At 39.8% G+C, this 144,179-nt stretch overlaps 4 protein-coding genes across 16 annotated transcripts in view; 2 read left to right on the top strand and 2 right to left on the bottom strand.

Annotated features, from left to right (window-relative positions):
- Positions 1–10,391, top strand: part of LOC139758701 (myeloid leukemia factor 2-like) — a 196,247-nt gene extending 185,856 nt beyond the window's left edge. For 4 of the 7 annotated variants that reach the window (XM_071680353.1, XM_071680363.1, XM_071680372.1 and 1 more), the window contains 3 exons: positions 1,066–1,219; positions 2,732–2,779; positions 6,547–10,391. In XM_071680353.1, coding sequence (XP_071536454.1) covers positions 1,066–1,219; positions 2,732–2,779; positions 6,547–6,622 — 278 coding nt within the window. In that variant the 3' untranslated portion in view covers positions 6,623–10,391. Of the gene's footprint in view, positions 1–1,065; positions 1,220–2,731; positions 2,816–6,546 lie in introns of all 7 variants that reach the window. The other 3 variants (XM_071680402.1, XM_071680411.1, XM_071680382.1) reach the window with 3 other exon arrangements.
- Positions 10,392–18,205: 7,814 nt separating this feature from the next.
- Positions 18,206–42,407, bottom strand: LOC139758724 (uncharacterized). 3 transcript variants are annotated; one of them, XM_071680446.1, is made up of 5 exons: positions 42,150–42,407; positions 39,540–39,672; positions 33,272–33,404; positions 25,421–25,526; positions 18,206–18,550 (listed from the first exon to the last, which is right to left on the bottom strand). In XM_071680446.1, the coding sequence occupies exons 1-5, from the start codon at positions 42,315–42,317 to the stop codon at positions 18,521–18,523; spliced, it is 570 nt and encodes a 189-aa protein (XP_071536547.1). In that variant the 5' UTR covers positions 42,318–42,407; the 3' UTR covers positions 18,206–18,520. The 3 variants fall into 3 exon arrangements, with proteins under 3 accessions (XP_071536547.1, XP_071536526.1, XP_071536536.1); XM_071680425.1 differs by having other exon boundaries at positions 18,206–18,554; XM_071680435.1 differs by having other exon boundaries at positions 25,417–25,526.
- A 3,199-nt stretch (positions 42,408–45,606) lies between these two features.
- Positions 45,607–46,344, bottom strand: LOC139752421 (uncharacterized). The gene has a single exon (XM_071668311.1). It carries the CDS (start codon positions 46,342–46,344, stop codon positions 45,607–45,609), a length of 738 nt encoding a protein of 245 aa, XP_071524412.1.
- On the top strand, positions 45,963–118,508 carry LOC139758733 (uncharacterized). 5 transcript variants are annotated; one of them, XM_071680497.1, is made up of 10 exons: positions 45,963–46,112; positions 52,487–52,666; positions 74,625–75,293; positions 85,977–86,078; positions 92,666–92,803; positions 98,014–98,184; positions 106,070–106,211; positions 108,877–109,094; positions 110,529–110,641; positions 116,365–118,508. In XM_071680497.1, the coding sequence occupies exons 2-10, from the start codon at positions 52,487–52,489 to the stop codon at positions 117,371–117,373; spliced, it is 2,742 nt and encodes a 913-aa protein (XP_071536598.1). In that variant the 5' UTR covers positions 45,963–46,112; the 3' UTR covers positions 117,374–118,508. The 5 variants fall into 5 exon arrangements, with proteins under 5 accessions (XP_071536598.1, XP_071536580.1, XP_071536561.1 ...); XM_071680479.1 differs by having other exon boundaries at positions 46,039–46,164; XM_071680460.1 differs by lacking the exon at positions 45,963–46,112 and adding an exon at positions 46,870–46,996.
- Positions 118,509–144,179: the final 25,671 nt, after the last annotated feature.

Genomic DNA, 144,179 nt, shown 5'->3' on the forward strand with positions numbered 1-144,179 from the left:
AGTACCATCAGAATGGAAAAGGGAAGAAAAGGTAGAGCAATTGGTAAAGACCATAAAAACCTTTCATTGGATGAAGAGAAGTTATCCCTCTTCCTTTGGATAAAGGAATGCTTTGCCTTATGAATAATGTACTTGCAATGATTAAGGGCATTGCATTGATAAATGCTGTATGGGAGTCGGATAAAGGATAGTTTTTCCAAGCCCATTATGCCTGATCCATTGCCTGAATGGCCTGAAAACAGAAGAGGTGAAGATTCAGTGCTTTATTTCAGTATTAGAAAGACTAGACTGATATACAATGTATTATAATCTGTTAGTTAAAGATTTTACTGGTTATTCCCATCTTATGCATATTGTGTACAATGACAACATAGTCACATTTCTCAAATGCTTTTGCAGTGTGTGAATATCACATCAACATTTTGATTGGTCCCCAGTGCCTCTGCAGTCTTTTTGTAGTGGTCAAGCAGCTGAGAGAGGCATTAGCTTCCTACTCCAAAATGATTCTCCTGGGTTATGTAGAATATTTAATGCCATTGTCAGTCAGTTTACCTCTTTGGACTTGCAAAGATTTTGATGATTTTCGATTGTGTAAATCTCTCCTCTCCTTTGGTTGTGTTCTCAAACTTGAATCTGTTAGTAATGATAGAGAGGGAAGGTATGCAGTGATGAAGTTAACACCACCTAAAGAGGGTTTTTTGTTCACTGAATTGGTCATGTGTTCTTGATGCTGCCTTGTTAAAGCTGGAGAGGCAGCCAAGTATTAAAAAATGAAAATATATTCTTCCCTTTTTTAAGTGATTAGATTCCATTACCTTTTTACTGTCCCCCTTCAGTCCTTTCACTCCATTACCATGCTGTTATACATAATGCAATTTACTCCCTTATTGTTCTGTTACACATAATGCAGGAGCTAAACCATATTTCATTCTTCACATTTGCCCAGTTGTCCTCTTATCACCTTCCTGCAGTCTCATCTGTCTCCATCGCCCTCCTTCCACTCTCATACTTCTTTTGAACAAGAGATCTATGAACCTGTTATGTAATGATTATTATTTTTTTCAGAGGAGGCCAAAACCTTTGATGATGAATTTCGTCGTCGTACCCAGCAAGCAATGGGTGTTGGGGCCTTGGATTACCGACCTAGACACCGCTCATCTACCTCAGCCTCTTACAACCCACGTGCCTCCAATGTTCCAGCTATAACTTCCTCATCCAGGTAAAAATATAAGCCAGTAGTGTGTATAGTTAAGTATAAATATAAATTCTTGTACATTCGTGCTTACACTAAAATTTTTCTTTATTATTAGAATGTAATGGAATGTTAACATTAGATGTATACACAGGAAACCTTGAAGATTAATAAAAGAATGTGCTATAATATTACTGTGTTATGTTAACTAGACTGTAAGAAATTACCTGTTTGGTTGACTGTACATACAGCTTTGTGGAAAATTGCCCCCAGAAATGCAGCTTAAGTATTAATATAAATGAGATTAAAAAGAATATTTATATTTGAAAAAGAATTATTTTAAGTAGATCAGACGAATATTTTTTTTTCTTCCTACCACAGGATTCCTTTCATTGGGTGCATGTTGCTCCAGAGTTTTTCATGATCACTTGCAGGGTAAAGATAAAGTCCTTTGGAGTGAAATATTCTTTGATGAAATTGTACTCCTTTATCGAGTATCAGTAGTATAACCTGGCCAAAGGTGACTTCATGCAGGTGGAGTATGGTAACACCTCACTTAAATATGCGAGCATTGACTCATGAAATACAAATTTTGGAGTAGTCTTGTTAACTGTGATTTCAGATTTACTGTATTCATAAGTATTCCATATATTTGCCATTTTCTACATGAGCAGGGCAGCACCAGAAACATACAAAGAAATGGCCTCATTCACTTTTGTCCAATCTCTAGCAGTCGAGTGTAATCATTTATGGTTCTTTTTACGGGAAACTTGATTACACTAGTAACAACTTCCGTTGTCACTTCACAGCAGCAGGTTCTAGTTTGCTTCTGGCAAGACAAGTCTGTTGTTATTTAGCCAGCAAATAAAAACTCAGGCACAATCCAAGTATTGTGCAAGACTGGTTATCAGGCTCTGAAAATGGGAGATAATATAAAGATTCTAGTTTCAGATAGCACATATACACGTTGAAAATTCTTTAAAATGGTTAGTGCAGATAACTAGAAGTATGTTATTTAAATTTCCAACTCTAGTTTCCTTACAACTGTATTTTATTCTTATTCTTGCATGCTTTTCCCACCTTAGCAAGGTAGAGTCGGGAACAGATGTCTAGATATAATAAAAACTTTTAAAAGTTTCCCAAATACCAGTAGATTGATTATGAAAAATTTTAATTCTTCACTTTATCAGAGCAGTGTTTGTCACTTTAAAATTAGTCACTTTGACCTAAAAATGATTTAAAGACTTACCTAGGCAGTGCTTGAATGAGAAGTGGCAATTTGCCATTTAACCATTTTCTGCAGTAATCAGAATAAATGTGGAGGAAACTTTTATAAGTAAGGTTCATCAGATTAGTTAATACTGTAGGATCAGAATTTGGAGATACTGTACACCAGTAATCATGCACATAGACACTCTGAATCATACTTTGTAAGCCAGGCACAGTAGTATCTAGATGCCTTAGTAACAAGTACAAAACATGGGAATAGCTTCAACAGTTTTTGCATATGTTAGATAATGGAGGACATGTACTTTTCAGATACAGAAGCCGATCTCGACCAATGCTTTCCATCACAGCTGGCCCAAGGTAAACCCAGGAACACATCGGGTTACCCTGGTAAAGGTGTTGGCTTCTCCTATTTCTCGGGGTACATGGAAGATATGGGAATATAGGAATATTGGGAAGTGCCTTAATAGAAACTTATGATAAATGTTGAGATGGCTTAGTAATTAATACTTCCTATTTTCATTTAATAGGCTTCAGAGATAGTTATGATGCAATGCCCAGGTGTTACTTGAGTTTGGCATCTTTAAGGTATAATTGTCTGATTTTTTCTTTGCACAGCTGGCCTAGATGGGAGATGGGGAACGAGAAATGCATAGGCACTAGGTACATGATATGTACATTATCATTAATGTTGTAAAGTGGTATGAAAGGAGTAGGACAGCTTTTGTTTGTTTGTAAAGTAAAATTTTAATGTACGTTAGTAAGGCATGCAATCAGTACTAGAAATAGACTCGTGTAAAGAGATAAAATGAGATGTAGAAAGATACTGGCTTGTATGAATGAATAGAGAATAGTATTGTGAAGGTGCTCAGGCTTAGGTGGTATGGAATGAGAGTAGGGAAAACTAATCAGGACCATATAAGGAGAAGCAATGTTATGGGCAATGTCCTTTAGAGTGAAGCAGATTTCGAGTCACATTGCTTCACACTTGTTTGGATAACAGTGGGCTAAGCAGATGAAGATAGCTGAATTCCTAGAATTGATGTGATCAAGTGCTGCCCATTGGTGGGTAGCCTGTCAAGTTGAACAAGAGCAAACAGCTTGGCCTCTACCAAGACAATTGTTATGGGTTAGATGTTGATGGCAGGCCTGCACCAGTTGTCTCTGGAGGCAATGTGACATGCTCAAACTGATGACAGTTGGAGCTAAATGTTAATTGGAGGCAGGAGTTAGGTGTAACTGGTTTTGGAAGCAAATTGCAACTTTTGTGTATGTAATCACTGATTTGACTGTTGGTACTAAACACAAATGGATTACATACTAAGTACATATGTTAGTAAGTTACATGACATGGGAACTTGGGGAACTGATGATTAAATAGGTTTCATCTAAGAGAGTATTTTGGTGAATGAAGTTTATGGCTGAGCCACTTGAAGTAGGTGAGCTGTTGGGAGAAAGTAAATGTAAATTATCCTCCATGATTAGATTATACTATAGGCAAGTGGAATAGTTTTTGCCATGAAAATATCAGAGTTAGACAATCATTTGCTTCATAAATGAAATATCCTCATATCTTCTCTATACCCAAAAAAGTAATACTAATAATGTGTGCTTCTCTTTTTCCGTAACTAACCAACTATATGGATTCTGATGCTGGACTCCTGTTATGATGATACCAGTATATTTGAGAAGGATTTGTTCCACAAAAAACAAATATTTTGGCATTATTTGAAGATCTTATATATCAGAATTTTTTTCTTCAAAGCATCATGTTAGCTGCTAGGTTCACTTGTGTGGTCAATTAAATTGGTTCACTACAAATGTAACATAACAGATGTCTAGCTTTAACTTTAGTCCTTCTAAAAAAAAAAGGGGGGGGTTGAACATTCTTCTCATTTTCTTTTGTGTTATGCTACTACATTTAGTGTTGCTTTTTTTTTTTTTTTTTTAACCAAGGATGCCTGTTAGAAATGCAGTAAAATGTGAAACCAAGAACTAATCCATGTTCACTCAAAATATTGTTTCAGGAAGTCTTAGCCTAAATACATTTTGGAGCAAACAGCTGACTGTATGTCCTTGCCTAACATGTCATCTTTGTAGTCTTAAATATTTTCATTAGCATCAGCTGCATTATGCGGATACAACATGTGGGTTTACTCGCAGCTACTCTGTTTATGGCTGGTGTGTGTATTTGAACAAAGTCTTTCAATCTATTTCAGTGTCTATAACATTAACATTGCACATCATCTTGATCAGTCATGACTTAAAATGATCACAGGAGTATATCTGGGCTGTGTAGTGTTATGGTTGTTTATGGTTTTATGACTTGAATATCATGTGAGATGAGGGGGGTGTTATTTTGGTGTTCAGCTAAACCTTGACAAAACAGAATGGGGAATGAAAGATTTAATTTAGGCAAATGATTCTGTTACTTTAAATCATTGGAATGTGATAGAATGATAGAGGTCACTTTGATTATCCATATAGGAAGAAGAAATACAAAGTCATACAGGTAGGAGCAATGTTCTTGCCTTTGAAAGAGATGGGCAGTCTTACATTTATATCATTTTAAATGGAGAAGTAATGGGCATTGGTTTAGTTGTATAGGAATTATGATCAGTAAAGATGATCGTACAAGATGAACAAACCAGAGGTGCACTTTGAACTCTAGTATTGAAGAGTGTTAGTCATGGGAGGGAGAAGAACTGGAGGAGTAAGTACTTTGAATACTTTGTAAAATGCATACATGAAGTGTTTGTCTTACCGCTAATGTATAAGTAGGAGACCTCAGTTTTCCAAGGTTCAAGTAGATACAAGAGATGGACAGTTTGTAAAGTTTAATTGAAATTATGAGGATTGATATAGAAAAGGATATAGGTAAGAAATATAGGTCATGTAAAGATATTCTTATGGAATACATCCATGAAAACCTTATAAGGAGGTATGAAAAGGAATACAAAGGATTTCAAACAGCATCAGACCATTCAGTCAGTTCGAGGCTGGCTGTGATTGTGGAGGAGATAATGTCCGAGATTAGTGTAGTAAAGGGATAAAAGCAAAATGGATTATTTGTCATGTTGAAGCATGACAGATGAGAGGTTGGTACAGATATAATAGGGTGTAATCAGAGGTACAATGAGAGGAGATAAATGGTGAAAAATCTATACATTTGCAGAAATGAATTCTTTAGGGCTAGAGGTATTTCAGATATTGTTGGAGGAATGATTTTATGTGCAGTGGTGTGTGTGTGTGTTAGTTGATGGTTAACGAAATGTTAGTCTTAATTGATGAGTCGATGTAGGAAGCAAAACTTTAAACACTTATTGTAGAATGTCTTGAAGGTTGTCCCTGGGGTCTGGAAAAAAAATTCTCCCATCACATTTCCACATGCAAGATAAGGCAGTTAAAGGGGAGCAGGGGGCTGGAAACCCATCCCTTCTTTTCTAAAGGGTATAACAAAAGAAGTCTTTTCTTGATGCTACCTCACTAATGCAGGAAACTGTGATTATGGAAACAAAAAAATGGTGATCAAGTTTGAAAAAAACATAGTGTAGAATGTCTTGAGATTATTGAGGAAGGTGTGGAGAGAGAGAGAGAGAGAGATTTGAAGGTATAGTAGTTCCAATGGCATTGTATGGATGCAAAGCATGGACTATAGGTGGAAATGTACGATAGAGAGTGAATGTTTTTGAAATGAATGTTTGAGGGCAGTATGTGTTTCTTGAGGAGGGTTGATCAAATAAGAAATGATAGGATAAGAGAGAGATGTGGTAATAAGAAGAGTGTGTGTTTATGTATATATATATGATTGGATGGGCCATTCATGTTTCCTTGCGCTACCTTGCTGATGCGGGAAATGGCAGTCAAGTATGATAATGCTTGAGAGAGCTGAGGAAAGTGGATTTTGCCGTTTGTTTTTTGCACACAATGGAAGGGAAAAGCTAGTCAGACACCAAAAGGGTTAATGTTTAAGAGTATTAATGAAAAACTTCATTGGAATAGAACACAAACATTTATTATGACAGACTTTGGTGACCTCTCTCTAGCTTAACTGAAATTTTATTGAGGTTAAGCTGAATTAGAGTGCATTTTAAAATTGCATGACACTAATTTTACTTCAATTTCAGTGAAGATCGTGCTAGAAGGCGTGACAGAGAAGAGCGAGGCCACCGATCCCAGCGCCGTAGTGAACCAAACATGTAACAACTGATGTGGCCATTGTAGGCACTCTCGCTCATTGTACTTCGATTTCTTCACTGTTTAATGATTGATACCACACATCACATACTGTAGTGGATATTGATAGATAAAGAGACGACAGATTTGAGTATCATACTACAGTTAGCCTTAAGAATGACATAGTTAATTAGTTAAGAACATAGTGTAAAATAAATTTGTTGAAGTGATTAATCAGTCTGTAGAAAATGAATTAATTCATTATATTTCCCATCCTGCTATGTGTAACGTAAATTTTCCCTAAAGTGCTTTTGATTGTTTCTCCTATAATGAGATCTTTATACAATATCATCATTTACCTGTATGTAACTGTTATGGAATAAAGTTAAGGATGAATTTCATTATAGACCTTTAAGGTTCCGACAGCAACATGTTTGCTGGATTATGCACAAAATAAAAATGAGTTTACTCTTGCCTCAAAACATTATAATTTCAGAAGAGATCTGTATACATGTATGTAGATTCAGTATTGTAATCTGTATATAAATGATGCTAAAAGCTGCTAGTGCAGTCAGTTGTTTGATGAAACATAAAGATGGTGATAAAAGCATGATAATAAGGCAGAAATATTCGTGAGACATGTTTTAAAGAAAGGAATTAACCTTCACAATTTTTCTGTTTTCATTATGACTCCTGTAAACCTGTTTTCTAAAATTTATGTAAACTGATATATTGACAACATTAAGAAACAAAACTGTTTAGAAGCAGAAAGCTGAAGTAGGTACAAGATAATGAAATCCTTTTCAAACAAGGTCCTATATACTTGAAATTTAAAGTCATGCTGATACTTCTAGAGCACTTTTAAGTCAGGCCAAATTGCGTTTGCTTGTGCAGTCTTTCTTTTCTTTTGTCATATTTTGATAATTATAGAAACAATCCTGCTGCTCATCACATCAAAAGATGTTCAGTCGGGCTGCTGAAAATTTTCATGTCTCGTCTATCCCCACTTAGCTTGAGGTGGGAAAATTAGTGGACAACTGCCAGGTTGTAAAACATTCTCCGGTGTGTTGAAGAGCAGTAGCCTTGGGCTATGTTGTCGTCAGGGATATGACTTGTAAAACTATATCAAGGCTTCCTCATCCAATTTGGAACCTTGAATGTACTTTTTCAATACGTGATGACGTTAAGTTCCATAATAGACAAATCTGTGTCCTCGGCTGATTGTGGTCAGCACCCCCATTAAGTTTCACAAAGGTTTCTGTTACTTCTAGAGAGACATTCCAGGCCTATTAAGCCAACTTCTTGCCTTTGGTGTAAAACTACTTTGGTGTCCCATCATGTTAAAGTATGAAAGAGAAAGTATACCAGCGTTGACAGGATCTAAAGCCACTCCAGTTTCATGAATGAGGTGCACCAGAATTGTCTGCTGTAAACTATACAAAGTTTCTTAACACCATGATTGTTAAAAACATTGTCATCACAGCTGAGTGTATTAATGCTGTTGATGAAATGTTCGCAGGCCTCCATTGCAGCATACTTTGCATGCACAGACATCCCCCTATTTGCTTTCCTGTGACTACAGATTGCCAGTCCTTGTTTTGCAACAAAGTTTTTGACATCACCTTTATTCACAGTTATTGTGCTTCCATTATTAACAATAGATATGATATGGGTGCTCCATAATAAAAGGTAATTTATTGACCTCTCCACTTGAAGACCTCTGATTTCTGCATGCTCTGTTGAACCCATTACTTTTATTTTATCCACTGTAGGTCATAAGTTTTACTCGTCATTATCAGTATGTATGTAGGACCTTGGAATCTGATTTATTAGAGCAGCCCCACCTATGATAAATACTACATTGCACTTGGGTCAATACCAGGTGGTTTTGTAATAAAGTTTGAAGTTGCAATAAATTTTTATTGAGCCCCTATCTTTGGGTCAAAGAGGTGGAGGATTTTAATTTTAATGCATACATTCAATAAACTGTATTATGTACTGTGACACATGATGGACAGCTGGCAGTTGCCATGTATACTATGTTTGTTTTACAAAAATCTTTCTGCTATTGTGTTTTTGAAATATATTTTTTGATGAAATGATTGAATGTAGACTAAAATCTAAAAGTACCTGGAAAAACATTCAGGAGTGTTTATATTATGTTCTTGAATTCAGTTTCTCATTTGCTTTTGTGACAAACTTTTGGCAGAGTCTGTGTTTGGTTTTATTGCTTGAATAGCAAGCATATATATATATTGAATTTACTTTCTGCTTTACCTTTACTCATAAAATGATTTTCTGTTTTAGCACACTGTAGAATATGTTCATGTATCACTATGCTGCTTAGCATTAATTCTAAGTGTGTTTTCTAAATGATTATCCAGGCTTTTAAGGTCCTGAAAAATCAACGTAGTTAACTTGGAATAAGGTAATAATTATGCAGGAAGCTTTATACGATGAAACAGGAGTAGTCAAATTGTATTTTTCTCAACATTCAGATTCCTGGAAGAAAACAATGAAAAGAAGATGCTGGTGATTATAAAACTGCTTTAGCATATAGAAAATGAGTTTAATTTTCATGAAATACTCCTAGTTTTCATGCCAAATATCATCATGCTTTTACCACCAATTGAACAGCTAACCAGAAATTTTTAGCCACTTCACAATGCTGGGATGTGATTTTATAACTGGATCTCATAATGAAACCTTATTTTCCTTTATTTGTAACTAGACAATTCTCATGCCCTTGAAATAATTGGGAAGGAAAAAAAGAAAGAATTAGTTTTAACAACATTGTTTTAAAAGATTGAGACCATGGAAGGAAAAGAGTACCACCCATGGTTGATGAATTTTTTTTTACCTTGTGAAGAAGAGTGCAAGTCTAGTTCTAAATATCACAGGTTTAGCATAACCCAGCAGTAAAGCTAAATATTCCAAAGAACTTAGGAATACATAAAATATCCCTTTTAATTTGGTTAAGTGTAATACGAGATACTGTTGGAGTTCCCTGCACTTGATAAGTGACAGTGGATATGCATTATCAGGTTTAAGACCATACATACAAGCCATATTTTTAATGAAAGTCTCAGAGTTACCATTTTCTACAACAGTATAAAAACCATACTGTGTTTAGCACTGCCTATGGCAAACCTCAGATAGTAAATACCTTGTACTTTGATATATATTAGTTCCTCAGTTGTAGTTTGTATGGAATGCTAATTGTTTATGTTAGATGAATTACCTTTAATCCATATTTGCATCACTGTTGTGGTAGGAAGATAATCCAGGCATCTTTGTATATCCAGGGAGTTAGTTATATGTACATTACCTTTACCTCTGTTTTTCGCTTTCCACATGTCTTTTCAGAAGGAGATTTCAGTAATTAAATTTAAGGAATTATTTTCCTGATATCAGAACTAGTGTAAAGTATTGATTCCTTGCCTAGAGTCATATGCTGTTTTTAACCATTACATAGTGAAAAGTTTTTATACATGAAATTTTGTGTCATCAATGTTTTATTTGGAACATGAAAAAATGTTATATAGTATGTCTAGAGAAAATGTCTCATACGACATACTGACTTGAATATATTCTTCCAAGAGTAAACTGTTTAGAAATATGATTACATTATTTTACAAGAATATTTGCTGTTTAGAAATAATGCAGAGAAACTGTAGGATCATATACTTTACAAGTACTAGAAAAAGCAGACATCTTTATATGTAATTACATAGTCTTCTGTTATGTGTTTGGTGGAGATGTAGAAATCCAAGAAAATAAATATTTTTGTTTGAAAGAGCATTTGAATTTCTTTGAGTTTAGTGTGTTGTACTTATTTCTTGTACCGAGATTGTTTAGACCCACAATCTTGAACGTTACAGAACATACATAATGTATGGACAAGTGGATTATGTAGAACAGGACTTCACATATACTTTGAGACAAAGAAAGTAGTCATTGTCTACAGATATTTCCAAGCAACATGCCTTCCTCTGCTGATTTAACGCACTTTGAGACTTTATGAAAAAGAGAAGTACCTAATGTAAGTCATAATGGTCTTATACGAGACCTTATGGAAAAAAGAAGGACCTAATGTAATTGTCATAATGGTCTTATGCGAGACTTTATGGAAAAAGAAGTACGTAATGTAATTGTCATAATGGTCATGTGTGACAATTTAGTGTAATAAAAAAAAAATAGACATTGCAGTAGTCAACCAGTGAAAGTTACACATACCACGTGCCCATTTGCTCCTTTCATCGACATTTTCTTTCTTTCTTTCTTTCATACTATTCGCCATGACCTTATGCCTCTTTCCCTTTTGCAGAGTGGCAAGAAAGGTGACAAAGTTTTGATGAAAGTGCAGTAAATGTAGGGATGCAGTCATGTGTGAATGGGTATAATACTGTTTAGAGAAAGACTGTTAAAGATTGGAGAATTAGTTTGTATTGATAAAGACAGATGAGAACACAAATGCAGTGGAAGAGAAGAAAAAGCTAATGTTAAACTACTTAAAAGGAATGTAGCTGGAAGTTCAACAAAGCGAAAGGGAAGATGTGTAAGCAGAATGTTAAGAGGCTGATAGAGGAAAGCAAAGAAAGAAATGATTTTGGAAGAAATTCAAGTGAAAAGTTTAAGAAAAATAAGAAATTGTACTGGAAGGAGATGTAAAAGGTAAGAGGTGGATGTAAGAGTGTAAATGTAAAAAGTAAGGAAAGGGAGTTGCTGAATGTTCAAGAAAGTTATAATAGATATGAGGGGAGAAAGATGGGAGACGTGACAAAATTTGAGTATTGGAGCTATCTTGAGGTAAGTTCAGTGATATGGAAGGAAAAAGTAGACATAGGGATAGGGGAGAAAGAATACTTCCCACATATTCCTTATGTTTCGTAGAAGGTGATTAACGGGAGGGAGCAGGGGGCTGGAAATCCTCCCCTCCAGTTTTTACTTTTTCAAAAGGGGGTCAAGTGAGGATTTTCCCTCCTAGGCTCAGTCCTCTGTTAACACTACCTCACTAATGTGGGAAATGGTGAAAATGTATGAAACAAAAGGAGAGAGCAGTACTGGGTAGAAGAGTCATAAGTCCCTTAACAGAATACTGTAGAGTGGAGGTGTACGTATGGAAGTGAAGAAAGGATTAAGGGACAGCACATTCCTCCTGAGCAATGCAGCCAAAACACAGTCCTCTTGACCTATGCAGCCAAAAGATGGAGATGGGAAGAGTCACAGAGGTCAATAATCCTGGATGTTTAAATGAGATATTAGAGAGGAGCATGTAGTATGGTTAGATGGAAGAAAGTAATGGAGTGTATAAAAGATTCAGTATGGCGGGGAATTAATTGTGGATTGGTAGAGTGGGTGAAACTTAATACTTTAAGATGGTTTAAGCAAGTGGAAAGAATGCAAGACACAGTATACAGTGGTCGACATGCTGTCACTGAATTGAACCAGGGCATGTGAAGCGTCTGAGGTAAACCATGGAAAGTTTTGTGGGGCCTGGATGTGGAAAGGGAGCTGTGGTTTCAGTGCATTACACATGACAGCTAGAGACTGGGCATATGCAAAAGGGTAGTGAGTGGTGGCATGACGAAGTTCCTAATGAAAGAGAAAAGATATCTTGGTTACATCCACACACATTCAGACGCCCCAATCTGAGCCTTCAAGGAGGATGAGCACTCCCCGTTGACTCCTTCTTCTGTTTCCCTTTTTAGAAATTTAATTATAAGGATGGGGGGGGGGGTTGGTTCCAGCTCCTCACTCACGCCCCCTTTAGTTGCCTTCTATGACACACAGGGAATAAATGGGAAGTATTCTTTTTTCCCCTCAGTATATATATTTTCATAAATATATATATATATATATATTCTTTGACGGCATGACTGGAACATTGACATTCATTATAATTCTAAGTGGCGTACAACCTCCTTCAAACACCTGGCCACAAATCAGTCTAACGGTGACGGTATCGCACAGTGGCGTCCCGTACTGATGAAAGCTGGCGGATAAGAACGGCCACGAGGACATCGCTGCCCTGCTCAAGGTCGAGACTGGGGTCTTCCCTCGACCTTCTGGACTGCATCAGCCTTCACTCCTGCCTGCAGTAGCATGCTTTCCGACATGTTTCATGAGCTCCTCTTCGCCAACAGAACTACCTTGGCCACCAGTGATGCTACTACGTTTGTGAATCAAAAACCATTGCAACACAAACCTCGTCAGGTGGTAGTGTCCCGCAGTGTATCGAGACAGACTTCCCCAGAACTTTTTAAAGGGGAAGTAAATGTTTATAGTTGTGTTACTGGAGTGATAGTTTTTCATACATGGTGTTTTGACAAGAAAATAGTGAAATTGGAAAAAATGTAGCTTAGACATTGAAGTTTATTGATACAGTGGTTAAATTGATGAGAACTACTATTGACTTTTGTGTAAATAAATTAAACATTTCCTTTTTCCATAGCCAGAGGTTGAACCATTATGTGACATTCATTTTTTTTCTTTTCATTGCAAGCTAGAAGTTTCAGTTTTCTAAATTGTTTCTTACATTCTTCATATGTATATATATGTTGTGTGTGTGTGTGTATATGTGCATGTGTGTGTGTATGTGTATATATATATATGTATATTATCCCTGGGGACAGGGGTGAAAGAATACTTCCCACGCATTCCTCGCGTGTCGTAGAAAGCGACTAGAGGGGACGGGAGCGGGGGGCCAGAAATCCTCCCCTCCTTGTATGTTTTTTAACTTTCTAAAATGGGAAACAGAAGAAGGAGTCACGCGGGGAGTGCTCATACTCCTCGAAAGCTCAGATTGGGGTGCCTAAATGTGTGTGGATGTAACCAAGATGTGAAAAAAGGAGAGATAGGTAGTATGTTTGAGGAAAGGAACCTGGATGTTTTGGCTCTGAGTGAAACGAAGCTCAAGGGTGAAGGGGAAGAGTGGTTTGGGAATGTCTTGGGAGTAAAGTCAGGGGTTAGAGAGGACGAGCAAGGGAAGGAGTAGCAGTACTCCAGAAACAGGAGTTGTGGGAGTACGTGATAGAATGTAAGAAAGTAAATTCTCGATTAATATGGGTAAAACTGAAAGTTGATGGAGAGATGGGTGATTATTGGTGCATATGCACCTGGGCATGAGAAGAAAGATCATGAGAGGCAAGTGTTTTGGGAGCAGCTGAATGAGTGTGTTAGTGGTTTTGATGCACGAGACCGGGTTATAGTAATGGGTGATTTGAATGCAAAGGTGAGTAATGTGGCAGTTGAGGGAATAATTGGTATACATGGGGTGTTCAGTGTTGTAAATGGAAATGGTGAAGAGCTTGTAGATTTATGTGCTGAAAAAGGACTGATGATTGGGAATACCTGGTTTAAAAAGCGAGATATACATAAGTATACTTATGTAAGTAGGAGAGATGGCCAGAGAGCGTTATTGGATTACGTGTTAATTGACAGGCGCGCAAAAGAGAGACTTTTGGATGTTAATGTGCTGAGAGGTGCAACTGGAGGGATGTCTGATCATTATCTTGTGGAGGCTAAGGTGAAGATTTGTATGGGTTTTCAGAAAAAAAGAGTGAATGTTGGGGTGAAGAGGGTGGTGAGAGTAAGTGAGCTTGGGAAGGAGACTTGTGTGAGGAAGTACCAGGAGAGACTGAGTACAGAATGGAAAAAGGTGAGAACAATGGAAGTAAGGGGAGTGGGGGAGGAATGGGATGTATTTAGGGAATCAGTGATGGATTGCGCAAAAGATGCTTGTGGCATGAGAAGAGTGGGAGGTGGGTTGATTAGAAAGGGTAGTGAGTGGTGGGATGAAGAAGTAAGAGTATTAGTGAAAGAGAAGAGAGAGGCATTTGGACGATTTTTGCAGGGAAAAAATGCAGTTGAGTGGGAGACGTATAAAAGAAAGAGACAGGAGGTCAAGAGAAAGGTGCAAGAGGTGAAAAAAAGGGCAAATGAGAGTTGGGGTGAGAGAGTATCATTAAATTTTAGGGAGAATAAAAAGATGTTCTGGAAGGAGGTAAATAAAGTGCGTAAGACAAAGGAGCAAATGGGAACTTCAGTGAAGGGCGCAAATGGGGAGGTGATAACAAGTAGTGGTGATGTGAGAAGGAGATGGAGTGAGTATTTTGAAGGTTTGTTGAATGTGTTTGATGACAGAGTGGCAGATATAGGGTGTTTTGGTCGAGGTGGTGTGCAAAGTGAGAGGGTTAGGGAAAATGATTTGGTAAACTAGAGAAGAGGTAGTAAAAGCTTTGCGGAAGATGAAAGCCAGCAAGGCAGCAGGTTTGGATGGTATTGCAGTGGAATTTATTAAAAAAGGGGGTGACTGTATTGTTGACTGGTTGGTAAGGTTATTTAATGTATGTATGACTCACGGTGAGGTGCCTGAGGATTAGCGGAATGTGTGCATAGTGCCATTGTACAAAGGCAAAGGGGATAAGAGTGAGTGCTCAAATTACAGAGGTATAAGTTTGTTGAGTATTCCTGGTAAATTATATGGGAGGGTATTGATTGAGAGGGTGAAGGCATGTACAGAGCATCAGATTGGGGAAGAGCAGTGTGGTTTCAGAAGTGGTAGAGGATGTGTGGATCAGGTGTTTGCTTTGAAGAATGTATGTGAGAAATACTTAGAAAAGCAAATGGATTTGTATGTAGCATTTATGGATCTGGAGAAGGCATATGATAGAGATGCTCTGTGGAAGGTATTAAGAATATATGGTGTGGGAGGCAAGTTGTTAGAAGCAGTGAAAAGTTTTTATCAAGGATGTAAGGCATGTGTACGTGTAGGAAGAGAGGAAAGTGATTGGTTCTCAGTGAATGTAGGTTTGTGGCAGGGGTGTGTGATGTCTCCATGGTTGTTTAATTTGTTTATGGATGGGGTTGTTAGGGAGATGAATGCAAGAGTTTTGGAAAGAGGGGCAAGTATGAAGTCTGTTGGGGATGAGAGAGCTTGGGAAGTGAGTCAGTTGTTGTTCGCTGATGATACAGCGCTGGTGGCTGATTCATGTGAGAAACTGCAGAAGCTGGTGACTGAGTTTGGTAAAGTGTGTGAAAGAAGAAAGTTAAGAGTAAATGTGAATAAGAGCAAGGTTATTAGGTACAGTAGGGTTGAGGGTCAAGTCAATTGGGAGGTGAGTTTGAATGGAGAAAAACTGGAGGAAGTGAAGTGTTTTAGATATCTGGGAGTGGATCTGGCAGCGGATGGAACCATGGAAGCGGAAGTGGATCATAGGGTGGGGGAGGGGGCGAAAATTCTGGGAGCCTTGAAGAATGTGTGGAAGTCGAGAACATTATCTCGGAAAGCAAAAATGGGTATGTTTGAAGGAATAGTGGTTCCAACAATGTTGTATGGTTGCGAGGCGTGGGCTATGGATAGAGTTGTGCGCAGGAGGATGGATGTGCTGGAAATGAGATGTTTGAGGACAATGTGTGGTGTGAGGTAGTTTGATCGAGTAAGTAACGTAAGGGTAAGAGAGATGTGTGGAAATAAAAAGAGCGTGGTTGAGAGAGCAGAAGAGGGTGTTTTGAAATGGTTTGGGCACATGGAGAGAATGAGTGAGGAAAGATTGACCAAGAGGATATATGTGTCGGAGGTGGAGGGAACAAGGAGAAGAGGGAGACCAAATTGGAGGTGGAAAGATGGAGTGAAAAAGATTTTGTGTGATCGGGGCCTGAACATACAGGAGGGTGAAAGGAGGGCAAGGAATAGAGTGAATTGGAGCGATGTGGTATACCGGGGTTGACGTGCTGTCAGTGGATTGAATCGGGGCATGTGAAGCGTCTGGGGTAAACCATGGAAAGCTGTGTAGGTATGTATATTTTGCGTGTGTGGACGTATGTATATACATGTGTATGGGGGTGGGTTGGGCCATTTCTTTCGTCTGTTTCCTTGCGCTACCTCGCAAACGCGGGAGACAGCGACAAAGCAAAAAAAAAAAAAAAAAAAAAAAAAAAAAAATATATATATATATATATATATATATATACATATTTGGGAGAAGTGATAAGAAATATGAAAGGAAACTTCAGGAAAAGGGGTGTAGAGATTTAATAATGGTGCTAGAGACAAGCCTATTTGCAGACGATACAGCGTTGTTTGCCGAGAGTGAAGAGGAGCTACAGAAGGTTGTAAGTGTTTTCGATGTGTGTAAGCTCAGACGACTGAAGGTAAAGTAATGGTGTCTAAAAGGAAATTAGGGATTCTGCAAAGACCCACAGTGTGAGAGAAGTGTAATAAACTGTGTTATAGACATAGGGTGAAAAATGGCTATCGTAGAAATGTTTTTTGATATGGAAGGATAGATAAGGGAGAAAGTAGTATGGGGGAAAAGAGTCACTGGGTCCCTTAACAGAACTATGAAGGGAAGAGGTGTAACTAGTATGGAAGTGAAGAAAGGATTAAAGGCAGCAAAGTCCTTCTAACCCTGACCTATAGAGCCCACGCATGGAGATGGGATGAGTCACAGATCAAGAATTCTGGATGTGGAAATAGTTATTTTTGAGACATGCAATATAACTAGACGGAATATGAGAGATGTGAGGGAGGTTGATAAGAGATTTAGTATGACTGGGAATTCAAAGGGAACAAATTGTGCAGTGGTAGAGAAAGTGAAATGTAATTCTGTGACGTGGGTTAGGCAAGTGAAAAGAATGTCAGACAGATTGTTTCCAATTAGGGTGTATGATGGTATGATTAATGTTTGGTGTAAGAAGACCACTTGTGACATGGAGTAACAGAATGGAAAAGTACTGGAGGGAGAGAAATGGTGGAAGACTCGGACTTGTGTGTGTGTGAGGGAGGCATGTAAAGGCAGTGATAAGTGGAGACTCTCTTGCTGTAAGCATCCCCTTAATGGAAGTTCCCAAAGGGAACAGGCATCAGAGATATAGACAGAGACAGATCTCCCAATCACTTGCACTCCTTCCCTGTAAGTAATGCCAAAACTCTTGTATCTTTTCTCTTTCATTAGGAACCTCGTCATGCCACCACTCACTATCCTTTCGCATATGCCCACATGCATATCCCACTGTTTTACACATGTCAGCACTGCTTCCCTAAATACTTCCTGTTTTGTCACCTAATTTCCTACTTTCATTTACTCACACCATTTGCCATTCAACAACTAATAACTCCTGATATCCTTTCACAAATCCTTTCTTCCAAACTCACTTTCACCATCCTCTTTTTACCCATGTCACTTCCAGTTTTCAGAAAGCCTCTAAAATTCTTCACCCTCACCACCGGGCTCCTCTCAGGACATTTACATCCTAGAGTCTCTCTTTTGTACAACAATCAATTAGTACATCATCCAATATATTCCAACATATCACCTTTTCAACTAACCCATTCATATATACCTGTTTTTAAACCAGATTTTCCCAAACCAGTCCTTTTTCAGCACACAACTCCGCAAGCTGTTTACCATTTCCATTCACATCACTGAATACCCCATTCCTCCAGTTATACCCCCAATTGCCAAGTTATCCACTACAAATGATATATGACTTCATTACACCCTAATTCCAACAGTATCTAATATAGTAATCAAATTGTGGATTTGTCTAAACATTTTTGTACTTGTGACTTGTACCTCCTTCAGAACAAGAACTAATACACAAGCAAAAAAGGTATTGGTTTATTTTGTTACTTTGTATTTACCTTATCAGTCAGTCAGTCAGTGAAAAAAAAAAAATCACATTTTCTTTGCAGCTTCTAACAGTAAACAGTAAAATTCACATTTAGATTAACCATGGTAGAAACTATTGCAGAGGTGTGATAGGAATATTTCTTAATCTTAGTGGGATATGCTGCTCAGAAGATTTTTGTTTACCTGCTAATGTGGGAGCTTTCTACACAATATTAGTCCTTGGCTTCAAGCATTTCAGTAATGAGGGACTGCAGTGCTGTTATATCACCAAGTGTATTTCGTAACTCCGTTACAGTACGAGTAACAGTACTAATGCAACCTTCCTGAAAAAAGATTCTTATCAGTTTTTTCATGATTTGTATAGTTATGCAATACACATAGTATTAACAAATATAACTATATCTATGACTGACTCTACAATGAAATGCCTTGTAAAATGAATATTTATTCATTTTATTTGTTATACTTTGTCGCTGTCTCTTGTGTTAGCGAGGTAGCGCAAGGAAACAGACGAAAGAATGGCCCAACCCACCCACATACACATGTATATACATACACATCCACAAACGCACATATACATACCTATACATTTCAATGTATACATATATATATATTGTTAGGGAGGTAAATGCAAGAGTTTTGGAAAGAGGGGCAAGTATGAAGTCTGTTGGGGATGAGAGAGCTTGGGAAGTGAGTCAGTTGTTGTTCGCTGATGATACAGCGCTGGTGGCTGATTCATGTGAGAAACTGCAGAAGCTGGTGACTGAGTTTGGTAAAGTGTGTGGAAGAAGAAAGTTAAGAGTAAATGTGAATAAGAGCAAGGTTATTAGGTACAGTAGGGTTGAGGGTCAAGTCAATTGGGAGGTGAGTTTGAATGGAGAAAAACTGGAGGAAGTGAAGTGTTTTAGATATCTGGGAGTGGATCTGGCAGCGGATGGAACCATGGAAGCGGAAGTGGATCATAGGGTGGGGGAGGGGGCGAAAATTCTGGGGGCCTTGAAGAATGTGTGGAAGTCGAGAACATTATCTCGGAAAGCAAAAATGGGTATGTTTGAAGGAATAGTGGTTCCAACAATGTTGTATAGTTGCGAGGCGTGGGCTATGGATAGAGTTGTGCGCAGGAGGATGGATGTGCTGGAAATGAGATGTTTGAGGACAATGTGTGGTGTGAGGTGGTTTGAACGAGTGAGTAACGTAAGGGTAAGAGAGATGTGTGGAAATAAAAAGAGCGTGGTTGAGAGAGCAGAAGAGGGTGTTTTGAAGTGGTTTGGGCACATGGAGAGGATGAGTGAGGAAAGATTGACCAAGAGGATATATGTGTCGGAGGTGGAGGGAACAAGGAGAAGAGGGAGTCCAAATTGGAGGTGGAAAGATGGAGTGAAAAAGATTTTGTGTGATCGGGGCCTGAACATGCAGGAGGGTGAAAGGAGGGCAAGGAATAGAGTGAATTGGAGCGATGTGGTATACCGGGGTTGACGTGCTGTCAGTGGATTGAATCAAGGCATGTGAAGCGTCTGGGGTAAGCCATGGAAAGCTGTGTAGGTATGTATATTTGCGTGTGTGGACGTATGTATATACATGTGTATGGGGGGGGGGTTGGGCCATTTCTTTCGTCTGTTTCCTTGCGCTACCTCGCAAACGCGGGAGAAAGCGACAAAGTATAATAAAAAAATAAATAATATATAAATATATATATATATATATATATATATATATATATATATACACAGACATATACATATATACACATCATTTTAATTCACTCTATTCCTTGCACGCATTTCACCCTCCTGCATTTCATGCCCATATCGCTCAAAATCTTTTTCACTCCTTCCTTCCACCTCCAATTTGGTCTCCCACTTCTCCTCGTTCCCTCCACCTCTGACACATATATCCTCTTCGTGAATCTTTCCTCAATCATTCTCTCCATGTGACCAAACCATTTCAACACACCCTGTTCTGCTCTCTCAACCACACTGTTTTTATTACCACACATCTCTCTTACCCTTTCATTACTTACTCAATCAAACCACCTCACACCACATATTGTCCTTAAACATCTCATTTCCAACACATCCACCCTCCTCCGCATAACCCTATCTACAGCCCATGCCTCGCAACCATATAACATTGTTGGAGCCACTATTCCTTCAAACATACACCTTTTTGCTCTCCAAGATAATGTTCTCACCTTCCACACATTTTCAACGCTCCCAGAACTTTCGCCCCCTCCCCCACCCTGTGACTCACTTACGCTTCCATGGTTCCATCTGCTGCCAAATCCACTCCTAAATATCTGAAACACTTCACTTCCTCCAGTTTTTCTCCATTCAAACTTACCTCCCAATTGACTTGTCCCTCAACCCTACTGTACCTAATAACCTTGCTCTTATTAACATTTACTCTCAGATTTCTTCTTTCACACACTTTACCAAACTCAGTCACCAGCTTCTGCAGTTACTCACCTGAATCAGCTGCCAGTGCTGTATCATCAGCGAACAACAAGTGACTCACTTCCCAAGCCCTCTCATCCACAACAGACTGCATACTTGCCCCTCTCTCCAAAACTACTGCATTCACCTCCCTGACAACCCAACCATAAACAAATTAAACAACCATGGAGACATAACGCACCCTGCCACAAACTGACATTCACTGAAAACCAATCACTTTCCTCTCTTCCTATTCATACACATGCCTTACATCCTTGATAAATTCTTTTCACTGCTTCTAGCAACTTACCTCCCACACCATATACTCTTAATACCTTCCACAGAGCATCTCTATCATATGCCTTCTCCAGATCCATAAATGCTACATACAAATCCATTTGTTTTTCTAAGTATTTCTCACATACATTCTTCAAAGCAAACACCTGATCCACACAACCTCTACCACTTCTGAAACCACACTGCTCTTCTCCAATCTGATGTTCTGTACAATAATTAATAACCTCTAAATATTTTGGAACATCTCCGTAAATTCATGTACCAAACATTTAACATTTCTTATATCTGATTCATAATTCCTCACACTTTTATGGCTACCACACACATGAAATAGATGCCTATATTCATGTATCTAAATCATGCTGAATTTTCCCGCACCATAATCAGGAAGAGACTATTGCCGAGGTCACTCTTTTGAGGAAGTTCCAGTTGGGAATAGGCATCAGGGATATAGATTAGATAGATAATCAGGAAGACTCATGCAAAGTATTCATATATTTGTGACCATCACTGCATCTGAAAGACCTAATAACACATATCTTGAAACATTCATTATAAATTATGCATTTATTGTTGGCTATCAAGTGAGCAAATGTCACTAAATACATGGAATAAGAACAAGCATTTGGTAAGTGACAGTAATGAGGACTTTTGGTAAGTATATGCAGTTAAAAAGTAATATCAGAAAAATGAGAAAGGTAGTACAAAGAATAAGGAAAGAAGAGAATTAAATAAGAACTTGTGATAAAGACGGAAAATAATTGTCCATTCCAATTGTTCTTGCAACCATCCCATCAAGAAGGTACATCAATTTTAAGGCAAAACATATAATAGTCAGCATAACAAATAAGTATAGGTCAGGTATGTACCTTCGAGATGCCTCAACCAGCCTCAGAAGTGCATTCTGCACAAGGTTTATTTCCAAAGTGTAATTTACAAACCTAAGGTAAAACGGATTAATTGAATTACAAACTGTTCATTTACATGGCAATGGTGACCTTTTACTCATCCACTTCCAAGTCTCAAAGTTCTGGCTAAGCTAAAAAAAAAAAAAAAATAATAGACAGGGGAGAAAGAATACTTCCCACGTATTCCCCACATCGTAGAATGTGACTAAAGGGGGCGGAAGTGGGGTCTAGACACCCTCCCCTCCTTGTATTTACTTTCTAAAAGGGGAAACAAAAGAAGGAGTCATGCGGGGAGTGCTCATCCTCCTCGAAGGCTCAGACTTGGGTGTCTAAAAGTGTGTGGATGTAACCATGATGAGAAAAAAGGAGAGATAGGTAGTATGTTTGAGGAAAGGAACCTAGATGTTTTGGCTCTGAGTGAAATGAAGCTCAAGGGTAAAGGGGAAAAGTGGTTTAGGAATGTTTTGGGAGTAAAGTCAGGGGATGGTGAGAGGACAAGAGCAAAGGAAGGAGTAGCACTACTCCTGAAGCAGAAGTTGTGGGAGTATGTAATAGAGTGTAGGAAAGTAGACTAATTTGATATGGGTAAAACTGAAAGTGGATAAAGAGAGAGAGGTGATCACCGGTGCCGATGCACCTGGTCATGAGAAGAAAGATCATGAGGCAAGTGTTTTGGGAGCAGCTGTGAGCAGTTTTGATGCACGAGACCAGGTTATAGTGATGGGTGATTTGAATGCAAGGGTGACTAATGAAGCAATTGAGGGTATAATTGGTGTACATGGGGAGTTCAGTGTTGTAAATGGAAATGGCAAAGAGCTTGTAGATTTGTGTGCTGAAAAAGGACTGGTGATTGGGAATACCGGGTTTAAAAAGAGAGTATACATAAGTATACACATGTAAGTACGAGAGATGGCCAGAGAGCAATATTGGATTATGTGTTAATTGACTGGCACATGAAAGAGAGACTTTTGGAGGTTAATGTGCTGAGAGGTGCAACTGGAGGGATGTCTGATCATTATCTTGTGGAGGCGAAGGTGTAGATTTGTAGAGGTTTTCAGAAAAGAAGAGAGAATGATGGGGTGAAGAGAGTGGTGAGGGTAAGTGAGCTTGGAAAGGAGACTTCTGTGAGGAAGTACCAGGAGAGATTGAGTGCAGAATGGCAAAAGGTGAAAGCAAATGACATAAAGGGAGTGGGGGAGGAATGGGATGTATTTAGGGAAGTAGTGATGGTTTGCACAAAAGATGCTTGTGGCATGAGAAAGGTGTGAGATGGGCAGATTGTAGTGAGTGATGGGATGAAGAAGTAAGATTGTTAGTGAAAGAGAAGAGAGAGGCGTTTGGACGATTTTTGCAGGGAAGTAATGTGAATGACTGGGAGATGTATACAAGAAAGAGGCAGGAGGTCAAGAAAAAGGTGCAAGAGGTGAAAAAGAGGGGAAATGAGAGTTGGGGTGAGAGATTATCATTAAATTTCAGAGAATGAAAATATGTTTTGGAGGGAAGTAAATAAAGAGCGTAAGACGAGAACAAATGGAAACATTTATAACAAGTAGTGGTGAAGTGAGGAGATGGACTGAGTATTTTGAACATTTCTTGAATGCGTTTGATGATAGAGTGGCAGATATAGGGTGTTTTGGTCGAAGATGAAAGCCGGCATGGAGGCGGGTTTAGATGGTATAGCAGTGGAATTTATTGAAAAAGGGGGGTGACTGTGTTGTTGACTGGTTGGTAAGGATATTCAATGTATGTATGGTTCACGGTGAAGTGCCCGAGGATTGGTGGAAGTCATGCATAGTGCCACTGTACAAAGGCAAAGGGATAAGAGTGAGTGCTCAAATTACAGAGGTAAAAGTTTGTTGAGTATTCCTGGGAAATTATATGGGAGGGTATTGGTTGAGAGGATTAATGCATGTACAGAGCATCAGATTGGGGAAGACCAGTGTGGTTTCAGAAGTGGTAGAGGATGTGTGGATCAGGTGTGTGCTTTGAAGAATGTATGTGAAAAATACTTAGAAAAACAGATGGATTTGTATGTAGCATTTATGGATCTGCAGATGGCATATGATAGGGTTGACAGAGATGTTTTGTGAAAGGTATTAAGAGTATATGGTGTGGGAGGTAAGTTGCCAGAAGCAGTGAAAAGTTTTTACCAAGGATGTAAGGCATGCATACGAGTAGGAAGAGAGGAAAGTGATTGGTTCCCAGTGAATGTCAGTTTACAGCAGGGGTGCGTGATGTCTCCATGATTGTTTAATTTGTTTATGGATGGGATGGTTGGGGAGGTGAATGCAAGAGTTTTGGAGAGAGGGGCAAGTATGGTGTCAGTTGTGGATGAGAGGGTTTGGGAAGTAAGTCAGTTGTTGTTCACTGATGATACATCACTGGTGGCTGATTCAGGTAAGAAACTGCAGAAGTTTGTGACTGAGTCTGGTAAAGTGTGTGAAAGAAGAAAGCTCAATGTAAATGTGAATAAGAGCAAGCTTAATAGGTTCAGTAGGTTGAGGGACAACTCAATTGGGAGGTAAGTTGGAATCGAGAAATACTGGAGGAAGTGAAGTTTTTTAGATATCTGGAAGTGGATTTAGCAGTGGATGGAGCCATGGAAGCGAAAGTGAGTCACGGGGTGTGTGTGTGTGTGTGTGTGTGTGTGTGTGTGTGTGTGTGTGTGTGTGTGTGTGTGTGTGTGGGAGCATTGAAAAATGTGTGGAAGGCAAGAACATTATCTCAGAGAGCCAGAATGGGTATGTTTGAAGGAATATTGGTTCCAACAATGTTATATGGTTGCAAGGCATCGGCTATAGACAGGGTTGTGCGGAGGTGGGTGGATGTGTTGGAAATGAGATGTTTGAGGACAATATTGCGGTGTGAGGTGGTTTGATCGAGTAAGTAATGAAAGGGTAAGAGAGGTGTGTGGTAATAAAAAGAGTGTGGTTGAGAGAACAGTCACATGGAGAGAATGAGCGAGGAAAGATTGACAAAGAGGATATATGTGTCAGAGGTGGAGGGAACGAGGAGAAGTGGGAGATCAAAGTGGAGCTGGAAGGAAGGAGTGAAAAAGATTTTGAGCAATCAGGGCCTGAACATACAGGAGGGTGAAAGGCGTGCAAGGAAAAGAGTGAATTGGAATGATGTGGTATACCGGGGTAGATGTACTGTCAATGGATTGAACCAAGGCATGTGAAGTGTCTGGGGTAAACTATGGAAAGTTTTTTGGGGACTGGATTTGGAAAGGGAGCTGTGGTTTGGGCGCATTACACATGAGAGTTAGAAACTAAGCACAAACAAATGTGGCCTTTGTAGTCTTTTCCTAGTGCAACCTCGTGCATGCAAGGGGGAAGGGGGGTGCCATTTCCTGTGTGGCAGAGTGGCGACCGGAATGGATGAAGGCAGCAAGTATGGAGATGGACATGTGTATATATGTATATGTCTGTGTATGTATATGTGTGTGTGTGTGTGTGTGTGGGCATTTATGTATATACATGTGTATGTGGGTGGGTTGGGCCACTTCAAAACTGATTTTCTTTTGAAAGAAAAATATAAAACCTGACTTACTGATCTCTTGAGAATTGAATTCTGTGCATGATCTTCCACTAATTGTATGTGTGAAGGAACATTATTCAACATATCAACAAGCTCTCCAACTAAGCTGATCAGGTCTCTGTAAAAGATTGGGAATTTATCACTTAATGTCATATTCATATAATAATGTTGAGAGTAAGTGAGCTTGGGAAGGAGACCTGTGTGGGGAAGTACCAGGAGAGACTGTGTACAGAATGGAAAAAGGTGAGAACAATGGAAGTAAGGGGAGTGGGGGAGGAATGGGATGTATTTAGGGAATCAGTGATGGATTGCGCAAAAGATGCTTGTGGCATGAGAAGAGTGGGAGGTGGGCTGTTTAGAAAGGGTAGTGAGTGGTGGGATGAAGAAGTAAGAGTATTAGTGAAAGAGAAGAGAGAGGCATTTGGACGATTTTTGCAGGGAAAAAATGCAATTGAGTGGGAGAAGTATAAAAGAAAGAGACAGGAGGTCAAGAGAAAGGTGCAAGAGGTGAAAAAAAGGGCAAATGAGAGTTGGGGTGAGAGACTATCAGTAAATTTTAGGGAGAATAAAAAGATGTTCTGGAAGGAGGTAAATAGGGTGCGTAAGACAAGGGAGCAAATGGGAACTTCAGTGAAGGGCGTAAATGGGGAGGTGATAACAAGTAGCGGTGATGTGAGAAGGAGATGGAATGAGTATTTTGAAGGTTTGTTGAATGTGTCTGATGACAGAGTGGCAGATATAGGGTGTTTTGGTCGAGGTGGTGTGCAAAGTGAGAGGGTTAGGGAAAATGATTTGGTAAACAGAGAAGAGGTAGTAAAAGCTTTGCGGAAGATGAAAGCCGGCAAGGCAGCAGGTTTGGATGGTATTGCAGTGGAATTTATTAAGAAAGGGGGTGACTGTATTGTTGACTGGTTGGTAAGGTTATTTAATGTATGTATGACTCATGGTGAGGTGCCTGAGGATTGGCGGAATGCGTGCATAGTGCCATTGTACAAAGGCAAAGGGGATAAGAGTGAGTGCTCAAATTACAGAGGTATAAGTTTGTTGAGTATTCCTGGTAAATTATATGGGAGGGTATTGATTGAGAGGGTGAAGGCATGTACAGAGCATCAGATTGGGGAAGAGCAGTGCGGTTTCAGAAGTGGTAGAGGATGTGTGGATCAGGTGTTTGCTTTGAAGAATGTATGTGAGAAATACTTAGAAAAGCAAATGGATTTGTATGTAGCATTTATGGATCTGGAGAAGGCATATGATAGAGTTGATAGAGATGCTCTGTGGAAGGTATTAAGAATATATGGTGTGGGAGGCAAGTTGTTAGAAGCAGTGAAAAGTTTTTATCGAGGATGTAAGGCATGTGTACGTGTAGGAAGAGAGGAAAGTGATTGGTTCTCAGTGAATGTAGGTTTGCGGCAGGGGTGTGTGATGTCTCCATGGTTGTTTAATTTGTTTATGGATGGGGTTGTAAGGGAGGTAAATGCAAGAGTCCTGGAAAGAGGGGCAAGTATGAAGGCTGTTGGGGATGAGAGAGCTTGGGAAGTGAGTCAGTTGTTGTTCGCTGATGATACAGCGCTGGTGGCTGATTCATGTGAGAAACTGCAGAAGCTGGTGACTGAGTTTGGTAAAGTGTGTGGAAGAAGAAAGTTGAGAGTAAATGTGAATAAGAGCAAGGTTATTAGGTACAGTAGGGGTGAGGGTCAAGTCAATTGGGAGGTGAGTTTGAATGGAGAAAAACTGGAGGAAGTGAAGTGTTTTAGATATTTGGGAGTGGATCTGTCAGCGGATGGAACCATGGAAGCGGAAGTGGATCATAGGGTGGGGGAGGGGGCGAAAATTTTGGGAGCCTTGAAAAATGTGTGGAAGTCGAGAACATTATCTCGGAAAGCAAAAATGGGTATGTTTGAGGGAATAGTGGTTCCAACAATGTTGTATGGTTGCGAGGCGTGGGCTATGGATAGAGATGTGCGCAGGAGGATGGATGTGCTGGAAATGAGATGTTTGAGGACAATGTGTGGTGTGAGGTGGTTTGATCGAGTAAGTAACGTAAGGGTGAGAGAGATGTGTGGAAATAAAAAGAGCGTGGTTGAGAGAGCAGAAGAGGGTGTTTTGAAATGGTTCGGGCACATGGAGAGAATGAGTGAGGAGAGATTGACCAAGAGGATATATGTGTCGGAGGTGGAGAAATATATATTCAAAGAAAGGTCGTACAAACAAAATTTTCACCATGAGGACAAGTAAAAATATATGCAAACTGATATGACAAAAACAATGGGACCATTACAGAGCTAACAATCATATCTTTAATGAAGGTATGACTATCTATCTATATCTGATGCCCATTCCATCTGGGAACTCCCACCAAGGGAATGGTGATGACAAAAGTCTCCACTTATCCCTGTCCTTATATGCCTCCCTCACATGCACCATTCCACACATTCTTCTACCAGTCCTCTCCTAACAGTGCTCTTCCAATCTATTTCCTCATGTCAAAAGTGGTCTTCCTCTCACACCAGCCCCTTTAATCATACTATCACACATTCTCCTTGTAAACTTGTCTTGCATTCATTTCACATACCCAAACCAACTAAATTATGTTTAAACCACTCTTCCACTCCATAATTGATTTCCTGCAATACCAAACCTCTCATACATTCCCTCATTTCTCTTTTCATTCCATATAGTCTTACCACAGACTGGATTCTTAACCTGTGGGACTCATTCCATGTCCATGTTTCAGCTGCATAAGTCAGGGTCAGGAGGACTATGCTGTTCCTTAATCCTTTCTTCACTTCCATACTTATATCATTACCCTTCATTATTCTGTTGAAACCCAATGACTCTTCTGTCCTGTACTATTCTCTCCCTTGTCTCTCATTCCATATTACCAAACTTTCTCAATATAGCTCCCAAATACTTAAATTCTGTCACCTCTTCCAGTCTCTCTCCCCTATTATCTATAACACAGTTAGTACACTTTTCCTCTCTCAATTCATAGGACGCAAAAGCTATACTTTCAGTGTTTCCTTTCAAACACCATTATTTAACTTTTACTCACACTTACCTTCAATCGTCTATACTTACACACATCATAAGCCACATTCACAACCTATTGCAACTCCTCATCACTCTCAGCTGATGACATTGTATCATCTGCAAACAAACTTGTCACTATTCACCATACTTCAACACTTTACTCCATCCCTGCACCCAATTACCATATTTTTACCTTTACATCTTTCTTTCCAACCATTTATATGTTAAAAAGTCACAATGACATCACACAGCCCTGCCGCACACCCTTATGTATATCAAAACTTTTGCCATCCACTCTCACAAGTGTATTTACTCCTCTAATAAAAAGCTTTCACACCATCCAACAGTTGTCCCCTACCCCATACATCCTTAACATATCCCATAAAGCATTCCACTCAACTCTGTCTTATGCTTTCTCCAAATCCATAAAAGCTGCATGTTGCTTCTTACCTTTTGCTCAATACTTCTCCACACTCTTTCTCACTGCAAAAATATGGTCTGCATATCCCCTGTCTTTCATTAAACCTCCTCACTGCTCACTTATACTGCATTCAGCCACTTCCATAATTGTCAATTCATACTCTTGCATATACTTTTCCTGGTATACTTAAATGACTTTTTTATTATTATTATACATAATCGTTGTTCCCCGCATCAGCAAGGTAGCACTAGGAAACAGACGAAGAATGGCCCATCCACTCATATACACATACATATACATAAACATAAACACATACATATACATAAACATATACATAAACATATGCACACACATACATGCACAAATATATATGTATATATTCATAATTGCTTGCCTTCATCCATTCCTGTCGCCACCCCACCCCACAGGAAACAGCATCGCTACCCCCTGCTTCAGCAAGGTAGTGCCAGAAAAACTGATAAAAAAAGGCCACATTTGTTCACACTCAGTCTCTAGCTGTCATTTGTAATGCACCAAAACCACAGCTCCCTATCCACATCCAGGTGCCACAGACTTTTCTATGGTTTACCCCTGACGCTTCACATGCCCTGGTTCAGTCCACTGAGAGCACATCAACCCCAGTATACCACATCATTCTAATTCACTCAATTCCTTGCAAGCCTTTCACCCTCCTCTATGGTCAGGTCCCAATTGCTCAAAATCTTTTTCACTCCATCCTTCCACCTCCAATTTGATTTCCCACTTCTTGTTCCCTCCGAGACTCTGACACATATAACCTCTTTGTCAATCTTTCCTGACTCATTCTCTCCATATGTCCAAATAATTTCAACACACCCTCTTCTGCTCTCTCAGTCATACTATTTTTATTTCCACACATCTCTTTTACCCTTTCATTACTTACTCGATCAAACCACCTCACACTACATATTGTCCTCAAACATTTCATTTCCAACACATCAACCCTCCTCCATACAACCCTATCTATAGCCCTTGCCTCGCAACCATATAACATTGCTGGAACTACTATTTCTTCAAACACCCATTTTTGCTCTACGAGGTAATGTTCTCTCCTTCCACACATTCTTCATCACTCCCAGAACCTTCAACCCCTCCCCCACCTGTGACTCACTTCCGCTTCCATGGTTCCATCTGCTGCTAAGTCCACTCCCAGATATCTAAAACTTCACTTCCTCCAGGTTTTCTCCACTCAAACTTATATCCCACTTAACTTGTCCCTCAACTCTACTGAACCTAATAACCTTGCTCTTATTCACATTTACTTTCAACTCTCTCCTTTCACACACTTTTCCAAACTCAGTCACCAACTTCTGCAGTGTCTCACACAAATCAGCCATTAGAGCTATATCATCGGCGAACAACTGACTAACTTCCCAGGCCCTCTCTTCCCCAACAGACTGCATACTCATCCCTCTCTCCAAAACTCTTGCATTTACCTCCCTAACCACCCCATCCATAAAAAAATCAAACAACCATGGGGACATCACACACCCCTGCCGCAAACCGACATTCACTGGGAACCAATCACTCTCCTCTCTTCCTACACATGCCTTACATCCTTGGTAAAATCTTTTCACTGCTTCTAGCAACTTACCTCCCACATCATATACTCTTAAAACCTTTCACAAAGCATCTCTATCAACTTTATCATATGCCTTCTCCAGATCCATAATGCTATATGCAAATCTATCTTTTTGTAGGTATTTCTCACATACATTCTTAAAAGCAAACACCTGATCCACATATTCTCTACCACTTCTGAAACCACATTGCTCTTCTCCAGTCTGATCCTCTATACATGACTTCACCCTCTCAGTCAATACCCTCCCATATAATTTCTCAGGCACTTCACTATGATCCATCCATACATTGAATACCCTTACCAACCAATCAACAACACAGTCACCCTTTTTTCATTAATTCCACTGCAATACCATCCAAACCTGCCGCCTTGCCAGTTTTCATCTTCCACAAAGCTTTCACCACTTCTTTTCTCTTTACAAAACCATTCTTCCTGATCCTCTCACTTTGCACACTACCCTGACCAAAGCACCCTATATCTGCCACTCTGTCATCAAACACATTCAACAAACCTTCAAAATACTCACTCCATCTCCTCACTTCATCACTACCTGTTATCACGTCCCCACTTGCCCCCTTCACCAATGATCCCATTTGTTCTCTTGTCTTACACACGTCATTTACCTCCTTCTAAAACATCTTTTTATTCTCCATAAAATTTAATGATACTCTCTCACCCCCAACTCTCATTTGCCCTCTTTTTCAACTCTTGCACTTTTCTCTTGACCTGAAGCTTTCTCTTATACATCTCCCAGTCATCTGCACTAATTCCAAATGCCACTCTCTTCTCTTTCATTAACAATCTTACTACTTCATCAAGCCACTCACTACCCTTTCTAATTTGCCCACCTCCTACCTTTCTCATGCCACAAGCATCTGTGCAAGCCATCACTGCTTCCCTAAATACATCCCATTCCTCACCTACTCCCCTCATGTCATTTGCTCTCACTGTAAATGATTTATTCCCCATATCTGCTACAAATATCTTTAGCGTCTATTCCTTTGAATACAGGAACAATAATAACTTTCAACCAATTCTCAGGAACAACCTAATGTTTCTATGCTGAGTTACATATCAAATGCATCCACTCTACTCTTTCACACTTTCCCCCTTTGTAATTCAATATTCTTAGCTGTAATCCCATCCTATCCAGGGACCAATCCTACCTTCAACCTCATTACTGCCCTTTTATCTTCCTTCTTACTCCAGGCAAAACAGTTGGTTAACCACTACTGTTTCCTCATATATGAATGATATACATTTTTTAAAAAGCTACTGACTGTCCCTTTACCTCTTTCTCTCTCTCAGAAAGATAAGAAAGTCAACCAGTTAATTAAGGCACTCCTAAAAATGACCAGGGTGTGATGAAATAGCTTGGGGATTAGCAAGGGTGAACAACATGGGAAGGGAGAACTGAGAAGACATTTTAATGCATCGAAGAAGGCTTTTAGGTATTGGGGCCTGAACATTCAGGAAAGTATGAGGTGTACACGATGGAGAATGAACAAGATTAACAAGGTAATAAGACAAATTGCTTTTCGTGGGCTGAATCACAGCATTTGAGGTGGTCAAGGTAAGCTTTCGAGTAGTTGTGGGGCATGGCTGTGGATGAATGGCTCTGACTCCAGTTCATCATAAATGACATCTAAAGACTGCAAGGCCATTACTTGTTGGTTCTTGATGCCACAGGTTGAGTATCCCTAATCCGAAATACTCCAGAACATGAAACTTTTTGAGCAGTGACATGATGTTACAAGTGGAAAATTCCATTTATTAATTTCATTTCATTAATGGTAATTTATGTTTTTTCATCGTTAAGCACTTACATGTAATTAAGCATGAGAAAATGATTACTGCTTATCAGTAGCATATAAATTCAGTCAGGAATGAAGGAGATGCCAAACAACCATAGACTGTCCACATGTGCGGCTGAGGTTGTGACACCTTAGCATTCTGATGGTTCAGTGTTACACAAACTTTGTTTCATGTGCAAAAATATTAATATCACTGTATAAATTAACTTCAGCTTTGTGTATAAGGTGTATATGAAACATAAATGTATTTTGTGTTGAGATGGGTCCCATCCCTATGATATCTCATTTTTATATGCAAATATCCAAAACATTTCTGGTCTCAGGCATTTCAGATAAGGGATACCTGTACTATGCTTCATTGGGGATATCAATCAGTCATGAAATAATACTTATTAAGGCCTATGAAATAAGTAACTTCGAATGAAAGAGGACAAAAAGATAATTGTAAAAGAAAACAAATGAATAAAGGCCATTACTATCTATATTTGAAATTTTGTTAACACAGTTCTCAAGCAAACCATCTACAAAAGAACAGATTACACAGAAAAATTTTACTTATGTGGAAAGGAAGCTGTGGTTTGGGTGCATTACTATTGACAGCTAGAGACTGAGCGTGAATGAATGTGACCTTTTTTTGTCTTTCTTAAAACTGCCTCACGGGGGGGTTGCTTGCTTGCTTGCCTGCTATTTCATGTGTGGCGAGGTGGCGATGGAAATGGATGAAGGCAGCAAGTATGAATATGTACAGGTGTATATATGTATGAGTCTGTGCATGTATACAATGAAATGTATAGGTATGTATATGTGCGGGTGTGGGCGTTTATGTATATACATGTGTATGTGAGTGGGTTGGGCAATTCTTTCGTCTGTTTCCTTGCGCTACCTTGCTAACACGGGAGACAGCAATTACGTATAATAAATATATAATATACAGTGAAAATAGCTAACAGACCAACGTAAATAATCTATACTCTTACTTGTGGTATTGATAATGCATGGTAAGGAAATTGGAAACCAGAGGCTGCTGTAAGTGGTAAATAAGCAGGTCTTTGTTTTCAATGGTCAGTTGCAAATGCTGCTCTACCTCCTGACACCAGGTCGATAGGTTACCTGAAATACATTTGAAAGAGATCACAGGTTTTACAAGACTAACAAATTATGGAGAGAAGTTTTGTGTCTACTACATGTAACACTATTCCCATTTACAAGGGGTCAATCAATGCCTAAAACCTCAGTTGATGACTGAACATATATTCTCAACTTATATTCTGTATACAGAGGTGAACAAAATCACTTACTCAACAAAAGCAATAAACAACTCTTCAGTACTGGAAATTGAGCTCTCAGGCAAGATTTGCATGTACACTAAACACATTCTCTACTGCTATAATCTTATACCTTTCTTTAATAAGAAACACTCAGGTTCCAAAGACATACATCATCACTCTATCAGTGCTCTTATTTATTTTTCTTGCATACTTTTTACAGAATTTCTTCTGAATCATCAAAGTTTTTAGCCTTCTCTAACTCTTCTCCAGTATGTGGCTACTCCTAATTTCAAATGTCCCATACCCATCCTTATTGATCATTACTCACAAATACATAAATCCTTCACAACTAATAATTCTTCTCAACCGAAAAAGATGTTACTCTAACCATCTACCTGAAAAAATATTGCTCCTATTTGCAATTACTTTAAAGATCATCCTTCAGTTTTAATAAAAATGCCTTACCATCTATGCAATAACTCTTCTGGTTCAGCTATGAAAATACTGTAATATGACTTGTATATAACATCTGTGATTGCTTCCATTCTGTTCCGCCCAGGTTGGTTAACCCTATTCTATAATTACCCAATGTAATGCCCCATGCACAAGAAGAATAAAAATCCATGGTGACATTACCCATCTAATACACCCACATAGGGGAGAAAGAATACTTCCCAAGCATTCCCCGCATGTCGTAGAAGGCAACTAATGGGGACAGGAGCAGGGAGCTAGAAACCATCCCCTACTTGTATTTCAACTTTCTAGAAGAGGAAACAGAAGGAGTCATGCAGGGAGTGCTCATCCTGCTCTAAGGCACAGACTGGGGTGTCTCAATATGTGTGGATGTAACCAAGATGAGAAAAAAGGAGATAGGTGGTATGTTTGAGGAAAGGAACCTGGATGTTTTGGCTCTAAGTGAAATGAAGCTGAAGTGCAAAAGGGAAGAGTGGTTTGGGAATGTTTGGAGAGTAAAGTCAAGGGTTGGTGAGAGGACAGGAGCAAAGGAAAGAGTAGCACTACTCCTAAAACAGGAGTTGTGGGAGTATGTGATAGAGTGTAAGAAAGTAAACTCTAGACTGATATGGGTAAAACTGAAAGTGGATGGAGAGAGATGTGTGATTACTGGTGCCTATGCACCTGGGCTTGAGAAGAAAGATCATGAGGCAAGTGTTTTGGGAGCAGCTAAGTGAGTGCTTTAGCAGTTTTGATGCACAACTGGGTTATGGTAATGGGTAATTTGAATGCAAAGGTGAGTAATGTGGTAGTTGAGGGAATAATTAGTGTTGTAAATGGAAATGGTGAAGAGCTTGTAGATTTGTGTGCTGAAAAAGGACTGGTAACTGGGAATACCTCGGTCAAAAAGAAAGATACACATAAGTATATGTATGTAAGTAGGAGAGATGGCCAGAGAGTGTTATTGGATTACGTGTTAATTGATAAGCGCACGAGAGACTTTTGGATGTTAATATGCAGAGAGGTGCAACTGGAGATATGTCTGATCATTATCTTCTGGAGGTGAAGGTGAAGATTTGTAGAAGTTTTCAAAAAGATGGGAGAAAGTTGGGGTGAAGAGAAGGGTGAAAGTAAGTGAGCTTGGGAAGGAGACTTGTGTGAGGAAGTACCAGGAGAGACTGAGCGCAAAATGGAAAAAGGTGAGAGCAAAGGACGTAAGGGGAGTGGGGGAGGAATGGGATATATTTAGGAAAGCAGTGGTGGCTTGCGCAAAAGATGCTTGCAGCATGAGAAGCGTGGGAGGTGGGCAGATTAGAAAGGGTAGTGAGTGGTGGGATGAAGAAGTAAGATTATTAGTGAAAGAGAAGAGAGAGGCATTTGGATGATTTTTGCAGGGATATAGTGCAAATGACTGAGAGATGTATAAAAGAAAGAGGCAGGTCAAGAGAAAGGTGCAAAAGGTGAAAACGAGGGCAAATGAGAGTTGGGGTGAGAGATTATCATTAAATTTTAGGGAGAATAAAAAGATGTTTTGGAAGGAGGTAAATAAAGTGCGTAAGACAAGAGAACAAATGGGAACATCGGTGAAGGGGGATAATGGGGAGGTAATAACAAGTAGTGGTGAAGTGAGGAGGAGATGGAGTGAGTCTTTTGAAGGTTTGTTGAATGTGCTAGATGATCGAGTGGCAGATATAGGGTGTTTTGGTCGAGGTGGTGTGCGAAGTGAGAGGGTCGGAGTTAACAGAGAAGAGGCAGTGAAAGCTTTGCGGAAGATGAAAGCCAGTGGGTTTGGATGGTATTGCTGTGGAATTTATCAAAAAAGGGGGTGACTGTGTTGTTGGCTGGTTGGTGAGGATATTCAATGTATGTATGGCTCATGGTGAAGTGCCTGAGGATTGGTGGAATGCATGCATAGTGCCATTGTACAAAGGCAAAGGGGATAAAGGTGAGTGTTCAAATTACAGAGATATAAGTTTGTTGAGTATTCCTGGAAAATTATATGGGAGGGTATTGATTGAGAGGGTGAAGGCATGTACAGAGCATCAGATTAGGGAAGAGCAGTGTGGTTTCAGAAGTGGTAGAGGATGTGTGGATCAGGTGTCTGCTTTGAAGAATGTATGTGAGAAATACTTAGAAAAACAAATGGATTTGTACGTATCATTTATGGATCTGGAGAAGGCATATGATAGAGTTGATAGAGATGCTCTGTGGAAGGTATTAAGAATATATGGTGTGGGAGGCAAGTTGCTAGAAGCAGTGAAAAGTTTTTATCGAGGATGTAAGGTATGTGTACGAAGAGAGGAAAGTGATTGGTTCTCAGTGAATGTCAGTTTGTGGCAGGGGTGCGTGATGTCTCCATGGATGTTTAATTTGCTTATGGATGGGGTTGTTAAGGAGATGAAGGCAAGAGTTTTGGAAAGAGGGGCAAGTATGAAGTCTGTTGTGGATGAGAGCTTGGGAAGTGAGTCAGTTGTTGTTCGCTGATGATTCAGCGCTAGTGGCTGATTCATGTGAGAAACTGCAGAAGCTGGTGACTGAGTTTGGTAAAGTGTGTGAAAGAAGAAAGTTAAAGAGTAAATGTGAATAAGAGCAAGGTTATTAGGTACAGTAGGGTTGAGGGTCAAGTCAATTGGGAGGTAAGTTTGAATGGAGAAAAACTGGAGGAAGTAAAGTGTTTTAGATATCTGGGAGTGGATCTGGCAGCGGATGGAACCATGGAAGCGGAAGTGAATCATAAGGTGGGGGAGGGGGCGAAAATCCTGGGAGCCTTGAAGAATGTGTGGAAGTCGAGAACATTATCTCGTAAAGCAAAAATGGGTATGTTTGAAGGAATAGTGGTTCCAACAATGTTGTATGGTTGCGAGGCGTGGGCTATGGATAAAGTTGTGTGCAGGAGGGTGGATGTGCTGGAAATGAGATGTTTGAGGACAATATGTGGTGTGAGGTGGTTTGATCGAGTAAGTAACGTAAGGGTAAGAGAGATGTGTGGAAATAAAAAGAGCGTGGTTGAGAGAGCAGAAGAGGGTGTTTTGAAATGGTTTAGGCACATGGAGAGAATGAGTGAGGAAAGATTGACCAAGAGGCTATATGTGTCGGAGGTGGAGGGAACGAGGAGAAGTGGGAGATCAAATTGGAGGTGGAAAGATGGAGTGAAAAAGATTTTGAGTGATCGGGGCCTGAACATGCAGGAGGGTGAAAGGCGGGCAAGGAATAGAGTGAATTGGATCGATGTGGTATACCGGGGTTGACGTGCTGTCAGTGGACTGAATCAGGGCATGTGAAGCGTCTGGGGTAAACCATGGAAAGTTGTGTGGGGCCTGGATGTGGAAAGGGAGCTGTGGTTTCGGGCATTATTGCATGACAGCTAGAGACTGAGTGTGAACGAATGGGGCCTTTATTGTCTTTTCCTAGCGCTACCTCGCACACATGAGGGGGGAGGGGGATGGTATTCCATGTGTGGTGAGGAGGCGATGGGAGTGAATAAAGGCAGACAGTGTGAATTGTGTGCATGGGTATATATGTATGTGTCTGTGTGTGTATATATATGTGTACATTGAGACGTATAGGTATGTATATTTGCGTGTGTGGATGTGTATGTATATACATGTGTATGGGGGTGGGTTGGGCCATTTCTTTTGTCTGTTTCCTTGCGCTACCTCGCAAACGCGGGAGACAGCGACAAAGCAAAATAAATAAATATAAATAAATATTTGTGTCATACCACTTACTCATTACCTTATTTATTCATCCACACATGTATTACTCCCATTGTAGATGCTCTTCCATACACAACACTATGAGTCAAAACTTATTACTTAACCTCATTATTCTTTCTACATCTCACCTACACTAACTATATGTATCAAACATGCCATGATGTAGTTGGATGACAGCCAACAATCAGGGAAGTATATTACCAGTACTAACTGCCTGGGTATCAGGAGGGTTAGTGACAGCTGTGGCATGCTCAGTAAGCTGAATCCTCTATAATCTTTACACTCATCCTTACTACACTTTTCTTTTCATAAGTACATTACCAATGTTCCAGTCCCATTATCTGGCACCCTTTTGTACTTCCATGAGCAAACACATTTCGTGCAGACAATCTGCCATGACATCGTGCCTACATTTCAACAGTTCTGCTATTATCATACCATTCACTCCAGGGGCATTTCCAGTTTTATACCTGCTTGCAACTGCTTTCTCTAAATCCATGAATGCTAAACTCTGTCTGAAACTTCCTTCATTACTAGCCAAACAAAAAAATTTTAGTCTCAAAATCCTCTCATTTCTCACTTGTAAACTTGTAAAAAATAACTAGGCTAAGACACCTACATCATGTGATTAATGTAATACTACTTTCCTAATTTTTATGTAACAGAACAATAACTGTATTTGTCAAATAGTATTATACAATTACTTTCCACATCCATCCAACTATTTACTCAACTACACCCGCTAACCCAACCACACCCATGCTACTCAACTTTGAGATCAATCACTACTCTACATATCTCCTCTTATGCATTATATTGACTTCTAAAGCTGTCTCCCAGCCTTTAATCCCAAAAAACATACAACATTTTCCATTCACATCATAACTCCACATTACTTTTTTTCTATGAATTGCTTTCATCTCGCACGAAATTCATTCAGTCCTATCCTTGTTTAGCAAAATCTCACCTTTCAAACAGACATAGTCTTTCCAATATAGAAGTAGCAAAATCAAGCAAACTTCAGGGTTCATTTTGAGACATAAATATCTTTTATGATGAGCAATTTTTACAGAAGACTTTCATATCATTAGGCAGAGCTTACATGGTAGATTTTTTATCATATTATTGGCAAGTTGTCTAATTAATTCAGAGATCTAAGGAAATGTTCATATGACAATCACTTCTCTTAGCTCTAGCATGAAATGTGTAGAGATAAATGTATCCAAACTAAGATTTGGGCCCTCAGTATGGTATCTATCAAGTGTTCCAGAGAGTGACTTCCGCATGACACTCACAAGTGGAGGGTCATACTTAAACTAGAGCTATAAAATTAGCTTGAACCACATGAAAAAGATAGATCAAAAGCATATAAGATAGTGGAACTAAATCAATCAGAATAATTTAAATGTGAACTAGCAGAGACTACAGGAAATGATGTTTGTGAGTGCAGTCTAACACTCATAGGTTATAACCATATGCCATGCACATTAAAATTTGAATTAAGATGATACAAACATCTTTATGAGTATATGAACTCTTCCATATTCAAACACAAAGGAGGACAGATTCTTCAATGAAATTCATTTAGTTGAATCAGAGCTTAAAACCAGACTGAAAACTATCAACTGAGCATAACAATAACTCTTCAAAGTGGCCTCAGAGGAATGGAAAAAGGTTCCTTCCACATTAGTATCCTCTGCTATCACCTCTCCCAAAATATCTCTTTACATCCACTATGATGTTGCTACACACTCTCTGTTCTACACATATTACACATAAAACAAAAGTGTCTTACTAATAAATACTACCTAATATTTCTGGATGCATAAGTGTTGATGACTTTTCATTCAATGTGGCATTGTTGATATTTTCATCTATGGCAGCTAGCTCCTGATTGAGTTTAACCAATGCAGATATATCTTCTAAGAAGTTACTCATTGCCTATAAAGATAGGAAAATGAAGTTAGTATCTTTGGTAAACACCAGTCATAAAGTTCCTCAAAATCCAGTGTAACACAGCGATTCTCTGTTCTGTTAAATGCTTATTTTCACCCTTTTTCATGAAGAAAATTAATCATGGTATTATAATCATACAATACTAACATATACTAATAAAAATAGCTGCAAGTAATATCTATACCTATACAATACTTACTTTACGTTAAAGTTGAGATTTAAGGAAAGCCCTACCTACTTTGTTGCATTTATTCAATTCTGTATGAAGGAAAGGTAATAAAGTTACTGGTTGTGAAACTGATCATCCTGACATTAATTTCTCATTTCTACAATAAAATCACTATGAAGTACCTGTTTAGTGCCTCCATTATATTACCTTAAAAAAAAATACTCCCCTACTTCTAAAGCAACTCAAACTGACACTGAATTTTCAAAAGGGCCTCTGAAGATGAAAAAGGCCTAATCCAAAGTTGACCTTAACCAATGATCATACAAATCAATACATACAGAGCTCTATACAGGTTGTTGAACGTTCTATACACAGTTATACAGCATTTTGCAATGGCAGCGTACTATAATATTCAAAGAATGAAATACATGAAAGTGTGGCATTACGTGATAAGGATCATGTCTTTTTCTTTTACCTACAATAGTAAATTTCAGATCAGAGGAATCACAGAAATCCATTACAGACTTCAAATTAATGCATATCAATGGAGTCCTTACACTGAGTAGGAATGATTTCAACTGGTGCTTTATGGGGGATGGGTTTTGAAGATCTGGGAAATGCAGGAATATTCTTTTCTCTTAGTGACTAATATGGCATGGGTAAAATATTATCAAGTCAGGGGGGCCATACTGGGTGAAAGAAAAAAGTAAAAGAAAGTAGAAATTAATCAAGGATTTGCACGGAAAAATGTAAGAAGGAAAAGCATTCCACAACTTAGCTATTCAAGAGAAGAATCTATTATAACAGACAACCCTTGAGTGACAGGTCTCTATATATAGAAACTGTGGGAACCAGCAGCCAAATGTGTGCCTCCTATCCAAACCTTAGAGGATGGGGACATGCAGGCAGCTCAAGAGAACAGTGGTTAAAATAATACCCACAATAAGGTAGCACTGAGAACAGGTGAAAAATGGCCTCATTTGTTCATATCTACTCTCTAGCTTTAATAAATGATGCACTGAAACCAAAGCCCCCTATCTGAAACCGGCACCACAGACCTAAACATGGCCCACTTTTGATCCTGTTTTATATTAATTTGATCCCTTTAGGTCAATTAATACTATCTCTAGAGTAAAAATATTTTGTTTCCTAATCTTAAGGGATCAAACTGACACATTAACGAAAGTGCCGGCTGGATGTATGTTGTTAGCTGTCTGAAGGACCAGTAATTTGCAAAGGGCATAACAAATGAGAACTACGCCCAAGCAAATTAATTTTTAGGAAGCCAATAGACATCATTTCTTGCTGCAATATATATCAAGGAACAGAACAATAGGAACTACAGTTGTAGATACTATTTGAGATACCAAAATATATTCAGACATGTCAACTCTCATATTTGTGTTTTGGGAAACTCTTAATTAAGTAGTTCATGCCCTTGTTTTTTTATTTTAAACCTTATGATGTATAGCGCCATCCAATGGATACTTAAAAAAAACTGTTCCTTCTACAAAATGTGCGAAATAAGCCAATGACAGAAATCATACTTCATCTTTAGCAATCCAAAATGAAAATTACATTGTTTTTATCATTCTATTGCCCTTTGAGTTTTTATTAATCTATTGCACTTTTGATTAGGTTCTTATTATTCTAATGCACTTTAGGTTGAGTTGTTATTAATCTACTGCACTTTAGGTTGTTTTCATCATTCTGTTGCACTTTAGGTTGAGTTAATATTCTTTCATTATAAAGTATTATTACTATTATTACTACTATTATCTGACCACACATTTTCCCCTCTCTTTTACACCCTCCTCGCGACCAAGTTATTCATTATCAAACAATAAGATGCAACTGTACTAATGAAACAAACACACACACACAGACACACACATCCTTAATTCCTTATTCAATACACCAAATAGCGATTCCTTAAAAGTAAAATGATGCTAAAGCTAGAATACATACACCCATAAACAGATACATTAGCCCAACGTCAATTCTGCAGATATAATTGTTTTTTAGAACTAACAGAAACTTCATTACTCTTCACAAGTTCAAACTACTTTATCTACAAACTATATCGTTTGAAATCCTTCAAAGAACAAAAGCACAATTCCTCAAAAACCTTTTCAGTCATAATCAAGTTTTTATAAGCAAGTTCGATATGATTTTCTTTAAGTCAATAAACTCACGTTCTTTACACATAACATGTACTCATGAAATGGTTGAAGAGCGATCATTTCAGTGTGAAATCATGGACATAGAAAAGCACAGTAAACATAATATTAACCTGGGTGAAATTGTGGGAGGTGGCACACGAACTTTGATTCACTGAACTGATCACATTAAGCACATTATCAGCATCGCCTTCTGGCTCATCTGGATAGAAAGAACTGATGATAGTATCTATACCGCCATGAGCTACTAATAATTCATCTATTCCAATCTCACTGGACATAGTTGGAGATTTCTATAATTCTCAGGGGACAGGAGAACAGCTGACCAACGTCACACTCATGAGCTGTCGTTGTGGTGGTGATCAGCTGTTTCAAACATCCCGCCCGAGAATTGGTTCTTAAAATAAACAAATATCTATATATTGATATAGATTATTCTGCTCCTTCTATACCTAAAAGTAGATTTTTGCTACTTGGAATTAGTTTGAAAAATAAAGATTTAGAAATAAGTATTCGTAAAAAAAAATCATTAGTTTATGACAAATTTTACGTAGTTCAGGACGACAATGGATGATTTCATAGCACTATATAGTGAAAATAAAACCGTTGTCATTGATTAGCTGATGTTTCTTTCGTTAAATAGATTACATGGAAAGAGCAGCAAGTTATCTGGGTGGTTTGTGTGGGAAAATATTGTCCAAACTGAATTATTCTCACTTTGTAGTTATTCACTCCATACTCTTTTTGTCTTCCATTGTTCGTTTAATTTTTATTTGTGATAGAACAATTATTTCTTCGTACAACCAGTAACACCTTTTGCTATCCAGGGACTCTTCGTTATAAATATTCCCTCGATTCTTTACGATTATGGACTCTGTGAAAGGGTGGAGAATTTTGGCTCACAGTATAACGCTAAATGTAATTTCTAACCCAGTTGTAGACACTAAAATGGACCGGTAATGACGGGTGAATTTCCTGGTACGAGATCATCGAAGAAATAAAGTGGAATGTAAAGACGAGGGGAATATAAGTTTGTGTGGGTTTGTCGGTGTGGTGGGGGAGAAAGTGAGGGTGAGGATGGTGGAGGCTGTGGTGAGGGAGAGAGTGAGGGTGAGGATGGTGGAGGTTGTGGTGAGGGGGGAGTAAGGGAGATGGAGGATGTAGTGAGGAGAGAGTGAAGGAAGTGGAGGGAGAGAGTGAAGGAGGAGGAGGGTGTGGTGAGGGAGAGTGAGGGAGGTGGAGGATGAGGTGAGGAGAGAGTGAAGGAAGTGGAGGGAGAGAGTGAAGGAGGAGGAGGGTGTGGTGAGGGAGAGTGAAGGAGGTGGAGGATGTGGTGAGGAGAGAGTGAAGGAAGTGGAGGGAGAGAATGAAGGAGGAGGAGGAGGGTGTGGTGAGGGAGAGTGAGGGAGGTGGAGGATGTGGAGAGGAGAGAGTGAAGGAAGTGGAGGGAGAGAGTGAAGGAGGAGGAGGGTGTGGTGAGGGAGGTGGAGGATGTGGTGAGGAGAGAGTGAAGGAATGAGTTGGTAAACAGAGAAGAGGTAGTAAAAGCTTTGCGGAAGATGAAAGCCGGCAAGGCAGCGGGTTTGGATGGTATTGCAGTGGAATTTATTTAAAAAAGGGGTGACTGTATTGATGACTGGTTGGTAAGATTATTCATTGTATGTATGGCTCATGGTGAGGTGCCTGAGGATTGGCAAAATGCTTGCATAGTGCCATTGTACAAGGGCAAAAGGGATAAATGTGAGTGCTCAAATTACAGAGGTATACGTTTGTTGAGTATTTCTGGGAAATTATATGGGAGGGTATTGATTGAGAGGGTGAAGGCATGTACAGAGCATCAGATTGGGGAAGAGCAGTGTAGTTTCAGAAGTGGTAGAGGATGTGTGGATCAGGTGTTTGCTTTAAAGAATGTATGTGAGAAATACTTAGAAAAACAGATGGATTTGTATGTAGCATTTATGGATCTGGAGAAAGCATATGATAGAGTTGATAGAGATGCTCTGTGGAAGGTATTAAGAGTATATGGTGTGGGAGGCAAGTTGCTAGAAGCAGTGAAAAGTTTTTATCGAGGATGTGGGGCATGTGTACGTGTAGGAAGAGAGGAAAGTGATTGGTTCTCAGTGAATGTCGGTTTGCGGCAGGGGTGTGTGATATCTTCATGGTTGTTTAATTTGTTTATGGATGGGGTGTTTAGGGGGTAAGTGCAAGAGTTTTGGAGAAAGGGGCAAATATGTAGTCTGTTGTTGATGAGAGGTCTTTGGAAGTGAGTCAGTTGTTGTTCGCAGAAGAGGGTGTATTGAAATGGTTTGGTCACATGGAGAGAATGAGTGAGGAAAGATTGACAAAGATGATATATGTGTCAGAGGTGGAGGGAACGAGGATAAGTGGGAGACCAAATTGGAGGTGGAAGGATGGAGTGAAAAAGATTTTGAACGCTCGGGTCCTGAATATGCAGGAGGGTGAAAGGCGTGCAAGGAATAGAGTAAATTGGAACGATATTGTATACCGGGGGCGACGTGCTGTCAATAGATTGAACCAGGGCATGTGAAGCGTCTGGGGTAAACCATAGAAAGTTTTGTGGGGCCTGGATGTGGAAAATGAGCTGTGGTTTCGGTGCATTATACATGACAGCTAGAGACTGAGCGTGAACGAATGTGGTCTTTGTTGTCTTTTTTTTTTTATTTTCCAAAAGAAGGAGCAAAGATGGGGGCCAGGTGAGGATATTCCATCAAAGGCCCAGTCCTCTATTCTTAACGCTACCTCGCTCACGCAGGAAATGGCAAATAGTATGATATATATATATATATATATATATATATATATATATATATATATATATATATATATATATTATACTATTCGCCATTCCCCACGTTCGCGAGGTAGCGTTTGGAACAGAGGACTGGGCTTTTGAGGGAATATCCTCACCTGGCCCCCTTCTCTGTTCCTTCTTTTGGAAAAAAAAATTAGAGGCAATTTTTTTCCTTTTTGATTAATAATGTCCTTATTAAAGAAAATTATTCATTCCGTTATAAAAGAAATAATGAGAAAATATAGAATAAAAATACTGAAGATAGGGTAATCTGGAAACTAATATTTTTTCTTACTAAGATGCTAAAGAAAATTACGCATCCGTCTCTTGTATATATATATATATATATGTATATACAAAAGAAATGCATCAGTAATCAGGGATTGCGTCGTTGAACAACGATGGTGTGGGATGTGTGACCTTAAACTAAGCCTCTGCTAGTGTCTGCAAGTCATCTCCATCAAGGTGATGCACAGCTACCACTTCGCATATCCCGTTCACTAGCGCTTCATGCTGTGCCGTAGTTCACAGGCACGTTAATAGCAGCTGGAAGGAAGCACTGGCTGGACTCCCAGGGGCTGGATAGCCAAGCGGGCTTGAGGTACACGATCCACAAAAACTCTGTTCTGGTGATGACTGACAGGTTTGGCAGCTATGTGAGGTGTGTATGTTTGATGGCTTTTAGCTTCAACAGGGACTGGTAGGATTGGCTATGTCGTAGGCAAAGGTTTATCGGCCTGGACATTCTGGACATTCCTTCATGCTGCCAAACTCCTGTCGATGGCATATTGCAAGTCTTTCATAATAAGGTCCAATGTGGGTCGAGCTGAGGGATCCTCCTTTTTAGCCTGTTTGACAATAGTGGCCAAGCGTGAGCGGCGACTCCGGTAAACTTGTTTGATAATCTGACTCAGGAGGAAGGCATAGGAGTACACGTCAGACGCCGTGGTGCTGGGTTGGCCAGACCTCACCTCTGGCGCAATCCATAGGCATTTACCAGGAGAGGAGTTGAGGTCCAGGTTCTGGTGTTCGACACAGGCAAACCCTAGATCGATGATGCTCACTTGGGGCGCGTGAGGATCGCCGCTCACGATCACATTATCGTTCTTCAGATCATTGTGGATTATCCCTTTGTCGTGCATCTCCTGCAGTCTGCGTCCAACCAACAGTGCCAACTGCAGGAGATCGAAGCGACCTTGCGGATTGTTGCCCCTCAAGACATCCTCGAGAGTCGATCGGCCCGCGTAGCTCATCACGATGGACGGTGGGTTTTCGCAGGTGGCATAAAGCCTAGGGACACCTCCGGCTCCTTCCAGGTGAGCCATGTGTTGGGCCTCTTGCATGAGTTTGTTATCCTCAGCTTTGTGAGAGACCTTCAGCACGGCTCTTTCCTCCTGCCACGGAACAAGGAAGGCCTTCCCGTTCGCCCCAGCACCCAAGACCACCTGTGCTTGGGAGACGAGAATTTCCACGTCTCTTCTCTGAATTACAGTCATTTTGAGAGTAGTGTCTTCTGTGGGGTTTGGGCTGACCTGGTAAACTTTGATATTGTAACGCTAGAGATACCGAGTTGGTGCTTTCCTTCGTGTTTTGATTGACGAAGTAAACTTTCATATCCCAGAAGTGCAGAAATATAGTGAAGCTTCCTGTAACTGGGTACCTCAGATTCAAAAAATATAGAATAGGGCGCACACACACAATATATATATATATATATATATATATATATATATATATATATATATATATATATATATATATATATATATATATGTATTACATTATAATCTCAGGGTGTCAAGTATTAGAAATAATGAATCAGAGATTATTCTGCCTTGGATTTCTACCATCGCAAGAATGTTAATTAATTTGGTCAATTCATTTTGTAGTCTGGAGTCTGTAATATGTGGTTAAAGAAACTGAAGATAGAATGTCATCTAATCAATGAAATTACAGGCATTTGATTGAAAGTTTTTAGCTATATAATATTTTTGTATTATTTTTCTTCATACGATTTTCTACTCAGACTCCCTTGAAAGTTCATCAGTGACGTCAGATGTGCCAAGAATTTGACGTGTGTGAAATCAACATTCCGCGGCTTCTAATATTTCTTAAGTGACTCGAGAATGGGATTATAGTGTCCTCTCGGTGGGTAATATGTGATGTAGTTGATATGTCTAGTCCAGGACGGGATGTCCATATGGGTGACCTGACGTGAATATAATATCTAAGACTGGTTGTCTAGATGGGTGACATGACGTGAATGTTGTATATAGTGCAGGACTGAGTGTCCAGGTGGGTGATATGACGTGAATGTTATATCTGGGAGAGGACAGGGTGTCCGGATGGATGACGTTACTGTGGGGAGGATAAGACAAGGTGTTTAGATGGGTAACGTGACGTGAATGCTCTATCTAGGACAGAACAGGGTGTCCAGGTGAGTGACATGACGTTACTGCTCTGGCTTGGTCAGGACTGGGTGTCTACATATGTGACTTGTGAATGTTATATACAAGACAAGAAAAAAAAAATGTAATAGTAGTGAGGGTTATGTATGTTATAGAAAATATGGAGCTGGCCTTTGTAAAAGTTGGTGAAATGCATGAAACAGATTAGCAGAATCTATTATATTTCATGAATATACCAGTATTCAATTTGTTTGCTGCTGAGAATTACATGGAATGGCTACTTGTATGGAGGGTAGGTGGTGGCATGATTGGGTGCTTAGTCTGTTGTCTGTTTGTTGACATTAGGCAGCAGTTGCATATTCCTTGGTTACGGTTTGCTGTTACTGGTATAGTTGATATGTACAGTTTTAAGATTTTGAACCTAAAGATATATCTTAAATGGTTGCGAGTTTAGATGGGGTTGTTAGTGGTTTGGTTTGATTTTTCTCTTAAGTATTTCAGAAACTGTTGACTAATATTTATTAACCCTATGATTTTCAGAAACTATATTTATTTATTTTTTTTATTTTGCTTTGTCGCTGTCTCCCGCAGTAGCGAGGTAGCACAAGGAAACAGACAAAAGAATGACCCAACCCACCCACATACACATTTACATACCTACACGTCCACATACGCAAATATACATATCTATACATCTCAATGTATACATATATGTACACACACAGACATATGCGTATATACACATGTACATAACACATACTGTCTACCTTTATTCATTCCATCGCCACCCCGCCACACATGAAATGACAACCCCCTCCCCCCTCATGTGCGCGAGGTAGTGCTAGGAAAAGACAACGAAGGCCACATTCGTTCACACTCAGTCTCTAGCTGTCATGTAATAATGCACCAAAACCACAGCTCCCTTTCCACATCCAGGCCTCACACAACTTTCCACGGTTTACCCCAGATGCTTCACACGCCCTATTTCAATCCATTGACAGCACGTCGACCCTGGTATACCACATCATTCCAATTCACTCTATTCCTTGCATGCCTTTCACCCTCCTGCATGTTCAGGCCCCGATCACTCAAAATCTTTTTCACTCCCATCTTTCCACCTCCAATTTGGTCTCCCACTTCTCGTTCCCTCCACCTCTGATACATATATCCTCTTGGTCAATCTTTCCTCACTCATTCTCTCCATGTGACCAAACCATTTCAAAACACCCTCTTCTGCTCTCTCAACCACGCTCTTTTTATTACCACACATCCCTCTTACCCTATTATTACTTACTCGATCAAACCACCTTACACCACATATTGTCTAGCACATCCACCCTCCTCCGCACAACTCTATCCACAGCCCATGCCTCGCTACCATATAACATTGTTGGAACCACTATTCCTTCAAACATACCCATTTTTGCTTTCCGAGATAATGTTCTCGACTTCCACACATTTTTCAACGTTTCCAGAACTTTTGCCCCCTGCCCCACCCTATGATTCACTTCCACTTCCATGGTTCCATCTGCTGCCAAATCCACTCTCAGATATCTAAAATGCTTCACTTCCTCCAGTTTTTCTCCATTCAAACTTACCTCCCAGTTGACTTGTCTCTCAACCCTACTGTACCTAATAACCTTGCTCTTATTCACATTTACTCTCAACTTTCTTCTTTCACACGCTTTACCAGACTCAGTCACCAGCTTCTACAGTTTCTCACCCGAATCAGCCACCAGCGCTGTATCAACAGCGAACAACTGACTCACTTCCCAAGCTCTCTCATCCACAACAGATTGCATACTTGCCCCTCTTTCCAAAACTCTTGCAATTACCTCTCTAACAACCCCAACCATAAACAAATTAGATAACCATGGAGACATCACACACCCCTGCCGCAAACCAACATTCACTGAGAACCAGTCACTTTCCTCTCTTCCTACACATACACATGCCTTACATCCTCGATAAAAACTTTTCACTGCTTCTAACAACTTGCCTCCCACACCATATACTCATAATACCTTCCACAGAGCATCTCTATCAACTCTATCATATGCCTTCTCCAGATCCATAAATGCTACATACAAATCCATTTGCTTTTCTAAGTATTTCTCACATACATTCTTCAGAGCAAACACCTGATCCACACATCATCTACCACTTCTGAAACCACACTGCTCTTCCCCAATCTGATGCTCTGACTGATATTTATTGATCCTGTGATTTCCTAGCTATTTTATAACCCTTAGTAAAACCACCTTATTTTATATTAAAGAATATGCTGCAATGTTTTGTATAATCCTCCACAACTCTCACTGTATTCTTTTAACATTACGCAAGTGTTTCAGACCACAACCACTCAGTATACAGAATGAGTTTCAATTCAGGGTAACTTGATGAACCTGCAGTAGGTTAGGTTGATTCGTCTGATTTCACTGTTAGTAATGGTTTCAAACTTGTGGGCAAATATTACCTAATATGAGGCAAAATACTTTACTTCAACAGGATTGTTATCGTATGGAATGATTTGCCAATCAGAGTTGTTAAAACTAGTTTAAGAATAGACTTGATAAATATTACACTTCAAATCTAAGACTGATGTTATTTCTGCCTCTTAGCTGCATGAAAAGTATGTAAAGCTTTTCATCTCTTATGTGTACATAACTACAATGATATTCATGTCTATTCCATTATCACAAACATCCTGGAATGAACCGAGTGGTCTGTTGCTGTTTGAGCTCCTTTGTCTATCTATGATACTCCTGCTGGAACTTTCTAATTTCACACAGAAACTTTAATGTCACTATGGTATTTTCTTTCCCCTAACTAATATGGTATTGCAGTGGAATTTATTAAAAGAGGGGGTGACTGTGTTATTGACTGGTTGGTGAGGATATTCATTGTATGTATGGCTCATGGTGAAGTGCCTGAGGATTGGCGGAATGCATGCATAGTGCCATTGTATACAAAGGCAAAGGGGATAAAGGTGAGAGTGCAGATGACAGAGGCATAAGTTTGTTGAGTATTCCTGGGAAATTATATGGGAGGGTATTGGTTGAAAGGGTGAAGGCATGTACAGACTATCAGATTGGGAAAGAGTAGTGTGGTTTCAGAAGTGGTAGAGGATGTGTGGATCAGGTGTTTGCTTTGAAGAATGTATGTGAGAAATACTTAGAAAAACAAATGGATTTGTATGTAGCACTTATGGATCTAGAGAAGGCATATGAGAGAGTTGATAGAGTTGCTCTGTGGAAGGTATTAAGAGCATATGGTGTGGGAGGCAAGTTGCTAGAAGCAGTGAAAAGTTTTTGTTGAGGATGTGGGGCATGTGTACTAGTAGGAAAAGAGGAAAGTGATTGGTTCTCAGTGAATGTCGCTTTGCGGCAGGGGTGCGTGATGTCACCGTGGTTGTTTAATTTGTTTATGGATGCGGATGTTAGGGGAGGGGGGGTAAATGCAAGAGTTTTGAAGAGGGGCAAGTATGCAGTCTGTTGTGGATGAGAGAGCTTGTGAAGTGAGTCAGTTGTTGTTCACTGATGATACAGTGCTGGTGACTGATTCGGGTGAGAAACTGCAGAAGCTGGTGACTGAGTTTGGTAAAGTGTGTGAAAGAAGAAAGCTGAGAGTGAATGTGAATAAGAGCCAGGTTATTAGGTACAGTAGGGTTGAGGGACTGGTCAACTGGGAGGTAAGTTTGAATGGAGAAAAACTAGAGGCAGTGAAGTGTTTTAGATATCTGGGAGTGGATTTGGCAGCGGATTGAACCATGGAGGCAGAAGTGAGTCACAGGGTGGGGGAGGGGACAAAAGTTTTGGGTGCATTGAAAAATGTGTGGAAGTCGAGAACATTATCTCGGAAAGCAAAAATGGGTATGTTTAAAGGAATAGTGGTTCCAACAATGTTATATGGTAGCGAGGCATGGGCTATAGAGAGGGTTGTGCGGAGGAGGGTGGATGTGTTGGAAATGAGATGTTTGGGGACAATATGTGGTGTGGGGTGGTTTGATCAAGTAAGTAATGACAGGGTAAGAGAGATGTGTGTTGATAAACGAGTGTGGTTAAGAGAGCAGAAGAGGGTGTTTTGAAATGGTTTGGTCACATGGAGAGAATTAGTGAGGAAAGATTGATAAAAAGGATATCTGTGTCAGAGGTGGAGGGAACGAGGAGAAGTGGGAGACCAAATTGGAGTTGGAAGGATGGAGTGAAAAAGATTTTGAGTGATCGGGGCTTGAACATGCAGGAGGGTGAAAGGCTTGCAAGGAATAGAGTGAATTGGAACGATGTGGTATACTGGGGTCAGTGTGCTGTCATTGGATTGAACCAGGGCATGTGAAGCATCTGGGGTAAACTATGGAAAGTTTTGTAGGGCCTGGATGTCTTTTCCAAGCGCTACCTCGCATGTGTGCGGGGGAGGGGGTTGTCATTTCATGTGTGGTGGGGTGGCGATGGGAATGAATAAGGACAGCAAGTATGAATTATGTACATGTGTATATATGTATATGTCTTTGTATATATATATGTATACGTTGAAATGTATAGGTATGTATATGTGCGTGTGTGGATGTGTATGTATATACATTTGTAAGTGGGTGGGTTGGGCCATTCTTTCGTTTGTTTCCTTGCACTACCTTGCTAACGCGGGAGACAGTGACAAAGTATGATAAATAGATAAATAGATATTAGACATATAACATCTCTTCTGTATGTTAATTACAGAAAATGCCAATAAGATAGTGAAGTCATTACCATCTCCCTGTTGTAGAGATGAAACATATCAATGGACTCCTTACATGTTGGAGAAGTGATTTAGACTGGTGGTGCAATATTAGTAGCATTAGTTTTGTGTAAAGTTGTTATTGGTCTGTGAAGTGCAAGTGAGATTTTCTTTCGAAAATGTGAGAGATTAAAGTAGTACTTTATTCATGCATTGCTGTACATACATGGATTTCAACAAAACTGATATCAGTTCATTTCTTACACTTGGTAAAATAGTATTCTAAGCCACGCACAGCTATATTTGGATGAATTTGAACAGAACTAGTATTAGTTTTTGTACATTTGGTATAGTGGCACTTTAGCATTGCTATTTCTGGATGAATTTGGACAAAACTAGTGTCAGTTTTCATACATTTGGTAGAGTTGATGTAGATGGGCAGAGGTGATTTATGGTAGGAGTTACTCAGTCAGAGTTAAGTTTACAGACATCCATGCTGTTTTGTCATCAACAGATGATGGAGCAATTAAACTCTGGCACCACACAGGACGAGCAATGGTTTTGGAAACAGCTATCCCCAAGACACCTTGAACACAGAGTGAAGATACCGACTGCCATCACACTCCACCGTCTGGTGCCCAAACCTCCACAGGCAGCAGCTACCACAGACAGACCTGCTGTGGGTACATTCAAAGTAAGATCTCTTCTTTCCCATAGTCCTTAAAGTACTTGGTCTACATCTATAGTCTACCGTCTTTTTTTCCACTTGACAAAATGGACATAAGAATTCTCCAGTCCATATAACTGTTGGTATACTATGATATAACCCTTAATGCCTGTAATTGTATTTTAGTTGGTTTATAAGTAATCATTTATTCTGTTTTTATTGTTTTGATATGTACTGCAATCTCACATTTCTTATGGTTCATCTTTGCTCATATGTTGCTTTTTAGTTTATGTACATGTATTGCCTGTCCTCCCTGTTTACTTTTTATTCTCTTGGCTCAGAATGCCTTGAAATATGTTAAGCTCAATTTTTATTATACTTATCAGTATTGATATCCCTTGTATCATTGTTAAATCATTTAATGTCAAGATTTGAGTTCTCAGTTAATGAGCTATATGCATTGAGGTTAACTATTTTCCATGTTTTGTTTATCCTTGTTTTTTACTTCTCTCTGACAAAGATTTCCATTTTCTATTTAATGAAATGCCAGGCATCATGTATCCTCTTGTGCATTAAGTGTTTTCTTCCCATTTATGTTACCACCCATAGTATAATATTAATTTCTGTAAAAAAAAAATTTCTTTATTGACATGATCATATTTTGTTGAGGTTGGGCATTGATTACCAGATAAGCTTGTTCTGCTTTTAAATCTTTTTGTTCACATTTCTTTATCTTCCTGGAAATGGATAGATATTTGAAATTGAATCTTCTAGAAAACAGTGAGGAATGTAAGGCAAATAGGGATAATGTGAGATATAAGAGGGCAAATGAGAGTTGGGGAAAGAGAGTATCATTAAATTTTGGGGAGAATAAAAAGATGTTTTGGAAGGAGTTAAATAAAGTGCATAAGACAAGAGAACAAGTGGGAACATCGGTGAAGGGGACTAATGGGGAGGTAACAAGTAGTGGTGATGTGAGAAGGAGATGGAATGAGTATTTTGAAGGTTTGTTGAATGTGTTTGATGATAGAGTAGCAGATATAGAGTGTTTTGGTCGAGGTGGTGTGTGAAGTTAGAGGGTCAGGGAGAATGATTTGGTAAACAGAGAAGAGGTTGTGAAAGCTTTGCAGAAGATGAAAGCTGGCAAGGCAGTGGCTTTGGATGGTATTGCAGTGGAACTTATTAAAAAAAGGGGGTGACTGTGTTGTTGACTGTTTGGTGAGGATATTCAGTGTATGTATGGCTCATGGTGAAGTGCCTGAGGATTGGCAGAATGCATGTATAGTGCCATTGTACAAAGGCAAAGGGGATAAAGGTGAGTGTTCAAATTACAGAGGGCATGTGAAGCGTCAGTGGATTGAATCAAGGCATGTGAAGCGTCCGGGGTAAACCATGGAAAGCTGTGTAGGTATGTATATTTGCGTGTGTGGACGTGTGTATGTACATGTGTATGGGGGGGGTTGGGCCATTTCTTTCGTCTGTTTCCTTGCGCTACCTCGCAAACGCGGGAGACAGCAACAAAGTATAAAAAAAAAAAAAAAAAAAAAAAAAGTTTATTGAGTATTCCTGGGAAATTATATGGGAGGGTATTGATTGAGAGGGTGAAGGCATGTACAGAGCATTAGATTGGGGAAGAGCAGTGTGGTTTCAGAAGTGGTAGAGGATGTGCGGATCAGTTGTTTGCTTTGAAGAATGTATATGAGAAATACTTAGAAAAACAAATGGATTTGTATGTAGCATTTATGGATCTGGAGAAGGCATATGATAGAGTTGATAGAGATGCTCTGTGGAAGGTATTAAGAGTATATGGTGCAGGAGGCAAGTTGCTAGAAGGAGTGAAATTTTTTTATTGAGGATGTAAGGCATGTGTACGAGTAGGAAGAGAGGAAAGTGATTGGTTCTCACTGAATGTCGGTTTGCGGCAGGGGTGCGTGATGTCTCCATGGTTTTTTAATTTGTTTATGGATGGGGTTGTTAGGGAGGTGAATGCAAGAGTTTTGGAGAGAGGAGCAAGTATGCAGTCTGTTGTGGATGAGAGGGCTTGCGAAGTGAGTTAGTTGTTGTTCGCTGGTGATACAGCGCTGGTGGCTGATTCGGGTGAGAAACTGCAGAAGCTAGTGACTGAGTTTGGTAAAGTGTGTGAAAGAAGAAAGCTGAGAGTAAATGTGAATAAGAGCAAGGTTGTTAGGTACGTTAGGGTTGAGGGACAAGTGAATTGGGAGGTAAGTTTGAATGGAGAAAAACTGGAGGCAGTGAAGTGTTTTAGATATCTGGGAGTGGATTTGGCAGCAGATGGAACCATGGAAGCGGAAGTGAGTCACAGGGTGGGGAGGGGGCGAAAGTTCTGAGGGCGTTGAAAAATGTGTGGAAGGTGAGAACATTATCTCGGAAAGCAAAAATGGGTATGTTTGAAGGAATAGTGGTCCCAACAATGTTATGTGCTTGCGAGGCCTGGGCTATAGATAGGGTTGTGCGGAGGAGGGTGGATGTGTTGGAAATGAGATGTTTGAGGACAATATGTGGTGTGAGGTGGTTTGATTAGGTAATGAAAGGGTAAGAGAGATGTGGTAATAAAAAGAGTGTGGTTGAGAGAGCAGAAGAGGGTGTTTTGGAATGGTTTGGTCACATGGAGAGAATGAGTGAGGAAAGATTGACAAAGAGGATATATGTGTCAGAGGTGGAGGGAATGAGGAGAAGTGGGAGACCAAATTGAAGGTGGAAGGATGGAATGAAAAAGATTTTGAGCGATCGAGGCCTGAACATGCAGGAGGGTGAAAGGCGTGCAAGGAATAGAGTGGATTGGAATGATGTGGTATACCAGGGTTGACGTGCTGTGAAGCATGTGAAGCGTCTGGAGTAAACTATGGAAAGTTCTGTGGGGCCTGGATGTGGAAAGGGAGCTGTGGTTTCAGTACATTATACATGACAGCTAGAGGCTGAGTGTGAATGAATGTGGCCTTCATTGTCCTTTCCTAGCGCTACCTTGCGCACGTGTGCGGGGAGGGGTTTGTCATTTCATGTGTTGCAGGGTGGCGATGGGAATGAGTAAAAGCAGCAAGTATGAATTATGTACATGTGTGTGTATGTATAAGTCCGTGTATGTATATATATGTATACGTTGAAATGTATAGGTGTGTATGTGTGCGTATGTGGATGTGTATGTATGTTTATACATGTGTATGTGGGTGGGTTGGGCCATTCTTTCGTCTGTTTCCTTGTGCTACCTCACTAACGTGGGAAACAGCGACAAAGTATAGTAAATGAATAAATAAGAGAGCAGAGTATGGTAGGTATCATATTCTCTGCTTTGATACAGGGAGATTAGGGAAGGTGACTTCTGTTTAATTTCATTTTGTAATGCTCTGGATTAAACATGCCAACTTGTCTTTGAAACTTCTTTTAGAAGAAATGAGATATGAAATTGAAATAATGTTATTTTAATGATTCAGTCTGAAACTGCTTCATGTATGCTAACCCAGATAATAAGCATTTTTTTGTAGCTTAAGTGCACTTGTAACTTATAATAGCCATAAAGGATGAATAGTTTTCTATGAGAGTTATAAGAAGATATATGTCTCTTAAATCAAATTTTTTATGTCAGGGGCATTCTTTTTCTGTAGTATGTAATATCATAAAGTTAATTGCTAGGAGGTCGTATGGTTAGATGATTTTTAAAATGGTATTGTAATACAGGATGCATAATTGGTTTGTAATACAAGTAACAAAACTAAAAACCACTTAACAGCTCTCGGAATAGTCACTTGTTGCAAAGCAAACACATACATCCAACACTTACATAAAAAAAGAACATTACTTCCAAATCAGTCCCACCTTGGCATGCTCGTCACCCATCTCATTGAAACAGACCATGGCCCTTCCAACCTAAACCAATGTTTAACTATCTAGCAGCCTCTAAGCATCAGTAAAATGCTCATCCCCACCTCACACTTTAGCAGCCTATGCTCTCAGATCCCTCCTACCCCAGCAAACACAATACTGACCAAACATATTTAGACTGTGATTACCCAACAAATGCTAAACAGTCCTCTCATACCCCCATCTCATTCTCAATGTCCATTCCGGCAGATATACTCACATAAGAAAACCACATTCCTACGACAGACATGTTATACTATTTTGTATGAGCCACAGTCACAATCCATTTCTCCAACATTACATTCATCAGTTCAACATTTCACGACTTCTGTTTCCCAAAGATGTGATTTCTACACTGAGGTCATGGAACACCCACCCATCATTTATGCTGCACTCATCTAACAAAGTCAGACATACATTATCTAACTTCTTGAGCTTTGGGCCTGTCAAGTGGATGCTGCAGGAGCCTCACAGAAGGGGTTCCTGGGGCATGAAGGTAAGATAAGGATGTATAACACCATGTAAGGGGTTCTTGGGGATAAAGGTAAAGGTGTATAATGCCATAGAAGGGGTTCCTGCAGTATAAAGGTAAGGTAAGGATGTCGAATGCCAAAGAAGGGATTCCTGGGGCATAAAGTTAAGGTAAGGATTTGTAATGACAGAAAGGGTTCCTAGGAATAAGGTAAGGATGTAGAATGCTGCAGAAGGGGTTTCTGGGCTAAAGGTAATGTAAAGATGTTAATATTTTTTTTTATTTTTTATTATACTTTGTCGCTTCTCCCGCGTTTGCGAGGTAGCGCAAGGAAACAGACGAAAGAAATGGCCCAACCCCCCCCCATACACATGTATATACATACGTCCACACACGCAAATATACATACCTACACAGCTTTCCATGGTTTACCCCAGACGCTTCACATGCCTTGATTCAATCCACTGACAGCACGTCAACCCCGGTATACCACATCGCTCCAATTCACTCTATTCCTTGCCCTCCTTTCACCCTCCTGCATGTTCAGGCCCCGATCACACAAAATCTTTTTCACTCCATCTTTCCACCTCCAATTTGGTCTCCCTCTTCTCCTCGTTCCCTCCACCTCCGACACATATATCCTCTTGGTCAATCTTTCCTCACTCATTCTCTCCATGTGCCCAAACCACTTCAAAACACCCTCTTCTGCTCTCTCAACCACGCTCTTTTTATTTCCACACATCTCTCTTACCCTTACGTTACTCACTCGATCAAACCACCTCACACCACACATTGTCCTCAAACATCTCATTTCCAGCACATCCATCCTCCTGCGCACAACTCTATCCATAGCCCACGCCTCGCAACCATACAACATTGTTGGAACCACTATTCCTTCAAACATACCCATTTTTGCTTTCCGAGATAATGTTCTCGACTTCCACACATTCTTCAAGGCCCCCAGATTTTCGCCCCCTCCCCCACCCTATGATCCACTTCCGCTTCCATGGTTCCATCCGCTGCCAGATCCACTCCCAGATATCTAAAACACTTCACTTCCTCCAGTTTTTCTCCATTCAAACTCACCTCCCAATTGACTTGACCCTCAACCCTACTGTACCTAATAACCTTGCTCTTATTCACATTTACTCTTAACTTTCTTCTTCCACACACTTTTCCAAACTCAGTCACCAGCTTCTGCAGTTTCTCACATGAATCAGCCACCAGCGCTGTATCATCAGCGAACAACAACTGACTCACTTCCCAAGCTCTCTCATCCCCAACAGACTTCATACTTGCCCCTCTTTCCAAAACTCTTGCATTTACCTCCCTAACAACCCCATCCATAAACAAATTAAACAACCATGGAGACATCACACACCCCTGCCGCAAACCTACATTCACTGAGAACCAATCACTTTCCTCTCTTCCTACACGTACACATGCCTTACATCCTCGATAAAAACTTTTCACTGCTTCTAACAACTTTCCTCCCACACCATATATTCTTAATACCTTCCACAGAGCATCTCTATCAACTCTATCATATGCCTTCTCCAGATCCATAAATGCTACATACAAATCCATTTGCTTTTCTAAGTATTTCTCACATACATTCTTCAAAGCAAACACCTGATCCACACATCCTCTACCACTTCTGAAACCACACTGCTCTTCCCCAATCTGATGCTCTGTAACATGCCTTCACCCTCTCAATCAATACCCTCCCATATGTACATTGCCATTATAGGGCTTCCCAGGCATAAAATAAAGGATGTTTAATGCCACAGGAGGGGTTCCTGGGGCTTAAAGGTAAGGTAAGGATTTATAATGTCTTAGAAGGGTTCTTGAGGCATAAAGAGACGGTAAGGATGTATAATGCTATAGAAGTGGTTGTGGGGTATAAAGGTAAGGTAAGGATGTTTAATGTCACATAAGAGTTCCTTGGTCATAAAAGTAAGGTATATTTATTTATGATAGAGTTGATAGAGATGCTCTGTGGAAGGTATTAAGAATATATGGTGTGGGAGGAAAGTTGTTAGAAGCAGTGAAAAGTTTTTATCGAGGATGGTAAGGCATGTGTACGTGTAGAAGAGAGGAAAGTGATTGGTTCTCAGTGAATGTAGGTTGCGGCAGGGGTGTGTGATGTCTCCATGGTTGTTTAATTTGTTTATGGATGGGGTTGTTAGGGAGGTAAATGCAAGAGTTTTGGAAAGAGGGGCAAGTATGAAGTCTTTGGGGATGAAGAGCTTGGGAAGTGAGTCATGTTGTTCGCTGATGATACAGCGCTGGTGGCTGATTCATGTGAGAAACTGCAGAAGCTGGTGACTGAGTTTGGTAAAGTGGGTGGAAGAAGAAAGTTAAGAGTAATGTGAATAAGAGCAAGGTTATTAGGTACAGTAGGGTTGAGGGTCAAGTCAATTGGGAGGTGAGTTTGAATGGAGAAAAACTGGAGGAAGTGGAAGTGTTTTAGATATCTGGGAGTGGATCTGGCAGCGGATGGAACCATGGAAGCGGAAGTGGATCATAGGGTGGGGAGGGGGCGAAAATTCTGGGGCCTTGAGAATGTGTGGAAGTCGAGAACATTATCTCGGAAAGCAAAAATGGGTATGTTTGAAGGAATAGTGGTTCCAACAATGTTGTATGGTTGCGAGGCGTGGGCTATGGATAGAGTTGTGCGCAGGAGGATGGATGTGCTGGAAATGAGATGTTTGAGGACAATGTGTGGTGTGGAGGTGTTTGATCGAGTGAGTAACGTAAGGGTAAGAGAGATGTGTGGAAATAAAAAGAGCGTGGTTGAGAGAGCAGAAGAGGGTGTTTTGAAGTGGTTTGGGCACATGGAGAGGGTGAGTGAGGAAAGATTGACCAAGAGGAAAATATGTGTCCCGGGGGTGGAGGGAGCAAGGAGAAGAGGGAGACCAAATTGGAGGTGGAAAGATGGAGTGAAAAAGATTTTGTGTGATCGGGGCCTGAACATGCAGGAGGGTGAAAGATTGCAAGGAATAGAGTGAATTGAACGATTGGTAATAACTGTGGTCATTGTGCTGATCATTGGATTGAACCAGGGCATGTGGAAAGCATCTGGGGTAAACTATGGAAAGTTTTGTAGGCCTGGATGTCTATTTCAAGCGCTACCTCGCATGTGTGCAGGGGAGTGTTGACGATTTCATGTGTTGGTGGGGTGGCGAAGGGAATGAATAAGGGACAGCAAGTAGAATTATGTTACATGTGTAATATATTTATATGTCTTTGTATATATATATATGTAAACGTAGAAAGTATTAGATATGTATATGTCGTGTGTTGGATGTGTTATGTAGATACATTTGTAATGGGTGTTGGCCATTCTTTTCGTTTGTTTTCTTGCACTACCTGCTAACGCGGAGAACAGTAGACAAAGTAGATAAATAGATAAATAGATATTAGACATATAACATCTCAACTCTTCTGTAGTTAATTTACAGAAAATGCCAATAAGATAGTGAAGGTCTTACCATTCTCCCTGTTGTAGAGATGAAACATATCAATGGACTCCCTTACAAGTTTGAGAAGTATTTAGACTGGTGTGCAATATTAGTAGCATTAGTTTGAATGTAAAGTTGTATTGGTCTTGAATGGCAAGTGAGATTCTCTTTCGAAAATGGTTGAGAGATTAAAGTTAGTAATTTTATTCATGCATTGCTTGTACATCATGGATTCAACAAAACTGATAACAGTATCATTTCTTACACTTGGTAAAATAGTATTCTAAGCCACGCACATGCTATATTTGGATGAAATTGAACAGAAAAGTATAAGTTTTTGTACATTTGTATAAGTGGGCAAAACTTTAGCATTGCTATTTCTTGGATGAATTTGGACAAAACAGGATTGTCAGTTTTTCATACATTTGGTAGAGTTGATGTAGATTGGGCAGAGTATTTATGGTATGAGTTACTCAGTCAGAGTTAAGTTTACAGACATCCATGCTGTTTTTTGTCATCACAGATGAAGGAGCAATTAACTCTGGCATCCCACACAGACGAGCAATGTTATGGAAACAGCAATTCCCCAAGACACCTTGAACACAGAGTGAAGATACCGCCTGCCATCACACTCCACCTGTCAGTTGCCCAACCACCACAGGCAGCAGCTACCACAGACAGAAACCTGCTGTGGGTACATCAAATGTAAGATCTCTTCTTACCCATATTCCCTAAAAGTACTTGGTCTAACATCTATAGTCCCTATACCGTCTTTTTTTTCCACTAAAATTGACTATAATGACATAAGAATTTCTCCCAGTCCATAAACTTTTGTATAACTATGATAAAACCCTTAATGCCTGTAAAATTGTATTTTAGTTGTTTATAGTAATCCAATTTATTCTGTTTTTATTGTTTTGATATGTACTGCAATCTCACAATTTCTGATGGTTCTTCTTTGCTCATATGTGCTTTTTAGATTTGTACTTGTATTGCACTGTCCTCCCTGTTTACTTTTTATTCTCTTGCTCCTGAATCCTTGAAAATATGTAAATACTCAATTTTTATTATACTTATCAGTATGATATTCCCTGTATCAATGTATAAATCATTTAATGGGTCAAGATTGAGTCTCATTAATGAGCTATATGCATTGAGTTTAACTATTTTTTCCATGTTTTGTTTATCCATGTTTTTTTTACTTCTCTCTGACAAAGTTTTCCATTTTCCTATTTAATTAAATGCCAGGCATCAGATCCTCTTGTGCATTTAGTGTTTTCTTCCCATTTATGTTACCACCCAAAGTATAAATAATTTTTAAAAAATTTTAATGTTTGTAAAAACAAAATTTCTTTATGACATATCATATTTGTTGAGGTTGGGCATTGATTAACAGATAAGCTTGTTCTGGCTTTTACATCTTTTTGTTCACATTTCTTTATCTTCCTGGAAATGGATAGATATTGAAATTGAATCTTCTAGAAAACAGGAGAATGTAAGGTAAACAAATAGGGATAATGTGAAATATAAGAGGGCAAATGAGAGATGGGGAAAGAGAGTATCATTAAATTTTGGGGAGAATAAAAAGATGTTTTGGAAGGAGTGAATAAAAGTGCATAAGACAAGCGAACAAGTGGAACAAAATCGTGAAGGGACTAATGGGGAGGTAACAGTATGGTGAAGTGAGAAGGAGATGGAATGAGTATTTAGAAGTTTGGGTTTGAATGTGTTTTTGATGATAGAGTAGCAGATATAAGAGTGTTTTGGTCGAGGTGGTGTTGAAGTTAGAGGGTCAGGAGAATAGATTTGGTAAACAAGAAGAGGATGTGAAAGCTTTGCAGAAGATGAAAAGCTGCAAGGCAGTGGCCTTGTGGATGGTATTAGCAGTTTAATTTATTAAAAAAAGGGGTGAACTGTGTTTGTTTGACCTGTTGGTGAGGATTTCAGTGTTTGTAAGGCTCATGGTGAAGTGCCTGAGGATTGGCAGAATGCATTATAAGTGCCATTGTACAAAGGCATAGGGATAAAGGTGAGTGTTTCAATATACAGAGGGCATGTGAAAGCGCAGTGGATTGAAAAGGCATGTGAAGCGTCCGGGGTAAACCATGGAAAGCTGTGTATGTATGTATATTTTGCGTGGGTGGACGTGTGTATGTACATGTGTATGGGGGGGTTGGCCATTTCTTTCGTCTGTTACCTTGCGCATTCCTCTCAAACCGCGGGAGACAGCAACAAAAGTAAAAAAAAAAAAAAAAAAAAAAAAAAACGTTTTATTGAGTATATCCCGGAAATTAAATATGGGAGGGTATTGGATTGAGAGGGTGAAGCATGTACAGAGCATTAGAATGGGGAAGAGCAGTGTGGTTTCAGAAGGTGGTAGAGTATGGGCGGAATCAGTTGTTTGCTTTGAAGAATGTATATGAGGAAATACTTAGAAAATACAAATAGGATTGTATGTAGCATTTATGATCGGAGAAGGCATATGATAGAGTTGAGAGAGATGCTCTGTGGAAGGTATAAAGAGTATATGGTGCGAGAGGCAAGTTGCTAGGAGAGGAGTGAAATTTTTTTTATTGAGGATGTAAGGCATTGTACAGAGTAGGAAGAGAGGAAAGTGATTGGTTCTCACTGAATGTCGGTTTGCGGCAGGGGTGCGTGATGTCTCCATGTTTTTTAATTTGTTTATGGATGGGATTCGTTAAGGAGTGTGAATGGAAGAACAAGAGTTTTGGAGAGGAGGAAGCAAGTATGCAGTCGTTTGTGGATGAAGGGCTTGCGAAGTGAGTTATTGTGTCACCGTGTGATACAGCGCTGGTGGCTGATTCAGGTGAGAAACTGCAGAAGCTAGTGACTGAGTATGTAAAAGTGGTTGAAAGAAGAAAGCAGAGAGTAAATGTGAATAAGACAAGGTTGGAGGTACATTAGGGTTGAGGACACGTGAATTGGGATGGTAAGTTTGAATGGAGAAAAACTGGAGTCAGTGAAGTGTTTTAGATATCAGGGATGTATTTGGCAGTGGATGGAACCATGAAGCGGCAGTGATTCCACAGGTGGGGGAGGGGGCGAAAGTTCTGAGGGCGTTGAAAAATGTGTGGAAGGTGAGAACATTATCTCGGAAAAGAGCAAAAAGGGTATGTTTTGAAGGGAATTATGGTCCCAACAATGTTAAGTGCTTGCGAGGCCTGGGCTATAGATAGGTTTTGCGGAGGAGGAGGATGTGTTGGAAATGATATGTTTGAGGACAATAGGTGGTGTGAGGTGGTTTGATAGGTAATGAAAGGGTAAGAGAGATGTGGTAATAAAAAAAGAGTGTGGTTGAGAGAGGCAAAAGGGTGTATTGAATGGTTTGGTCACAGGAGAGAATGAGTGAGGAAAGATTGACAAAGACGATATATGTGGTCAGAGGTGGGAGGGATGAGAGAAGTGGGAGACCAAATTGGAGGTGGAAGGATGGAATGAAAAAGATTTTGAGCGATCGAGGCGTGAAAACATACAGGAGGGAGAAAGTGAGGCAAGGAATAAGTGGATTGGAATGATGTGGTAAAACCAGGGTCCGACTGCTGACAATGGATTACCCCAGGGCATGTGAACGTCTGGAGTAAACATGGAAAGTTTCTGTGGGCCTGGATGTGAAAGGGAGCTGGTGGTTTCAGTACATTATACATGACAGCTATAGGCTGAGTGTGAATGAATGGGTGGCCTTCATTGTCCTTGATCCTAGCGCTACCTTGCGCACGGTGCGGGGAGGGTTTGTCATTTCATGTGTTGCAGGGTGAGACGGGAATGAGTAAAAGCAGCAAGTATGAATTATGTACATGTGTGTGTATGTATAAGTCCCGTGTATGATATATATGTATAACGTTGAAATGTATAGGTGTGTATGTGTGCGTATGTGGATTGTATGAAAAGTTTAATAACATGTTTATGTGGGTGGTTGGGCCATTCTTTTCGTCTGTTTCCTTGTGCTAACCTTCCAACGTGGAAACAGCTACAAAGTAAAGTAAATGAATAAATAAGAGAGCAGAGTAATTGTAGGTATCAATTCTTCTGCTTTGATACAAGGGAGATAGGGAAGGTGACTTTCTCTTTAATTTCAATTTGTAATGCTCTGGATTAAACATGCCAACTTGTCTTTGAAACTTCTTTTAGAAGAAATGAGAATGAAATTGAAATAAAGTTATTTTAATGATTCAGTCTGAAAAACTGCTACATGTATGCAAACCCAGATAATAAGCCATTTTTTTGTAGGCTTAAGTGCACTTGTAACTTATAATAGCCATAAAGGATGAATAGTTTTCTATGAAGTTATTAGAAGATATATTGTTCTCTAAATCAAATTTTTATGTAGTAGGGGCATTCTTTTCTGTAGAATGCTAATATCCATAAAGTTCATTGCTAGAGACGTATGGTTAGATGATTTTTAAAATGGTATTGTAATATAGGAGCATAAATGGTTTGTAACACAGTAACAAAACTAAAAACCACTTAACGCTCTCGGAATAGTCACTTGTTGCAAAAGTGCAAACAACATAATCCAACACTTACATAAAAAAAAGAACTACTTCCAAATACAGTCCCACCCTTGGCATGCTGTCACCCATCTCATGAAACAGACCATGGCCCCTTCAACCGAAAACAATGTTTAACTATCTAGCAGCCCTCTAAGCATCAGTAATATGCTCATCCCCACCTCACACTTTAAGCAGCCTATGCTCTCAGATCCCTCCTACCCCAGCAAACACAATACTGACCAAACAAAATTAGACTGTGATTACCCAACAAATGCTAAACATCCTCTCATACACCCATCGTCATTCTCATGTCCATTCCGGCAGATACACTCACATAAAAAAAACACATTCCTACGACAGACATGTTAAACTATTTTGTATGAGCCCCAGTCACAATCCCATTTTCTTCTCCCAACATTACATTCATGCCCATTCAAAACAATTCCACGACTTCTGTTTCCCAAAGATGTGATTCTACACTGAGGACATGGAACACCCACCAATCATTTATGCTGCACTCATCTAACAAAGTCAGACATACATTATCTAACTTCTTTGACTTTGGGCCTGTCAAGTGGATGCTGCAGAGCCGCACAGAAGGGGTTCCTGGGGCATGAAGGTAAGATAAGGAGTATAAAACAACCATGTAAGGGTCTTGGGTGCATAACAGGTAAAGGTGTATAATGCCATAGAAGGGGTCCTGCCAGTAATAAAGGTAAGGTAAGGATGTCGAATGCCAAGAAGGATTCCTGGGGCATAAAGTTAAGGTAAGGATTGTAATGACAGAAAGGGTTCCTAGGGAATAAGTAAGGATGTAAGAATGCTGCAGAAGGGTTTCTGGGGCTAAAGGAATGTAAAGATGTTATTATTTTTTTTTTATTTTTTATTATACGTTGTCGCTGCCCCGCGTTTGCGGTAGCGCAAGGAAAACGTGACTAGAAAATGTCCAACCCACCCCCCCAACACATGTATATTACATACGTCCACACACATAGAAATGCAATATACATACCTACACACTTTCCATGGTTACCCCATACTCTTCCAATGCCTGTGATTCCATCCACTGACAGCACACGTCAACCCCGGTATACCAATCGCTCCAATCTCACTCTATTCCTTGCCCTCACTTTTCCATCACCTCCTCTGCATGTTCAGGCCCCCGATCACAACAAAATCTACTTTTCAACTCCATCTTTCACCTCCAATTTTGTCTCACCCTTCTCCTTGTTCCCTTCCACCTCCGACACATATATCCTCTGGACAATCTTTCCTCACTCATTCCTCTCAAGAGCCAAACCACTATCAAAACACCCCTTCTGCTTCTCACCCACACTCTTTTTATTTCCACACAACTCTATTACCCTTACGTTACGACACCTCGATAAACACCTCACACCACACATGGTCCACAACATCTCTTTCCAGCACATCCCTCCTCCTGCGCACAACTCTATCCATAGCCCACGCTTCGCAGCCATACAACATTGTTGAAACCACTATTCTTCAAACATACCCAATTTTGCTTTCCGAGATAATGTTCTCGACTTCCACACATTCTTCAAGGCCCCCAGGATTTTCGCCCCCTCCCCCACCCTATGATCCAGCTTCCGCTTCCATGTTCATCCGCTGCCGAGATCATCCCAGATATCTAAAACACTTCATTCCTCAGTTTGTTCCTCCATATATCAAACTCACCTCCCAATTGACATGACCCTCAACCCTAACTGTACCTAATAACCTTGCTCTTATTCACATTGTACTCTTAACTTTCTTCTTCCACACACTTTACCAAACTCAATCACCAGCATCTTCTGCCGTTTCTCACATGAAACAGCACCATCGCTGTATCATCAGCGAACAACCACTGACTCACTTCCAAGCTCTCTCATCCCAACAGACTTCATACTTCCCCCTCTTTCCAAAACTCTGCATTTACCTCCCTAACAACCTCCATCCATAAACAAATTAAACAACCATGGATACATCACACTCACCCTGCCGCAAACCTACATCACTGAGAACCAATCACTTTCCTCACTTCCTACACGTACAAACATCCTTTACCTTCCTCGATAAAAACTTTTCACTGCTTCTAACAACTTTACCTTCCTCCCACACCATATATTCTAATACCTTCCACAGAGCATCATCTATCAACTCTATCATATGCCTTCTCCAGATCCATAAATTCTACATACAAAATCCAGTTGCTTTTCTAATTTTTCTCGACATACATTCTTCAAAGCAAACACCTTGATCCACACATCTCTACCGACTTCTGAAACCACGAACTGCACTTCCCCAATCTATGCTCTGTACATATCCTTCACCCTCTCAATTCAAACCCTCCCATATGTACAATTGCCATTATAGGGCTTCCCAGGGCAATAAAATAAAGGATGTTTAATGCCACAGGAGGGGTTCCTGGGGCTTAAAGGTAAGGTAAGATTTATAATGTCCTTAGAAGGGTTCTTGAGGCATAAAGAGAACGTGTAAGGATGTATAATGCTATAGAAGTGGTTGGGGGTATAAAGTTAAGGTAATGATGTTTAATGTCACATAAGAGGTTTCCTTGGGTCATAAAAGAAGATATTTATTTATGATAGAAGTTGTAGAGATGCTCTGTGGAGGTATTAAAATATATGGTGTGGGAGGAAAGTTGTTTAGAACAGTGAAAACGTTTTTATCGAGGATGTAAGGCATGTGTAACGTGTAGGAAAGAGAGGAAAAGTGAATTGGTTCTCAGTGAATGATAGGTTTGCGGCATGGGTGGTGTGATGTCCTTCCCATGGTTGTTTAATTTGTGTATGGATGGGGTTGTAGGGAGGTGAATGCAAGAGTTTTGGAGAGAGGAGCAAGTATGCAGTCTGTTGTGGATGAGAGGGCTTGCGAAGTGAGTTAGTTGTTGTTCACTGGTGATACAGCGCTGGTGGCTGATTCAGGTGAGAAACTGCAGAAGCTAGTGACTGAGTTTGGTAAAGTGTGTGAAAGAAGAAAGCTGAGAGTAAATGTGAATAAGAGCAAGGTTGTTAGGTACATTAGGGTTGAGGGACAAGTGAATTGGGAGGTAAGTTTGAATGGAGAAAAACTGGAGGCAGTGAAGTGTTTTAGATATCTGGGAGTGGATTTGGCAGTGGATGGAACCATGGAAGCGGAAGTGAGTCACAGGGTGGGGAGGGGGCGAAAGTTCTGAGGGCGTTGAAAAATGTGTGGAAGGTGAGAACATTATCTCGGAAAGCAAAAATGGGTATGTTTGAAGGAATAGTGGTCCCAACAATGTTAAGTGCTTGCGAGGCCTGGGCTATAGATAGGGTTGTGCGGAGGAGGGTGGATGTGTTGGAAATGAGATGTTTGAGGACAATATGTGGTGTGAGGTGGTTTGATTAGGTAATGAAAGGGTAAGAGAGATGTGGTAATAAAAAGAGTGTGGTTGAGAGAGCAGAAGAGGGTGTTTTGGAATGGTTTGGTCACATGGAGAGAATGAGTGAGGAAAGATTGACAAAGACGATATATGTGTCAGAGGTGGAGGGAATGAGGAGAAGTGGGAGACCAAATTGGAGGTGGAAGGATGGAATGAAAAAGATTTTGAGCGATCGAGGCGTGAACATACAGGAGGGTGAAAGTTGTGCAAGGAATAGAGTGGATTGGAATGATGTGGTATACCAGGGTCGACGTGCTGTCAATGGATTGACCCAGGGCATGTGAAGCGTCTGGAGTAAACTATGGAAAGTTCTGTGGGGCCTGGATGTGGAAAGGGAGCTGTGGTTTCAGTACATTATACATGACAGCTAGAGGCTGAGTGTGAATGAATGTGGCCTTCATTGTCCTTTCCTAGCGCTACCTTGCGCACGTGTGCGGGGAGGGGTTTGTCATTTCATGTGTTGCAGGGTGGCGACGGGAATGAGTAAAAGCAGCAAGTATGAATTATGTACATGTGTGTGTATGTATAAGTCCGTGTATGTATATATATGTATACGTTGAAATGTATAGGTGTGTATGTGTGCGTATGTGGATGTGTATGTATGTTTATACATGTTTATGTGGGTGGGTTGGGCCATTCTTTCGTCTGTTTCCTTGTGCTACCTCGCTAACGTGGGAAACAGCTACAAAGTATAGTAAATGAATAAATAAGAGAGCAGAGTATGGTAGGTATCATATTCTCTGCTTTGATACAGGGAGATTAGGGAAGGTGACTTCTCTTTAATTTCATTTTGTAATGCTCTGGATTAAACATGCCAACTTGTCTTTGAAACTTCTTTTAGAAGAAATGAGATATGAAATTGAAATAATGTTATTTTAATGATTCAGTCTGAAACTGCTTCATGTATGCTAACCCAGATAATAAGCATTTTTTTGTAGCTTAAGTGCACTTGTAACTTATAATAGCCATAAAGGATGAATAGTTTTCTATGAGAGTTATAAGAAGATATATGTCTCTTAAATCAAATTTTTATGTCAGGGGCATTCTTTTTCTGTAGTATGTAATATCATAAAGTTAATTGCTAGGAGGTCGTATGGTTAGATGATTTTTAAAATGGTATTGTAATATAGGATGCATAATTGGTTTGTAACACAAGTAACAAAACTAAAAACCACTTAACAGCTCTCGGAATAGTCACTTGTTGCAAAGCAAACACATACATCCAACACTTACATAAAAAAAGAACATTACTTCCAAATCAGTCCCACCTTGGCATGCTCGTCACCCATCTCATTGAAACAGACCATGGCCCTTCCAACCTAAACCAATGTTTAACTATCTAGCAGCCTCTAAGCATCAGTAAAATGCTCATCCCCACCTCACACTTTAGCAGCCTATGCTCTCAGATCCCTCCTACCCCAGCAAACACAATACTGACCAAACATATTTAGACTGTGATTACCCAACAAATGCTAAACAGTCCTCTCATACCCCCATCTCATTCTCAATGTCCATTCCGGCAGATACACTCACATAAGAAAACCACATTCCTACGACAGACATGTTATACTATTTTGTATGAGCCACAGTCACAATCCATTTCTCCAACATTACATTCATCAGTTCAACATTTCACGACTTCTGTTTCCCAAAGATGTGATTTCTACACTGAGGTCATGGAACACCCACCCATCATTTATGCTGCACTCATCTAACAAAGTCAGACATACATTATCTAACTTCTTGAGCTTTGGGCCTGTCAAGTGGATGCTGCAGGAGCCTCACAGAAGGGGTTCCTGGGGCATGAAGGTAAGATAAGGATGTATAACACCATGTAAGGGGTTCTTGGGGCATAAAGGTAAAGGTGTATAATGCCATAGAAGGGGTTCCTGCAGTATAAAGGTAAGGTAAGGATGTCGAATGCCAAAGAAGGGATTCCTGGGGCATAAAGTTAAGGTAAGGATTTGTAATGACAGAAAGGGTTCCTAGGGAATAAGGTAAGGATGTAGAATGCTGCAGAAGGGGTTTCTGGGGCTAAAGGTAATGTAAAGATGTTATTATTTTTTTTTTATTTTTTATTATACTTTGTCGCTGTCTCCCGCGTTTGCGAGGTAGCGCAAGGAAACAGACGAAAGAAATGGTCCAACCCACCCCCCATACACATGTATATACATACGTCCACACACGCAAATATACATACCTACACAGCTTCCATGGTTTACCCCAGACTCTTCACATGCCTTGATTCAATCCACTGACAGCACGTCAACCCCGGTATACCACATCGCTCCAATTCACTCTATTCCTTGCCCTCCTTTCACCCTCCTGCATGTTCAGGCCCCGATCACACAAAATCTTTTTCACTCCATCTTTCCACCTCCAATTTGGTCTCCCTCTTCTCCTTGTTCCCTCCACCTCCGACACATATATCCTCTTGGTCAATCTTTCCTCACTCATCCTCTCCATGTGCCCAAACCACTTCAAAACACCCTCTTCTGCTCTCTCAACCACACTCTTTTTATTTCCACACATCTCTATTACCCTTACGTTACTCACTCGATCAAACCACCTCACACCACACATTGTCCTCAAACATCTCATTTCCAGCACATCCATCCTCCTGCGCACAACTCTATCCATAGCCCACGCCTCGCAGCCATACAACATTGTTGGAACCACTATTCCTTCAAACATACCCATTTTTGCTTTCCGAGATAATGTTCTCGACTTCCACACATTCTTCAAGGCCCCCAGGATTTTCGCCCCCTCCCCCACCCTATGATCCACTTCCGCTTCCATGGTTCCATCCGCTGCCAGATCCACTCCCAGATATCTAAAACACTTCACTTCCTCCAGTTTTTCTCCATTCAAACTCACCTCCCAATTGACTTGACCCTCAACCCTACTGTACCTAATAACCTTGCTCTTATTCACATTTACTCTTAACTTTCTTCTTCCACACACTTTTCCAAACTCAGTCACCAGCTTCTGCAGTTTCTCACATGAATCAGCCACCAGCGCTGTATCATCAGCGAACAACAACTGACTCACTTCCCAAGCTCTCTCATCCCCAACAGACTTCATACTTGCCCCTCTTTCCAAAACTCTTGCATTTACCTCCCTAACAACCCCATCCATAAACAAATTAAACAACCATGGAGACATCACACACCCCTGCCGCAAACCTACATTCACTGAGAACCAATCACTTTCCTCTCTTCCTACACGTACACATGCCTTACATCCTCGATAAAAACTTTTCACTGCTTCTAACAACTTTCCTCCCACACCATATATTCTTAATACCTTCCACAGAGCATCTCTATCAACTCTATCATATGCCTTCTCCAGATCCATAAATGCTACATACAAATCCATTTGCTTTTCTAAGTATTTCTCACATACATTCTTCAAAGCAAACACCTGATCCACACATCCTCTACCACTTCTGAAACCACACTGCTCTTCCCCAATCTGATGCTCTGTACATGCCTTCACCCTCTCAATCAATACCCTCCCATATGTACATTGCCATTATAGGGCTTCCCAGGGCATAAAATAAAGGATGTTTAATGCCACAGGAGGGGTTCCTGGGGCTTAAAGGTAAGGTAAGGATTTATAATGTCTTAGAAGGGGTTCTTGAGGCATAAAGAGACGGTAAGGATGTATAATGCTATAGAAGTGGTTTGTGGGGTATAAAGGTAAGGTAAGGATGTTTAATGTCACATAAGAGGTTCCTTGGTCATAAAAGTAAGGTATATTTATTTATGATAGAGTTGATAGAGATGCTCTGTGGAAGGTATTAAGAATATATGGTGTGGGAGGAAAGTTGTTAGAAGCAGTGAAAAGTTTTTATCGAGGATGTAAGGCATGTGTACGTGTAGGAAGAGAGGAAAGTGATTGGTTCTCAGTGAATGTAGGTTTGCGGCAGGGGTGTGTGATGTCTCCATGGTTGTTTAATTTGTTTATGGATGGGGTTGTTAGGGAGGTAAATGCAAGAGTTTTGGAAAGAGGGGCAAGTATGAAGTCTTTTGGGGATGAGAGAGCTTGGGAAGTGAGTCAGTTGTTGTTCGCTGATGATACAGCGCTGGTGGCTGATTCATGTGAGAAACTGCAGAAGCTGGTGACTGAGTTTGGTAAAGTGTGTGGAAGAAGAAAGTTAAGAGTAAATGTGAATAAGAGCAAGGTTATTAGGTACAGTAGGGTTGAGGGTCAAGTCAATTGGGAGGTGAGTTTGAATGGAGAAAAACTGGAGGAAGTGAAGTGTTTTAGATATCTGGGAGTGGATCTGGCAGCGGATGGAACCATGGAAGCGGAAGTGGATCATAGGGTGGGGGAGGGGGCGAAAATTCTGGGGGCCTTGAAGAATGTGTGGAAGTCGAGAACATTATCTCGGAAAGCAAAAATGGGTATGTTTGAAGGAATAGTGGTTCCAACAATGTTGTATGGTTGCGAGGCGTGGGCTATGGATAGAGTTGTGCGCAGGAGGATGGATGTGCTGGAAATGAGATGTTTGAGGACAATGTGTGGTGTGAGGTGGTTTGATCGAGTGAGTAACGTAAGGGTAAGAGAGATGTGTGGAAATAAAAAGAGCGTGGTTGAGAGAGCAGAAGAGGGTGTTTTGAAGTGGTTTGGGCACATGGAGAGGATGAGTGAGGAAAGATTGACCAAGAGGATATATGTGTCGGAGGTGGAGGGAGCAAGGAGAAGAGGGAGACCAAATTGGAGGTGGAAAGATGGAGTGAAAAAGATTTTGTGTGATCGGGGCCTGAACATGCAGGAGGGTGAAAGGAGGGCAAGGAATAGAGTGAATTGGAGCAATGTGGTATACCGGGGTTGACATGCTGTCAGTGGATTGAATCAAGGCATGTGAAGCGTCTGGGGTAAACCATGGAAAGCTGTGTAGGTATGTATATTTGCGTGTGTGGACGTATGTATATACATGTGTATGGGGGTGGGTTGGGCCATTTCTTTCGTCTGTTTCCTTGCGCTACCTCGCAAACGCGGGAGACAGCGACAAAGTATAAAAAAAAAAAGAAAAAAAAAAGAAAAAAAAAATTATTTATTATACTTTGTCGCTGCCTCCCACGTTAGCGAGGTAGCGCAAGGAAACAGACAAAAGAATGGCCCAACCCACTCACATAAACATGTATGTACATAAACGCCCACACACGCACTTATACATACCTATACATTTTAACGTTTACATACATATACATACACATATGTACACATGTACATATTCATACGTGCTGCCTTCATCCATTCCCATTGCCAACCCGCCACACATGAAATGGCACCCCCCTCCCCCCGTGTGTGCGAGAGGTGGTGCTAGGAATAAGACAACAAAGGCCACTTTCGATCTCACTCAGTCTCTAGCTGTCATAAGTAATGCACCGAAACCACAGCTCCCTTTCCACACCCAGGCCCCACAAAACTTTCTATGGTTTACTCCAGATGCATCACATGCCCTGGTTCAATCCATTGACAGCATGTCGACCCTGGTATACCACAATCATTCCAATTCACTCTATTCCTTGCACCCCTTTCACCCTCCTGTATGCTCAGGCCCCAATCGCTCAAAATCTTTTTCATTCCATCCTTCCACCTCCAATTTGGTCTCCCACTTCTCATTGTTCCCTCCACCTCTGACACATATATATCCTCTTTGTCAATGTTTCCTCACTCGTTTTCTCCATGTGACCAAACCATTTCAGTACACCCTCTTCTGCTCTCTCAACAACACTCTTTTTATTACCACACATCTCTCTTACCCTTTCATTACTTAATCAAACCACCTCACACCACATATTGTCCTCAAACATCTCATTTCCAACACATCTCATCTCATTTCCAACACATCCACCCTCCTCCACATGTAAGGATGTTTATTGTCATAGATGGGGTTCCTGGGGCAAATAGGTAGAATAAGGATGTATAATGGCGTAGAAGGGTTTCTAGGGCATGAAGATAAAGTAAGGCTGCATAGTAGGTGATATGTATGTTTTGTAAGGAAGTATAGCTAGAGTTATAAGAATAGGAAAACTGTAAGAAATGGAAGGTGAGAATATCTCAGATAAGGATGCCAGGAGAAATATCTTTGCTGAAATCTGTCACTTTGCTGAATATCATTTCCATAGATAGAAGCATTGTGGGTTGAAAGCTATGATAGAATATCATTTGTTAGTTCAATAAATGTTTTTATCCATTCTTTCACTGTTTGTTTTACTTTAATCAGCACCTGAAGCCTGAGGAGATTAAGCAAGCACAGACCAGAGCAAGACGCAAGCTGCTTGCAGCCAGGCTAGCACAGGACTCACCTTCAGCTCCTCCCTCATGTTCATGCCAAAATACCCAGGCCTCAGTGGAAGATGAAGCCACAGGACGGACAGGAGCTGAAGCTTTATCACTCCAGCAGCATCATGCGAAGTTGAGCAAGAGTAAAGATAGAAAATATATTAAATCTGGTGATCATCAACATCAAGAGAAGTTGACCAAGAGTAGAAATCATAAATATGTTAAATCTGATGATGTTCAGAATCAAGAGAAGTTAAACAAGAGCAGAGGTCATAAATATGTTAAATCTGATGATGTTTACCAGGGACAAGAAAAGTTAACCAAGGGTAGAGATGGTAAATCTCTTAAATATGGTGAACCTTCTGAGCAGATTAGGGCACGACCAACTTTACCTGTTCACAGAGGTATGGGAGAATCAAACCTTCGCATTCGTCAAGTTTCTAGGCTTGTTCTTCAAATTTCCTGTAGTGTAAGAGAATTGGAAAGTATGCAGAAACAAACACATCAACAGAAAGATTTTGTAACCCCTCTTGATAATGAAGTCCAGAGAAAACGTTGGGAAGAGTTCCTTCATTCTGCTGGTCGCTCGTTATTTTCCATGAAACGTGAGGTATGGCTTTATGTATTACAGTATTCTTTTAGAGGACATGAAAAAATTTTAAGAGGTTTTCTTTAATTAGGATTAGTTTAGAATAGGTTTGTTATGAAGCTTCATGGAATATGATACCATAGAGAAACTTATTTACATACATTTATGGTTTGTTTGAATATGATACTGCACCAAAGGCATAAACTTAATCACTCACACATTTAGTAACTGCTGGAGGAGTACAGATGTTGGAAGTGCATGCTATGTTCATTTTAGAGATATGCCAGTGTATTAGTATTTATATGTATGTATGTATTCATTTTTTTCCTTTCATTTCAAGCTAGAAGTTTCAGTTTTCTAAATTGTTTCTTACATTTTTCATATGTATATATATGTATGTGTGTGTGTGTGTATATGTGCGTATGTATGTGTATGTGTGTGTATGTGTATATGTATATATATATGTATATTATCCCTGGGGATGGGTGAAAGAATACTTCCCACGTATTCCTCGCGTGTCGTAGAAAGCGACTAGAGGGGACGGGAGCGGGGGGCCAGAAATCCTCCCCTCCTTGTATTAACTTTCTAAAATGGGAAACAGAAGAAGGAGTCACGCGGGGAGTGCTCATCCTCCTCGAAGGCTCAGAGTGGGGTGCCTAAATGTGTGTGGATGTAACCAAGATGTGAAAAAAGGAGAGATAGGTAGTATGTTTGAGGAAAGGAACCTGGATGTTTTGGCTCTGAGTGAAATGAAGCTCAAGGGTAAAGGGGAAGAGTGGTTTGGGAATGTCTGGGGAGTAAAGTCAGGGGTTAGTGAGAGGACAAGAGCAAGGGAAGGAGTAGCAATACTCCTGAAACAGGAGTTGTGGGAGTATGTGATAGATTGTAAGAAAGTAAATTCTCGATTAATATGGGTAAAACTGAAAGTTGATGGAGAGAGGTGGGTGATTATTGGTGCATATGCACCTGGGCATGAGAAGAAAGATCAAGAGAGGCAAGTGTTTTGGAAGCAGCTGAATGAGTGTGTTAGTGGTTTTGATGCACGAGACCGGGTTATAGTGATGGGTGATTTGAATGCAAAGGTGAGTAATGTGGCAGTTGAGGGAATAATTGGTATACATGGGGTGTTCAGTGTTGTAAATGGAAATGGTGAAGAGCTCGTAGATTTATGTGCTGAAAAAGGACTGATGATTGGGAATACCTGGTTTAAAAAGCGAGATATACATAAGTATACTTATGTAAGTAGGAGAGATGGCCAGAGAGCGTTATTGGATTACGTGTTAATTGACAGGCGTGCAAAAGAGAGACTTTTGGATGTTAATGTGCTGAGAGGTGCAACTGGAGGGATGTCTGATCATTATCTTGTGGAGGCTAAGGTGAAGATCTGTATGGGTTTTCAGAAAAGAAGAGTGAATGTTGGGGTGAAGAGGGTGGTGAGAGTAAGTGAGCTTGAGAAGGAGACCTGTGTGAGGAAGTACCAGGAGAGACTGAGTACAGAATGGAAAAAGGTGAGAACAATGGAAGCAAGGGGAGTGGGGGAGGAATGGGATGTATTTAGGGAATCAGTGATGGATTGCGCAAAAGATGCTTGTGGCATGAGAAGAGTGGGAGGTGGGTTGATTAGAAAGGGTAGTGAGTGGTGGGATGAAGAAGTAAGAGTATTAGTGAAAGAGAAGAGAGAGGCATTTGGACGATTTTTGCAGGGAAAAAATGCAATTGAGTGGGAGATGTATAAAAGAAAGAGACAGGAGGTCAAGAGAAAGGTGCAAGAGGTGAAAAAAAGGGCAAATGAGAGTTGGGGTGAGAGAGTATCATTAAATTTTAGGGAGAATAAAAAGATGTTCTGGAAGGAGGTAAATAAAGTGCGTAAGACAAGGGAGCAAATGGGAACTTCAGTGAAGGGCGCAAATGGGGAGGTGATAACAAGTAGTGGTGATGTGAGAAGGAGATGGAGTGAGTATTTTGAAGGTTTGTTGAATGTGTTTAATGATAGAGTGGCAGATATAGGGTGCTTTGGTCGAGGTGGTGTGCAAAGTGAGAGGGTTAGGGAAAATGATTTGGTAAACAGAGAAGAGGTAGTGAAAGCTTTGCGGAAGATGAAAGCCGGCAAGGCAGCAGGTTTGGATGGTATTGCAGTGGAATTTATTAAAAAAGGGGGTGACTGTATTGTTGACTGGTTGGTAAGGTTATTTAATGTATGTATGACTCATGGTGAGGTGCCTGAGGATTGGCGGAATGCGTGCATAGTGCCATTGTACAAAGGCAAAGGGGATAAGAGTGAGTGCTCAAATTACAGAGGTATAAGTTTGTTGAGTATTCCTGGTAAATTATATGGGAGGGTATTGATTGAGAGGGTGAAGGCATGTACAGAGCATCAGATTGGGGAAGAGCAGTGTGGTTTCAGAAGTGGTAGAGGATGTGTGGATCAGGTGTTTGCTTTGAAGAATGTATGTGAGAAATACTTAGAAAAGCAAATGGATTTGTATGTAGCATTTATGGATCTGGAGAAGGCATATGATAGAGTTGATAGAGATGCTCTGTGGAAGGTATTAAGAATATATGGTGTGGGAGGAAAGTTGTTAGAAGCAGTGAAAAGTTTTTATCGAGGATGTAAGGCATGTGTACATGTAGGAAGAGAGGAAAGTGATTGGTTCTCAGTGAATGTAGGTTTGCGGCAGGGGTGTGTGATGTCTCCATGGTTGTTTAATTTGTTTATGGATGGGGTTGTTAGGGAGGTAAATGCAAGAGTTTTGGAAAGAGGGGCAAATATGAAGTCTGTTGGGGATGAGAGAGCTTGGGAAGTGAGTCAGTTGTTGTTCGCTGATGATACAGCGCTGGTGGCTGATTCATGTGAGAAACTGCAGAAGCTGGTGACTGAGTTTGGTAAAGTGTGTGGAAGAAGAAAGTTAAGAGTAAATGTGAATAAGAGCAAGGTTATTAGGTACAGTAGGGTTGAGGGTCAAGTCAATTGGGAGGTGAGTTTGAATGGAGAAAAACTGGAGGAAGTGAAGTGTTTTAGATATCTGGGAGTGGATCTGGCAGCGGATGGAACCATGGAAGCGGAAGTGGATCATAGGGTGGGGGAGGGGGCGAAAATTCTGGGAGCCTTGAAGAATGTGTGGAAGTCGAGAACATTATCTCGGAAAGCAAAAATGGGTATGTTTGAAGGAATAGTGGTTCCAACAATGTTGTATGGTTGCGAGGCGTGGGCTATGGATAGAGTTGTGCGCAGGAGGATGGATGTGCTGGAAATGAGATGTTTGAGGACAATGTGTGGTGTGAGGTGGTTTGATCGAGTGAGTAACGTAAGGGTAAGAGAGATGTGTGGAAATAAAAAGAGCGTGGTTGAGAGAGCAGAAGAGGGTGTTTTGAAGTGGTTTGGGCACATGGAGAGAATGAGTGAGGAAAGATTGACCAAGAGGATATATGTGTCGGAGGTGGAGGGAACGAGGAGAAGAGGGAGACCAAATTGGAGGTGGAAAGATGGAGTGAAAAAGATTTTGTGTGATCGGGGCCTGAACATGCAGGAGGGTGAAAGGAGGGCAAGGAATAGAGTGAATTGGAGCGATGTGGTATACCGGGGTTGACGTGCTGTCAGTGGATTGAATCAAGGCATGTGAAGCGTCTGGGGTAAACCATGGAAAGCTGTGTAGGTATGTATATTTGCGTGTGTGGACGTATGTATATACATGTGTATGGGGTGGGTTGGGCCATTTCTTTCGTCTGTTTCCTTGCGCTACCTCGCAAACGCGGGAGACAGCGACAAAGTATAAAAAAAAAAAAAAAAAATGTATGGGATATAGACCATTCCTGCTGTAATCATAGGATCCATTTTTCAGAAATTGAGCTTTAAGGATACAGCTTATGGCGAATTCAGTTTTTCCATGATCCTAATGGTATGAACAGGTGTTATATTTTGGGGTAACATTCCCTGTGAAAACTTTAGTAGATATTTAGTCATCAAACACGTTAGATATATGCTGTAGGTGACCTGCCTGAGGTATTTCTACAGGTATGACATTGAAACTTTCTGCAGTTAGGACTGGTGGAGTAATGTTGGCAAAAGAGCAGGTTTATATTCTTCTGTATCTAAGAATGAAACTGTACGAATGGTTATCTGAGAATGCTGGGTCTTTTCAGTGCTATTTTTCTGATGTATATAGTTTCAGGAGAATTTGAAGATGTGTGGAACAGGTGTTTGCTTTGAAAATATTTCATAAATACTTGGAGAAAGAAATGGAGTTGCACTGTATGTGGTAATAATGGATCTGAAGAAAGGGTATGATATAGTTGATAGGCCTTGAGAGAGCTGCTATAAAGATACGCGTTCCTTGGAAAGTTACTAAATGCAGTGATGGATTTTCCCAGGAGAGTAAGACAGTTGTGAAAGGGAGAAGGGCAAGTGGTTGTTGATGAAGGTGGGTCTTTGTAATGCTACAATTGTTGTTTAATCTGTTTATTAGAGGTAAATGCAAAGGTCTTAGAGCAAGATGCTGTTCTGCAGCATACTTTAGATTATGGAATGTGGAAGGTGAATCAGTTGTTGTTTGCACAATTCTAGTGGCAGATTCCACTGAAAAGCTCAAAAAAGCTTATGGCAGAGTTAGAGAGCTTTTATGAAAGGAGAAAGCTGAGAGTGAACGTGGACAAATGGGAAGTAATGAGATACAGCATGGAGACAAGGCAGTTAAAAAGTGTGAATGAGGACCTGAAGGAAGTGGAATGCTTTAGATATCTTGGAGTGGACATGACATAGGATTGAACCTTAGGGGCTGAAGTGAGTCATTGAGTGAGAGGAGGGGCTGAAGTGAGTCATTGAGTGAGAGGAGGGGCTGAAGTGAGTCATTGAGTGAGAGGTTACTACCAGTTTGGGCCAAATGGGTACAGTATGCTTGAAGGTATAGTGCTCTTAACAGTTTTATCTTGATGTGAGTCATAGGCTCTGATTTGAGGTGTGTGTGTATATATGTCAAAAATAAAATGCCTGAGGATAGTATCTGGTTTGCAGCAGATTTATCATGTAAGGAAAGACTATGTAAGAGAGAGGTGTGGTAGTGAAAAAAAAAAAGTTACTGACTACCTCACTGAGCTTTGGACTAACTTTTACTACAGTGGGCAGATTCTTTGACACTGTCCAGTTCATACACTGCTGATGATAATAACACTAGACTTAGGTTGCATTGCTGGCGATAGTACAGCAATATCAGACCATACAGCTGATGGCAGTAACACCAGTTCAGGGCCATACTGCCAGTAGCAGTAACACCACCCCTTGGCCATACTGCTAGTGACACTAACACCAGACCCAGGCTGCATTGCTAATGGTATTAGTAACACCAGTCCCAGGTTGCAGTGCTGATAGGAGGAAAACCAGTACCAGGCCACTCTGCTGATAGCAGTAACAGCAGTACCAGGCTCTATTGCTGATGACAGTAACACAGACATTCATATTGTAGTGATTATCCTTACTGACCATGAGTCAGCATGGGCCAGCCCAGGATTCAACTTGTGTGGGTTTGAATCCTTGGCATGCCAGCAGGCCTACATCCAACCCCGGTGTTCATCTCTCCCTTTGATGCACAAGTAGTAATCAAATAGTAATCACACTGCTGATGGATGTAAAAGCATTCCCAAGGTGTACTACTGATGTCAGTAATACCAGCTCCAGAAATGCGAAGGCCATGATCCTCATGAAATACCTGGTCTTGACATCTCAGAGTAATGCCTTTTGTTCAGATCATTGTGCCTCAATATTTTACTAGTCTTTTCAATCTGTGGGAGCTATATCCATTTGAAACTAGAAATATAGAAATATATATACCTCGCTAATGCCGGAGACAGCGACAAAGCAAATGAATATATATATTTTTTTTCAAATACTTTGTCGTTGTCTCCCATGTTAGCGAGGTAGTGCAAGGAAACAGACGAAAGAATGGCCCAACCCACCCACCTACACATGTATATACATACACATCCATACATGCACATGTACATACCTATACATCTCAACATATACGTATATTTTTTATTATTTTATTATTTTGTTTTGTCGCTGTCTCCCGTGTTAGCGAGGTAGCGCAAGGAAACAGATGAAAGAATGGCCCAACCCACCCACATACACATGTATATACATACACGTCCACATACGCAAATGTACATACCTATACATCTCAATGGCCCAACCCACCCACATACACATGTATGTACATATACGTCCACATACGCAAATATACATACCTATACATCTCGATGTATACATATATATACACACACAGACATATGCATATATACACATGTACATAATTCATACTGTCTGCCTTTATTCATTCCCATCGCCACCTCGCCACGCATGAAATAACAACCCCCTACCCCCTCATGTGTGAGGTAGTGCTAGGAAAAGACAACAAAGGCCCGATTCGTTCACATTCAGTCTCTAGCTGTCATGTAATAATGCATCGAAACCACATCTCCCCTTCCACATCCAGGCCCCACAGAACTTTCCATGGTTTACCCCAGACGCTTCACATGCCCTGGTTCAATCCATTGACAGCACGACGACCCCGGTATACCACATCGTTCCAATTCACTCTATTCCTTGCACGCCTTTCACCCTCCTGCATGTTCAGGCCCTGATCACTCAAAATCTTTTTCACTCCATCTTTCCACCTCCAATTTGGTCTCTCACTTCTCCTCGTTCCCTCCACCTCTGAGATGTATCCTCTTTGTCAGTCTTTCCTCGCTCATTCTCTCCATGTGACCAGACCATTTCAAAACACCCTCTTCTGCTCTCTCAACCACACTCTTTTCATTACAACACATCTCTCTTACCCTTTCATTACTTACTTGATCAAACCACCTCACACCACATGTTGTCCTCAAACATCTCATTTCCAACACATCCTCCCTCCCCGCACAACCCTATCTATAGCCCATGCCTCTTAACCATATAACATTGTTGGAACCACTATTTCTTCAAACATACCCATTTTTGCTCTCCAAGATAACGTTCTCACCTTCCACACATTCTTCGACGCTCCCAGAACCTTCACCCCCTCCCCCACCCTGTGACTCACTTACGCTTCCATGGTTCCATCCACTGCTAACTCCACTCCCAGATATCTAAAACACTTCGCTTCCTCTAGTTTTTCTCCATTCAAACTTACCTCCCACTTATCTTGTCCCTCAACCTTACTGAACCTAATAACCTTACTCTTATTCATGTTTACTTTCAGCTTTCTTCTTTCACACACTTTTCCAAACTCAGTCACCAACTTCTGCAGTTTCTCACCCAAATCAGCCACCAGCGCTGTATCATCAGCGAACAACAACTGACTCACTTCCCAAGTCCTCTCATCCCAACAGACTGCATACTTGCCCCTCTCTCCAAAACCCTTGCATTCACCTCCCTAACCACCCCATCCATAAACAAATTAAACACCCATGGAGACATCACGCACCCCTGCCGCAAACCGACATTCAATGGGAACCAATCACTTTCCTCTCTTCCTACTCGTACACATGCCTTACATCCTTGGTAAAAATTTTTCACTGCCTTTAGCAACTTACCTCCCACACCATATACTTTTAATATCTTCCACAAAGCATCTCTATCAACCCTTTCACAAAGCATCTCTATCAACCTTATCATATGCCTTCTCCAGATCCATAAATGCTGCATACAAATACATCTGTTTCTCTAAGTATTTCTTACATATATTCTTCAAAGCTAACACCTGATCCACACATCCTCTACCACTTCTGAAGCCACACTGTTTTTCCCCAATCAGATGCTCTGTACATGCCTTTACCCTCTCAGTTAATACCCTCCCATATAATTTCCCAGGAATACTCAACAAACTTTTTTTTTTTTTTTTTTTTTTTTTTTTTATACTTTGTCGCTGTCTCCCGCGTTTGCGAGGTAGCGCAAGGAAACAGACGAAAGAAATGGCCCCAACCCCCCCCCCATACACATGTACATACACACGTCCACACACGCAAATATACATACCTACACAGCTTTCCATGGTTTACCCCGGACGCTTCACATGCCTTGATTCAATCCACTGACAGCACGTCAACCCCTGTATACCACATCGCTCCAATTCACTCTATTCCTTGCCCTCCTTTCACCCTCCTGCATGTTCAGGCCCCGATCACACAAAATCCTTTTCACTCCATCTTTCCACCTCCAATTTGGTCTCCCTCTTCTCCTCGTTCCCTCCACCTCCGACACATATATCCTCTTGGTCAATCTTTCCTCACTCATTCTCTCCATGTGCCCAAACCATTTCAAAACACCCTCTTCTGCTCTCTCAACCACGCTCTTTTTATTTCCACACATCTCTCTTACCCTTACGTTACTTACTCGATCAAACCACCTCACACCACACATTGTCCTCAAACATCTCATTTCCAGCACATCCATCCTCCTGCGCACAACTCTATCCATAGCCCATGCCTCGCAACCATACAACATTGTTGGAACTACTATTCCTTCAAACATACCCATTTTTGCTTTCCGGGATAATGTTCTCGACTTCCACACATTCTTCAAGGCTCCCAAAATTTTCGCCCCCTCCCCCACCCTATGATCCACTTCCGCTTCCATGGTTCCATCCGCTGCCAGATCCACTCCCAGATATCTAAAACACTTCACTTCCTCCAGTTTTTCTCCATTCAAACTCACCTCCCAATTGACTTGACCCTCAACCCTACTGTACCTAATAACCTTGCTCTTATTCCCATTTACTCTTAACTTTCTTCTTCCACACACTTTACCAAACTCAGTCACCAGCTTCTGCAGTTTCTCACATGAATCCGCCACCAGCGCTGTATCATCAGCGAACAACAACAAACAAAACAACTTATACCTCTTTAATTTGAACACTCACCTTTATCCCCTTTGCCTTTGTACAATGGCACTATGCATGCATTCTTCCAATCTTCAGGCACTTCACCATGTGCCATACATTCATTGGATATCCTTACCAACCAATCAAAAACATAGTCACCCCCTTTTTTTAAAAAATTCCACTGCATTACCATCCAAGCCCTCCACCTTGCCAGCTTTCATCATCCGCAAAGCTTTCACTACCTCTTCTCTGTTTACCAAACCATTCTCCCTGACTCTTTCACTTCACACACCACCTCGACCAAAGCACCCTATATCTCCTACTCTATCATCAAACATATTCAACAAACCTTCAAAACACTCACTCCATCTCCTTCTCACTTCACCACTACTTGTGAAACTAGAAATACGTCTTGAAAACTTTTCTGCTTGAGAGTCTGCAACCAAGGGGGGACCAGAGGGGGCTTGGGTACCCCTGAAAACATATACATATACAAGTAATGTGGAAGTTTGAAGTTGAAAGTACTTCAGTGTGTTGCATGGTCATATGTAGGTATTGTGACTGGGGGTGGATTGCCTTTTAGGCTTGGGCCTAAGACTTTGGGATATCAAGGGGGCCCATGTTTGTTGTGTCTGAAAATGTGGTCTTAAGTATGGACCAGTACAATATGATATTGTGATTTAGAAACGTTTGTAGGCAGGCCACTGGTTCCGGATTGACTGCATAGGCATTCAGTATTAACAAACTTAATTCTAGGGCAGTGGGTACATTGCATAATTGATATTTCAATTTTGCATTGTTTTTACTGTATGATTTCATTTCTTATATGACTGTATCCTTTTTTATTCATAACCATTCATAAAATCAGTCTTTCACACATGCTCTGCCCCACATCAGATGTCATCAGTCTGCTGTGACCACATTTAATATAGATGAGATCATATCTCAGCATTTAGGAAATAAGTTGTCAGACTGTAAGCAAAGAGCAGTAATTAATAGTGAAGTCTTAGAATGGTTAGACATAAAAGGTAGTGTTCCATGTGGATCAGTCTTAGGACTGGATTTCTTTCTCATATATATAATGATCCTGATAATGGGATATGTGAAAGATATCAAAAGTTGTAGATATTACTACGCTGGGAACTTAATATACAATTGAAAATTAATGTTTGCAGTTCCAACTTAGACAGGTTGATGGACTGGGTCCTAGGCTTGCTAATGAATTTTAAAATTTTATCTCAGATTCATACATTTTGCCAACTGTGATGATGGTGATGAAAGTTATTGATAAGCTTATAGTGGTGAGTTACCAAGATGATTCCTAGGCCAAGAAACAAATCCTCTGAAAGCCAATCAAATGAATCTATTTGCTTAGATCTGAGAAGGTTAAGAGGTGATTTGCTTAAGTATTTATGATTATTAAAAGTTTTGATGATCGAACAAGCTACTTAATACTTGATTTGTATGATTTCACATGTAGTAATGTGAAATCATTACAGGATTGTTAGCTTGTTGAATGATTTTCCACTTAGAGTGGTTGAATGCAGTTATATAGATACATTTAAGAACAAACGATAGATACTTTGAATCAAGTCCATGACTTATTCTTTTTGGATTATCTGTATGTCTTCTAACTTTTACCACATTAATCTGTGCATTTCTGATATTTTCTAAAATCACAAACATCCTCAAAAGTACCCAGTGAACTGTTGGTGGTCGAATTTCTTTGTTTTCTTTTGTTGGTTAACCCCACTCATTGGGTTAAAGAACCAACTGTTTCTGTACTTTGCACCAAATTGTTGACTCTGTTTTGATGTGAACTGCATGATTGTTATGGATATTTTCTTTATAGGTAACACTTCTGGAAAGAAAACCTAGTCGAGAACAGAGGAACAAGAGCAGATATCTGAGAGTGTTGGCTGCATCTACCCGCACACTTCACCAACTCCTGCTGGTAGGTTCCATTATTATTTTCAGCTGTCCTCCTGATAGGTCCATAATATTCCTGACTTTCCATATTGATATAGCTCATAATATTTTTATCACTTATGCTAGTTTGTTTTATTATATCCGTGGTTATATCCCCTGGCAGATTGCATCGTAACATTCTTGTAGTTACTCATAATTTCTCCCAGACACCAACTTCAATGACTTACTATCTTTAGATTTGATGACACTGTGGGATGACTTTCCACCGTATGAATAGATTCATGTACCATTATGTTTTGTTCATTCTCTCTGGAAGGCTTCAGTTTGTTCTAATGCTTCCTTTCTAGTATGTCTCATTGTTCTCTTTATTACATCTGATAGGTCCAATCATGTTCTTGGTCAATGTTATTTGTAAGTTTCGTTGTATCCATTATCATCTGTGCTGGTACACACAGTAAAAAAATATGTTCCTGCTTTTTGTGAAATGATATGAAGTCATAGATGAAGGATTTTGAAAAATGCCCATTAGTCAGGCCTTACACTGGTACTCCTGCTTGTATGATATTGTGGTATACTGATTGCCTGTGACATTTCCTATCGTTTGCTGTAATGAATGTTATATTGATTTCAGATTTTGATGGAAATGATTATAAGCTGTGGCCACCATAATTTGTTGGAAATTTGTCTCACATCAAGCCTACCACCCTTAACGAGACAACAGGAGTTGTATTGATCATTTCAAATTTCACCAGACCTATTCAGGAAGATACTTTTTTTACTATGTGTACATTTTATTATGATAGTGATCATTTTTACTAATGGATTCCATTAAGTTCTTCTTTATTCCTCCAAGTTCGTACATTGTTATAAACAGTACTTGGTCATTCATTTTGATGTCCATAGTTATACCTCTTCATTACTGATATATCCCATCATGTTTTTGGTAATTTCTAGTGGCATGTTTGATCTTGTCTGATATTTTTACTTGTAAACCTCATCAATTATCCTTAGGGTTCAGGAGAAAGAATATTTCATATGTATCTTCTGCATTTCATAGGAGGGAACTGAGAGGAAAGTGGAGGCTGGAAATCTTCCATTCCTTCATTATTACTTTCCAAAAGAAGGAACTTAAGAAAGCGTAAAGTGAGAATTTTTTCTCTCAGGCATGGTTGTTTGTTCTTGGCACTACTTTGTTAGGTAAGAAACTGGAACTAAGTGTGAAAATAAGAATTATATTATTATTATACTCAATCGTTGTTTCCCACATCAGCAAGGTAGCGCCAGAAAACAGATGAAGAATGGCCCATCCACTCGTATACATAAACACCCATACATGTACATATCCATACATATAGATATCAACATATAATTATATCTATTATTTTATTATACTTTGTCGCTATCTCCCACGTTAGCAAGGTAGCGCAAGGAAACAGACAAAAGAATGGCCCAAACCACCCACATACACATGTATATACATACACGTCCGCACATGCACATATACATACCTATACATTTCAAGGTATACATATATATACATACACAGACATATGAATATATACACATGTTCATAATTCATACTTGCTGCCTTTATTCATTCCCATCACCACCCCGCCACACATGAAATGACAACCCCTTCCCCTACCCGCGTGCGAGGTAGCACTAGGAAAAGACAACAAAGGCCAGATTTGTTCACACTCAGTCTCTAGCTGTCGTGTGTAATGCACCGAAACCACTGCTCCCTTTCCATATCCAGGCACCACAAAACTTTCCATGGTTTACCCCAGACACTTCACATGCCGTGGTTCAATCCATTAACAGCACGTTGACCCTAGTAAACCACATCGTTCCAATTCACTCCATTCCTTGCACACCTTTCATCTTCCTGCATGTTTAGGCCCCGATTGCTCAAAATCTTTTTCACTCCATCCTTCCACCTCCAGTTCGGTCTCCCACTTCTCCTCGTTTCCTCCACCTCTGACACATATATCCTCTTTGTAAATCTTTCCTCGCTCATTCTCTCCATGTGACCAGACCATTTCAAAACACCCTCTTCTGTTCTCTCAACCACATTCTTTTTATTACCACATATTTCTCTTACCCTTTTATTACTTACTCGATCGAACCACCTCACACCACATATTGTCCTGAACATCTCATTTCCAACACATCTACCCTCCTCTGCACTATCCTATCTATATCCCACACCTCGTTACAATATAACATTGTTGGAACCGCTGTTCCTTCAAACATACCCAATTTTGCTTTCCGAGATAATGTTCTCGCCTTCCACACATTCTTCAACGCTCCCAGAGTCTTCACCCCCTCCCCCACCCTGTGAGTCATTTGCGCTTTCATGGTTCAATCCGCTGCCAAATCCACTTCCAGATATCTAAAACACTTCACTTCCTCCAGTTTTTCTCCATTCAAACTCACCTCCCAGTTGACTTGTCCCTCAACCCTACTGTACCTAATAATTACCTTGCTCTTATTCACATTTACTCTCAGCTTTCTTCTTTCACACACTTTACCAAATTCAGTCACCAGTTTCTCCAGTTTCTCACCCAAATCAGCCACCATCGTTGTATCATCAGCGAACAACAACTGACTCGCTTCCCAAGCCCTCGCATCCACAACAGACTGCATACTTGCCCCTCTCTCCAAAACTCTTGCATTCTCCTCCCTAACAACTCCATCCATAAATAAATTAAAGAACCATGGAGACATCATGCACGACTGCCGCAAACGACATTCACTGGGAACCAATCACTTTCCTCTCTTCCTACTCATACACATACCTTACATCCTTGATAAAAACTTTTCACTGCTTCTTGCAACTTGCCTCCCTCACCATATACTCTTAATACCTTCCACAGAGCATCTCTTTCAACTCTATCATATGCCTTCTCCAGGTCCATAAATACTACATACAAATTTATTTGTTTTTCTAAGTATTTCTCACATACATTCTTCAAAGCAAACACCTGATCCACACATCCGCTACCACTTCTGAAACTACACTGCTCTTCTCCAATCTGATGCTCTGTACATGCCTTCACCCTCTCAATCAATACCCTCCCAAATAATTTTCCAGGAATACTCAACAAACTTGTATCTCTGTAATTTGAACACTCACCTTTATCCCCTTTACCTTTGTACAGTGGCACTATGCATGCATTCCGCCAATCCTCAGGCACTTCACCATGAGCCATACATACATTGAATATCCTCACCAACCAATCAACAACACAGTCACCCCCTTTTTTAATAAATTCCACTGCAATACCATCCAAACCCACCGCCTTGCCGGCTTTCATCTTCCGCAAAGCTTTCACTACCTCTTCTCTGTTTACCAAACCATTCTCCCTGACTCTCTCATTTCACACACCACCTCAACCAAAACACCCTATATCTGCCACTCTGTCATCTAGCACATTCAACAAACCTTCAAAATACTCACTCACAACTTTTTTTTTTACCGCTGTCTCCCGCGTTTGCGAGGTAGCGCAAGGAAACAGACGAAAGAAATGGCCCAACCCACCCCCATACACATGTATATACATACGTCCACACACGCAAATATACATACCTACACAGCTTTCCATGGTTTACCCCAGACACTTCACATGCCTTGATTCAATCCACTGACAGCACGTCAACCCCGGTATACCACATCGCTCCAATTCACTCTATTCCTTGCCCTCCTTTCACCCTCCTGCATGTTCAGGCCCCGATCACACAAAATCTTTTTCACTGCATCTTTCCACCTCCAATTCTCCCTAAAATTTAATTGTACTCTCTCACCCCAACTCTCATTTGCCCTCTTTTTCACCTCTTGCACCTTTCTCTTAACCTCCCACCTCTTTCTTTTATACATTTCCCAGTCATTTGCACTATTTCCCTGCATAAATTGTCCAAATGTCTCTCTCTTCTCTTTAACAAATAATCTTACTTCTTCATCCCACCACTCACTACTCTTTCTAATCTGCCCACCTCCCACGTTTCTCATGCCACAACCATCTTTTGCGCTAGCCATCACTCCTTCCCTGAATACATCCCATTCCTCCCCCACTCCCCTTATGTCCTTTGCTCTTACCTTTTTCCATTTTGCACTCGGTCTCTCCTGATACTTCCTCACACAAGTCTCCTTCCCAAGCTCACTTACTCTCACCACTCTCTTCACCTCAACATTCTCTCTTCTTTTCTAAAAATCTCTACCAATCTTCACCTTCGCCTCCACAAGATAATGATCAGACATCCCTCCAGTTGCACCTCTCAGTACATTAACATCCAAAAGTCTCTCTTTCATGCGCCTATCAGTTGACACGTAATCCAATAACTCTCTGGCCATCTCTCGTACTTACATTTTTTTTTTTTCCGTCTCCCGCGTTTGCGAGGTAGCGCAAGGAAACAGACGAAAGATATGGCTCAACCCACCCCCATACACATGTATATACATACGTCCACACACGCAAATATACGTACCTACACAGCTTTCCATGGTTTACCCCAGACGCTTCACATGCCCTGATTCAATCCACTGACAGCACGTCAACCCCGGTATACCACATCGATCCAATTCACTCTATTCCTTGCCCTCCTTTCACCCTCCTGCATGTTCAGGCCCCGATCACACAAAATCTTTTTCACTCCATCTTTCCACCTCCAATTTGGTCTCCCACTTCTCCTCGTTCCCTCCACCTCCGACACATATATCCTCTTGGTCAATCTTTCCTCACTCATTCTCTCCATGTGCCCAAACCATTTCAAAACACCCTCTTCTGCTCTCTCAACCACGCTCTTTTTATTTCCACACATCTCTCTTACCCTTACGTTACTTACTCGATCAAACCACGTCACACCACACATTGTCCTCAAACATCTCATTTCCAGCACATCCATCCTCCTGCGCACAACTCTATCCATAGCCCATGCCTCGCAACCATACAACATTGTTGGAACCACTATTCCTTCAAACATACCCATTTTTGCTTTCCGAGATAATGTTCTCGACTCCCACACATTCTTCAAGGCTCCCAGGATTTTCGCCCCCTCCATCACCCTGTGATCCACTTCCGCTTCTATGGTTCCATCCGCTGCCAGATCCACTCCCAGATATCTAAAACACTTTACTTCCTCCAGTTTTTCTCCATTCAAACTTACCTCCCAATTGACTTGACCCTCAACCCTACTGTACCTAATTACCTTGCTCTTATTCACATTTACTCTTAACTTTCTTCTTTCACACACTTTACCAAACTCAGTCACCAGCTTCTGCAGTTTCTCACATGAATCAGCCACCAGCGTTGTATCATCAGCGAACAACAACTGACTCACTTCCCAAGCTCTCTCATCCCCAACAGACTTCATACTTGCCCATCTTTCCAAAACTCTTGCATTCACCTCCCTAACAACCCCATCCATAAACAAATTAAACAACCATGGAGACATCACACACCCCTGCCGCAAACCTACATTCACTGAGAACCAATCACTTTCCTCTCTTCCTACACGTACACATGCCTTACATCCTCGATAAAAACTTTTCACTGCTTCTAACAACTTGCCTCCCACACCATATATTCTTAATACCTTCCACAGAGCATCTCTATCAACTCTATCATATGCCTTACATATACTTAATTTATATCTCTCTTTTTAAACCAAGTATTCCCACTCACCAATCCTTTTTCAGCACATAAATCTACAAGCTCTTCACCATTTCCATTTACAACACTGAACTGCTCATGTACACCAATTATTCCCTCAACTGCCCCATTACTCGCTTATCAACATATAACACACAGACATATCCATATATGTACACATGTACATATTCTTTCTTGCTTGCCTTCATCCATTTCTGTTGCTACCCTGCGACACAGGGAAAAAATGCACACACACACACACACACACACACACACACACACACACACACAGCCCATTCAGTGAGGTAGTGCCAGGAAAAGACAGAAAAGGCCACATTTGTTCACACTCAGTCTCTAGCTGTCATGTGTAATGCACTGAAGCCTCAGCTTCCTAGCCACATCCAGGCCCCACAGACCTTTCCGTGGTTTACCCCAGACACTTCTCATGCCCTGGTTACCATGGTTACATTCATTCCTTTTGGCTCATTTCATTAAGTTTTCTGTCACCATGATTCTGTCTCATCTTTTGTAGCTTATAGTGTCATTCCAAGTTTTTGAATTTTTTTGTGGCTCTTTTTGGCTACCTATTATAACGAACATTTTCCTGTAGTATTTAACTTTTCCTGCAGCATACATACTATTTTCAACCTTCTGTCAGCATATCCAAGCGAAGCATCTGTTGTTACTTGGTTAATCAAAGCACTAACTAATATCAGTCTTGTAACTTTTGCACATGTTTCCCCATTTCTTCTTTGTGCCTTTTCACAATAAATAAAGATCATGTATCATTTTATCAGGTGTGTCAGTGGCTGAAATATGTAGAGAAGCTTTATGGACAGCTAATGTTTTATTCATAGATGTAAAATTTTTTATCAAAAATTTCTAAATATTTGAATATTGTAAATCAGTTAAATGTTCTTGTTGATGATAAAAAATGTAACAGTTTAATTCCTTTGCATTCCAGGCACTGAAGACATATAGAGATCGTATCTTCGTATCAGCAGCTGGGAGGAAACTGTTTGCTGAACTGTTGGCAGTAACATACAGAGTCTTCTCTCTTGTTTCTTCTTTGGGTATCAAGCCCCCCAGACTGAGCATGCAGGTTGGACTTTAATCTTATAGTTTTTAATCTTGTAGTATTAAACCTTATTGAATGCTGAAAGTAAAATTTAAGTGTTTGAAGGAAAGTTTCTCTCTTTGGAACTCCTTATTATTTCCTTGCTTGTAAGTTCTTTTCCTTGGCTTTGTGTTCACCTCAGTTGTGCTTGTAGTCAGGGACTGGAGCCAGTTTCTAAAAGAGACAGAGTGTACCCTGCCTTCTGTGATGTACAGATACCCTGCAAGCACTCCATGCTTCTGTTCCCAACTGGGTCATGTGACCAGCCACTAAATTTAGTGTTGGTTGGTTCCTTACATAATTCAAATCACACTCCACGATTGACAGTTTACTACCTAAGATCATAGGTATACTTTTCATGGTATGTGTGTGTATGAACCAACATTGGCTTACACAGGAAGACTTATGATGTTGTTTGGGGCCCATTTTAATTAAAATTATGCCCCATGATTGATGATGCTATGCCTGTCAAGATAGTAGACATACATTTTATGGTATTTATGTGCACCAACATGGACTCAACACAAAATGAGTTACATGATATTTTAGTCACTTCCATGTATCACTAATTACACTTCAGAAGTAATATAGACTTATGTAACAGTTTGGTAAACTAGCAATTAATTTAATGTTTTAAGGAAGGATGAAAAAATATTGATTTCACTGGGATCATCCTGTGTAGAGCAAAGCCAATCTTTGTGGATTATGTTGAAATTTGTTTATAGATGGGGTGGTTAGGGAGGTGAATGCAAGAGTTTTGGAGAGAGGGGAAGCATGTAGTCTGTTTTGGATGAGAGGGCTTGGAAAGTGAGTCAGTTGTTTTTCACTGATGATGCAGTGCTTGTGGCTGATTCGGGTGAGAAACTGCAGAAGTTGGTGACTGAGTTTGGTAAAGTGTGTGAAAGAAGAAACTGAGAGTAAATGTGAATGAGAGCAAGGTTATTAGGTTCAGTAGGGTTGAGGGACAAGTTAATTGGGAAGTAAGTGTGAATGGAATAAAACTGGAGGAAGTGAAATGTTTTAGATATCTGGGAATGGATTTAGCAGTGAATGGAACCATGGAAGCGGAAGTGAGTCACAGGATGGGGAGGGGGCGAAGGTTCTGGGAGCATTGAAGAATGTGTGGAAGGGGAGAATGTTATAGAGTAAAAATGGGTATGTTTGAAGGAATAGTGGTTCCAACAATGTTATATGGTTTCGAGGCATGGGCTATAGATAGGGTTGTGCAGAGGAGGATGGATGTGTTGGAAATGAAATGTTTGAGGACAGCATGTGGTGTGAGGTGGTTTGATTGAGTAAGTAATGAAAGAGTAGGAGAGATGTGTGGTAATAATAAGTGTGGTTGAAAAAGCAGAAGAGGGAGTGTTGAGATGGTTTGGTCATATGGAGAGAATGAGTGAGGAAAGATTGACAAAGAGGATATATGTGTCAGAGGTGGAGGGAATGAGGAGAAGTGGGAGACCAAATTGGAGGTGGAAGGATGGAGTGAAAAAGATTTTGAGCAGTCAGGGCCTGAAGATACAGGAGGGTGAAAGGCATGCAAGGAATAGAGCGAATTGGAATGATGTGGTATACCAGAGTTGACGTGTTGTCAATGGATTGAACCTCGCTAATGTGGGAGACGGCAATTAAGTATAATAAATTAATAAATAAAATGATAATTAGAAAAAGAAGAAGAAAAATATATATATGATTTATTTATGGATGGTATGGTGAGGAAGGTAAATGCAAGAGTCTTGGAGAGAGGGGCATGTATGCAGTCTGTTAGGGATGAGAGGGCCTGGGAAGTGAGTCAGTTGCTGTTTGCTGATACAGCACTGGTGACTGAGTTTGGAAGAGTATTTGAAAGTAGAAAGTTACTCATAATGTGAATAAAAGCAAAGTTATTAGTTCCACCAGCATTGAGGAATAAGTCTGAATGGAGAAAAGTTGGAGAAAGTGAAGTTTTTTAGATTTCTGGGAGTAGACTTGGCAGCAAATGGAACCATGGAAGCAGAAGTGAGTTATAGGGTGAGGAAGGGGGGGATGAAGGTTTTGGGAGCATTGGAAATGTATGGAAAGAGAGTATGTTATCTTGGAGAACAAAAATGGGTGTATTTAAAGGAATTGTAGTTCCCACAGTATTATATGGTTGCAAGGCATGTGCTGTGGATAGAGTTGTGAGGAGAAGGGTGTATGTGTTGGAAATGAAAGGGGGTTTGATCGAGTAAGTAATGAAAGGGTAAGAGAAAGCTGTGGAAATATAGAGTGTGGTTGAGAGAGCAGAAAAGGGCATGTTGAAATGGTTTAGAGATATATAGAGAATGAGTGAGGAGAGGTTGACAAAGAGGACATATGTGTCAGAAGTGGAGGGAATGAGAACTGGGAGACCAAATTGGAGATGGAGGATGGAGTGAAAAAGATTTTGAGCATTTGGAGCCTTAACATGCAGGAGGGTGAAAGGTATGCATAAAACAGAGTAAATTGGAATGATGTGGTATACTGGGGCTGACATGCTGTCAGTGGACTGAACCAGAGCATGTGAAGCATCTGGGGTAAACCACAGAAAGGTCTGTGGGGCCTAGATGTGGAAAGGGAGCTGTGGTTTCGGTGCATTACACATGACAGCTAGAGACTGAGTGTGAACGAATGTGGCCATTTTTGTTCTTTCCTAGCGCTACCTCGCTGAAGGGGGAGGGGTGGCAACGGGAATGGATGAAGGCAGCAATTATGAATATGTACGTGTATATATGTATATGTGTGTGTTTGTATATGTATGTATACATTGAATTTTTTATGTATGTATATGTGTGTGTTTGTATATGTATGTATACATTGAATTTTTTATGTATGTATATGTGTGTGTTTGTATATGTATGTATACATTGAATTTTTTATGTATGTATATGTGTGTGTTTGTATATGTATGTATACATTGAATTTTTTATGTATGTATATGTGTGTGTTTGTATATGTATGTATACATTGAATTTTTTATGTATGTATATGTGTGTGTTTGTATATGTATGTATACATTGAATTTTTTATGTATGTATATGTGTGTGTTTGTATATGTATGTATACATTGAATTTTTTATGTATGTATATGTGTGTGTTTGTATATGTATGTATACATTGAATTTTTTATGTATGTATATGTGTGTGTTTGTATATGTATGTATACATTGAATTTTTTATGTATGTATATGTGTGTGTTTGTATATGTATGTATACATTGAATTTTTTATGTATGTATATGTGTGTGTTTGTATATGTATGTATACATTGAATTTTTTATGTATGTATATGTGTGTGTTTGTATATGTATGTATACATTGAATTTTTTATGTATGTATATGTGTGTGTTTGTATATGTATGTATACATTGAATTTTTTATGTATGTATATGTGTGTGTTTGTATATGTATGTATACATTGAATTTTTTATGTATGTATATGTGTGTGTTTGTATATGTATGTATACATTGAATTTTTTATGTATGTATATGTGTGTGTTTGTATATGTATGTATACATTGAATTTTTTATGTATGTATATGTGTGTGTTTGTATATGTATGTATACATTGAATTTTTTATGTATGTATATGTGTGTGTTTGTATATGTATGTATACATTGAATTTTTTATGTATGTATATGTGTGTGTTTGTATATGTATGTATACATTGAATTTTTTATGTATGTATATGTGTGTGTTTGTATATGTATGTATACATTGAATTTTTTATGTATGTATATGTGTGTGTTTGTATATGTATGTATACATTGAATTTTTTATGTATGTATATGTGTGTGTTTGTATATGTATGTATACATTGAATTTTTTATGTATGTATATGTGTGTGTTTGTATATGTATGTATACATTGAATTTTTTATGTATGTATATGTGTGTGTTTGTATATGTATGTATACATTGAATTTTTTATGTATGTATATGTGTGTGTTTGTATATGTATGTATACATTGAATTTTTTATGTATGTATATGTGTGTGTTTGTATATGTATGTATACATTGAATTTTTTATGTATGTATATGTGTGTGTTTGTATATGTATGTATACATTGAATTTTTTATGTATGTATATGTGTGTGTTTGTATATGTATGTATACATTGAATTTTTTATGTATGTATATGTGTGTGTTTGTATATGTATGTATACATTGAATTTTTTATGTATGTATATGTGTGTGTTTGTATATGTATGTATACATTGAATTTTTTATGTATGTATATGTGTGTGTTTGTATATGTATGTATACATTGAATTTTTTATGTATGTATATGTGTGTGTTTGTATATGTATGTATACATTGAATTTTTTATGTATGTATATGTGTGTGTTTGTATATGTATGTATACATTGAATTTTTTATGTATGTATATGTGTGTGTTTGTATATGTATGTATACATTGAATTTTTTATGTATGTATATGTGTGTGTTTGTATATGTATGTATACATTGAATTTTTTATGTATGTATATGTGTGTGTTTGTATATGTATGTATACATTGAATTTTTTATGTATGTATATGTGTGTGTTTGTATATGTATGTATACATTGAATTTTTTATGTATGTATATGTGTGTGTTTGTATATGTATGTATACATTGAATTTTTTATGTATGTATATGTGTGTGTTTGTATATGTATGTATACATTGAATTTTTTATGTATGTATATGTGTGTGTTTGTATATGTATGTATACATTGAATTTTTTATGTATGTATATGTGTGTATGTGGGCATTTATGTATATACATGTGTAAGTGGGTGGGTTGGGCCATTCCTTGTCTTTTTCCTTGCGTTACCTCGCTAATGCGGGAGACAGCGATTAAGTATATTTTTTTTCATACTATTTGCCATTTCCTGAGTTAGTGAGGTAGCATTAAGAACAGAGGACTGAGCTTTTGAGGGATTATCCTCACTTGGCCCCCTTCTCTGTTCCTTCTTTTGGAAAATTAAAAACGAGAGGGGAGGATTTCCAGCCCCTGCTCCCTTCCCTTTTAGTCACCTTCTACGACACACAGGGAATATGTGGGAAGTATTCTTTCTCCCCTGTCCTAGGGATAAAGTATGATAAATAGATAAATAAATATAGATACATTATGAATGGGGAAATTAAGCCTTGGTCTCTGTATTGCCATTGGAAATATGTTTATATCCTTTGTTTCTATCTTATTTTTCTTAGGTACGACAGGAAGGAGTTGAGATTGATAGATCTGAAGACAGCAGCAGTGACTCATTTGTGTTAGTACCATCAGACATTGAATCTGATGTCTTGTCTGTCTTGCAGCCAAATAAATTGAGGGAAACAATAGCAAGACTAGCTCATCAGAGGTTGAAAGTGAAGCGAAAGAAGGTAAAGTATAACTTAAATGTTTGGTCTAAGAAATCCACAGCTGTCCTATCACTAGATTCCTCAAGGCAGAGGAACAGACTAGGCCTATAACAGATTTTATAATTCATGAAAGAGCAAATAAGGAACGGTATTAAAGAATTGAGTGATGGGGAAAGTGGACACTGCTGTTTTTTATTTAGACTTAAGCAATGACAAAGAAGGCAGTATTAAAAAAAAGTCTGAAGATTTTTGTGGTTATTATTTATTTCAAAAGATGTAGTTTGATCCCATTATCATTGTAATTTTCATAAACAGGGAATGATAGGTTGCAAAATCATGTAATTTGATGTATTAATTTCGATTTATCATGAGTACCTAAATTACTCTCATTTTCTAATGTATCAGCTAGTACAAAGCAGTGGGAGCCCAGCTGGCTATGTGGTGCATCCAAGCAATGCATTACATACCATATTATCCATGCCATGATGCTTAAGTCACACTGCCCATCACATCAGTTTTGTGTCATTATCCTCAGTGTAAAGACACTGTTTGCTACTTGTTTATTGTATTATGTATAAAGCACCTTTGATGTGCCATGACTAGCTTTTGCTTAGCTGCACACATATTTATCCTTGTGCATCTATTTCAATCTGTCACATATGAAGAAATGTAATGGGAAATTGATGGTAGAATGCTTACAATTGGAGGGAGGCAAAAGATTGCCTTTTGATTCAAAACATTCATCTGGTCTGTGAGTGATAAATAAGCAGAGTTGAAACTAAAAATCATAAACTTTTTACAAGTAAAATCAGGGGAACAGAGCATTTAAATGATCATGAGAGGTTAAAAAAACTTGAATTCTAAAACCTAGAGAGAAGAGAAAGATAGATAATCTGTGTATGTCAGCAAACTGAGAGTATGTAAAACAATATCTTTTACTATTTATTATACTTAATCGCTGTTCCCTGCATCAGTGAGGTAGTATCAGGAAACATGAAGAATGGCCCATCCACTCATATACACATATATAAACATAAATGTCCATACACGTGCATATACATTTACATATCAACATACACACATATACATACACATACAAAGGGTTGACGGACAAGTCAATTGGGAGGTAAGTTTGAATGGAGAAAAACTGGAGGAAGTGAGGTGTTTTAGATATCTGGGAGTGGATTTGGCAGTGGATGGAACCATGGAAGCGGAAGTGAGTCACAGGGTGGGGGAAGGGGCGAAGGTTCTGGGAGCGTTGAAGAATGTGTGGAAGGCGAGAACATTATCTTGGAAAGCAAAAATGGGTATGTTTGAAGGAATAGTGGTTCCAACAATATTATATGGTTGTGAGGCATGGGCAATAGATAGGGTTGTGTGGAGGAGGGTGGATGTTTTGGAAATGAGATGTTTGAGGCCAGTATGTGGTGTGAGGTGGTTTGATCGAGTAGGCAATGAAAGGGTAAGAGAGATGTGTGGTAATAAAAAGAGTGTGGTTGAGAGAGCAGAAGAGGGTGTATTGAAATGGTTTGGTTACATGGAGAGAATGGGTGAGGAAAGATTGACAAAGGGGATATATGTGTCAGAGGTGGAGGGAATGAGGAGAAGTGGGAGACAAAGTTGGAGATGGAAGGATGGAGTGAAAAAGATTTTGAGTGATTGGGGCCTGAACATACAGGAGGGTTAAAGGCATGCAAGGAATAGAGTGAATTTGAACGATGTGGTATACCGGGGTAGGTGTGCTGTTAATGGATTGAACCAGGCATGTGAAGTGTCTGGGGTAAACCATGGAAATTTTGTGGGGCCTGGATGTGGAAAGGGAGCTGTGGTTTCGGTGCATTACACATGACAGCTAGAGTCTGAGTGTGGACGAATGTGGCCTTTGTTGTCCTTTCCTAGTGCTACCTTGCGCACATGCGGGGGGAGGGGGGTGTTGTTTCATGTGTGGTGGGGTGGCAGCAGGAATGGATGAAGGCAGCATGTATGAATATGTGCATGTGTAATCTGTATATGTCTGTGTATGTATATATATGTATACATTGAAATGTATATGTATGGGTGTGGGTGTTTATATATATACATGTGTATGTAGGTGGGTTGGGCCATTCTTTCGTCTGTTTCCCTGCGCTACCTCACTAACACGGGAGACAGCGACACAGTATAACAGATAAATGAATATGTATATGTATGTGTGGGCATTTATGTATATACATGCGTTAGTGGGTGGATTGGGCAATTGTTTCATCTGTTTCCTTGCACTACCTTGCTAACACGGGAAACAACGACATGGTATTATTAGAAAATGAGTAAAAAAAATAATAAAAAAATACAAAGACATACATTTTTTTTTTTTCCCCGCTGTCTCCCGCGTTTGTGAGGTAGCGCAAGGAAACAGACGAAAGAAATGGCCCAACCCACCCCCATACACATGTATATACATACGTCCACACACGCAAATATACATACCTACACAGCTTTCCATGGTTTACCCCAGACGCTTCACATGCCCTGATTCAATCCACTGACAGCACGTCGACCCCGGTATACCACATCGATCCAATTCACTCTATTCCTTGCCCTCCTTTCACCCTCCTGCATGTTCAGGCCCCGATCACACAAAATCTTTTTCACTCCATCTTTCCACCCCCAATTTGGTCTCCCACTTCTCATTCCCTCCACCTCCGACACATATATCCTCTTGGTCAATCTTTCCTCACTCATTCTCTCCGTGTGCCCAAACCATTTCAAAACACCCTCTTCTGCTCTCTCAACCACGCTCTTTTTATTTCCACACATCTCTCTTACCCTTACGTTACTTACTCGATCAAACCACCTCACACCACACATTGTCCTCTAACATCTCATTTCCAGCACATCCATCCTCCTGCGCACAACTCTATCCATAGCCTGCGCCCCGCAGCCATACAACATTGTTGGAACCACTATTCCTTCAAACATACCCATTTTTGCTTTCCGAGATAATGTTCTCGATTTCCACACATTCTTCACGGCTCCCAGGATTTTTGCCCCTTCCCCCACCCTATGATCCACTTCCGCTTCCATGGTTCCATCCACTGCCAGATCCACTCCCAGATATCTAAAACACTTTACTTCCTCCAGTTTTTCTCCATTCAAACTTACCTCCCAGTTGACTTGACCCTCAACCCTACTGTACCTAATAACCTTGCTCTTATTCACATTTACTCTTAACTTTCTTCTTTCACACACTTTACCAAACTCAGTCACCAGCTTCTGCAGTTTCTCACATGAATCAGCCACCAGCGCTGTATCATCAGTGAACAACAACTGACTCACTTCCCAAGCTCTCTCATCCCCAACAGACTTCATACTTGCCCCTCTTTCCAAAACTCTTGCATTCACCTCCCTAACAACCCCATCCATAAACAAATTAAACAACCATGGAGACATCACACACCCCTGCCGCAAACCTACATTCACTGAGAACCAATCACTTTCCTCTCTTCCTACACGTACACATGCCTTACATCCTCGATAAAAACTTTTCACTGCTCTAACAACTTGCCTCCCACACCATATATTCTTAATACCTTCCACAGAGCATCTCTATCAACTCTATCATATGCCTTCTCCAGATCCATAAATGCTACATACAAATCCATTTGCTTTTCTAAGTATTTCCCACATACATTCTTCAAAGCAAACACCTGATCCACACATCCTCTACCACTTCTGAAACCACACTGCTCTTCCCCAGTCTGATGCTCTGTACATGCCTTCACCCTCTCAATCAATACCCTCCCATATAATTTAGCAGGAATACTCAACAAACTTATACCTCTGTAATTTGAGCACTCACTCTTATCCCCTTTGCCTTTGTACAATGGCACTATGCACGCATTCTGCCAATCCTCAGGCACCTCACCATGAGTCATACATACATTAAATAACCTTACCAACCAGTCAACAGTACAGTCACCCCCTTTTTAATAAATTCCACTGCAATACCATCCAAACCTGCTGCCTTGCCGGCTTTCATCTTCCGCAAAGCTTTTACTACCTCTTCTCTGTTTACCAAATCATTTTCCCTAACCCTCTCACTTTGCACACCACCTCGACCAAAACACCCTATATCTGCCACTCTATCATCAAACACATTCAACAAACCTTCAAAATACTCACTCCATCTCCTTCTCACATCACCACTACTTGTTATCACCTCCCCATTTGCGCCCTTCACTGAAGTTCCCATTTGCTCCCTTGTCTTACGCACTTTATTTACCTCCTTCCAGAACATCTTTTTATTCTCCCTAAAATTTAATGATACTCTCTCACCCCAGCTCTCATTTGCCCTTTTTTTCACCTCTTGCACCTTTCTCTTGACCTCCTGTCTCTTTCTTTTATACATCTCCCACTCAATTGCATTTTTTCCCTGCAAAAATCGTCCAAATGCCTCTCTCTTCTCTTTCACTAATACTCTTACTTCTTCATCCCACCACTCACTACCCTTTCTAATCAACCCATCTCCCACTCTTCTCATGCCACAAGCATCTTTTGCGCAATCCATCACTGATTCCCTAAATACATCCCATTCCTCCCCCACTCCCCTTACTTCCATTGTTCTCACCTTTTTCCATTCTGTACTCAGTCTCTCCTGGTACTTCCTCACACAAGTCTCCTTCCCAAGCTCACTTACTCTCACCACCCTCTTCACCCCAACATTCACTCTTCTTTTCTGAAAACCCATAGAAATCTTCACCTTAGCCTCCACAAGATAATGATCACCTCTCAGCACATTAACATCCAAAAGTCTCTCTCACGCGCCTGTCAATTAACACGTAATCCAATAACGCTCTCTGGCCATCTCTCCTACTTACATAAGTATACTTATGTATATCTCGCTTTTTAAACCAGGTATTCCCAATCATCAGTCCTTTTTCAGCACATAAATCTACAAGCTCTTCACCATTTCCATTTACAACACTGAACACCCCATGTATACCAATTATTCCCTCAACTGCCACATTACTCACCTTTGCATTCAAATCACCCATCACTATAACCCGGTCTCGTGCATCAAAACCACTAACACACTCATTCAGCTGCTCCCAAAACACTTGCCTCTCATGATCTTTCTTCTCATGCCCAGGTGCATATGCACCAATAATCACCCATCTCTCTCCATCAACTTTCAGTTTTACCCATATTTATCGAGAATTTACTTTCTTACATTCTATCACATACTCCCACAACTCCTGTTGTATATACACATGTATATATTCATACTGGCTTGCCTTCATCCATTCCTGGCACTATCCCTCCCCACAGGAAACAGCATCACTACCTCCTGCTTCAGCAAGGTAGTGCCAGGAAAACAGACAGAAAGGTCACATTCGTTAACACTCAGTCTCTAGCTGCCATGTGTAATGCACCGAAACCAAATCCAGGCCCCACAGACCTTACCAAGTTTTACCCCAGACATTTCACATGCCCTGGTTCGGTCCATTGACAGCATGTCAACCCCGGTATACCACATTGTTCCAATTCACTATTACTTGCATATCCTCTCACCGTCCTGTACATTCAGGCCCTGATGGCACAAAATCTTTTTCCCCTCCATCTTTCCACCTCCACTTTGGCCTCCTGCTTCGTGTTCCCTCTACCTCTGACTCGTAGATCCTCTTTGTCAATCTTTTCTCACTCGTTCTCTCCTTATGTCCAGACCATTTCAACATACCCTCTACTGCACTCTCAACCACACTCTTTTTATTTTCACACATCTCTTGTACCCTTTCATTACTTACTCGATCAAACCACCTCACACCACATATTGTCTTCTCTATCAAACCACCTCACACCACATATTGTCTTCTCGATCAAACCACCTCATACCACATATTGTCTTCAAACATTTCATTTCCAGCACATCAACACTCCTCCGTACAACCCTATCTATAGCCTATGTCTTGCAGACTTACATCCCAATTAACTTGTCCTTCAACCCCACTGTACCTAATAACCTTGCTCTTATTCACATTTACTCTCAATTTTCTCCTTTCCCACACTTTTCCAAACTCAGTCACTGACATCTGCCATTTCTCACTCAAATCAGCCACTAGAGTTGTATAATTGGCAAACAACAACTGACTCTCTTCCCAGGCCTTCTCATTCCCAACAGACTGCATACTTGCCCCTCTCTACAAAACTCTTGCACTTACCTCCCTAACCACCCCATCCATAAACAAATTAAACAACCTTGAGGACATCACACACCCCTGCTGTAGACCAACATTCACTGGGAACCAGTTACTCTCCTCTCTTCCTATTCATACACATGCCTTACACCCTTGGTAAAAACTCCTCACAGCTTCTAACAACTTACCTCCCACATCATACACTCTTAAGACCTTCCACAAAGCATCTCTATCAACTCTGTCATATGCCTTCTCTGGATCCATAAATCCATCTGTTTTGTACGTATTTCTCACACATTCTTCAAAGCAAACACCTGATCCACACATCCTCTACTGCTTCTGAAACCACACTGCTCTTCCCCAATCTGATGCTCTGTACATGACTTCACCATCTCAATCAATACCTTTCCATATAATTTCCCAGGAATACTCAACAAATTTACGCCTCTTTAGTTTGAACTCTCACCTTTATCCCCTTTGCCGTTGTACAATGGCATTATGCATGCATTCCGCCAATCCTCAGGCACTTCACCATGATCCATACATACATTGAATATCCTTACCAACCAATCAACAACACAGTCACTCCCTTTCTTAATGAATTTCACTGCAATACCATCCAAACCCTCCGCCTTGCCGGCTTTCATCTTCCGCAAAGCTTTCACTACCTCTTCTCTCTTAAACAAACCATTCTCCCTGACCCCTCTCACTTCGCACACCACCAAGACCAAAACACATCGGCCACTTTATCATCAAACACATTCAACAACCTTCAAAATACTCATTCCATCTCCTTCTCACTTCATCACCACCTGTTATTACTTCACCATTTGCCCCGTTCACCGATGTTCCCATTTGTTTTCTTGTCTTATGCACGCTATTTACCTCCTTCCAAAACATTTTTTTTTTTTATTATATTATACTTTGTCGCTGATTAATAACGTATATGTGTAAGACAAAAACAATTATCACGGCTTGGAAATTTTGCTGATTAGTTTATTCTTGTATTATATTTTACCAGTAGCAGTGTAACTGCTTCTTACTATTTCTTGCTGCTTAGACTTCTTATAATCTCCTGTAATACATTTGCATTTTCATATGTGTGAGGAGCAAATTGTAGAGGAATGCAGGATTTATTGTGATCAGCTCGTTGCTAGAACTTTTCAGTGGACCCCAATTGTGTAGCCCAGACAAAATTCCAGATAATAGAAAATTTTCATTCTGAGTATGTAATCAAAGTCTTGAATTTGACACTTGTTATTGTCTGATGTATGGATAGGAGTGAAAAAGAACATAAATGTTATTTAGTGTGAAGAAACTATCAGAAAGAGACATGGAAGAAAGTCTGTTAGGATGGTATGGCCATGTGGAATCTATCGTAGATGATAGCCTTTGATATTTTGAGCTAGGGATATTTCAGTGGTACAAGGGGAATGATTGGGGATTGGATGCAATGGAAACATCTTGTGTATAGAGGTGGTGTGAATGGAGACATTAGTTTCACTTAATGAATCAGCTCATTATACAGATTGAAAAAATGTGGTCTTTTATTGGTGTGAAAGTCCTGTGATTGAATAATTTGAGGGGCTTTAAGTAATAATGATAGATACAATTGTGAGAATGTGAATGATAAAGAGATACATTTGTAAAAATGTGAACACCATATTACATTCATTTTTTCAATTATCAACCATAGTTAGCATTTGTTTTTCTCCTTGGATTTTTCTTTTAAGTCTTCTAGGAAGGACTGGAGAGCTAGAGATGCACAAGTGAAGGAACAACCTGGACTGCCTACAAAAGCAGAAGGTAGAAATACATATGGTAACAACATTCATCGGACCAAGAGGAAACCTCAAGGGGCATTGATCACTGAAGGTATGAAATGTTCTCATGAAAGCCTCATGAAGGACAGAAGTAGATTGAAGAAAGTGTTTTTCTTGAAGCCTAAGTGGAACTTAGTAAGATGGTGAACACCTATATTGGTGAATGCAAGGATTTCTTGTGAAGGAAGAGATGAGTATTGATTATTATTGTTGATGAGTGTTTTGTGATGTGTTAGGAATTAATGAAAAAATGCAGAAGAATACACAAGAAGTTATAATTTTCAAAGGGATAGAAAGCATACTTACTGTATGTTGGGGTTTACAAGAAAGACAGGCAACAGAAAGCTTGATGAGCTATTACAAGGTTGTCTGGTAGAGGATAGTTTTGGTAATTTAAAGTACTATGTAGGTAGAAGAGTAAAGCAGAAATCTCCTCCCTAACCACCACTCTCCTTTATATTGTCTTGATAGGAAAAAAACTGTTAGGAAGAGTTTTTCAACATTGAATGAAGAACATATTTTAATATAATTTCAGCCACCGGTTAATAAGAAGAGTAAGGATTATATGAAATGCAAATCAAAAATTATGTAAAAATTCATAAATAGTGTGGAGTGTGAGGGTTATGGAAAGTTTTTTCATTTGGTAAAAATGTCTGACACATATACTGTGTTGAACATAGAAAGAGTGAAGAACAAACTGCTAGAAGCACCACAAAAATTTTGTAAATAATGTTAGGAGTGAGTGTAGGACTAAGTGATGGATATTTTTGTTTGAGGAGACAATCTTTGACTCTTTCACTCTTCATTGTTGTAGGTTGTTAAGGAAATGTTTGAAGTGCAAATTTATAAAGGGAAGGTTTGCAAAATTGTTTCATACCTATACTGAGGTCCCTTGCCTACCATGGTTTTGAGTATGCACATGTAGAATAATGTATACCATTCTGTTAAGCTGGGCCACAAGCAGCTCACAGCCTCTTTACACTTGCCCACTGCATCAAGTTTTGAATATCCAATTTTTCATGAGACCATTAAAATTTTATCTATGCATGGGGCAAGTGTGAAGTGGCTGTGAGCTACTTATGGAAGACCAGCATTTCTGGAGAGAGACAAGAGGAGTGTCATAACCAGGCTGTGTTGCTAAGTCAAGAGTTAACTTCATCATCCACTTAGTGGCAGATTTTCTTTTAACTTGGTGTACCTCAGGCCAATTGATGCCGGTCATATTCACTTTTTTTCATTAAAAATTTCTGTATGACACCATTTGCAATATGCAGAAATTCACCAATACCTCTTCCAGATTAAAACCTTAATTTGATTTCAAGCATTCTCTGATGCCTGTTCCAATTGGGACCTCAAAGGGGTGGCCACAGCAACAGTCTCTATGAACTAAAGAACTCCAGTGCCACATCTTATCCTTTAGTGCCTACTTCTGTTTAATGCTCCTACCTACTACTACTGCCTAATGCTGCTGTCTGAATGACCCTACCTACTCCTTCTTTTTATTGCTCATACCATTTTGCCAAAAGGCAGGGCTAGCGCATAGTGCTTACTAGAGGATAATCTAGAGATATGAAGGATAATCTGAGTTAAGTGTTATCAAGTGTTACAAATGACAAGGAGAGATTGTATGTTAGTAGACAGAATGCCAGTAGTCCACATGTTAGTGAGGCAGAAAGAAAAGACAGCTACCTGGGTCAGAGGAGTGCAACTTAACAACCACCAAAGTGCTTGCTCACTTTGCTGATGTCACTAACCCTCCTGATACCCAGGTGGAAAAAATACTCAAATCTTTGTGAGTTGGTATAGCCAGCTACCTCATGTTGTTTATAAATGTGAGTTGGTATAGCCAGTTACCTCATGTTGTTTATGAATGTCATAAGTTGCCCAGCTACCTTTGGGTGTTTTTGGGTACCACAGGTTTCATTCCAAGCCATGCATCCACCTGGAAGTGCACTCTCCAAACACCACACTTGCTCAGAATCACTCTGCTCACCTTCCATCTTTTCAGAAATACAAGCATCAGTTTACTGTATTCACAATCTACCTGGAAGTGCACTCTCTGAACACCGCACATGCTCAGAATCACTCTGCTCACCTCCTATCTTTTCAGAAATGCAAGCATCAGTTTACCATATTCACAAGACTCCTCATGCTTAAGATGCAACTTCCACACTGAACACCTGAAATACTCATCAACTATTTTGCTTTGACCCTGCCTGGACAAATATACAACATCCTACTAGATGACCTGTGGTCCCAGCCTGAGGACATACTTGACTTCCTGTGTGCTGCTGAGCCCAATGAAAAGGGCTCTAGGGTTGCCATGGTTAATGTTTTGCAATGTCAGTTTATAGTGAAGCATAATTTTTTGTGTGTTGGCACTCTTTAACATCTAGTATTTATCTGACTTAACCAGAGTTTTCCTCTAGAGGCAGGTCTGTTAATACTTCAAGAGTCAGGGACACCTGAATACTTTCCCAACAGTCCTGGTCTTAATGTTGGCATCTGTGCCTGTGATCAGGGCCTTGTTTGTACAATAAACAGGAGTAACATAAAATTCCTTTTTTGTTGATCATCGTGTTAAGACAAAAAGGAGGTTATCTTTGTTATTGTTCCCTGTATCCATTTATCCTTTCACTACATCTACAGTAGAGTAATTCTCAAAGCTTCTAATCACCAGACACCCTTGTCGTACTGTATATTGTTGTAATCACCAGGAAGGCTGTCACCACCTAGAAGAAAAAGTTCACCAGAAAGAATCTCATCCTCAAGTCAGAGTTCCTCTCCAGTACAAAGAGAATCCTCACCTGAAAGAAGCAAAAAAACCCCACAGGCAGACATTCAGTATAGGATGCTGGATGGTCATCAGCTGGTTGAAGACACTGCAGAAGCAGTTGTGAACCGATTACAGTCATTATTTCGGCAAGATGTAAAGGTTAGTGAGATAATTGCAAATTATTCTTTCTCTGTTTTGGCCACAGAGCATTATTGCTGCCCATGATACATAACCTGAAGCAAAATTATGATTAGTGGTATTCATCTCATATCATTTCAAAATAGGACTACTTGCTAGTGCTATGAGATTTCAGCTTGGCAGGACAACTGACAGACTACTCTATTATGATTTTTCTTGCTACTGAGACATGGTTACTCTGTATGCTTTCATAGAAACATCTTTCCCTTAGGAACAGAGATGCATACAATTATTACAGAGCATGTGCATTTCAAAATTTAATATATCTCAAAAATTACTGAGTTTTGGAAAGAGGGGCAAGTATGAAGTCTGTTGGGGATGAGAGAGCTTGGGAAGTGAGTCAGTTGTTGTTCGCTGATGATACAGCGCTGGTGGCTGATTCATGTGAGAAACTGCAGAAGCTGGTGACTGAGTTTGGTAAAGTGTGTGAAAGAAGAAAGTTAAGAGTAAATGTGAATAAGAGCAAGGTTATTAGGTACAGTAGGGTTGAGGGTCAAGTCAATTGGGAGGTGAGTTTGAATGGAGAAAAACTGGAGGAAGTGAAGTGTTTTAGATATCTGGGAGTGGATCTGGCAGCGGATGGAACCATGGAAGCGGAAGCGGATCATAGGGTGGGGGAGGGGGCGAAAATTCTGGGAGCCTTGAAGAATGTGTGGAAGTCGAGAACATTATCTCGGAAAGCAAAAATGGGTATGTTTGAAGGAATAGTGGTTCCAACAATGTTGTATGGTTGCGAGGCGTGGGCTATGGATAGAGTTGTGCGCAGGAGGATGGATGTGCTGGAAATGAGATGTTTGAGGACAATGTGTGGTGTGAGGTGGTTTGATCGAGTGAGTAACGTAAGGGTAAGAGAGATGTGTGGAAATAAAAAGAGCGTGGTTGAGAGAGCAGAAGAGGGTGTTTTGAAATGGTTTGGGCACATGGAGAGAATGAGTGAGGAAAGATTGACCAAGAGGATATATGTGTCGGAGGTGGAGGGAACGAGAAGAGGGAGACCAAATTGGAGGTGGAAAGATGGAGTGAAAAAGATTTTGTGTGATCGGGGCCTGAACATGCAGGAGGGTGAAAGGAGGGCAAGGAATAGAGTGAATTGGAGCGATGTGGTATACCGGGGTTGACGTGCTGTCAGTGGATTGAATCAAGGCATGTGAAGCGTCTGGGGTAAACCATGGAAAGCTGTGTAGGTATGTATATTTGCGTGTGTGGACGTATGTATATACATGTGTATGGGGGTGGGTTGGGCCATTTCTTTCGTCTGTTTCCTTGCGATACCTCGCAAACGCGGGAGACAGCGACAAAGCAAAAAAAAAAAAAAAAAAAAAAAAATTACTGAATAATAATGTTATGTAAATACACCTAATCACACTTGTCTCAATCTCTTTGTTTTGTCCTGAGGAGGTTGAAAAAAAAGAGGAAAAGACTGATACCATAGTACAGGAGGAGCAGGGACAGCCAAAAGCCACAACCATGACTGAGATTATTCACCAGCTTCACTTCTTGCTAGAGAGGCAAGTGCATATGTTTCTTTATTAGATTGCAGTTTCCCGCCTTAACAAGGTAGAGCTAGGAAATAGATGAAGACAGACACATCCACTCACACACACAGCGATACTGTTTCCTGTGGGGTGGGATGGTGCCAGGAATGGAATGAAGGCAAGCAAGTATGAATATGTACATGTGTATATATGTATATGTCTGTGTATTTATATGTTGATATGTATGTGTATGTAAATGTATGTGTATGGGTGTAAACCATGGAAAGGTCTGTGGGGCCTAGATGTGGATAGGGAGCTGTGGTTTCATTGCATTACACATGACAGCTAGAGACTGAGTGTGAACGAATGTGGTCTTTTTTCTTTTCCTGGCACTACCTCACTTGGGGGGGATTCTATTTCCTGTGTTGTGAGATAGCGACAGGAATGGATGAAGGCAAGCAAGTATGAGTATGTACATGTGTATATATGTTTATGTATGTGTATGTAGATGTTGATATGTATATGTATGTATATGTGCGTGTATGGGTTGATGCAGGAAACAGCAATTAAGTAAAATAGAAATATAATATAGGCATTTTAACTTTCTAAAATGAAAAACAGAAGGAGTCACGTGGGGAGTGCTCATCCTCCTCAAATGCTCAGATTGGGGTATCTAAATGTGTGTGGATGTAACCAAGATGAGAAAAAAAGGAGAGATAGGTAGTATGTTTGAGGAAAGGAACCTGGATGTTTTGGCTCTGAGTGAAATGAAGCTCAAGGATAAAAGGGAAGAGTGGTTTGGGAATGTTTTGGGAGTAAAGTCAGGGGTTGGTGAGAGGACAAGAGCAAAGGAAGGAGTAGCACTACTGCAGAAACAGGAGTTGTGGGAGTATGTGATAGAGTTTAAGAAAGTGTACATGATGTACATGGGGTGTTCAGTGTTGTAAATGGAAATGGTGAAGAGCTTGTAGATTTGTGTGCTGAAAAAGGACTGTTGATTGGGAACACCTGGTTTAAAAAAGAGATATGAATAAGTATACATATGTAAGTGAGATGGCCAGAGATTATTATTGGATTGCGTGTTAATTGATAGGCGCATGAAAGAGAGACATTTGGATGTTAATGTGCTGAGAGGTGCAACTGGAGAGGTGTCTGATCATTATCTTGTGGAGGTGAAGGTGAAGATTTGTAGAGGTTTTCAGAAAAGAAGAGAGAATGTTAGGGTGAAGAGAGTGGTGAGAGTAAGTGAGCTTGGGAAGGAGACTTGTGTGAGGAAGTTCCAGGAGAGACTGAGTGCAGAGTGGAAAAAGGTAAGAGCAAAGGACGTAACTAGGAGTGGGGGAGGAATGGGGTGTATTTAAGGAAGCAGTGATGGCTTGCACAAAAGATGCTTGTGGCATGAGAAGCATGAGAGGTGGGCAGATTAGAAAGGGTAGTGAGTGGGGGGATAAAGAAGTAAGACTATTAGTGAAAGAGAAGTGAGAGGCATTTGGACGATTTTTGCAGGGAAACAATGCAAATGACTGGGAGATGTATAAAAGAAATAGGCAGGAGGTCGAGAGAAAGGTGCAAGAGGTGAAAAAGAGGGCAAATGAGAGTTGGGGTAAGAGAGTATCATTAAATTTTAGGGAGAATAAAAAGATGTTTTGGAAGGGGGTAAATAAAATATGTAAGACAAGAGAACAAATGGGAACGTCAGGAAAGTGGGCTAATGGGGAGGTAATAACAAGTAGTGGTGATGTGATAAGGTTGGTGGAGTGTGTATTTAGTATTTTGAAGGTTTATTGAATGTGTTAAATGATACAGTGGCAGACATAGGGTGTTTTGGTCGAGGTGGTGTGCGAAGTGAGAGGGTCAGAGAGAATGGTTTGGTAAACAGAGAAGAGGTAGTGAAAGCTTTGCGGAAGATGAAAGCCAGCTAGGCGGTGGGTTTGGATGGTATTACAGTGGAATTCATTAAAAAAGGGGTGACTGTGTTGTTGACTGTTTGGTGAGGATATTCAGTGTATGTATGGCTCATGATGAAGTGCCTGAGGATTGGCGGAATGCATGCATAGTGCCATTGTACAAGGCAAAGGGGAGAAAGGTGAGTGTTCAGATTACAGAGGTATAAGTTTGTTGAGTATTCCTGGGAAATTATATGGGAGGGTATTGATTGAGAGGGTGAAGGCATGTACAGAGCATCAGATTGGGGAAGAGCAGTGTGATTTCAGAAGTGGTAGAGGATGTGTGGATCAGGTATTTGCTTTGAAGATTGTATGTGAGAAATACTTAGAAAAACAATGGATTTGTATGTAGCATTTGTGGATCTGGAGAAGGCTTACGATAGAGGTGATAGAGATGCTCTGTGGAAGATATCAAGAGTATATGGTGTGGGAGGCAAGTTGCTAGAAGCAGTGAAAAATTTTTATTGAGGATGTAAGGCATGTGTATGACTAGGAAGAGAGGAAAATTATTGGTTCCCCGTGAATGTTGGTTTGCGGCAGGGGTGCATGATGTCTTCATGGTTGTTTAATTTGTTTATGGATGGGGTTGTTAGGGATGTGAATGCAAGAATTTTGGAGAGAGGGGCAAGTATGCAGTCTGTTGTGGATGAGAGGGCTTTGGAAGTGAGTCAGTTGTTGTTTGCTGATGATATAGCACTGGTGGTTGATTTGGGTGAGAAACTGCAGAAGCTGGTGAATGAGTTTGGTAAAGTGTGTGAAAGAAGAAAGCTGAAAGTAAATGTGAATAAGAGCAAGGTTATTAGGTACTATAGGGATGAGGAACAAGTGAATTGGGAGGTAGACACTGAGCGTGAACGAATATAGCCTTTGTTTATCTTTTCCTAGCACTACCTCGCGTGTGTGCGGGGGGAGGGGGGGTGTCATTTCATGTGTGGTGGGGTGGCGACAGGAATGAATAAAGACATCAAGTATGAATTATGTACATGTGTACATGTCTCCTCGCAAATGCAGGAGACAGCGACAAAGCAAAAAAAAAAAAAAAAAAAAAAAAAAAGTATATATGTATATGTCTGTGTATGTGTATATATATGTATACGTTGAAATGTATAGGTATGTATATGTGCGTTTGTGGTCATGTATGTATGTACACGTGTATGTGGGTGGGTTGTGCCGTTCCTTCGTCTGTTTCCTTGCACTGCCTCACTAATGCGGGAGACAGCAACAAAGTATAATAAATAAATGATATATAATATATACATAAATATTTATATACAAGGGGTTGACGTGCTGTCAATGGATTGAACCAGGGCATGTGAAGTGTCTCGGGTAAACCATGGAAAGTTCTGTGGGGCCTGGATGTGGAAAGGGGGCTGTGGTTTCATTGCATTATTACATGACAGCTAGAGACTGAGTGTGAACGAATGGGGCCTTTGTTGTGTTTTCCTAGCGCTACCTCGCTCACATGAGGGGAGGAGGGGGTTGTTATTTCATGGGTGGCATTGGGAATGAATAAAGGCAGACAGTGTGAATTATGTACATGTGTATATATGTATATGTCTGTGTGTGTATATATATGTATACGTTGAGATGTATAGGTATGTATATTTGCATGTGTAGACGTGTATGTATATACATGTGTATGTGGGTGGGTTGGGCCATTCTTTCGTCTGTTTCCTTGCGCTACCTCGCTAACGTGGGAGACAGCGACAAAGCAAATAAAAATATTTATATACATAAATGCCCATGTACACACATGTACATATATATACATATCAACATATACATACATACACAGACATATGCATATATGCACATGTACATATTCAGACTTGCTTGCCTTCATCCATTCCTGGTGCTGCCCCACCTCACAGGAAACAGCATTGCTACCCCCACTTCAGCGAGGCAGCACCAGGAAAACAGGAAAAAAAAGGCCACATTTGTTCACACTCTTAGTCTCTAGCTGTCATGTGTAATGCACTAAAACTACAGTTCCCTATCCACATCCAGGCCCCACAGACTTTTCCATGGTTTACCTGAGACATTTCACATACCCTGGCTCAATCCATTGACAGCATGTTGACCCCGGTATACCACATCACTCCATTTCACTCTGTTCCTTTTACGCCTGTCACCCTCTTGTATGTTCCGGCCCCGATCACTCAATATCTTTTTCACTCCATCCTTCCACCTTCAATTTGGTCTTTTGTTTCTCCTTGTTCCCTCCACCTCTAATGCATGTATCCTCTTTATCAATCTTTCCTCACTCATTCTCTTCATATGTCCAAACCATTTTAACACACCCTCTTCTGCTCTCTCCACCACACGTTTTATTACCACACATCTATCTTACCCTGGGGATAGGGGAGAAAGAATAGTTCCCAAGTATTCCCTGCATGTTGAGAAGGCAACTAAAAGTGGAGGGAGTGGGGAGCTGGAAATCCTCCCCTATTGTTTTTGATTTTCCAAAAGAAGGAACAGAGAAAGGGGCAAAAGTTCTGGGAGTGTTGAAGAATGTGTGGAAGTCGAGAACATTATCTCCGAAAGCAAAAATGGGTATATTTGAAGGAATAGTGGTTCCAACAATGTTATATGGTTGCGAGGCATGGGCTATAGATAGAGTTGTGCGGAGGAGGGTGGATGTGCTGGAAATGAGATGTTTGAGGACAATATGTTCTGTGAGGTGGTTTGATCGAGTAAGTAATAATAGAGTAAGAGAGATGTGTGGTAATAAAAATAGTGTGGTTGAGAGATCAGAAGAGGGTGTTTTGAAATGGTTTGGTCACATGGAGAGAATGAGTGAGGAAAGATTGGCAAAGAGGATATATGTGTCAGAGGTGGAGGGAACAAGGAAGTGGGAGACCAAATTGGAGGTGGAAAGATGGAGTGAAAAAGATTTTGAGTGATCGGGGCCTGAACATGCAGGAGGGTGAAAGGCATGCAAGGAATAGAGTGAATTGGAACGATGTGGTATACTGGGGTCAACATGCTGTCAGTGGATTGAACCAGGGCATGTGAAGCGTCTGGGGTAAACCATGAAAAGTTTAACCCCCCCCTAGCGCGAGGTAGCGCTAGGAAAAGACAACAAAGGCCACACTCAGTCTCTAGATGTCATGTATAATGCACTGAAACCACAGCTCCCTTTCCACATCCAGGCCCCACAAAACTTTCCATGGTTTACTCCAGACGCTTCACATGCCCTGGTTCAATCCATATACATATACATTTTTTTTTTTTTCATACTATTCGCCATTTCCCGCGATAGCGAGGTAGCATTAAGAACAGAGGACTGGGCCTTTTTTGGAATATCCTCACCTGGCCCCCTCTGTTCCTTCTTTTGGAAAAAAAAAAAGAAAAAAAAAAAAAAAGAGAGGGGAGGATTTCCAGCCCCCCGCTCCCTCCCCTTTTAGTCGCCTTCTACGACATGCAGGGAATACGTGGGATGTATTCTTAATCCCCTATCCCCAGGGATTATATATATATATATGCATGTACACAGTAATATTTGCTCTCCATCCACCATTCCTGAAGCCACCCCACCCCACAAAATGCATGAAAGAAAGGAAGAAAATAACATGTATGTTCCCCTTTTCTTCTCCCAAACGTGATCTAATCTAAATGACTTACCTCTTGATCATGGGCTAACATTATGGTTTCTTTCTTTATATTTTTATCATAACTCAGTTCTTCCCATCATTGTCCAATCTCATCACTTGCCAACACGCAGTGTTTCAAGCTTAATAAATCTGTGAATTTATAGAGAATATTTGAATATCTGAACTAACTGTAGAATTCTTGTTTCACATTTTACAGAGCATGCAAGATTGAACACCAGCATAGGAAAGCACAAGACTTAATTTCAGAAGTGTCACAAAGGTTGGAATCAAAGCAGAATAACCAAGATTTTAGCCTTGAGACTGCTATACAGAAAGCAAAACATGCCATGTCAACATTGAGGAATAGTGATAAACACATATTTTTACCTAAAGCAGTACAAGAATCTACCAAAGGAATAACTTTCAGTAAAGATGGTGATAATATACAAAAGATTCAGTATAGTGTCCCTAATCATAATTTACATGTTAATCAGCATATTGATGATTTTGCAACATCAATAGCCAAAGAAGAACCAGAGCAAAACTTTCAGAAAACAAAACTTATTGGATCTTCAGAGGAAAACTGGAACACTGTTGAAAGCATTGCAGACCAAGTGAAGAGTCAGAAAGAAGAATTCTGGGCCTCTCTGGTTCAGCGAGGTTTTGTCAAGCCACATGAAGTCACAAATGTTGGTGCAGAGGATGCACATCAAGTTGTAGAGATAATGTTAAAACAAACTCCCTCCCCTCTTCAAGACAATGATGTTGGCAAGAACATCACTGGGGAAAATGATCCTGAGAAAAAGTCAGCCATTGTAAAACAAGGAAACATAAGGGTAAAAAGATCTTTGGCTTCATCAAATGTTAGACGGCAGCGTACTCTAGCAGCTGCACTGAAGGGAGATAAGGAAACTCAGGTTGGCTCATCTCTTGAAGCTTCACATTCATTATCGTTTCCAAATGAATCTGTCAAGTCTCATTACTCACCAGAATCAAGTTTAAACTATACTGAATCGTCTAGAAATACAAATGAAAAATCTGATAGTGATAGTAGCACTCGTTCAGGTGCTAGTGAGGGAAATGAATCTGCCAGTTCCAGTTTTGTTGATAAAGATGAAAGCAATTTCTCCGATGACAACAATGGATTTCACCATTCTTCTAGACATTCAAAGGATGATGGATCTTTAAGTTTTCCATCCTATGATGGAGTTACCAGCAACAGTTAGGAAATAATGGATTCTCAGTGTAGGATTATATGATAAACGTAACTAAATGAATATCAAAAATCATTTGTGATTTCATACAGATTTTACAGTTATCTGACTATAGCTAATCATAATAAAGGCAATTTCTTCAGTTGTCTGATATATCTTTAGAAAGAATATGATGCACTGTTTATTTCCTGAACTTGCCAGTGGAGTTTGCAAGTGGAGGGATGCAACTTTTGCTTGCTGTTCTTGTGTTTAGTGATATTTTTGCTATTTCTGTTTCAGGTGTACTGTTCCTCTGCGAGTAACTGACCATGGGCCCTAAGAAGTTGTTCTAAAAAGAAAAGGGTAGTAGTCTATCTTGGACAAAAAAAATTATGTCTATAAGTGAGATTTCAAGATATATTAGCTGACCAAGTTCAGTACCCTGCATTTTTCTTTTCTTTCTAACATTATCCCTTACTGTAAAGTTGGGTCTAGTTAACAAAGGAGACTGGTAATCTAATGATGTGAGAAGTGTTGAAAAACCCATCCCCATCAGGTTATCATTTACTTTACCGATCTTTGTAGATTGACCAGACCCATTAGAAAGAAGGGAGAAATAAAGTGTCTGGATGGTGAATACAGCCTTGCTAGGACAATCAGAAATTTCACTTGTAGATACATTTTCCTTGTCTCCGAACAACAATACAAACCATATTGCTTGGGACTACTTAGGACTCATGGTTAGTTACTGGTAGAGGAAAAATATATACATAATGAAAATATCACTAAACATGACAGCAAGCAAAAGTTGCATCCCTCCCATCTCAATAACACTGAGTAAATGAAACTGTATATCATGTCATCTCACTTGTAAACAAGGAATATCCAATTAGGAAGTTCAACTGGCACTCTTTCCTTTATTTTCAAAGGGGGTCCATAAATTTTAAGCACGTGTTACTTAAAGAGGACGGTCAGGTTAAACTATGATTTTCTGAGTGTCAGAAAAAATAATTTGTCTGCATTAAAACCAATTTAACCATTTAATTGAAACAAAGCTCCTTTGCATAAGTATGTCATTAGTTAAAAGTGACTTGCCATGGCCACTCCCATGAGGGAGGTCCCAAAGGGAATGGGCATCAGAGATAATAGAGAGATAGTAAAGTGACTACATTTTTCTACATTATTATACCTTTAACTGTATTTGTACAATATATTGCACCAAACACACAAATACATATGTGCATGCATATTACAGTTATATGGTCCTTTCCCATATTGGAGACTAAGAAATATTATAGTATTGAAAGTACGCCAAGCATGTGCCTTCTCTATGAAACTTTTATTTGAATAATATGGGTGGTTTCCTTGGTGCAGTGAGGATAAGATTTTGATATTCAGATTATTCATTATCTTTATTGTTGAAATAAAAAGAATTTCATTTTAACAGCATTTATGATAGATCAGAATGATCAGTTACTATCACATTTAAATTCTGTAAGTGTAAAAAGGAAATTACTTCATGCACTCATCTAAATGTTGTAGCAGTATCATGTTCAGAAAGTTAAGAAGGCAAGCATAAGTAAACAACTAATTTATAATTATGCAAATAAAGATTGGGGAAGAGCAGTGTGGTTTCAGAAGTGGTAGAGGATGTGTGGATCAGGTGTTTGCTTTGAAGAATGTATGTGAGAAATACTTAGAAAAGCAAATGGATTTGTATGTAGCATTTATGGATCTGGAGAAGGCATATGATAGAGTTGATAGAGATGCTCTGTGGAAGGTATTAAGAATATATGGTGTGGGAGGCAAGTTGTTAGAAGCAGTGAAAAGTTTTTATCGAGGATGTAAGGCATGTGTATGTGTAGGAAGAGGGGAAATTGATTGGTTCTCAGTGAATGTAGGTTTGCGGCAGGGGTGTGTGATGTCTCCATGGTTGTTTAATTTGTTTATGGATGGGGTTGTTAGGGAGGTGAATGCAAGAGTTTTGGAAAGAGGGGCAAGTATGAAGTCTGTTGGGGATGAGAGAGCTTGGGAAGTGAGTCAGTTGTTGTTTGCTGATGATACAGCACTGGTGGCTGATTCATGTGAGAAACTGCAGAAGCTGGTGACTGAGTTTGGTAAAGTGTGTGAAAGAAGAAAGTTAAGAGTAAATGTGAATAAGAGCAAGGTTATTAGGTACAGTAGGGTTGAGGGTCAAGTCAATTGGGAGGTAAGTTTGAATGGAGAAAAACTGGAGGAAGTAAAGTGTTTTAGATATCTGGGAGTGGATCTGGCAGCGGATGGAACCATGGAAGCGGAAGTGGATCATAGGGTGGGGGAGGGGGCGAAAATCCTGGGAGCCTTGAAGAATGTGTGGAAGTCGAGAACATTAGGGGTTTAAAAAGGGAAATTACTTCATGCATCATCTAAATGTTGTAGCAGTATCATGTTCAGGGAAAATTAAGGGCCAAACATAATTTAAAAACTAAAATTTTTAAATTATGCAAATAAAGATTGGGGAAAACCCCCTTTGCAAGTGGAGGGAGGGCAACTTTTGGGTTTTGCTGTTTTCTTGTGTTTAGTGATATTTTTGCTATTTCTTTTTCAGGTTTTACTTTTTCCCCTTTTGGGGGGAGTAATTTGACCATGGGCCCAAAAGAAGTTTTTTTAAAAAAAAGAAAAGGGGGTAGTTGGGGTTTTTCTTGGACAAAAAAAAAATTTTTTCAAAATAAGGGTGAGATTTCAAAAATTTTATTAGCTGCCCAAAAATTTTTCCAAGGTACCCTGCATTTTTCTTTTCTTTTTTAACATTATCCCTTACTGAAAATTTGGGGTTTTCTATTTTTTAAACAAAGGAGGGAATTTGGGGAAAAAATCTAATGATGTGAGAAGTTTTTAAAAAAAACCCCATCCCCTTCGGTTTTTATCTTTTTACTTTTACCGAATCTTTGTAGATTGACCCAGACCCATTAGAAAAGAAGGGAGAAATAAAGTGTCTGGTTTGGGTAAATTTACACCTTCCCTGGGACAATCAGAAATTTCACTTGTAGATACTTTTTCCTTGTTTTCCGGGAAAAAACAATAAAAACCATTTTTGTTTGGGGAAACTACTTGGGACTCAGGGGTTGGGTTAGGGTTTGGGAGGAAAAAATATATACATAAGGGAAAATATCACAAACATGACAGCAAGAAAAAGGGGGGGCATCCCTCCCATTTTAAAAAAAACACTGAGGAAAATTGAAACTGTATATCAGGTATCTACTTGTAAAAAAGGGAATACCCAAAATTTGGAAGTTAAAACTGGCACTTTTTTCCTTTTTTTTCCCAAAGGGGGGGTCCTTTAAATTTTAAGCACGTTTTATTTTTAAAGGGGCGGTAAAGGTTTTTAAAACTTTTGATTTTTTGAGTGTCGGGAAAAAAAATTTGTCGAAATTAAAACCAATTTAACCATTTTTAATTAAAACAAAGCCCCTTTTTGCATAAGTATGTATTAGTTAAAAGTAAACTTGCCATGGCCCTCCCATGAGGGGGTCCCAAAGGGAATGGGAAATAAGAGATAATAGAGGTTTAGAAAAGGTGACTACTTTTTTTTCCTAAAATTATTATCCCTTTTTAATGTTTTTTAAACAATATATTGCACCAAACACAAAAAATTACATATGTGCATGCTTTATTAAGTTTAAAAGGGTTTCCTTTTCCCATATTGGAGATAAGAAATTTTATAGTTTTTTGAAAGTACGCCAAGCATGTGACTTCTTTAATGAAACTTTTTTTTTTAAATTTAAATATGGGTGGGCCCTTTGGGTTTTGCATTTTGAGGGAAATAAGTTTTTTTGTTTATTCGGGATTATTCATTTATCTTTATTGTTGAAATAAAAAAAAATTTTTCATTTTAACAGCATTTATGTTTAGATCAAAATTTTGATCAGTTACTTCACTTTTAAAATTCTGTAAGTTTTAAAAAGGGAAATTTACCATAAAACCTTCATCAAAAATGTTTTTTACCCAGTTTTAGGGTTCAAAAAGGGGTTAAGAAGGCAAGCTTTAAGTAAAACAATTAAATTTATAATTATGCAAAAAAAGATTGGGGAAGAGCAGTGTGGGGGTTTTAGAAGTGGTAGGGGGATGTGGGGATCAGGTTTTTTGCTTTGAAGAATGTATGTGGGGGAAATAACTTAGAAAAACCCAAAAGGATTTGTATTTTAGCATTTTGGATCTGGAGAAGGCAAATTTTTGATAGAGTTGATAGAGATGGGTCTGTGGAAAAAGGGGTTATTAAGAATATTTGGGGGGTGGGGGGAAGTTGTTAAAAAGGCCCGTGAAAAGTTTTTTCGGGGGATGGGAAGGCATGTGTTTGTGTAGGAAAAAGAGGAAATTGATTGGTTCTCAGTGAATGTAGGTTTTGCGGCAGGGGTGTGTTTTATGTCTCCATGGGTTGTTTAATTTGTTTATTTGGAAAAAGGGGGTTAGGGAGATAAATGGGAAGAGGGGTTTTTTGGGAAAAAGGGGGCAAGTTTTGAAGTTTTGTTGGGGGTTTAGGGGAGTTGGGGAAATTTTAGTCAGTTGTTGTTTGTTGGGTGAAAACAGGCACTGGTGGCTGATTCATGGGAGAAACTGCCCGAAGCTTGGGGGACCCGAGTTTGGGGGAAAAGGTTTTTTTTGTGGGAAAGGAAAAAAGGTTTAAAAGAAAAGTGAATAAGGGGGCAAGGTTATTAGGGAAGGGGGGGGGTTTTTAGGGTTTAAAATTTAAATTGGGGAGGGTAAGTTTTTGGAAAAAAAACCTGGAGGAAGTTAAAAAATGGGGTTTTAGGGAAATTTAATCCCCCGGGAAAATGGAATTTTGGGGCCGGGGGATGGAACCATGGAAGCGGAAGTTTGGGTCATAGGGTGGGTTATCGGAAAGCAGAAATGGGTATGTTCGAAGGAATAGTGGTTCCAACAATGTTGTATGGTTGCGAGGCGTGGGCTATGGATAGAGTTGTGCACAGGAGGATGGATGTGCTGGAAATGAGATGTTTGAGGACAATGTGTGGTGTGAGGTGGTTTGATCGAGTAAGTAACATAAGGGTAAGAGAGATGTGTGGAAATAAAAAGAGCTTGGTTGAGAGAGCAGAAGAGGGTGTTTTGAAATGGTTTGGGCACATGGAGAGAATGAGTGAGGAAAGATTGACCAAGAGGATATATGTGTCGGAGGTGGAGGGAACGAGGAGAAGTGGGAGACCAAATTGGAGGTGGAAAGATGGAGTGAAAAAGATTTTGTGTGATCGGGGCCTGAACATGCAGGAGGGTGAAAGGAGGGCAAGGAATAGAGTGAATTGGATCGATGTGGTATACCGGGGTTTACGTACTGTCAGTGGATTGAATCAGGGCATGTGAAGCGTCTGGGGTAAACCATGGAAAGCTGTGTAGGTATGTATATTTGCGTGTGTGGACGTATGTATATACATGTTTATGGGGGTGGGTTGGGCCATTTCTTTTGTCTGTTTCCTTGCGATACCTCGCAAACGCGGGAGACAGCGGGGGAAAAAAAAAAAAAAAGCTTCTGAAAATAGCAAGAATTATTATGTTAAATAGGACATTGGAGAGAAAGTATACTTCCCACATATTCCCTGTGTGTTGTAGAAGGCGACTAAAAGGGGTAGGAGTGGGGGGCTGGAAATCCTTCCTTCCAGTTTTTCTTTTCCAAAAGGAGGAGCAGAGAAGGCAGCCAAGTGAGGATTTTTCCTGCAAAGGTTCAGTCATCTGTTCCTTATGCTATCGCAGGAAATGGCGAATATGTATAAAAAATATTTTTTTATTATTATACTTAGTCGCTGTCTCCCGTATTAGCAAGGTAGTGCAAAGAAACAGACGAAATAATGGCCCAACCCACCCACATACACATGTATGTACACAAATGCATACACAAATGCCCTCACATGCACATATACATACCTATACATTTCAACGTATATGTACATATACATACACAGACATATACACATGCACATGTTCATACTTGCTGCCTTCATCCATTCCCGTCACCACCCTGCCACACATGAAATGGCACTCCCCCTCCCCCCACGTGTGTGAGGATGTGTGGATCAGGTTTTTGCCTTGAAAAATGTGTGTGAGAAATACTTAGAAAAACAGATGGATTTGCATGTAGCATTTATGGATATGGAGAAAACATATGATAGGGTTGATATAGATGCTTTGTGGAAGGTCTTAAGAGTATATGGTGTGGGTGTTAAGCTGCTAGAAGCAGTGAAAAGTTTTTACCAAGGAGTAGGAGTAGGAAGAGAGGAGAGTGATTGTTTTCCCAGTCGGCGGCAGGGGTGTGTGATGTCCCCATGGTTGTTTAATTTGTTTATGGAAAGGGTGGTTAGGGAGATAAATGCAAGAGTTTTGGAGAGAGGGGCGAGTATGTAGTCTGTTGGGATGAGAGGGCCTGGGAAGTGAGTCAGTTGTTGTTCATCGATGATACAGCTGTGGTGGCTGATTCGAGGGAGAACCTGCAGAAGTTGGTGACTGAGTATGAAAAAGTGTGTGAAAGGAGAAAGTTGAGAGTAATTGGGAATAAGAGCAAGGTTATAGGTTCATAAGGATTGAGGGACAAGTAAATTGGGATGTAAGATTGAATGGAGAAAAATTTGAGGAACTGAAGTATTTTAGATCTATGGGAATGGACTTAGCAGCAAATGGAAACATGGAAGCAGAAGTGAGTCACAGGGTGGGGAAGGTGGCATAGGTTTTGGGAGCAATTAACAATGTGTGGAAGGAGAGAACATTATCTTGGAGAGCATATATATATATGTATATATATACACACTTGTACATATTCTTACTTGCTTGCCTCCCTCCATTTCTGGTGCTACGCTGCCCCACCGGAAACAGCATAGCTACCCCCTACTTCAACGAGGTAGCGCCAGGAAAACAGACAAAAAATAAGGCCACAAATGTTCACACTCAGTCTCTAGCTGTCACGTATAATGCTCTGAAACCACAGCTCCCTATCCATATCCAGGCCCACAGACCTTTTCATGGTTTACCCCAGATGTTTCACATGCCCTGGTTCAGTCCATTAACAGCACATCAACCCTGGTATACCACATCATTCCAATTCACTCTATTCCTTGCACACCTCTCACCCTCCAGTATGTTCTGGCCGCAATCACTCAAAATCTTTTACACTCCATCCTTCCACCTCCAATTTGGTCTCCCTGCTTCCCCCTTCTCCCTCAACCTCTGACACATGTATATCCCTCCCGTCAACCTCCCATCACTCTCTCCCCATATGTCCAAACCATTTCAGCACACCCTCTTCTGCTCTTCAACCACACTTTTTATTTCCACACATCTCTCTTACCCTTTCATTACTTTCTTGATCAAGCCACCTCATATATTGTCCTCAAACGTTTCATTTCCAACACATCCACCCTCCCCCTCACAACCGTATAATATTGTTGAAACTGCTATTCCTTCACATCAGTTTCCATGGCTCCATTTGCTGCCAAGTCCACTCCCAGATATGTAAACCACTTGACTTCCTTCAGTTTTTCACCATTCAAGCATACATCCCAACTAACTTGTCCCTCAACCCTGCAAAACCGAATAACCTTTCTCATATTCACATTTATCCCCAACTTTCCCTCACCCTGCAAAACTGAATAACCTTTCTCATATTCACATTTATCCCCAACTTTATCATTTCACACACTTTTCCAAACTCAGTCACCTACTTCTGCAGTTTCTAACTTGAATCAGCTACCAGTGCTGTATCATCAGCGAACAACAACTGACTCACTTCCCAGGCCCTCTCATTCTCAACAGACTGCAAACTTGCCCCTCTCTCCAAAACTCTTGCATTTACCTCCCTAATCACCCCTGCCCCAGACCGACCTTCACAATGTTACCTTATTTAGTATTTATTTTCTCTCTTTATGAATTGTTGTTCCCTATTTTGTTCATGTGAAAAAATATTCTCATATTGTAAGATAACCTTGCTTTTATATTTTCTAGAAGATAATTCAACTGTTGATCTTGTGTTTTTCTGTATCATATTCAGTGTGTATTAAGGAATATTTTTTAATGGAACAGACTATTTCTTTATAGTCTCTTATATTCCTTAATCTGTTGACTCTGTCTGTTTTAAGCACTGCCAACTCATCAAAGAATTAATTTCTTTCTCCCTCACCTTTACAATGTGTAAAAATTTTAGACTAGTCAATAAAAGACATATCATTACACAGTGCTTGCTTGTATTTGTAGCAAGTGTAATGAACCACAAATGTTACTACATACTCTTCTGCAGAGTCACATTAGAATATAAATCAGTCATAGGAACAGCCTCATCTACTAGACATTCATCATTGAAAATATTTTCATCAATGATAGTCTCACTACAGTCTGTTATGGTCATATGTCGAGAATGGCTTTTCTTTCTTACAGTTTGCAGTTGGTGGTGGCTGAAGTAATGAATTATTGACAATGGTTATTGGTGCATTTCAGAAATTTGTAGGTCAAAGTTATTCTTACTGCTAATCTATAACCCTGAACATATGCAAAATGTGTACACAAAGACGGTATATTCTAGAAAGATGCTTTTATCTTTAGCTAATATCTGAGGTTGACTTGATCAGTTCTCTCTACCAACAATGCTCCATGCTCATTAATATTTTGTCTCAGTAACAATGTCTGCAAAAAGATTTATAGTAAGGAAATTTTGATGATCATATAAAATTAAATATAGAATGCAGAGGTCGACATTTTACTGGTTACCTGATTGGGTATCTGGATGAGACAACACTGAAGGTGCATCAATCTAGAGATCAATCCTTACAGTAGATCCAACATGGAATTATCTGACATTCTCCTATTCACTCGATTCAGAATAATGTGATTATGATAAAGGGTTCTTGAGCCATGGTAATTTCCTGAATGCCTATCTTTAGTAACTGGAACATAGGAGAAAAGATAGTGCCCACTTTTCCACTGTGTTGCAAAAGCTGAATAAGAGGGGTCTGGAAAACCCATCCCCCCCTTCCTGTATGACTCCAAAAGAAGGAATAAAGTGCCAAATTATTTTTTTTTCTCTCTCTCTCTCTCTCTAAGGCTCAAACATCTGTTCTGAACACTATCTCATTTATGCAGAAAATGGTAGACAAGCACAAAAGAGAAAGAAAAGCATGTAAGTATTTTCAGAGTGAGAGCCTCCTCCCATAAGCAGACCCAAGACCAAAATGGAAGGTAAAGATGAGACAATTGAAAATGTATTTCTCAGTTGCACATAATTAGCTTTGCATTTTAAAACTTAAATCATATAAGATCACTCATTTCTATGCATACAATGTGAGGGGCATATGCCTTCTACATTATGTGATTTAATTGTGCATGGCCAAATACAACAATTGTTTCCCTGGCAGAACATGGAACAAATTTCAGAAAAAAATATAATTCAGATATGAGTAATTTGCACTAGTTCAAGGGTTAATCCAGGCCTCTCATTTCTCTGTATATATTTGTGTGAAAAGTTATCTTTGGCAGGGCTGTATCATTGGGAGTACAGTCTTGTGAAAGAACTTCTACCTCCAAGGGAGGTCACATTTCTTTGCTAATGGAAGTAGTACAGCCTTGGGTTGCATAAACCCCAGGAGAGAGATCCTCAATAACTTTAGGACTCAGAAATTGGTTTTAGAATAATTATAAATCAGTTGTGATGGTAATAATCACCAAATCAGAAATACATTAATACTGTACATGTGCTACTTTTGCAAGGAAATCCATGTTTTTTTTCTTAAACTGAATATATCACAGAGGGGATAGGCCCTTTAGTTGTTTATGTTGAAGTGATGGTTCAGAATAATATAAAACATCTACATAGGTAATTACTCATAAACAAACTGGTATGTCCAGTGCGACATAGGAAAAAAAAAAATGGCATCATAAAAATGTTTTACATCTTCACATAAAGACTATAAAGGTTGAGAAATGCCCTTTGTTGACTTTCAAATTGCCTTTAAGCCACCTGATGAAAAATACTTTGATATGTGTACTGCTTATGCTCCCAATTTTGGCAGTAAAATACAGTTGAGCTAGAACAAACACAAATAAGAGTTGCTTGAGATGAGGTAAACCTTGAACTTCAATACTAACAATTACTAAATGAGTAATACATAATGAAATGTGCTGTCTTTATCTCTTTTGCTGGTGAAATCTATGGTGCACCAGACAAAATACAATTAGAACACAGAAGGTTTGTCTCTTGGAGAACATGCAGAAAAATGAGCGGCCCAAGATGATTTAACCCTTAAATATCAATACTAAATGTTCATAAATAAGAAATACCCAGGCATATCTTTACAAATCTGCTGGTGAAGTACAAGTTGTACCAAGACAAATACAGCTGAAATGGAAGGGATGTCCCCCTTCCAAAAAATATAAAAAGATTGGCCTAGGATGATTGTTTTTAGAAACAATGCTACCTATTCCTAACTGTGAAATACATTATGTAACAACTTTGCTCCTTATTTTTGCAGTAAATTTGACATTGGCCCATGCTAGATAAAATGGTAAAACAGAATATGTGCCTTTTACAGAGAAAGAAGTGGTTGACATTGATTTAACCTTTGAATTGTAATGAAATTTCATTAAGATTGAAAATTATATATCTAGGTGCTGTTCTCCTATTTTAGCAGTGAAATGTTAAAGAAGGAGTCGCCTGAATTGACCTAACCATGAACTCAAATGGTGTTTATTCATGACTGAAAGTATATTTTTGCATCCCTGTCCTCATAGTGAAATCCAAGTTATGCTGGGCTAAATAAAACTGCAGTGCACAGAGAGGATATGGTCATTGACATGGGTGTCATTTCTGCTACCTACATTGGTAGGTAAATTCAAGCTGTAATGGGTTGAATAAAACAGAAAAGCAAATGGGGGAAGGACCTCTTACAGTATGTGCAGAGAAATGATTTACCTGTTACCCCAAGATGATTTATATAATGCAGTGCTAATTATTCAAAATTTAGAAATACTTTATGTATCAAGTTTACCTCCTATTTTGGCTGAAAAATCCATGTTGAACCCAGTTGAATGAACATAAAGAGGATGAGCCCCTTTTGATATTAGTACAGAAATGAGTGGCCAAACGTGATTTAACTTTAAAATACCAATGCCAAATATTTGTGGCACTTCTTATATTTGCCCTATGGGTTGGCAGTGAAATCCGTGTTAGACTTGGCTAAATATATTTTGACACATGGTTGAGTATATCTTTCACAGTTCATGCTGGAAAAAGACTAGCCCTACAGATATTTAACCCATAAATTGAAAATATAAACCAAAAAGTAATTAAACAGCAAGCAAATGCAAAATAGTACCCAACTGAGAAAGAAAAAGTAACTATTTGAATGTGAAAATACAACCATGAAATAACTTATAACTAAACATACTATAAATGGAACAAGCTTCTGCCTTATACAAATAAGAAGATAACTTATCTCACCAAATGCTTCAAGATGACTTATCCCTTGGACTGTAATGCTCCAAAACGACTTATCCCTTGAACTGCAATGGTCCAAAATGACAACCCTTGAACTGCAGTGGTCCAAGGTGACACCCCTTGAACAGCAGTGGTCCAAGATGACTTAACCCTTGAACTGCAATGATCCAAGACGACTTATCCCTTGAACTGCAATGGTCCAAGATGACATCCCTTGAACTGCAATGGTCCAAGATGACAACCCTTGAACTGCAGTGGTCCAAGATGACTGAACTATTGAACTGCAATGGTTCAAGATGACCTATCCCTTGAACTGCAATGGTCCAAGACGACTTATCCCTTGAACTGCAATGGTCCAAGATGACAACCCTTGAACTGCAGTGGTCCAAGATGACTTAAACATTGAACTGCAATGGTCCAAGATGACAACCCTTGAACTGCAGTGGTCCAAGATGACTTAACCATTGAACTGCAATGGTCCAAGATGACTTATCCCTTGAACTGTAATGGTCCATGATAACATCCCTTGGACTATTACGCAATGCTCCAAGATGACTTATCCCTTGAACTGCAATGGTCCATCATGACATCCCTTGGACTGTAATACTCCAAGGTGACATCCCTTGGACTGCAATGCTCCAAGATGACTTGTCTCTTAAACCGCAATGGTCCAAGACGACTTATTCCCTGAAGTGCAATGCTAATCATGAAAAAAATCCTAAAACATGTCTAATATCTTTCCCACTTTTTCATGGAATACAGATTAGACCACGTGAAATTCATCAGGAACACACACAAGGGCTATGCACCTTACACTAGTATATGCAGAGAAATGAGTGACCCCAAGATGACTGTGACTGTACCCTTACATTTTGCAGTGCATATTATTCATGATACACAAATACATTACTTACCATCACTGCTTTCTCCTTTGGCAGCAAACCCCATCCTGGATCAGTAGAGATACAGAGGTATTCAGACTAGAGGATATACCCCCTATGGTATGGAGAGAAATGGGACCTAAATTAATTTCAATCCTTGAGCAGCTAAAGTAATTATTTACAAGGTTAAGCACATTTTCATATGTACCTTCTCTGCTCATTGTTTATACAATGAAGGTCATTATAGGCCAGGATGGATGTAAGAAGAATACACTGAGGGGATGAAACAACTATATACACGAGAAATAAAGTCCGAAGATATTTCCGTTTACCCTTAAATTAGAAGCAAATTATGGAACATCAGGCGATTAAGAAATTACGCGACGCAGAACTAGCAAGCGATAAAGAAACATAGACAGAAGACTCAAATAAGAGAGCAGCCATAATTATACGAATAGAAAACCAAATTTCGCCAAGTTCGCTGAGGCTGGAAGTCGTACCACCAACATCAAATCCTTGATCACCCAATTGAGTTAATAATTAATCTTTTCCTATTGGTGTCTGTACTGATATGGTTAAACTAATAAGTAATGTCATTGTGCTTTTCCGAATAGATTTGAAAGGTCATACTGGAACCCTCAGCCTCTTCGTTTGCATCAATTGCCAGTCATATATAATTGGAATGATAGATAACAGATAATAGAATGATAGATAATAAGTTTTTCTTCTTGCATAATGTAAACTATATAAATTCAATTAGGTTGTAAAAATATGAAGTTAAAAAACGTACCAAATTTCTCGCAAATAGTTTTATTTCTGTTTTTAAATAAGTTTATGATCGGTATTAAATCTTTGAGTCGCCGGGAAAATAGGAAAGTTTGCGTCAGTCAGGTAAAGTACATATATATATTTTTCTAATTAAAGAAAACATGTGGTCTTATTTCTTTCTGTCAATTGGATCATACGAGTCTATAGGACACGTTCCACTTCTGAAAAAAATTCCAACATCAATACCCATGTAAAAAAACTGCCAGCGTCTCTATTCTATATATATTCTTTCTCAATTTTTCTCAGCACAGTATAATTTTCTGTGTAAATGTAACTAAAGAAATAGAAATAAGTGTTCATTTTCCTGGAGAGTAACCTAAAACACCCTTCCGATGTAGTCTCGTGGTTTATGGTGTACTTTATGTTCTTTGCATATATGACATCACCATCTCAGACTACTATGACATCTTCAGGTTACATCATTCCATGTTTAGTTACATGACTTATTTAGACATTTTAGGGCTTCTTAAAAAGTCGAGACTGTAAAAGCAGAAGGCAAGACCTTAACAAACATTCTGTCAAACGCCTCTGATTAACAAAGTTGATGATTTTGTTATTTCTGACATGTAACACAGCCATAATGGTCTAAGAAGCTTTCAAAATCCATTAATGAAAATTCCCTGAGGACACTCTGCCTAAACTTGTTAATATACGATTTGATGCAAAATGAACATTTCGTTTGCTCTTTAACAATTGGACGAGTCAAATGTATATTTGAGTTTGTGCAATTTTGTGCTCTGTTGTCTTATTAGTGAGTAATATATAGACCAAACCCAAACCACCATAAACCTATTGCAATAATCTTGCAATAATCCTATACCTTTATTTGCGTAGCAACTTTCAATTCATTGGGCATTTTTGTACAAACCACAAAAAAAATAAGTAAATTCATTTATTTCATGTTTGATAAGGCAATGGCATTAAATATATGAACACTGAGGAAAGATTTGTCCTTACAATAGCATTTAGGGGATTATCAATATTCAACCCAAAATACTTCGGTTCTTTTCTTCTTTAGTTTCGGTTTCTCACTGAGTTTCACTCTTACGGTACCTTTATTCTTAGTCTCAGTTTCTCCATATGTGTTTAGCTGCATCAGATTTGGTGATGATTTTGAGATGAATTCATTCAACACATTGACTTAGAGGTCTGGTTGTAAGGGTCCACGTGTTTCATTATAGGTTCACGTGTTTCATTATAGGTTACTGTACAAATATTGGTATTAAATAAGTCTGACCATATTTACACAGTTTTAAGTAAGGCTCTTTGCTCCAAAATAGAAAATTTAAGCCTCATATTTTTGAAATACACCCTCAAGATCTAAATTTTTTTTTTCATACAGCCTAGTTTGGGTATGTTCAACATCCCCAGAAGAAAATTGCAATATATTAATTACAGCAGTTCTAAAACTCGCTGCTCTTTGGCTCGTATATGGTCATACACATTCTTTAATGCTCAAGACTTAACATTTTTTTTCCTCACATAATTCTGGGAATAAAGTATATCAGAATTATTTGGGATATTTGGTTTACCTTTATTTCTTTTTTTTTTTTTTTTGCCACAAGAGGTGCAAGTTTAGTATGTATTTCTACTCAGTCGATGGCGCAAAAGACACAAATTCACGTAAGTAAAATATAAACGAAGATTAGGTGTATCGAATTATCTTTTTTTCAGCAAGTTAATTGGTAATTGAACAATAATAGTATTTAGAGAAGTTGAACAATAATGATGGGATTATATGATTCTGTGACAAATGTGCAATTTACACGATTGACCATGCACAAATATCCTAGTGGTAGCATTCCCGCCTGTTGCACAGGGGTCCCGGGTTCGATCCTGGCTGTTGGAGGTTTGTATGTTCTATGAAGGTGCGCGTTCCTATGCACTTTGTTCGTATATATATATATATATATATATATATATATATATATATACTTTTGGATGTATATGTGATGATCACACTTGTCCTTAATGGTAGTTTTTTTTTTTTTCATACTATTCGCCGTTTCCCGCGATAGCGAGGTAGCGTTAAGAACAGAGGACTGGGCCTTTGAGGGAATATCCTCACCTGGCCCCCTTCTCTGTTCCTTCTTTTGGAAAATGGTAGTATGAAGGTGAAATCGCACTTCAGTAGTTCATTCATTTATTTGACGTAATTTTTCTGTACATGTGGGATATGTTTCGTGGAGTTTCAGGTAAGCAATAATGGTGTGCAAGAAAAGGTGGGAGGTGGGCAGATTAACAAGAGTTGTGAGTGGAGGAATGAAGTAGTGTTGATAGTGGAAGACAAAAGAGAGGAGTTTGGGCGGTACTTACATGGAAGGAGTGCAAATGATTGGGAGATGTATAAGAGAAAGTGGCAGGAGGTCAAGAGGAAGTTGCATGGGTTCAATAAGAAGGCAAATGAGAGTTGGGATGAGAGAGCATCATTAGACTTTAGGAAGAATAAAAAGAAGTGCGAAAAAAAGAGAACAAATGGAGACATCGGTGAAGGGAGCAAAAGGGGAAGTTATAACAGGTAGTGATGGAGTGAGTATCTTGAAGGGCTGTTAAATGTCTTTGATGAAAGAGTGGTAGATTCAGGGTGTTTAGATCGGGAGTGGTATGCGAAGTGAGCGAGTCAAGGAGAATGGTTCGGCAAAGAGAGATGTGAAAGCCCTGCGGAAGATGAAACTTGGCAAGGCTATGGGTTTGGATGGTATTGCAATTGAATTTGATAAGAAAAGGGGTGACTGTTTAAATGACTGGTTGGTAAGGATAGTCAGTGTATATATGAATCATGAAGTGCCTGAGGATTGGAGGTATGCATGTATAGTGCCACTGTGTAAAGGCAAAGGGGATAAAGGTGTGTTCAAACTACAAAGGCATATTTGTTGAGTATTCATGGAAAATTATATGGGAGGGTATTGATTGAGAGGGGTGAGCATTAGATTGGTAGGGGATGAGGGAGCAATTTTGTTTCGGAAGTGGTAGAGGAATGTGTGAGAGAAATACTTAGAAAAACAGATGGATTTGTATGTGGCATTTATGGATCTGGAGAAGGAATATGATAGGGTTGATATAGATGCTGTGTGGAAGGTCTTAAGAATGTATGGTACGGGAGGTAAGTTGCTCGAAGCAGAGAAGTTTTTCTCAAAGGTGTAAGGTGTGTGTACAAGTAAGAAGAGAGAAGAGTGATTGGTTCCCAGTAAAGGTCGTCTGCAGCAAGGGTGTGTGATGTCACCAAGGTTGTTCAATTTGTTTATTGATGGTGTGGTTAGGGAGGTAAGTGCAAGTTTTGGAGAGAGGGGTGAGTATGCAGTCTGTTGGGGATGAGAGGGCCTGGGAAGTGAGTCAATTGTTGTTCGCCGATGATACAGCACTGGTAGCTGATTCGAGTGTGAAACTTCAGAAGGTGGTGACTGAAATTGGAAAAGTATGTGAAACGAGAAAGTTGAGAGTAAATGTGAATAAGAGCAAGGTTATTAGGTACAGTAGAGTTGAGGGAAAAGTTAGTTGGGATGTAAGTTTGAATGGAGAAAAATTGGAGTGAAATGTTTTAGATATCTGGGAGTGGACTTGGAAGTGAATGGAACCATGGGAGCTGAAGTTAGTGATAGTGTGAAGGGGTGGCAAAGATTCTGGGAGCAATGAAGAATGTATGGAGAGATCGTTATCTCGGAAAGCAAAAATGGGTATGTTTGAAGGAATAGTAGTTCCAACATTATAAGGTTGTGAGGCATGGACTGTAGGTAAAGTTGTGCAGAGGAGGGTGCATTGGTTGGAAATGGAATGTTTGAGGACAGAGTGTGATGCGAGGTGGTTTGATCGGGTAAGTAATGAAAGAGATGTGTGGTAATAAAAAAAAAAAAAAGAGTGATTGAGAGAGCAGAAGACGGTGTGCTGAAATGGTTGGACATATAGAGAGAATGAGTGAGAAAAGATTGACAATGAGGATATATATGTGTCGGAGGTGGGGGGAACAAGAAGTGGGAGACCAAACTGGTGGTGGAAGGATGGAGCGAAGGGGATTTTGAGCGATCAGGACCTGACCGTGCGTGAGGGTGAAAAACATACATAGAAAAGAGTGAATTGGAATGATGTGGTATACTGCGGTCAACTTGCTGTCAGTGGACTAAATAAAATCGTGTGAAACGTCTGGGGTAAACCATGGAAAGGTCTGTGGGGCCTGGATGTGGATAAGGAGCTGTGGTTTCAGTGCATTACATATGACAGCTCGTATGTTTCCTAACACTAGCTTGCTGACGCAGAGGGTGATGATGCAGTTTCTTATGGGACAGGGTGGCACCAGGAATGGATAATGAGCAAGTATGAATATGTACGTGTGTATATTTGTATGTGTATGTGTATGTAAATGTATGTATTTGTACAAGTATGTGTGTGAGCGGATGGGTCTTTCTATGTTTCCTGGCGCTACCTCGCTAATGCAGGAAATAGTTATCATGTATGATATTTATATTTTCATATTCATATGTCATACTTTGTCGCTGTCTCCCGCGTTAGCGAGGTAGCGCGAGGAAACAGACGAAAGAATGGCCCAACCCATCCACATACACATGTATATACATACACGTCCACACGCACCTATACATACCTATACATTTCAACGTATACATATGTATATACATACATAGACATTAACATATATACACATGTACATAATTCATACTTGCTGCCTTTACTCATTCCCGTCGCCACCCCGCCACACATGAAATGACAAACCCCTCCTCCCTCACGCGCGCGAGGTAGCGCTAGGAAAAGACAACAAAGGCCACATTCGTTCACACTCAGTCTCTAGCTGTCATGTATAATGCACCCAAAGCACAGCTCCCTTTCCACATCCAGGCCCCGCAAAACTTTCCATGGTTTACCCCAGACGTTTCACATGCCCTGGTTCAGTCCATTGACAGCACGGAGACCCCGGTATACCACATCGTTCCAATTCACTCTAATCCTTGCACGCCTTTCACCCTCCTGCATGTTCAGGCCCCGATTACTCAAAATCTTTTTCACTCCATCTTTCCACCTCGAATTTGGTTTCCCACTTCTCGTTCCCTCCACCTCAGACACATACATCCTCTTTGTCAATCTTTCCTCACTCATTCTCTCCATGTGACTAAACCATTTCAATACACCTTCTGCTCTCTCAACCACACTCTTTTTATTACCACACATCTCTCTTACCCTTTCATTACTTACTCGATCAAACCACCTCACACCACATATTGTCCTCAAACTTCTCATTTCCAACACATCCACCCTCCTCCGCACAGTCCTATCTATAGCCCATGCCTCGCAACAATATAACATTGTTGGAACCACTATTCCTTCAAACATACTCATTTTTGCTTTCCAAAACAACGTTCTCGCCTTCCACACATTTTTCAACGCACCCAGAACTTTCGCCCCCTCCCCCACCTTGACTCACTTCTGCTTCCGTTGTTCCATCAGCTGCCAACTCTACTCCCAGATATCTAAATCACTTCAATTCCTCCAGTTTTTCTCCATTCAAACTCACCTGGAGAGAGAGAGAGAGAGAGAGAGAGAGAGAGAGAGAGAGAGAGAGAGAGAGAGAGAGAGAGAGAGAGAGAGAGAGAGAGAGACTTGCAGAAGATGCTACGAGTATAAGTGTGGGAGGAAAGTTACATTAGGAGCTGAGTTTTATAAAGAGAGTAAGGCATGTATGCGAGTGGGCAAAGAGGAGAGTGAGTGGTTCCAGGTACATTAAGGAATGTGTGGAAACAGAGATCACCATCTTTGAGGGCAAGTATGGGTATGTTTATTGGTTTTGTTCCCCTTTCGATGATATATGGGTGTGAGGAGAAGCCTAAGACAAAAATGTAAAGGATGGGGTAGATATGTTGGAAATGATATGTTTGAGGACAATGTTTGTGGTGCACGTAGGGTTGATCGAATATGAAACAATAGGGTATGAGAGAGGTGTGGTAGAAAGGGGAATATGCAGTAAAGTGCTGAAGAGGGTGTGCTGAAATGGTTAGGACATACGGAAAGGAAAAGTGAGGAAAGGATGACTAAAGAGGGTATGCATGTAATAAGTGGAGGGAACAGGGGAAATGGGGAAACCAAGGAGATGGTGGAGGGATAGAGTGAAATCTACTTTGAAGGATTGGAGCCTGAACATGAAGGTGGGATACAAGGTATGCGAGGGAAATAGCAAACTGGATTGATGTGGTATACAGGGAACGATGTGCAAATTCTCATCCCTTCCAATTGCTTTCAGAATTCTATCCTATGCTTATACCATTTACCTTTTTTTTTTTTTGTATTTTTGAGGAATGATTTCCAAAAGACCTATAGATATCATTTATGATTTCCTGTGTCAGAGTGAGAGAAAATTAGGAAAATAAAAAAAAAAGCATTATGCAAAACTTCTTCCCATTAGTAAGTCACAAGAGCTTTTGTTTTTAGCCTTTTCATATGACGGCATCATAATGTTAGTGTTTCAGTGACTGTAATGCAAAAACCTTCAGAATTATCAGTTTCCTTCCTGTCCACACAGTGCTGTAGCCATGCCTCGTCGTAGAAAGCCAGCTAGGAGAAAAACTGCTGGCATAGCCATGCCTCGTCGTAGAAAGCCAGCTAGGAGGAAAAACGGCTGGCAAGAGGAACAAGCCAAGGCGCTCCCTACTAGACCCTAGCGACCCTTTCAACATCCTATCGACCCAGGAGTTTATACAGATGTTCAGACTGTCCAAAGACACAGTGGGAATTATCCTCTACTACCTCCAGTTTACCAACCTCAAAGATGATGGTCAGTTTTTCTTTTATAGTATTTTCAAGCTATGTAAGCTCATGGCAAGTACAGCAAATTTCTCTTCGATTTTATTGGCTCTTTAGAGTTTCTATGATGAAATTATGACAATGTCAAGTACAGCAAATTTCCCTTCGATTTTATTGGCTCTTTAGTGTTGCTGTGACGAACTTATGCCAATATTAAGTTTGCAGTATGTTGGAGACTAAAACGTATATAGTACTTTCAGGTGATCCTTAGGAAATACACGCTTAAGGTAGGTGTATGCTGAGACACACAATTACGATAGGTTTTCTTTTGTCATCTGGGCAAAAGGAAGGCCAGGTTTTCAGTATCATAATGAATAGTTACTTTAAAAGATTACAGCCTACTTTCAGGTAAAAAGAAACCATTTACTTTGAAACATTTTCATTACAATTTCTAAATGAGGTTATCATATCTAATGGCTTTTTCTATAAAATGGGATATGATGTCTCTTGTACATGTTATCTCTCTTCGTGGGAAGGTGGAAAGGTTTTCCTTAGCGTGAAAAAAATTATTGCCCCCCCCCCCCCTAAAAAAGAAAAGAAGGAACAGAGAAGGGTCCAGGTGAGGATATTCCCTCAAAGGCCCAGTCCTCTGTTTCTAACGCTGTCTCGCTAAAGCGGGAAACGGCGAATAGTATGAAAGATATATATATATATATATATATATATATATATATATATATATATATATATATATATATATATATATATATATATATATATATTTTATATATATTTTTCATACATATTCGCCATTTCCCGCGTTAGTGACGTAACGTTAAGACCAGAGGACTAAGCCTTAGAGGAAATATCCTCACTTTGCTCCCTTCTCTGTTCCTTCTTTTGGAAAGTTAAAAATATGGGAGGGGAGGATTTCCAGCCCCGAGCTCCCTCCCCTTTTAGTCGCCTTATACGACACACACGGAATACGTAATACGTGGGAAGTATTCTTTATTCCTCGTCCCCAGGTATATATATATATATATATATATATATATATATATATATATATATATATATATATATATATATATATATATATATTTTTTTTTTTTTTTTTTTTTCAAACTATTCGCCATTTCCCGCGTTAGCGAGGTAGCGTTAAGAACAGAGGACTGGGCCATTGAGGGAATATCCTCACCTGGCCCCCTTCTCTGTTCCTTCTTTTGGAAAATTAAAAAAAATTGAGAGGGGAGGATTTCCAGCCCCCCGCTCCCTCCCCTTTTAGTCGCCTTCTACGACACGCAGGGGATACGTGGGAAGTATTCTTTCTCCCCTATCCCCAGGGATGATATATATATATATATATATATATATATATATATATATATATATATATATATATATATATATATATATATATATATATATATATTTGCTTTGTCGCTGTCTCCCGCGTTTGCGAGGTAGCGCAAGGAAACAGACGAAAGAAATGGCCCAACCCCACCCCATACACATGTATATACATACGTCCACACACGCAAATATACATACCTACACAGCTTTCCATGGTTTACCCCAGACGCTTCACATGCCTTGATTCAATCCACTGACAGCACGTCAACCCCGGTATACCACATCGCTCCAATTCACTCTATTCCTTGCCCTCCTTTCACCCTCCTGCATGTTCAGGCCCCGATCACACAAAATCTTTTTCACTCCATCTTTCCACCTCCAATTTGGTCTCCCTCTTCTCCTTGTTCCCTCCACCTCCGACACATATATCCTCTTGGTCAATCTTTCGTCACTCATTCTCTCCATGTGCCTAAACCATTTCAAAACACCCTCTTCTGCTCTCTCAACCACGCTCTTTTTATTTCCACACATCTCTCTTACCCTTATATATATATATATATATATATATATATATATATATATATATATATATATATATATATATATATATATATATATATATATTGGATGTTAATGTGCTGAGAGTGGCAACTGGAGGGATGTCTGATCATTATTTTGTGGAGGCGAAGGTGAAGATTTGTAGAGATTTTCAAAAGAGAAAATGTTAGGGTGAAGAGAGTGGTGAGAGTAAGTGAGCTTGGGAAGCAGACTTGTATGAGGAAGTGCCAGGAGAGATTGAGTGAAGAATGGAAAAAGGTTAGAGCAAGGGGAGTGGGGGAGGAATGGGATGTATTTAGGAAAGCAGTGATAGCTTGCGCAAAAGATGCTTGTGGCATGAGAAACGTGGGAGGTGGGAGCATTGAAGAATGTGTGGAAGGCAAGAACGTTGTCTTCGAAAGCAAAAATGGGCATGTTTGAAGGAATAGTGGTTCCAGCAATGTTATATGGTTGTGAGGCATGGGCTATAGATAGGGTTGTGCGGAGGAGGGTGGATGTGTTGAAAGAAATGAGATGTTTGAGGACAATATGTAGTGTGAGGTGGTTTGATCGAGTAAGTAAGGAAAGGGTGAGCGAGATATGTAGTAATAAAAAGAGTGTGGTTGAGAGAGCAGAAGAGGGTGCATTGAAATGGTTTGGTCACATGGAGAGAATGAGTGAGGAAAGATTGACAAAGAGGATATGTGTCAGAGATGGAGGGAACGAGGAGAAGTGAGAGACCAAATTGGAGGTGGAAGGATGGGGTGAAATAGATTTTGCATAATTGGGGCTTGAACATACAGGAGGGTGAAAGACGTGCAAGGAATAGAGTGAATTGGAACAATATGGTATACCGGGGTCGACATGCTGTCAATGGATTGAACCAGGGCATATGGAATGTCTGGGGTAAACCATGGAAAGTTTTGTGGGGCCTGGATGTGGAAAGGGAGCTGTGGTTTTAGTGCATTACACATGACAGCTAGAGACTGAGTGTGAACGAATGTGGCCTTTGTTGTCTTTTCTTAGCGCTAACTCGCAGGGGGAGGGAGGATGCTATTTCATGTGTGGCGGGGTGGCGACGGGAATGGCTGAGGGCAGCAAGTATGAATATGTACATGTGTATATATGTATTTGTCTGTGTATGTATATGTATGTATACATTGAAATGTATAGGTATGTATATGTGCGTGTGTGGGCGTGTATGTATATACATGTGTGTGGGTTGGGCCATTCATTTGTCTGTTTCCTTGCGCTACCATGCTAACGTGGGAGACAGCCACAATATATATATATATATATATATATATATATATATATATATATATATATATATATATATATATATATATATATATATATATATATATATATATATATATATATATTGAAAGCTCCAGCCATGGACAAAAGTCAACACCAAGGTCGAGCCATAATTGGAATATACAGAGAATTATGAAATGGAATAAAAAAAAACAAGGGAACGTATTTAATATCTTTGAGAAAGCGAAAAACCTGTCTTTTGAAATGTGCCAGGTCATAGTTATTGGGAAAGACATGAAAGTGTAGAGAGTTCCAGTCTTCGACGTGTAATGAAAGAGGCAGGCAGCAAAACGGTCCACCCTCGAGTTGCTGATGGCAACGCAATAATTATGTGACGCAAGAACTTGCTGAGTACTGCATGGTCTACCCAGTGATGTGGGCATACAAACAGCCAGCTCTTGGAAACAAAAATCAAAGTAATACCTATAGAAGAGGAAAAGTTTACTAACATTGTGGCGTAGGGCAAGGGGATGTAGTCTAGAAGTTAGCCAGTGATAGTTTATTAGGCAGATAGCTTTCAACTCAACTCTGTTAGGTAAGGATGGAGAGCTAGAACAGCCCCATGTATGAAAGCGGTACTCCATACACGGACAAATGAATCCCTTGTGAAATGAAGCAACTTCAGAAGAGAAGAAATTTCGACACTTCAACAGGACACCCAGTTTCTTAGAGGCAGACTTAGTTATTCTTACAATGTGGGGTTTCCAAGCAAGAGTGGATGGTACAGTAATACCAAGTGTATTCACTGAGTCAAGAGGTGCAATTACAGAACTGTCAAAGGAGAGACAAGAGTTGAGAGGAGTCTTCGATAGAGAAATGGGTAGAAACTGGGTCTTGGAGGCATCAAACTTAACAATATTTACAAGGGGAGGGGGGGGGGGTTTCCAGCTCCCCACTTCCACCTCTTTTAGTCACCTACAACATGCAGGGACTATGGAGGCAACTTTTTTCATTTCTACCTTTCTTATAATCATTTGAAGCACTGTAGGGACAACTTCTTCAATACGTATCCTTTCCCATGTGTTACCTCTTTGTGCACTACAAATCATGCGAAATCTGCCTAACATTTGCCATTAAATGAAGCCATGCTTTTTGGGTTGAACATGCCATTCCACACCAAAAAAATGGGGCTTTGCTGGATTTTCATGTGTATGATTACTATCACTGATTCCTAGCCTTTTTTTTTTTTTCTTTTTAAAGTAACTGTCTTTTAATCTCAACAGAGTTTCCACTGCATGTGCAGTTATTGAGCACATTGGCATACTATGGCACTGGCCGATGTGCATCAGCAGAAGTCATGCTTGGTGTCAGCGGGAATGCAGTTAAACTCATCATCCGTGATGTCTCCAGAGGTATATGTGACTTTATGAGGGAACGTTACCTCTCTTTCCCAGACAATCGAGAACTAGCCACCTTCCAGAAGGATTTCCTTGCTATAGCCCATATACATAGAGTCATTGGGACAGTTGAGAGCATTTCCATTCCCATTCAACCAAAGTCTTGCAGTGAGACAGGAATGAATCGTATATCCCATAGGAAGAAGTCCATAAAAGTACTGATTGTATGTGGACCACAAGGCCAGATAACCCATGTTATAGTACAAATTAAAGATGCTTGTCATGACAGGGAAGTACTTTGCAAGAGCAACCTTTATGCACGTCTCACCACGGGACAATATGGAGATGTGGTTCTCCTGACAGATGAGACATATTCTGTGCATCCTTATCTCCTGAGACCCATTGATTCTCCTGCCACTGTATCAGAAGATTTATTTAATATATCTCACTTTATAACACGGCTTTTAGTTAGACAAACATTCCAAGACATGACATCCAGGTTCCCCTGCTTAACCAATGGAATGGATCCGATATATCCAACAAACCTGGACATTGTGTTAGCCTGTGCTGTCTTGCACAATGTCTGCCTACGGCGCAAGGTACCTCTACCAGAAACAGAAAAAAGAAGCATATATTGATGTTATTAGCAAACCCTTCCAATCATATATTCTTATGGCACTGCAGTTTTCAGAATGGTCTGATGTATTCAACATGTATTTCAGCATTCTTTTTCTTCAATCAAAAGCTGTATGAGACTATGACCATGTGTCTATCACTCATAAAACTGCTCATTAAACTTGGCTGTACTACTCTCCCACTAATGGAAAACACTTATAAACAACAAATGTTGTCATTAACTTGGTGTGAAATGTTGATCCCACTCTGTACCTGAGGGAAAAAGAACATTCTTACATTTTTCTACTTCATTCCCTTGTATTTCACGACTTCATTTTACATATGATATGATGAACAAGTAGTTTTGTTTAACTTTTCATATCTAAAACATTTATGAAATTTGAGTAAATGTGATATTCAGCTAATCTTATAACTACCTCCTTTAATGATACGCCAAATTTTAACTAAGATACATGTTGCTTCTCAACATGATTTGTTTCCTTTACATTTTCTGTTGGTTGAAATAACACTTCATCGTGTGCCAAGCATATGAAATCTAAGTCAACATTATCATTGGCAAGCTTATTGTTGTGTATTCAAGATATAAGTTATTTACAAGATGAACACACACACACACACACACACACACACACACACACAAAGGACACTTATGCAACAGAAAGATGGTAATACTTGTCAAAACATTTGTTCCTATTAAGGCCCACTAATTCTGATGAGTGGTAGGCCATGCATAACCTTTTTCCAATAAATAGTATGAATATTACATTACATATTTGAAGTGATATTAGGCTATGTTTAATAACGTATATTGGTTACACTCTGTATCGGAGGGAAAAGAACATTCTTACACATTTTCTACTTCATTCCCCTGTATTTCATACCTTAATTCTACACGTCATTGTGTGCAGGAAGTTTTGTTTAACTTTCCATACTTAAAAGATGAGGTATATTTCTATCTATGTGATATTTGGCTTATTTTACTACTGCCTCCTCTAATGCAAAGCTAAAATTTCAACTCAACATAGGTTGCTTATCAACATGATATATCTTTATTTACCTTACATTTTAAGTTGGTTGAAATAAGAGCTTCCCAAGAGCTAATTAGTATGAACATGTAGTCTGAGCCTTTACCTTTGTCTCTGGCAAACTCATTTTTGTGTACTGAATAAAGTTACTTACAAAATAAAATAAAAAAAAGGCATTTATACATGAGAAAGATGGTAGTACTTGTCAAAGCATTTGTTCCTATCAAGATCCAGTGTTTTGCATATATTTTCTTTCATTAAACAGCACATGTAATATTCATTGGAGGGGATACTTAGCAATGATTAGTATGGTACGTTGGTCACACTCTGTGAAAAAGCTAATTCTTGTACTTTCTGTTTCATATCTTCATTCTGTATATGCTATGGTGTACATGCAGTTTTGTTTCAATTTTCATATCTAAAACATTTTATGAGTTTCATCTCTGTAAATGTGATATTCAGCTTATTTTACTAAATGTATGTTATTTATCAACATGATTTATCTTTGCCTTACATTTTATGTTGGTTGAAATACCACTTCATCAGGTGCCAAATAATCTAGTCTGAGTCTTCATTTTTATCTCTGGCAAATTCATTGTTGTGTATTGAAAATATACATAACTTACATGGTAAAAGACACACAGAAAAGGGACATTTATACAGAAAGATTATGGTAATACTTGTCAAAACATTTGTTCCTATCATGGCCCAGTGTTTCTG

This window comes from Panulirus ornatus, chromosome 2, assembly GCF_036320965.1.
Source record: "Panulirus ornatus isolate Po-2019 chromosome 2, ASM3632096v1, whole genome shotgun sequence".
NCBI classification, from domain to species: domain Eukaryota; kingdom Metazoa; phylum Arthropoda; class Malacostraca; order Decapoda; family Palinuridae; genus Panulirus; species Panulirus ornatus.

Coding starts and splice junctions, on each gene's coding strand:
- LOC139758724 (XM_071680425.1), bottom strand. CDS start 42,317: ATGTCCAGTGAGATTGGAATAGATGAATTATTAGTAGCTCATGGCGGT. Junction 33,405..39,539: donor TATGCATCCAGAAATATTAG/GTAGTATTTATT, acceptor AATGTATTTCAG/GTAACCTATCGACCTGGTGT. Junction 25,527..33,271: donor ATGCATTATCAATACCACAA/GTAAGAGTATAG, acceptor AATCTTTTACAG/AGACCTGATCAGCTTAGTTG.
- LOC139752421 (XM_071668311.1), bottom strand. CDS start 46,344: ATGACTGTAATTCAGAGAAGAGACGTGGAAATTCTCGTCTCCCAAGCA.
- LOC139758733 (XM_071680497.1), top strand. CDS start 52,487: ATGATGGAGCAATTAAACTCTGGCACCACACAGGACGAGCAATGGTTT. Junction 86,079..92,665: donor CACTTCACCAACTCCTGCTG/GTAGGTTCCATT, acceptor TTTGCATTCCAG/GCACTGAAGACATATAGAGA. Junction 92,804..98,013: donor CCCCCAGACTGAGCATGCAG/GTTGGACTTTAA, acceptor TATTTTTCTTAG/GTACGACAGGAAGGAGTTGA.